Consider the following 144,179-nt stretch of genomic DNA (forward strand, 5'->3'; position numbering starts at 1 on the left):
ATAGCGTTAAGTAAAATAATCACAAAAAGTAAGCAAACACAAAACATTTTCAAATAAGAAAAAATACCACGAATTTTTCTTTCTCTGAAACATTCTGCCTAAGCAAGTCTCTTGATTAACTTGATTGTTTCCTTTATTATAACTAAATTGCAAAGAAAGACCCCGATTTATAAGTACAAGTGCTAGATTACGTCTGCCCTCAATTATTTATTTTTATTTATTTATTTAAAACTTATATGCACATAGAACGGTGTACATAAGGCGGACTTAATGCCTTCATTCTCTGTTAACATTACAGCAACTAAGTATTGCAACAAATCTGCTGTATATTAACAGCTGGAATCTGAAATATACTGGGAAACAACGTTTTCTATACAAGACAACAAAATAATAATAAAATACCATGCTTTAGAAAGCGACCACCTTTACTTTATGAAGTGGTGTCTTTGTTAAATTGCGGTATCGGTTCCATAGACAAAGTTTCTGGTATTTTTCGCTATCGAAAAATACCACTTCCAAGCTATGTAAAAACTAAAAATACCACTTCTTAAAGTGAATGTTTATTTATTACTGTTTATTGAAAATGTAATTTTTGATGTGTCAAACACTGTGATATCTGTTGGTTTGTTTATTGTATTGGAGGGTGCTGGGTTAATAAAGTTGGGTTCAGGATAACACTATCTTTGTTTTACTTATAATATTTCCACAGTATTGATTCCTACTAAAAAAGTTTTGAAAAAGTATTGCTTGGTTGGAATATAATAATAGAAAGGAATTAAAAAATACGAATAGAATTTCTCACATTTTATCGTATTGTACGATGATGAGAAATAAAATATTACTGCCAGAAACTAATCATAAGGCTGGAGGTCATTGTATGGAAGGAATGATGGTTCAATGATTTTAGTAGATAATGCTCTCTTTGTTACATTTTGCGAGAACATTAGATGAAATCAAATAATTACCGTATTGATTAGAAGTGAAAGAGAGAGCCTGCGATAATCATTAAAATTAATAATCGAAACAAATTAATATCGAAATGTTATCGAATTTATTAGATTTCATTAGAATAGCGTGACGTCATGACGTTTGAAATTCCCGCACAAACGTAAAAATTACATCGTGTGACGTAAATTGACACATGTACTCCGTTCCAAGCAACACTCATTCCAGTTGTGATAGACATTTACTATAATAATAATAATAATAATAATAATAATATTTTTATATTTTCTTTCATTAATCATCTAAATATTAAGTCTTAAATATATGTACCATAATATGAAGGAATTAAACAATCTTTTGATACCAAATTCATTAAAAAATAGAATTTAATTTTTTGAAAATAGTTGAAAGTGACGTGTAATGGAACGAAAAAAGCAGCGCTTCGCATCAGCTGTTGTAGTAAAAAAAGTTAACGGGATATCGCGAAGGCGACTGGTCACACTGACGGCCACATCAAAATCTGGGGGTCTGGCGTGTGACCCTGTTAATTCTATCTTGCAATAAAATAGCTGTGTAATCTAAGATAAGCCTTGCGCCATTAAAATAGTGATATAGTGAAAATTCTAGTGTAATTTATGTGGATAATATGGAACGTGCTACGGGAACAGAAGTATACGGGTGTGGCTCGCCTCAAACCTCGGACATAACGCTGAATATACAAACGACGACGGGTGGTAACTTCTCAATCAGTTTGAACGACAAAAATACAGTGGATCACCTCAAGAAACTGGTTTCGAAGAAACTCAGAGTCGCAAAAGATCGAATATGCCTCCTGCATCGCGAAAGGTGAGTAGATATCGAGACGCCAAGCCTCTATTGTCAAACATCACGGAAATAATGTTGCGTCGATACGATGACGCATCCGCGTCCTTTGACTCCAATATTGACGTGCGTTTGCCTTCGCAGGCAACTGACGGACGGGACCCTCGAGGAGAACGGGGTTCTGGACGGCTCGCGGATCATACTGCTGCCGAGCGTCGAGACGGGCCTCCTGGTAAGGCGTCATATTGTTTCGAAATCGTCGCACCTCATGATAATCACGTGTTTCATAACAAAGTGAAACTAATCAATACAAGTCATTTATCTCAAATACAATTCTCTATTGCCTAGATTGTTTAGTAAGGAGTTCTAACATTATACTGTTTTCATTGTTTCCAGAGTCAAAGACCTGAAAATTCTGTGATGCAGGCATTAGAATCCCTGAATGACACGCAAGTCAATGATTTCTTGAGTGGGAAATCACCATTAAATCTGACCATGCGGTTGGGAGACCACATGATGTTGATTCAGTTGCAGCTGTCCACACTTAACTCTAGTTCCTCAAATTCTGCCCGCCCTCTGCGGCCCAAATTTCCGGTCCCGATTGCCCGCCCCAAATGTGAACCCAGGGAAACACCCAGCCCTCAGAGTACTCCTCAGAAACCCAGCAGTAGCAACGAGTCCACAGAAGAAAGTGACAAGCCCAAACGCATAACCATTATACAAAAACAGGATCTAGAAATGTTACAGAATTTTTTGTACAGATCCATGGCTGATAATGTAGATAAAGCTGAATCTTCTGATGACAAAGATGAATCAATGGACACCACAAATGGCACCCTGTCAGATATTTCTAGCACATCTTTAGATAATGAACAGTCCCCAATAAAGTCTTTATCTAATTTGGTGTCTAGTCCTATCGATGCATCTACCTCTGAGAGCAAAGCTGATGCTGCTCTTGTGAACTCTGTAAAAAGTAATTTGATAGATTTGTTATCGCAAAGTAAGTTAAATAGTGAAGTGATTCCTTCTACAAGTGCCATCAGTGACCAGCCATGCCCTTCCACGTCTTCTTTGACCCAGGACAGTTCAGCCAGTGATGACAGCGACAATTTTGCTGACCAGAGTTCATTCCTTGCCGAGAGCACCATAGATGAGTACCCAATGGAGAATCTGTTCAACAGTGCGATTGACAAAGGATTATTTGAGGAACAAGATGAGTCTATGATGGACAGGGAGATATCAAACCTGGCTACAACAAGTCACGGGGCCCAAGAGACTACGGCTGGCACACTTCCCTCTTTCCAAAGCATAAATGAGCCTTTAAAAAATAAACGCTTCCAATATTTACTTCACAAAACATCCAAGTTCAAGCACCCTATTGGGCAGAATAAACAAAAAGCATTTATGCAGTCTGTGGTGAACAAACACAAAAAAAGGATGCAGATAAAGCAGGACAGCAATCTAGCACAGCCCTCCACGTCTCGGACAGATCCGTACATAACAAATTCAAGAAAGTTGATTCTTCAGCCGAGCAGTGGGCAGGCAGCGGACGATGCTACTCCATCTACCTCAAAACAGCAGGTTCCTTTCAAGGCACCCGATGCTCCAAAGAAGCCACAGAGAGCGTCACCAACACCGCTTGTCGATACAAAAGCCTTAATAGAGGCGTCAAAGAACTTGACACAGAAGTTGAAGAAATTGTCAAAGGAAGTGTTGACAAACAAAATTGATCTCAGAAGTGCTGAGGAGGTTGTTCGCCAGAAAATAGGCCCTGGGGCTGTGATAGAGTCCATGAAGCACCATGGCAAAGGAATATATTCAGGGACGTTTTCGGGCACATTAAATCCAGCACTGCAAGACAGGTAAATAATATTTTTATTCAATACTTAATCACTTGACTAAATTTTTTAAAAATGGTATTTTTAAAAATCTTTCTTTTGATTCTTTCTAACCTAAACAGATTAATCAAAATTTTATAAACAAGCATTTTTACAGTAACTAAAATGGTCTAAAAGTATTTCTACCCTCATATTCAAATCAAATCATTTATTTAACATACAGATTCATAAAAAAACAGATGGTTATTTTAAGTCAGTTTAGCTAGTTATTTAAGTGGTTTTTAAATGGTTTCTATATCATGAATTTAGACAGTATAATGTTATAATGGTGTTAAATGACTTGTTTGTTTTATGAATACCCTTCTACATACAACTATGATATAAGACAACTGTATCTAAGATATCTAATGTTTACTATGTATTATGCATTGTGAATTTACATTATCTTTTCCTCGTTTTATTTACTTTATTTTTTCTTAGAATGTTGGCAAAATTTACTTGATATTGATAACCAATGCTTGGCTTTATTATTAAATCCATGCTTTGCAGTTGTTTATTAAAATTTGTTCTTTCTTATAAGAATATTTAATCGGATTAGCCAAATTAACCAACTACTTGGTGCATAAAGTTTTACCAGTATGAATAGTAAAGTCCTTGTATGCTATTTCACAAATATCACCATGAACCTAGAATTCAAAACTGTTGTTTAAACAAAGGAGTTATTTCAACAGTTGAATATCATACATAACCATAAGATTGTGTAAAAGGTCTATGACTCTTTTAACTATTTATTGATATGACATATTACCTTTACCAATGCACTAACTTTGTAAAAAATAAAAGTATAAAAACGTATAATCCTCGATAACGAAAGAAAATGACGCCTCGCTTCTTAAAAAAATCGAAAACTAAGTTGATAAAAGACGTGTTTCTTATTACCAAATGATAGTAAGGTAAAACCCTAAATAAAATCATCTTTCCTGAACCTTTACTAACTAGATTGATAACGTGCAATCTTTTTCTGTGTACTGTAATTTATGGCCAATATTATTATGTCTGGTAGTTATTATCTTTTTGTGATTTCAATGTTTTCCTTGTGGACAGAGCAAAGGTTACTCCTGCGTGTCTTGGATATCAGCTTTGATATATTGATATTCCTAAACTACTTGAATATTTTCTGTAACTACAATTAATATTCATATTTCATTATTGCATCTTGTTTTTATACATGTCATGTTGTTATTTTAGGTAGGTATTGTTTATAAAATATTGTGTTTACTCATGTATATTAGAACCAAAGTTAGTTGAAAGGATCATCCAGAACATTGTTTTAATAATATAATATACTTAAAAATTCAACGCAGGCCGCTACCAACCGGGTAACATGGAAAGCATTGGGGGAGGCCTATGTTCAGCAGTGGACGTCCTATGGCTGAGATGATGATGATGATGATGAAAAATAAAAAACTTTAATGCTATAATTTAATTAATTTTCAGATATGGGCGACCAAAGAGGGACATCTCCACTATTATCCACATACTGAACGACTTACTATGTGCCACACCGCCTCTTGCTTTGGCGCAGGTAAATATATGACGTTTTATTGTTTTCCCTTCTTTTTGCCTTTTGTTCGACAATTCGTTTCGCTTAGGTATTTCCATAAAATAAGTGACATTATTTTACTGCTCACAGACAAAACTTACCGTAATATAAGAACTTAGCATGCCAATAAACTCTGGTAGTGTAGTGCTACTTATTTCGTGTTTATTATCTGGGACCAAAATTATGCGATCGAAATTGTATTCTTTTTTACGGTACAAAAGATATTATTAATTAGGTCAGCCCTGGTCTGAAGCTCTTCCTCACTAAATTCACTGACTTATATCCACGGAGCCTCAGGTCTCATAATAATATACTAGCTCTATGAGGCAAGGACTTACACGTTACTATGCAGGAAATTCACCGAGAAGTAGCGCGCGCACGCACACCGAAGTATGGGCGTGTTTACACTAATATGTCTCGACTAGCGGCCGCCCGCGACTGAGGAGAGTCGTAAAATCCTTTCTTAGAGAATGCATCATACCATCTACCTGCATGCCAAATTTCAGCCCGATCCGTCCAGTGGTTTGGGCTGTGCGTTGATAGATCACTTTGTCAGTCAGTCACCTTTGAGTTATATAAATATGTCAACATGAACATACGTGAAAATTGATATCTTCATTTTAATTATTTTAATTTTCATACAAATCGGATTTTATATAATTTATTTTGTATGAAAATTAAAAAAAATAAAATTATGATATCAAACTTCACCATACCATTTATATGCTAATGTTAACATGGGCTAGTGTCGGCTCATATACCCATTTACCTAACACCCTGTATATTTAGAGTTAGATTAATTTTCCGTATAGTGTAATTGCACCAATATAGTTGTAAAATAACATAACATTATCATCCACAGAAGGAACAGAAGCACTCGTGCGCGAGCACGTCGAGCGCGGCCGAGCAGCCGCGCGCGTGCGGCGCGTGCGCGTGCGCCGACTCCTGCCACAAGTGCGACAGCGCGAAGGCGCTCGCGCTCGACAACTCCAAGACCAAGGGCAAGCTGGAGCAGCTGCGCCTCGTCATGCAGCAGAAGAAGCAGCGCCGCGAGGCTCGCAAGCTGGGCCGGCCCTACGCGCCGCCGCCGCCGCCCAAGCCCGAGCGCGACGAGATCGACACGCTCGCCTAACGCGGCCCGTACGAGGCCCGGCCGTCGCGGGTGCACAGTGCGCGACCGACCGACGTCGACGAGATCGACACGCTCGCCTAACGCGGCCTGCCTGAGGCCCGGCCGCCGCGGATCAACATTGCTGGTCGACCGACGCCAAGATCGACATGCTCGCCTAACGCGGCCCGCCCGAGGCCCGGCCGCCGCGGATCAACATTGCGTGGTCGACCGACGCCGACGAGATCCACACGCTCGCATAACGCGGCCCGCCCGAGGCCCGGCCGCCGCGTCTGTGTTTTTTTAATCGCAAACCAGTCGAAAAGTGGTCGAAAAGCCCCTTTTTTGTATGGAGTTTTGACGGATTCGATTTTCGATTCGATCAAAAAGTGCGTTTTGTCTAGAGGGGCTGGACAGTGCGCGCTCGACCGACGCCTACGAGATCGACACGCTCGCCTAAAGGTTCGGCCGAACCAACGCGGTCATCCGGCGTGCAGCGACGGCGATCAATGCTTTAAGGGTTCGGCCAAACCAACGCGATCACACCGCGATCAGCCGGCGTGATGGCGACCAGACCTAAATGCGTTGATCGCCATCGCTGCACGCCGGCTGATTGCGCCGCGTTGGTTTGGCCGAACCTTAACGCGCTCGGCCACCGCGGATGTGTGTGAACAGTGCGCGCTCGACCGACGCCGACCCGCGATCGGCCTCCGAAGACCGCTCGAGTGACATTCGACCGCTTTTTGAGTCTGTGCGTGCGATCATCGATGCGTGAACGCTGAGCGACCGGGGACGCCCGGTGATATATTCTAAATTACCATTTTGACTAAGTTCGGATCGTAGACGTAATATTATAAGTGCTATTATCGCGTGTACAAATGATACAAGATTGAATTAGCGAATTCACTAGATATAGTTTAGTGACACGATGAGGGCCGGCCCGGTTGCCCGGTGCGGCTCCGAATTGATTTTTGTTGTTATATTTTAGAGTATATTTTATTATATTATCGGTTCAGTCAACTTTTAGACGTTTGTGTACCTAGTTTAATTTTTGGAAATGACTATTTGATCGATTAACTTTCGAAATTAAGTCGTATTTACGGATTAATAAAGTATCTTATATTAGGGGATTAAAGTTCACTTATTCGTAACGGGGCGCCGAGTAGCTGTGCGGTGTGGGACGACCGACGAATCCACATTTTAGTAGATTAATTGGCACTGTTATTCTTAAAGTTATTTTTTCTTTGTTTTCTTTTCTCCATTCACGGATGTTGTTAAATCTAATAAATGTTTTCTGCATTGAGTTGTTTCGTTTAGTTATTATTTGTTAAAGCTTCGGGTTTGGTTTATTTGACTGAAATATCTGGATCTTGTACACTGTTCAATATCGCATCGCAGCATTCGATCGTACGGCGACACTTGCACTAGATTAGAAAAAGCTTTGTACATACCTATTATGCAAAGTGATAGTTATAAAATGCTTTATGATTATACTTCGATTTATTATTACGCCGAACTATTATCGTTGGACCGCTAAGGAATAATTTAAGGGTATCATCGTTTGTAAAATAGTCTGTGAATAATAATTGGTGAAACTATATCGATCCACTACATAGCAGAGATGAATATTTATGATGTAAGTAGTACATAACGTGGGAAGTAACATAACGCTTTATTCGTTTGTATTTGCGAGCAGCGGTCGGATTGTGGGTAATATTAGAGGTGTACTGGCGCGCATGGGTCAGTAGGGAACGGAAGTGTGAACTGTGATTAGAATATTTTTACACGCATGCATTCATTCTTTATTTATTTATTCGTCTATAAAAAAACTTCACGTTGGAGGCGCGATATCAGGTTTTTTTAGTTAAAATGAACTTCTGGTTTAACACAAAAGTAATTACATTTATCAAACCATTATCTACACGTACCACGCCGGGTTAGATATAGAAAACCTCGATCACTTAGTAATTAACTTATCAAAACTCATTAACGTCCATTTTAGGTTATTAAGTATAACTGCACGTTTCTATTATCTACATGTTAATTTCTTATATTATTAGTCGATATTTCTTAATCTTAAAATTATATGGTTAATTCAGCAAAATATCTGTTTGCTCATTAGCTACAGCTTAATGGGTTTCATGACTCCTTGAGTGTTTCGTTTACTTCGATTTCTATTTCTCGAAATGAGTCGGAATATCGTAAATAAAGTAAAGGTGAGGGCAAAATAGCGACTTGATTTGTGACTCGCGTAATATGTATTATGAAAATATATATGCGATTTATTTGCGTTCCGAACTACACACACACAGTTTACATAAAATGAAAGCAGCTTTGACCTTGTGTAACCTCAGCCTTACCTTTATTTTCGATATTTCCTTCCAACTCATTTTGTATTGAAACTGTAGTTTTCTCTCATAACGGTTCTATAATATCTACCCGTTACAATACTGCTTTGAATGCTGTTTTGTTTAAAGCAATCTAATTAACCTAAATATAATTAAATAACAAAGACCCTCAGACCCACCAGAAAAGCAACTAACATTTAATTTTAGTAATAGTTATTTACGTACATGAGACTTAATAAAAATGAACTTCACTACATTTTTACAGAACTGTCGAATCCTCGTTATAATTCTTTTAACCCACTTTTTACTTTATTTAGAAGGTAACATATTTTTTAATGTCGGATTCATTCATTTTGTTTACAAAATCGTTTCAGTATTAGATATCACAATGATTCCACGACTTAGAAAAAGTTGAATGCATAACGGGGTTTTGATACGCTTTTTACTTGACACCATTTCTTGTAGAAGTTCTCAGCAACTGAGTTACGTACGTTATTTCATTTCAAGATTGAAATGCATGCCGACTTAGAAGTCTTCCATTAAGTTTGCTCTCGAAAAAGATTTGGTCCCGTTTAAGCAATAAGAACCAACCGAGAGTCCTGCTTAAAAGTGCCTAAACATTTAGGATTAGTTGTGGATGTATAGCCCTCGGTTTTATTACTACCTGAAATCCTAACAATATTGTTTCCTCACCAATCTGGCTCAGATCTCATTATTATAAACACATTCAGATTGATTTTAAAAGATTTTCTGCCTTGTATATAAATTTGTTACCAATCTTATTTAGTCGTGATTTTTTGTTATAAGGTTTGAAGGAATCGTGAATTGTTTTGTCCTGTATTTGCATGTCTAGTGAGGAGAATAAAGTTACATAACAAAACTATTTTTGGGATGCATTTTATTTAACTACCTTCTGTATGTGTTTCTGATATAGGAAATAGTTAAACTACAAGAAAATAAACATGCAGTCTGTTCTAATATATATTTAATTTACTGATTGTCATGTGTAGTAAATGTGTGAAGTAAAACTACCACATAGTTATTCTGGTCCTATCAAAACAGAACACAATATGTGCATCGATATCTGATATGCCGTCAACAATAATCACAACACAATATACAAATCATCTATTACAATGTCTTACAACGGTATCCAACGCACTTAAAAATAATTTTAAGTTTGTAAGATGATCTTAACAAAGTCGGATCGTTTCAGCTTACGAACTAGGAACAACAGCGATATAAAACTGAATACTCGGAAGGTCTCGACAAAAACAACATCTGTACTTCTCGTAATTATTTTATTATAAAGTTATCTCATATAAATTAGCACATAACCCACGCGCACACACACGCCGGCGAGGAGGCGGCCGAGGACATAATATTCCCTACTAAATAAAAAAATTAAACGCGACAGTCCAATGGCGAAAGCCAAATTACTCAGACCGAATAAAACTAATTACAATCGGCGAACCGTAGACGGAGCGATCACGAAACGTTTTACAATTAGGGTGTTCGCGATTGAAAAATCCGCCAGATGGAGGGACGTGGATGTAAGGTCTGACTGCTGCGTGATTGGTGGATTTTGACATATCTGTCAATGTCATGTCAAAAATAACCAATCATGCAGCATTTGGACCTCGCGTCTACGTATTGCCTTGGATTTTTCAATCGCGAAAACCCTCATTGACGAATTTCGAAACTGCGTCATTCCGCCACTCCGTTTACGGATCACCGTCACGTGACCCCTACCGCCTCCTCCCCGCTAAGAGTTTCAGAGTTAGAACAACAGCGTGCTCATGCCTCCCATCTCGGCCTGTTCCTTGACGAATATCTCGAAGTACTGGTAGATGATGGTGACGGCGAGCAGGATTCCGGTTCCGGAGCCGATGGCGCCGAGGAAATCGGCTAAGACTGATAGGGCTCCGATGCAGAGCCCTCCGAAGGCCGCAGCCGTCGGGATGTAGCGGTTCAACTCGTGGATCATGGAGTTGTCGCGGTGGCCGCGCATTACCATCTGTTGCTCTTTCAGCTGTTTCGCGACCTAGGGAAGATGGTTAGATGATGAAAATAAATAGAAAATAAGTCTTGCCTAGTCGAGTTTAGCACTGCGATTCGGGACTTAGGTTGTCGTAGTTTTAAGTCATCGTATGGTTTATTTCAAGTTGTTTATTTAAAAATCGTATGGTTTTGAATTTTGAAATTGTTAAAAAGTAATTGCTCGCTCTTTTACCACAACTTGTATCTTAGACCTATGGTCTAAGATTTAACTTGATACAATGCAATGACAACTCCCATACATTTTAATGTATTCTCGTTGTTCTCTTATGAATATTTTTACCATTGGCAACACCACGAAATATTGCCAGGTAACATGCGACATGTATTTTACACGAGGGGCTCCGAAAGATGTAAAAGTATCCTGCAAAGCCACTTTGAGGCGTTGTTTACGTAGTTTCGGGTTTATCTGTCACCCTAACTCAAGCAACTCGCTTTGTGTGAGAGATGTGGCAACATTCGAAACCCCGGAAAACCTTTTTCCGAATATTCCAGGCGGTATAACCAGGATCTGTAAACGCTAACAAAAAAATATACAGGGTGGAAACGATAAGTGATCTCACTCGATTATTTCTAAACTATACAAGATATCGAAAAACTTGTTACTGACCCTGAAAGTGCTTCACGAGCTCTTTCTAACGGTATCAGTAATAGGTTACAGAATTAACTGGATCTATCCGAAAATTCAATGTTTTTAGCCTCCATACTAAATGTATGCCAGCCACACAATATTAAAAGTGTTAATTTTTTTACTAAATAATAAACACTTAAAATAAACTCGTAAATTGCATTCTTATTTAAAATTATTCATGAAAAACATTGGTTCTAGGCTTTACTTGCTATAATATTATCAAGACATGAGTACCATGACTGTGGCAGTACTAAATGTATGGAAGTTGGAAACATTGAATTTTCGGATAGATCCAGTACATTTTGTAACTTATTATTAGTATTATTGGATAGAGCTCGTGAAGCACTTTCAGGATCAGTAATCAGTTTTTGGGTATCTTGTATAGTTTTTAATATTGAGAGGTTTTACTAAATGTATGGAAGCTAGAAACATTGAATTTTCGGATAGATCCAGTTTATTTTGAAACCTATTATTGATACCGTTGGATAGATCTTGTTAAGGACTTTCAGGATCAGTAACCAGTTTTTCAATATCTTGTATAGTTTAGAAATAATCGAGGGAGATCACTTATCGTTTCCACCCTGTATACTTACATCCTTAGCAGAAGACCCGGACACATCGATCCAGGTCTTGGAGAAGAAGGCGCAGGAGCCCAGCATGAAGAAGATGTACAGAACAGCGTGTAACGGGTCGTGGGCTATGTGGGCAAGCGACTCCGGCGGGCTGAAGTAGTAGCACAGGCCGCCTATTGGGTTAAACGCTACTAAAAAACCAAATCAACAAAAAAAAAATACTTACATCCTTAGCAGAAGACCCCGACACATCGATCCAGGTCTTGGAGAAGAAGGCGCAGGAGCCCAGCATGAAGAAGATGTACAGAACAGCATGTAACGGGTCATGGGCTATATGTGCAAGCGACTCCGGCGGGCTGAAGTAGTAGCAAAGGCCACCTACTGGGTTAAACACTACTAAAACAAAAAATATACTTACATCCTTGGCAGAAGACCCTGACACATCGATCCAGGTCTTGGAGAAGAAGGCGCAGGAGCCCAGCATGAAGAAGATGTACAGAACAGCATGTAACGGGTCATGGGCTATATGTGCAAGCGACTCCGGCGGGCTGAAGTAGTAGCAAAGGCCACCTACTGGGTTAAACACTACTAAAACAAAAAATATACTTACATCCTTGGCAGAAGACCCTGACACATCGATCCAGGTCTTGGAGAAGAAGGCGCAGGAGCCCAGCATGAAGAAGATGTACAGAACAGCATGTAACGGGTCGTGGGCAATGTGGGCAAGCGACTCCGGCGGGCTGAAGTAGTAGCACAGGCCGCCTACTGGGTAGGCACGTGCAGGGCCGCCGCCGCCGACGTCGGCCCACACGCCCAACATGTTCACTAGGAAGTTGCCGCTGAATTTGACGGCTAACATCTGGAAAGGTGGGTTACTTTATTATCCTGATCACTGCAGACAAACTGGGCATTGGGGGAAATCGGGACAAAGTTCGCTATACCGGCATTTCCCCTATGCCCATTCGTGGTTGTTTTAGTGGGTGGGTGTAACCGACCCAGCTGACATTGTCTATCAACTCTGGATTATAGGTCCGATTTTTGCCACGTTGGACAACCATTATAATAATGACATTTACACGAGGGCGCTACTATCAATGCTGGGTTAATAGTTCCAATTTTTGCCACTTGACGTTTCAGGATTACTTGACTATAAGGTGTTTCAAAATTATGAAGAGTAAAAGCTGCTTACTAATGATAAGAATTTTGTTGAAAATGGAACATTGCCATGTTCATCTATGATAAATTATTTTCTAAAGCCCTACACTATTTACAACTCAAAGTTTTAGGGTTGGGACAAGTAAAATTGCTCTTTGGACTAGCGCCTAGCTTACTTGCATAAATAAACAATTTGAATTCAAACGTTTCTATTATGGGCATAATTCTATCGAATAATAATAGTAGAGCGTCCGAATTATGAAAGAATTAACGTAAAAATAATTGCCGTTTTGGTTGATGGCGACGAACTTTTTTCGCCACTGAGAGCACACTGTTCCGCCAATGTCACATGCACAGCTTTTACAGAGTGGTTTTAAAAATAATATTTTTATCTTATATCTGCCAAAAATAGCGGCTTATATCTGTCAAGCAAGCTATGTATGTACGATCTGGTGAAGGTCGCGGAAGGTCTTTGTGGAAATCCTTGGGGGAGGCCTTTGTCCAGCAGTGGACGTCTTTCGGCTCGAAACGATATCTGTCAAAAAGCATCACACAAATAAAACGTCAAAAAACCTTTAATACTTACTTGCGAAATGACGTAGAGGTTAGAAACTAGCGCAGACTGAAGAATGATGGGGATGTTGGAGGTGTAGAACAGCTTGATGGGGTACGACGAATACTGGCCGCGGTAGCGCGCCGACTTGATGGGCAGGTCCACGCGGAAGCCCTGCGGGGAAATAACAGATTGACACATTGTACTGAACATTTATGTGGAAACAGTTTATTTTGATGTACTGTTGTTTGTACATTTTTTATTTCCTGTAATAAATAAAAATCTGCAATGGCGAAGGTGACTCAGTATTTCTCATTACTAGACTCTTCTTTCCGATTGAGCATTCGTACCTAGTGCCTTTCGATAGAAGCGTGTGTAGCTGTACCTACCTACTAAATGTATGGAAACTGGAGACATTAAATTTTCGATTAGATCTAGTTTTCCTGTATTATTGATATCGTTGGCTAGAGCTCATAAAGCATTTTAGGATCAGTAACCACTTTTTCGATATCTGTTTAGTAAATAATCAAGTGAGATCACTTCTTGTATAGTTTATTTAAATAATCGTGATTCCACCCTGTATAACAAACACTATTAGCCACAGTTGAAGGGTTAAATTTATTTTAGTTCTAAAAACCTTTAGTTCTACATTTTATGTAAAATGAGATTTTTCATTAATTGATCTTGGAAATCAATAAAAGTTACTCAATTAAATGACTTCATAATACTCTTTGCCACACAAAATCTACGAAGAGTGGCCTTTTGAAGTTCAATTGACCACCCTATTAATTTTTAGTCAAATACATATAGAAGAAAACGGCTAAAAATGAGTGAACTCCATACACACCTGGAAGTATATGACTATCGCGAAGACGAGTACAGTGGCGAGCAAGTTCATGAGGTTGGGCAGGTTCTGGCGGTAGAAGGCCTCGCGTAGCGCGCGCACCTTGTCGGGCCGCGTGGCTAGCAAGTGGAATAGTGCGATCACGGCGCCCTCGAACTCTGTGCCGCGGCCTGTGTGGAGATAGTTATAAGGACTTTTAGCTTTAGGCTTTTAAAAAGCGCTTTTACACGTAGAGACAATAAATGGCTAGTGCTGGTCTTTTTTTCTTGCAAAAAAGCTTCTAAAAGGATTATTCCACTTTGTCCAACTTGTTGATATCACCTGGGTGAAGAAAGTGGTATTTTTAGTGTCCACATTTCACCTCAGAACCATTTCACACAGGTGAATTGATTACAATTATATTCGTGAAAAAAGTTCGTTCTTTTCTTTCTTCATTGGCCTCTGGTAAAGAGGTAAAGAAATGGTTTGATGATTTTTTTATTTATTTAATCAATTTATTTAGATAGATAAACTCAATTGCTAGGGAAAATAGCCATAACAACTACCCTGTGTTGGCCTCAAAGCATGGTTTCTCTACAAGTCTAAATTGGCTAGAAAAAATCTTAAATAAATGGAATTAATAGATTTTTTTCTTACCAGTATTAACAGTAGCAGGAGAGAATGCTTTCCAGACAATAGTTTCACAAATGTTTGTCGCAATGAACAGTGAGATACCAGATCCGAGACCATATCCTGAAAGAGAATTGACAAATTAAACTAAAAATCTATGGAAAAGAAAACTTTGAAACAGTTTATAAAACATTTGTATCATTTCCATTAGGAGTTAAGTAAAAATAAAAACAAACTTAGCAGTGTAACTGTTACTGCTGCTGTGACATCCATGATCATAACGTACAGAATAAATTAATAAATTATACCAAATAATCAAAGATATTATCATCTCTGTACCAAATGTGATAAAAAAACACAGTTTCTTTAAGACATATATGTGAAAGTTACGTTTATTGATTGACTGGTTGTTTTACTTTTATGTGCAAGAAATTGCCTATTATTTTTTAAATTTAAAATTGCTTATACACAGAATACATTTCATAATTTATTCTAAAAGAACATTTGCAAAAATATGTGTGTAGAAACGTCAAAATGCCCACCTTTTTGCAACAGCTCGTCGAGCAGCAACACAATGAGACCAGCAACAAACAGTTGGATGATGATAAGCAGACAGACACCAGCTCCGATTTCGCTGGGCTCACCGTACATGCCAGTCATTACGTATACGATGGCTTGACCCACAGTGATTACCATACCAAATACTGAAATAAAATGTTCTTATTTATAACATATTGTATGTTGAATGTATTTTTAGAATGTTCCTATTCATATAACAGTACAAAATTTGCTTAGAATATTATTTATTTATTTATATGGCAATTCTTACATTTTTTTAATGCAAATTGATTAATGTTTGCCAAAATTTCATTCATATAAAGTATTTATTTGTTTTTTAACCATACACATTTTATCTTTTTTTATCATTACTTTATCATTGATATAAGACTAGAGTAGTAAAGTAGACTGTACATATTTGTTTAAGGACTATTTATTTTTGGGATAAATAAAAACTGGCATTCTGCCACCTCCAAACTATTGAAATGAATTGGCACTTTGCCTTCACAATAAATACATGTGGTTATTGTATTATGTTCATTCAGTTTAGCAATAGATGAACTTTCTTTTTTAAATTGTATGCAGTAAATAAAAACATTATAAAAGATGACAGATTATTACAATAATTAATAATTAAACTGCAATCAAAATTCTGAAATAACATGATCTACTTTCATGTTGTTTATGAAGATGTATTCAATTAATAAAGTTTTAAGCGTCAATTTTAATTTATCGTCTAAAAATAATATAAATGAAGAAACCACTTACATTTCTGAGCGCCGTTAAACAACGCTCTGTCTTTTGGAGTGTCACCAACTTCAATGATCTTCGCACCAGCTAAAAGCTGCATGATGAGACCAGATGTGACGATTGGCGAGATACCGAGTTCCATAAGTGTTCCTCTGTTCGAAGCTAAGATGACACGGATCCAGTAGAAAGGATCCGCACTGTCTGATGACATTATACCGAATAAGGGAATCTGGAAAAACATAATTCTTTATTGTCATTGTGATTTTTTAGTAATAAACTTAATGGAATTACTCAAATTAAAAACTTATTGGGTTTAGTAATATTAGAAAGTATAATTTATTCATATGTCTAAAACATAAATTAATGTATGGGAAATGCTGAAATAAGTAATTATTGTTCATAAAGTAATTTGATAATGTTGTAATAAGAATTCGAAAGTAACATTAAGCTAATTGGAGCATATGGGTGTATTCCCAAAAAATGGTTATGTGGCAAGACTCACCTGGCAGCATACTAAGAAAATAAATAATGTGATTGCTGTCCATAATACTTTCTCTCGGAATTGGATCTGAAAAGTCAAGGCATTCAGTTAAAAATAACGTTCAAATAGTAGGCAGAGGCTTTTGATGTACAGTTATCTATCCCAAATCAAAAGTACTTGAGGTTAGTATTCTACTTTCACTTTATTTTTTCTGATGAATTTAATGATTTATAGCTTGATCCATGAAGGAATAGCATCCTGAACACGATAAAACCAAGAGGAATCAAGTAAAACAGGATATATCGACATTAATCGGGGCACTTACCTTCCGTTCTGGTTTTGCGATTTCTGGCAATATACTGCAAAACGGCTTTATTACTTCCAGAAATTTGACTGTAAACACGAAAAATGAACCATTGTACAACACGTNAATATCTGATATGCCGTCAACAATAATCACAACACAATATACAAATCATCTATTACAATGTCTTTTACAACGGTATCCAACGCACTTAAAAGTAATTTTAAGTTTGTAAGATGATCTTAACAAAGTCGGATCGTTTCAGCTTACGAACTAGGAACAACAGCGATATAAAACTGAATACTCGGAAGGTCTCGACAAAAACAACATCTGTACTTCTCGTAATTATTTTATTATAAAGTTATCTCATATAAATTAGCACATAACCCACGCGCACACACACGCCGGCGAGGAGGCGGCCGAGGACATAATATTCCCTACTAAATAAAAAAAATTAACGCGACAGTCCAATGGCGAAAGCCAAATTACTCAGACCGAATAAAACTAATTACAATCGGCGAACCGTAGACGGAGCGATCACAAAACGTTTTACAATTAGGGTGTTCGCGATTGAAAAATCCGCCAGATGGAGGGACGTGGATGTAAGGTCTAACTGCTGCGTGATTGGTGGATTTTGACATCTGTCAATGTCATGTCAAAAATAACCAATCATGCAGCATTTGGACCTCGCGTCTACGTATTGCCATCTGGCGGATTTTTCAACAGCGAAAACCCTCATTGACGAATTTCGAAACTGCGTAATTTCGCCGCTCCGTCTACGGATCACCGTCACGTGACCCCTACCGCCTCCTCCCCGCTAAGAGTTTCAGAGTTAGAACAACAGCGTGCTCATGCCTCCCATCTCGGCCTGTTCCTTGACGAATATCTCGAAGTACTGGTAGATGATGGTGACGGCGAGCAGGATTCCGGTGCCGGAGCCGATGGCGCCGAGGAAATCGGCTAAGACTGATAGGGCTCCGATGCAGAGCCCTCCGAAGGCCGCAGCCGTCGGGATGTAGCGGTTTAACTCGTGGATCATGGAGTTGTCGCGGTGGCCGCGCATTACCATCTGTTGTTCCTTCAGCTGTTTCGCGACCTGAGGCAAAAAGATGGTTAGATGATGAAAATAAGTCTTGTCTTGTTGAGTTTAGCACTGCGATTCGGGACTTGGGTTGTCGTAATTTTAAGTCATCATATGGTTTTGAATCTTGAAATGATTGAAAAAAGTAATTGTTCATTCTTTAATGGGTATAGAAGTAATAACAACAGGTTGCTCTAAGATTTAAACTTAATGCAATGCAATTGCAGTTTTGAAATGTATCCTCGTTCTCTCATGAATATTTTTTACTATTGGCAACACCATATTAAGGCAATATTGCCAGGAAGTAAGTAATGTGCGCCATGTGTTTTACAAGAGCGTCTCCGAGAGACACAAAAGTATCCTACAAAGCCACTTCAAACGAAAAGTAGTTTCGGGTCTATGTGTCACCTCCGCTCAAGCATCTCACATTCGAAACATTCGGAAAACGTTTTTTCTAGTATTCCAGCTGTATAACTATGATCTGTAAACGCTAGTAAAAAACCAAACCAACAGAAATACACTTACATCCTTAGCAGAAGAGCCCGACACATCGATCCAGGTCTTGGAGAAGAAGGCGCAGGAGCCCAGCATGAAGAAGATGTACAGAACAGCATGTAGCGGGTCATGGGCTATGTGGGCAAGCGACTCCGGCGGGCTGAAGTAGTAGCACAGGCCGCCCACTGGGTTATACGCTACTAAAGAATCAAAATCAATAAATACACTTACATCCTTGGCAGAAGACCCGGACACATCGAACCAGGTCTTGGAGAAGAAGGCGCAGGAGCCCAGCATGAAGAAGATGTACAGAACAGCATGTAGCGGGTCGTGGGCAATGTGGGCAAGCGACTCCGGCGGGCTGAAGTAGTAGCACAGGCCGCCTACTGGGTAGGCACTACTAAAAAGTCAAAACCAATACTTACATCCTTGGCAGAAGACCCTGACACATCGATCCAAGTCTTGGAGAAGAAGGCGCAGGAGCCCAGCATGAAGAAGATGTACAGAACAGCGTGTAACGGGTCGTGGGCAATGTGGGCAAGCGACTCCGGCGGGCTGAAGTAGTAGCACAGGCCGCCTACTGGGTAGGCACGTGCAGGGCCGCCGCCGCCGACGTCGGCCCAAACGCCCAGCATGTTCACTAGGAAGTTGCCGCTGAATTTGACGGCTAACATCTGGAAAGGTTAGGTTACTTTATTATCCTGATCACTGCAGACAAACTGGGCATAGGGGGAAATCGGGACAAAGTTCGCTATACCGGCATTTCCCCTATGTCCAGAAAGAAAGAAGGACATTCGTGGTTGTTTTAGTGGGTAGGCCTTGCCCTTCTGGCAGGGAGAGTTCCACATAACCCGTCGCCTGACCACAGCGGCGGGTATGATAATGATAAATTATTAAATTTTTTATTCTAAGCCGTCTAAAAACAATAGAGAAATTGGAAAAATAGGTTTCTTTTTTAAATGTCAATACTCGTAGATAACCCATTTACATTGCAAATATGTATTTTAAGAAATCTCACGTGAGATTGTGGGGAGGGGGAGGGGGTCTGGGAAAATCTCACTAAAGGGGGCGGGGGGGTTGAAAAATGGCCAAAATTGTCTCACGTAATTAATGGACGCCCCCTTATATCTGCCAAAAATAGCGGCTTATATCTGTCAAACTATGTATGCACGATCTGGTGAAGGTCGCGGAAGGTGCCTGGATGCGAACGCAGGACCGGTTGTTGTGAAAATCCTTGGGGAGGCCTTTGTCCAGCAGTGGACGTCTTCGAAACGAACGATATCTGTCAAAAAAACAGCACACAAATACAAACTTATGTACTTACTTGCGAAATGACGTAGAGGTTAGAAACTAGCGCAGACTGCAGAATGATAGGGATGTTGGAGGTGTAGAACAGCTTGATGGGATACGACGAGTACTGGCCGCGGTAGCGCGCCGACTTGATGGGCAGGTCCACGCGGAAGCCCTATGGGAGAATAAGAACATAATTTATTGCCTTCGAAGTTTCGAAACTTAACCTATTATTATAGATAGCATATGAAATGGAAACTTACAATAAGCAATCGGATCCCTCGATAAAGGGGTCTTGCGTGCTTGCTCTCAAAATTAAATTTATTTTATTTTAGTTATTTAATTTAAGACTTGCATCTCAAACTAATTTGAAAATTATAAATAACTTGAAAAAATTTAACTGCCTAGAGCGGGAATTAAATTTGAATTTTCAAATTATTTTATTTTAGCCCTAAAAAGTTAGTCTAAAATTTTTCTAGTTAGTCTTAAATTTTTTGCAACGGGATTTTTATTAATAAATTTTAGAAATCACAGACAATTGGTATCATACTTATAGCTCATTCGTCATTCTTCATCATTCTTCGTCTCTTTCATCTAATCAAATTCTGGGGAGCCTTAGCCCCGCGCTACAATATGTAATACCCAACTTAAATTGACGGGGGGGAATCACCCATGCAACGCCGCCACTGAGCTTTTGTCCAGCAATGGACGTAACCGCGCCACTGTAGAGTAAGGTCCTGTCACTTGCTAAAGCCTGGTCCGTGAGCACGTAGAATTTTGTCCAATGACCCCAAGCTACCCATCCTTATCGCTCGCGTGTAATTATATTGCTGTCGCGACTGTGCGACGGGCGCCCGCAATGAGTGTGCGAGCGCGACAGCAACATAATTACGCGCGAGCGATAAGGATGGGTAGCTTGGGGTCATTGGACAAAATTCTACGTGGTCACGGACCAGGCTTTAGTAGCGAAGACAGTGGCACCAACTGGTGAGCGCTAAAGTGGTAGGAGGACTATCGCATTTGCACTCATCAAGATGGTGCCACTGTAGAGTAAGGTCCTGTCAATCGCCAAGGGTGCCCATTGTTAAGTATAAAAACGATAGCCCTCATTTGGCTGAAACGACGATTAAAAGTAAAAGTTATCCAACTCATACGCACCTGGAAGTATATGACTATCGCGAAGACGAGTACAGTGGCGAGCAAGTTCATGAGGTTGGGCAGGTTCTGGCGGTAGAAGGCCTCGCGGAGCGCGCGCACCTTGTCGGGTCGCGTGGCTAGCAAGTGGAATAGTGCGATCACGGCGCCCTCGAACTCTGTGCCGCGGCCTGTGGTGAATAGTTATAATAATAATAATGATAATAAATATTTTTGGACATTTTACACTGCGCTTCTAGTCCCAAACTAAGCAAAGCTTGTACTATGGGTACTAGACAACGGATATAAACATACTTAAATACTTTTTTTTTTGTAAATACATACATATTATTATACATAGATAACACCCAGTCCAACACAAATAAATATGTTCATGCACACAAATGTTTGTACTGTGCGGGAATCGAACCCGCAACCTCCGGAATAGTAGTCCGCTTCGAACCACTACACCAAACGGCCGACGATTATAAGGAGTTTTTTTTAAATAGGCTTTTAAAAGCACTATAACATGTTCTAGAATTACTTTTAACCCTGCAATAGAGACAATTTAATGGCTATTTCTGAAAAAACAGTTGAGAAAAACAGCCCAAAGCGAGTCGGACTTGGCAAATGTCTCTACGAGTAGGTACTTTAGTGAAAAAGTGGTAAGCAGTGGGGCAAATTTTTTACCAGTGTTTTTCTCTTTTTTTTTGCCTGCGGTAAATTAACACAGAAATAGCTTGACGATAATGTTATAGCATCAAATTAAAAAGAAATGTTTAAAATACTAAATTAGGCTTGTTAAGTTACAATATTGGGATCGCTGGCACCCTATGAGTCTGGAACTTTAAAAAACCAACCAATTTGAATATCATGTTATAACTGGAGTATTTTTATAACTTTCGCCATGACTAGTTTTTTTAAACTCAGTTGCAAGGGACAACAGTCAAAGGTAGAGAACATTACGACTACCCTGTATTGTCCTCAAAACATGATTTCTCTGCAATGGCTAAAACAAACTTAGCTACAGAATTAAAAGATTTAGTGCTTACCAGTATTGACAGTAGCAGGAGAGAATGCTTTCCAGACGATAGTTTCACAAATGTTTGTCGCAATGAACAGTGAGATACCAGATCCGAGACCATATCCTGGAAGAGAATTGACAAATTAAACTAAAAATCTATGGAAAAGAAAACATGTTTTAAAAACTGTGAAACAGTATCATTTCTATTAGAAGTAAAAATAAAAACAAACTTAGCAGTGTAACTGTTACTGCTGCTGTGACATCCATGATCATAACGTACAGAATAAATTAATAAATTATACCAAATAATCAAAGACATTATCATCTCTGTACCAAATGTGATAAAAAAAATACAGTTTCTTTAAGACATGTGAAAGTTACGTTTATTGATTGACTGGTTGTTATACTTTTATGTGCAAGAAATTGCCCATTATTTTTACAATTTAAAATTGTTTATACAGAATACAAACTTGTACGTGTTTAGGCTAAGTTTTTATACAGTAATAAATTTATTCTTATTCTTACATAATTTATTCTAAGAGAACATTTGCAACAATATGTGTGTAGAAACGTCAAAATGCCCACCTTTTTGCAACAGCTCGTCAAGCAGCAACACAATGAGACCAGCAACAAACAGTTGGATGATGATAAGCAGACAGACACCAGCTCCGATTTCGCTGGGCTCACCGTACATGCCAGTCATTACGTATACGATGGCTTGACCCACAGTGATTACCATACCAAATACTGAAATAAAATGTTCTTATTTATAACATATTGTATGTTGAATGTATTTTTAGAATGTTCCTATTCATTTATCAGTACAAAATTTGCTTAGAATATTATTTATTTATTTATATGGCAATCCTTACATTTTTTTAATGCAAATTGATTAATGTTTGCCAAAATTTCATTCATATAAAGTATTTATTTGTTTTTTAACCATACACATTTTATCTTTTTTTATCATTACTTTATCATTGATATGAGACTAGAGTAGTAAAGTAGACTGTACATATTTGTTTAAGGACTATTTATTTTTGGGATAAATAAAAACTGGCATTCTGCCACCTCCAAACTATTGAAATGAATTGGCACTTTGCCTTCACAATAAATACATGTGGTTACTGTATTGTATTCATTCAGTTTAGCAATAGATACCTTCTATTTTAAATTTTATGCAGTAAATAAAAACATTATAAAATATGACAGATTCTTACAATAATTAATCATGAAATCGCAATCAAAATTCTGAAATAACATGATCTACTTTCATGTTGTTTATGATGATGTATTCAATTAATAAAGTTTTAAGGGTCAATTTTAATTTATCGTCTAAAAATAATATAAATGAAGAAACCACTCACATTTCTGAGCGCCGTTAAACAACGCTCTGTCTTTTGGAGTGTCACCAACTTCAATGATCTTCGCACCAGCTAAAAGCTGCATGATGAGACCAGATGTGACGATTGGCGAGATACCGAGTTCCATAAGTGTTCCTCTGTTCGAAGCTAAGATGACACGGATCCAGTAGAAAGGATCCGCGCTGTCTGATGACATTATACCGAATAAGGGAATCTGGAAAAACATTATTCATTATTGCTATCATTCCTAAAAGATTCATTGTGATTTTTGAGTAATAAACTTAATGGAATTACTCAAATTAAAAACTTATTGGGTTTAGTAATATTAGAAAGTATAATTTATTCGTATGTCTAAAACATAAATTAACGTATGGGAAATGCTGAAATAAGTAATTATTGTTCATAAAGTAATTTGATAATGTTGTAATAAGAATTCGAAAGTAACATTAAGCTAATTGGAGCATATGGGTGTATTCCCAAAAAATGGTTATGTGGCAAGACTCACCTGGCAGCATACTAAGAAAATAAATAATGTGATTGCTGTCCATAATACTTTCTCTCGGAATTGGATCTGAAAAGTCAAGGCATTCAGTTAAAAATAACGTTCAAATAGTAGACAGAGGCTTCTGATGTACAGTTATCTATCCCAAATCAAAAGTACTTGAGGTTAGTATTCTACTTTCACTTTATTTTTTCTGATGAATTTAATTATTTATAGCTTGATCCATGAAGGAATAGCATCATGAACACGATAAAACCAAGAGGAATCAAGTAAAACAGGATATATCGACATTAATCGGGGCACTTACCTTCCGTTCTGGTTTTGCGATTTCTGGCAATATACTGCAAAACGGCTTTATTACTTCCAGAAATTTGACTGTAAACACGAAAAATGAACCATTGTACAACACGTTTAACACATAATACCCACTATCCAGGAATATTAACACGAAAAATTAAAAATACGTGTAAAATTGGTTAAAACTATTTTTAGAGATTTACAAAGATGATACTCACTTCCCATTTTGATTTATTTCGTTTTAACTATCCTAACTAAGTTATTCACTGATCAATTGAACTAAAACCATTCAACTTTTGTTCATTAGTAACACTCCAATACGACTTTTACGAGAAAGAGCCTGCGCAACGCCGCCAACGAGCTGTCCGCGAATGACACGTCCACAACGTCATGTCACGTGACCAGTGATGTTGGCGTGTAAAATGTTGCCATTTATATGACGNGCAGGACATTATCCGTTTTACGGAAGCATAAGGAAATATATTTAGATTTTCTCTGATATCTTATAAGTTTTAGAAAATTAAATTGAACTTTTGTTTGATTTGTACTTAATTTACTTCTATTTCTTTAAGTTCTTCAACAAGCATGAGGTAAGTAATTCTATTGGTAAATCGTTCACCTATCAGCTGCCCAACCAACCCATATCGAAACGGCACCGCGCTGTCTTCAGCCTGTCTACGACAACTCAAGCCCGACAAGTCAACCCACTGTGATTCAACCCCTACGACAAGTCAACCCCGACTTCGACTATTTGGCAAAGCTCGCCCGGACGGAGAAAATAAGACGATCAACATCTATGGTGCCCTGAAAAATTTGAAAATATCGCCCAAAAACCGTTTCAAAATACCTAAAAGAGTAAAAAAAGCAAATGGTACCTACAAGGGGCCTTCAATGTATTCTCGGTATCGAAGACATTTACTAATGAAGGGGGTAATTTAATTACTTTATGAAAAAAAACATAACTCTCCTTCTGGCGCAGTCAGGTAACCACACTATCTGAGAGTATAGTACATAGAAAAAATCACACTGTAAAAATCATTACTTCCCAAGTTATCCTGTGAAAGACTTATCAAAACGATTGACGCGATAATATTGAAGAAAATCGAACATCGCGCTGCTAAGTCACGCTGTGATAAAATTACCACTAAACAAGAAAAATGCTATGATTCATAAAGGGATGTCAACTGTTTACAAGGATTCTGCTTAGATTAATAAATTAAATTTTCAGGTTTTATTAATCAGGGATTCTGTCGCTTTAATAACTACAACTACAGTGGGCAGGGCACATAGTACGCAGAACTGACGGCCGATAAGGCAGCAAGGTTCTGGAATGGAGACCGCATACCGGAAAACGCAGCGTGGGAAGTCCACCCACAAGGTGGACCGACGACATCATAAAGGTAGCAAGGAAGCGCTGGACGCTGGACGCAGGCCGCTACCAATCGATCAACATGGAAAGCATTGGGGAAGGCCTATGTTCAGCAGTGGACGTCCTATGCTGAAATGATGATGACGATGATTAATTTCAGTTTAAAAAAGTGGTCAAGTGAATTTAAAATGGTCAGGGAAAGCCATAGGGAAAGCATTCATGTTGTGTGAACTTGTGTGTGATTGAGTTGTCGCAAGGGTTGAACTGTCGCAGGGGTTGACTTGTCACAGGGGTTGACTTGTCGCAGGGGTTGACTTGTCGTATTGTTGACCGGTGGTATACCAGTCAGGACTGGCAGGGCCTATCTAGAGATGGGTATCCACCCGGGTAAAAACCCACATGAGGGTAAAAACCCAATAAAAACCCGTTTTATTCCACCCGTGGGTGTTTACACCGGGTGAAAACAAATAATTTTATAATTATTTCAATTGGTATCTTTTCTTTATTTTTATTGAATTTTTCTCATTTAAGTTTATTGATTAATAAGTAATAAATCAAATTTAACACTATAATGCATTATATCGTGGCCAAATCGTAAAATTGATCACGTTATGATGATGTGACCAATTATTTTATAAAATGGTGTTATTTCAAGAATCGTTGAACCGATTTAGAAGAAATTTNATATGACGTTATCCATTTTACGCAAGCATACGGAAATATATTTAGATTTTTTTTGTATCTTCTTAAGAAATCTTAATAAATGATTTCATAATATTTACTTTCATGTTTATTTAATTTGTTGTTTAAGTACTTAAAGGTGTGCCAGAATCTCATGGCAAACGGGGAAAATAAACTTTGTTGTGTGCAATACTGGGGAAACTGGATTAAACGATCTTGATGCTATTTAATTTTTATATTATTACATAATGTAATTAACGTGAAGTATAAAAAAAAATTGTGAAATCATTAGAGGAGACAACGGGAATTACATTTTCAAAATTCTCGTTGTCTCCACTCCTCCGATCCGGTGGAACTGCGGGAATAAATTACCACACACAAGTGACACAAGTGGGGACAAGGAAACAAGTTTTTGCTTTTGTTTGTTTTTTGTTTTCGAGTGCCAAAATTTCACAGACCTAGGAAATCCTTTCCAAAATCGAATCCCTTCACGGAGTTGTTCAAGTTGTACCTACTTGCTTCGTGAAGGGATTCGATTTTCGCTATAAGATTCGCTTCACAAAAAAAACGCCGGAGGAGCGAGCATGTCGTAATCACAAACTGCTACGTTTTGCCACTTGTCTACTAAAGTAAGTTATCATCTGGGTTTTTGCATAAATGAGTAATGTAAAATACTATAATTTATCAAAAAATGCACCAGCACATTATGTGAATCGCGCAGCTAGAGTTGAGGCTCGAAAGAAAGCACGTCAAAAGTGCGAGTTTGTGTTCGTCTCGACTTTCATTGTGTGACTTAATCACATTGATATAAACGTGTTAAATGTTTGCAAACGAGACAGAAAGCATCTTGTGTCAGTCCAACTACGCAACGAGAAGTCAGCAGCGCAGACAGTGTATGCAGATATAAAATCTTTTCTGCTTGTGTTGATGGCCTCAATGAACCACGTCCACAACCATTGATGAATGGCCTCAAGTTGAGGCCCCTCATTGCGCGACCAAAAATAAACTCCATCTCCTTATATAGTTCCAAAATACTGTGGGTCTAGTCAAAATGCCATCGCAAACNTTTTAACTCTTAAGAGTACATCGCAGGATATGTATTAAAAACAATGCTACTTTATACTTCTTCTACTGCTACTTTATTCTAATTAATTATTTGCTACTTGTGCTGTTAATTACAATTCTCAATCCGTAAATAATATCCTCTTTCTACCGTGTTCTCGTAAAATCATCGTAACCGATTGTTGTAATCGGATTACATGAACATCACTCGACCATGTATGTCCATTTGGACATATCGGAATGGCACGCTTTGACGATCAACTTGCTGTATCTACTCTAATCCATATCTGTGGTCATGGTTCTAAGCCATTATCAACAAAGTAAAAAAAAACACAAACGTCACTGTCAATAATAAGTTGTCAGTGTCAAAACTGACAAACTTAAATGCGATTTTCTACCATGTGCGTTTCGTAAATAGAAAAAATAATTTGTGGTGAATTTTCAGCAAGTATTAAAATTTCCATGCTAAAATGCAGCAAGCTCATCGTCCTGGAACCCTAAAGCAGAGCAACAAGGCTCACAAATCCCGCCACCGTTCTAAAAGGGGCATTTCGGCAGCCGTAAAAGGTTAGGTCACGATATTAAATTGGGCTTTTTTAAAAAATATTTTTATTAAAATGACTTAAAATCTTTAAAAAACTGTGGAGTCAAGCAACGGTTGCATCTTCTAGTCAACTAATTTCGAAATGCCAGATTTTGATACTTATAAAATCATGTTATTTTTATGTTTCTAGGTAAAACTGAAATCAAGGAATTTGGTCGACGCAATCGTCACATATTGAAGAAAGAAGAACGTCGCCACCAAGCCTTGCAGCTTCGCAAAAATAAGCGCGAAGAGGTTTTATCCAAGAAGCGTGCTTTGGGTGGTACTCGAAACCCACCATTTTTAATCTGTGTCGTGCCATTGAACGCTCAGCTGGACGTGCAGTCAGCCCTAGCTATACTGAAGACATGTTCCGAAGGAGCTATTGTTACGGAGTCAGAAAATGGTGTGGTGCATATTGGGTAAATAATTATTAAAATCTTTATCTTTGTTAAAATGTTTTTAAAGTTTTAGAACTGAACATTAGATTACTTCTGAGTTAAATTACTGAGCCCAAAATCCCAAATATAAAAGTTTCTTACATTTACAATACAAATTTACAAATTTTTACATTTCCAAATATATTTTTCCAGCTTACCAAACTTCAAGCAACGTTTCTCATTTATATGCCCAGAAATAGATGATGATTTTGCACTTCTTGATGCCCTCAAAATAGCAGACACAGCTCTCTATGTTAGCTCTGCCTTGGATGAGCCTGTGGATGAATGGGGAGAGAAAGTTCTGGCCTTGTCCATGGCCCAAGGAATGCCCACACCTGTGGTGGCTGCTATGGATATTGAAGGAGTACACCCAAAGAAACGAACCACTGAAAAGCAAAACGTCCAAAAGTTAGTCTCTAAATGGCTTCCAGAAGAAAAAGTTCTGCAGTTAGACAAAAGTTCGGATGGACTGAATATAATACGTAGAATAGGCAATCAGAAACGTAACATCCTTCATCACAGGGAAAAGAGACCTTACATGCTGGCTGAAGAAGTAGATTACGTTCCTGATGCTGAAGGAGAGAGTGGTACGTTGAAAGTTAGCGGTTACCTACGTGGCATGCCGTTGAATGTCAATGGACTGGTGCATATTGCTGGACTTGGTGATTTCCAAATGTCAAGAATTGATGGATTAGATGATCCACACCCCCTCACTTTGGGCAGAGAGAACACTAAAGCAGATTCGATGGATGCAGAGGTTACGAAAGTGTCTGTTTTGCAAGTAGCTGACCCTGCTAAACAAGAGAGCTTAGTGACGGAGAATGTCCCTGATCCAATGGATGCAGAGCAGACTTGGCCTACTGAGGAAGAAATAGAACAGTCTAACCTTGAGGTGAGTACTTAAACCCTTCCCCATTTATAATTAGCTACAAAAATGTCGAATGGAACAAAGAAGAACGGTCATCTGTGACCCAGGCCCGACAGAAACGAGACATACCTCAGTTTTTTTGTCATGTCTTAATTAGTTAAATTATATATTTTTTATATTCGAAATCTATGTATAACACCAAAATATACCATTTGTTTTTGTTCAGGCGTTATACAAAAACTAATATTTATAGTTAATTCATATTTAATTACTATTTAATGTGTGAGCTTTTTTCGCCTGAAACACAGGTTTTTAACCTAGCTCAGGCTACAAAAAGACTGTGAACTATATGTAAACTCTAGCATAATAAGTTCGTATAATGCTCTTATTTTAATGAATAAATTATTTATTTAAATTATTTATTTATTTATTTAATACAAAATGCCTATTTATCACCAAAATTGGTAAATGTATGTACCTAAATGTCTATTACAGCTGCTATGGAATGTATCTAGGTGACCTGGAGATACAGCCGGATTATACAGGGTGGGAACAATAAGTGATCTCACTCGATTATTTCTAAACTATACAAGATATCGAAAAACTAGTTACTGATTCTGAAAGTGCTTCACAAGCTCTTTCAATCGGTACCAATAATAGGGTACAGATTATGGAAGCTGGTAACATTGAATTTTTGGATTTTGTAACTTATTATTGTTTCCACCCTGTATAATCCGGCTGTATCTCCAGGTCACCTAGATACATTCCATAGCAGCTGTAATAGACATTTAGGTACATACATTTACCAATTTTGGTGATTAATAGGCATTTTGTATTAGTTTTTGTATAACACCTAAACAAAAACAAATGGTCATATTTTGGTGTTATACCTACATAGATTTCGAATATAAAAAATATATAATTTAACTAATTAAGACATGCCAAAAAAACTGAGGTATGTCTCGTTTCTGTCGGGTCTGGGTTTTTTTTGTATGGGGCGTGACCGTTCTTCTTTCAAATTACAGCAATAGCTAACCCTTAATTTAACTATTATTTCAGACCAAAAAGAAGCTAGTGAAAAAAGTTCCTAAAGGCTGGTCTGATTACCAAGCAGCTTGGATTGTGGAATCAGACGTTGAAGGTGATGACGACGACGATGACAATGAGAGTGAAGAAGATGAAGATGAACATTCATTCATGTCCTGTGAGGAGGACAAGTCTGACCAAGAGGGCGATGAGGAGGACAATGACTTTGAGTCAGTTACGGAATCAGAAGTAGGAGTATCAGATGAGAAATATGATGCGACTATAGATGCATATGAAGAGCACGAAATGTTACAAAAGTTGGTCGCTGCTAAGGAAGATAGGCAGTTCCCTGACGAAGTTGACACTCCTCAAGACGTCCCAGCCAGAGAACGCTTTATGAGGTACAGGGGCCTGGAATCCTTTAGGACTTCTACATGGGATGTTAAAGAGAATCTTCCCTCTGATTACGCAAGAATATTTCAGTTTGAAAACTATGACCGGACTAGAAAGAGGATATTCAAAGAGGTGGAAGACAGCCTTGAAAATATGGTAAAAATATTATGTCTAAAATATACAAATGACAATACATTTGATACATAGTGAAAAACTTTGCAGATTGATATTGACACGTCATGTTTTTCAAGATTACTCCAAGTTTAATCTTTTTTTTTATCTTATTTTCAGTATGGATTCTATGTAACAATCCATATAAAAGGTGTGCGTCAAGATCTCTGGAAGGCTTTCCGATCTGCCAACAGCAAAGCCCCTCTTGCAGTTTTCGGATTATTACCTCACGAACACAAGATGTCTGTCATGAATGTGGTCCTGAAGCGTACTGGGGCCAGCGACGAACCGATTAAAAGCAAAGAGAGGCTGATATTTCAGGTTGGGTACAGGAGATTCATTGTGAACCCTGTATTCAGTCAGCACACAAATGGAAGCAAACATAAGGTAAACAATAAATCAGTCTGATTATCTATTTTCGATCATTTCAGCCTAATGACGTCCACTGCTAAACAATGACCTTCTGCAAGGATTTCCTGCGCTGCCCGCATTCTCGGTGCTTTCAGCAAATCGTCGGTCCACCAAGTGGGATCTATCTACTTATTTATATCTGTGCGCCTCTCTTCTAAAAAAAATCTGTGAGCTACCGAACAAGTACCTTCTGTAGTTGTTAAAAAACTAATTTATTCCACACCATTAGTTAGTAAATTATATTTTACATTTTTTCAGTACGAGAGATTCTTCCAACCTGCGTCGACGTGTGTAGCGACGTTCTACGCTCCTATCCAGTTCAGTCCGTCCACTGTGTTATGTTTCAAAGTAAGACTCCTTTATTTTATCAGACATCAAATCGTTATAATCAAAAAGAAGGTTGAGTTTGAAAATACATGTCGTTTTGAATAGAGATCTACCTCACTTTAGTAAAAAACAATTGAATAATTTTTTTGCTTATTATTCTGTGCTTCAACCAATCCACTTGATAAACACATTTTTTTACATTTCCAGGAGAAAAAGAATACGAAGTTGCAGCTTGTCGCATCTGGCGTCCTCCTCTCGTGCAATCCCGACAGATTAGTCATCAAACGAATTATTCTCTCTGGTCACCCATATAAGGTACATGATCTTTGTCATTGGAATAGGAATGTTTGCTGGGTAAAAAGCAAGTTTGAATTAGTCCGTTTAATTTATCCAAAAATACTATTTGTTTTTCAACAGGTGCACAAAAAATCGGCCGTCATCAGATTCATGTTCTTCAATCGAGATGACGTGGTGTACTTCAAGCCTTGCAAGCTTAGGACCAAGTATGGACGCACTGGACACATCAAGGAACCATTAGGTTAGCAATTTATGTTTTTAGTATCTAAAAACATAATATGTGTGTTTTTGTTGCACATGTTACCTAGACAGATGGTGTTTTGTTGATGTTCGTATTTGCGTATGTGATTACGTTTGCTAGCAAAGATAAAAATACCCTGATCTTGAACCTTATGGCGCAAATACACTATGCGTGAAATTGATCGAGACGTAGTGTAAACATGCACTTCGGTTACTTTCGCCGTGCGTCGCCCATACTTCGGTGTGCGGGCTCGCGCTTTGACTCGGTCAATTTCTCGCATAGTGTACTTGCACCATTATGCCTACTAGAGAAACCGCACGCATACTCGCCAAATACTATTTCCTATAAAAATATTATTATAAGATTAAAGATTGTTACTAAGATTTTTCATAATTTCAGGAACTCACGGGCACATGAAATGCGTCTTCGACGGCCAGCTCAAGTCTCAAGACACGGTGCTCCTCAACCTTTACAAGCGAATGTTCCCGAAGTGGACTTACGAAAACTGTATAGTTACTAGTAAGAGCAAAGAAAGTGATGCCTTGATGGAATCATAAATTGTAAATAAACTCATTAGTTTAAGACAGCATTTTGTTTTATTTTCTGATACTTATTTTATTGTTTCTCTGATTTTCGGTGAATGGAAATTATAGCTCGACCTTCGACTGAATCCAGTTTAAGATAAAGTAGCATTTTTTGGCCTGTATTTTAAATATTCAATAGAAGTTTTGGCCCTTTAAATTGAAATTAAATTACTAGGTACTTTTCACCCGTGCAATTAATGATAAACATGTATCTATGGTAGAGCAATGAATATTCCAGAATGTGTGACGTGTCTAGAGAATCTGTCTCTGGTTTGCTGTCTGCGGGGTTACTCCGAAAAACGTTATTCGAAGTTTCGAATGTTCCATCCTTCTCACACAAAGCGAGATGCCAGCATGATTGACGGTGATAGATAGACCCGAAACTACGTGTAAATAGCGTTCGGAGTAGCCCTGCAGTACTAATTTTAAGGAATTTGGTCGGGATGGCATAAGGAGATATAAAAAAATCATTATAATTTCCACATCTTTATTGACACATGAAGCGCAAGGCCTACTTAGTGAACTTCAGGACAGCATATCTGTCACTAGCCTAACATTAACCGATAATCTCTTGAAGGCAGTGAGACGCGACAGTGTACTAAGGGCTCCTGCATATCCCACCGAGCCAACGCAACGCATCGACTAAACAAATAAGTTTTTTTACTGCAATAAGGTCGAAAATAGATATTTGAACTGACAGCAGAATCTTGAATTTTAATTAAGATCAGTGCAATTTACGATGCGATGCGTTGCGACTCGGTGTAATGCCGTAAAGGAGTTACAATCCCGCGCAAGATTCCAATTCTCTATCAATCATGCCAAATTCGATTTTATGACAAATATAATAAAGTTTTCAATTTAAACGAATCAGCATGTTATTGCAAATGTTATAATCCTCGCGCGAGAATATTCTAATGAAAATATTTAAAACATTGATAAAGGTACAAAGGGACTTAATTAGCGTTCAAGATAATCATAATAATAACAAACAAAAATACCTATTGGTGATAGTGAAGTTAAGTGCATAATATAAGGGGGTATTATTCGAGATAAACATAGCATTTTGAGAAAATTTTGGAACAGAACTTGACTCCCCGCAGACTAGACTTTTAGTTGGCCGATAGTTGGGCCCGATTCTAAATTGTATGAAAAATCGGCCGATCCAATGTGCGACTCAACTATCGGCCGACTAAAAGTCGGTGGTCTACGCCTAGGCTAACGGTTAGCACAACTTTCTCTTACTGGATGTCATTCCACAATAAAATAAGAGTAAAATTTAAGTTTACAATATATGGTATTAATTAAGTTCCTGTGCTATTAGGCTGCGTTTTCTCCAGAGTTGTGCGAGGATGCGTAGTGTAAAGAACCAATAGAGTCGCTTCATTTACCGAGGCGAGGTAAATGAAGCAATTTTATTGGTGTTCGCACATCTCTGGTGGAAACGCAGCCTTATGTAGCTGTGTGGGTAAATGAACGTGATATTTTTAGGTCGTATAATGCTAAAGCTCGTCAAGGTTTTTTATTACAATTGGTTTTTCATAGTTTTCCACTTATAAAATGCACATAATGATGTCAATGTTACAAAAAATACTATACATTTAAAAGAAATACAGTGCAATACTTAAAAGCCATTTCGATCATATTTGAATATATAAAAATTAATAACAGGTATAGATCGTTTCATCCACGAAGACGCGCCTCACCAATTTTTGGTCGAGGGAAGCGCGGGGTGCGAGGAGTTTGATCCGAGCAATCCGAGCGTCATTATTGTAGTGTGCGTGTGCACTCATGGATGATTTACCGTGTACCGATAACAATGAAACATTAGCGGAAGAATGGTGGGGCGCGTCTTCATGGATGAAAGGATCTGTAGACTTTTAAAGAGGGTTTTTCTGAGCTTTTTATATTATTGGAACAGTCCATAACGATTATTTTAACATTGGATCGTAAAAATTGTACTATTAGGTGTAAATTAGAGAGTAACGTGACACAATATAAATTTCAGTTATCACAATATAATAATAACTGAAAAATCGCTAAGGAGTATTTTAATAATAATAAAACGCAGTTCTGGCTGTTATTATAAATGAATCGAAATTGTAAAGTTCTACTGTTTATTTTAGTTTTTGCTTTTAGGAAGTGTGAGGAACATTCAAAAAATTATGAGATAAACAACAAAAATTGCAATTGTATGTCTTGAAACACATTAGTAAACCGCAACAAGTCTTGGTCGTATAGCTTATTTATTTATACGAACAGTAAAGGTATACTCACATTGCGACTTTGGATTTTAATTTAATATGTACTTGAAGTTTTTAAACTATTGGTTTAACTTCAAAAATGTTATTGTAAAATATAGGATAAGTAACACCATTGTAATTAACATAAGATTTTTTATAACCTTTAATTCCATAAACAATAAAGAACTTACTTATGTGGCAGTGTGAATATACCTTAGTTCGTTTAAATTTTACTTGTATAAGACGTGTTTGAATGTGTATGTACCATAATAAACTATACATTGGGTCAAGATATAACTATCTACTGGAAGTACGGATGACAGTACATCAAAGTAAACAATTTTCCACCTTATTCAGTTGTATTAGGTGGTATTTTCCAACTAAAAATTTAGCTTGATGTGCTATACAAAGCATTTAGAAATACAGTCTTGGCCTATTACTGTCCAGCAGAGTTAAGGTTAATGTTTCACAGACAAGTTAAAGATAACAGCGGTTTAAATGCAAAGCAACTCATTTTCAAAACATAACTATAAAATTAAACTTCACTTTCTATCACAAACGTAAAAAATCAAACATATTTTTAATAGTGTTAACGAAATTAAGACAAAGTCTCCGTCAGTGTTGCGAAGAATCTAACCTAAAAGTATCTAACATTGAGATTAAAAATGTAAACAATTTTTGTTTTACTTTAAAAATATTAATCTCATCTTTTCATCAACATTGCAACACTTAAAGCTCTCACACACTCAACTGGGCACTCGAAGTAAACATTTTCGTTTTGTATTGTTATGCTACTAAAGCCTGGTCACGTAGAATTTTGTCCAATGACCTTAGGCTACCCATCCTTATCGCTCGCGCGTAATTATATTGCTGTCGCGACTGTGCGACATGCGCCCGCAGTGATTATGCGAGCGCGACAGCAACATAATTACGCGCGAGCGATAAGGATGGGTAGCTTGGGGTCATTGGACAAAATTCTACGTGCTCACGGACCAGGCTTTATTAGTATTATTGCGGTACATTGCGATTTGTCGAGCATGCGAGCGCATTAAGTTTTAAATTAATGAAGGTTTAGGCCCGTGTTATGAAATGAGACTCAAGTACGAATTTACTCTCAAGCGCTGATAAAAATGTGTATTTTTTCTAAATATTGAAATCTTTCCAATCACAGGCATGAGTTTGAGTCTTGTTTCATAACATCCGAGTCAATTTATGTAATAAAAATATTGTTTACATTCTCATATTTTCAATTGAAAGACGAATAGGTACGTCAGCATCAAATCCTATCATTAAGCCTTACATCGACAATTAAATCATTAACATCTCTTTTTATAACATTTTTACTTTGAAGTGTTAACTATGTGTCAGGTAATAATTCTCTTTAGCTAGTTCTATTGAAGGCAGATTAATCAGTTTTATCTGGTTTTTATTTAGTACAATATACAGGTTGTTTTCGAAAGTTTCGTGGTCGGTAGATTACACCAAGTGGCAGGTTTGTTCAAAGGTGCCTCTCGGGGACAGGGTAGGGACAGAAAGATACACGCTTGCAATAAAATTATTCGAGATAAACCGTGATTAAGAAGTTATAAGAATTTTCTTAGTACTTTCATAGTCTGACGGCAAACGGACAATATAGTGTGAGAGGGCCTTAGCTTGTAAACGGTCCCTTAACAATCAAGTTCTAAGAAGTGCAAGTCTGATCGACCATAAACGGCCAATATAGTGTAAAGATAACTTTCGGCCAAATCAACGCGTGCAAGTTGCGTGCGCAATAGCGTGCACGGAGACGAGTTGCCAGATCAGACGTTATGTATGAATTTGTAGCAACGAGTTCACATCAATTATTCTTCCTGTCATTGGCTATGGCAGGCAATCTATGTAGCGTCTGCACGCGGCGATGTCCGATTTTAAAATGGCGGAAATTTTTCGTACAGCAGTGATCGCCATCGTCGTCACACACGCAGGCTGCACGCGTTGGTTTGGCCGAACCTAAGGGTTAAGCCAGGGGTTCCCAAAGTGTTGCGCCGTAGAAAGTAAAGAGTGGCGCCGTTAGTCAATCCTTTAACTCGCGTTGGCGCTTGAAAACTGTTGATGCCCTACCCCTCCCACGTTAACTCGCCGGTCTTTCGACTGTATCTTTTTCAAAGGGTAGATCATAGTGACCAAATACTAAACTTGTAAGTGCGACGCGGGATGAGAAAGATTGGAAACCCCTGAGTTAAGCTTCAACCACACCAATGCGTGCAAAAGGAGGTCGCCGTGACAAAATACTTTTGTAAGTGCGCCGCGGGATGAGAAAGATTGGAAACCCCTGGGTAAAGCTTCAACCACACCAATGCGTGCAAAAGGAGGTCGTCGTGACAAAATACTTTTGTAAGTGCGCCGCGGGATGAAAAAGATTGGGAACTCCTGGGTAAAACTTCAACCACACCAACCCGTGCAAAAGGCCGATGACAGGTCGCGCGACCTATGACAGTTCACGCGACCTGTCATTGGCCTTTGATCGCGCCGGCGATGGCGATCTGCACGCGTTGGTGTTGAAGCATAAGGCCGGGTTCCCACTATGCCGGACCGGCATTTCTGCCGGAAACCGGACACCGGACAAGGGTGTTCACATTACACCGGATCACCGGATCCGAAATCCGAGCCGAATGAAGTGCGGGGAGCACGGGCGGCGCAGCAACTCGTTCACATTACTCCGGTCCGGTGATTTTGCCGGCATTTTGTAGCGACAAAACGCTCGGTAAAAATGCCGGGCTCGGCGAAAAAGCCGGATCCGGGATAATGTGAACAGCTTCATACAATTTGTACCGCCGCTAGGCCTTCCGGCGATTTTACCGGACCGGGAGATCTGCCGGTCCGGCATAGTGGGAACCCGGTGTAAGCGATATAGCAAGCGGTTTTCTGTCCCTACCCGGTATAGTAGCGGTCTTACTGCTTAGGTTTGCGCGCGCGGCGCCGCTTGTCAGGCTCTGGCGCGGGCGGCGCGCCGCGGTACAAAGTGTTCAGGAACTCCTCCAAGTTTGGTTCGTGCCTGCAGAAAACATAAATACTGTTAATTGTGAAAAATATAAAACGTTAAAATAACGGTATCGTTATAGCCAATGAGCTGCTGTCATAGTGACATTGACCTAATGTCAATGTCACACGAGCAAACGTTACAATAGTGGGACGCGCAGGGACGACTCCCCGCGCTTTTGATGCCGTGTGATGAATTGTATTTAAAATAAGGCAATATAGTTTGAAAGTTGAGTATTCAGTGTTTTATTTATGAGAATAGATCGACCGGCCTCTAATAATACGTTAAGAAAACAATAAAGGATTTGTCTCTTATTTGGGGAATGAATGTACAGTCGCGGAATGAAAAGGTTCGTCACCTTAGTGTCGGTTTTCGCTTGCACTAGGTACTGTAAGAGTCAAACCTGCCAACATAACCATGCAAGAAACAGTGCTGCTTACATTTAAAAATAAATATGACGTTTGCTAACGAATAAGGTTTTGCTTGTTTATTTTTCTATCCCATCAGTGCAATGTTACAAAATGTAGTTTTTATTTTTATTTAATAGATAATGGCAGGTTGAACCAACAAGAAGGTTTTAGTTTATCAATCATAATAATTTTCTTGACAAGTTAAATCGTCAAACAACTTTGATCTGAATAATTTTGAACTTTACTGACGAACAGTTAAAGATTATTTTCTTTAACTCGAGATTATTCTGCATATTTTCAAAAGGTAATATGTGCTCGTGATTCGTTGAAGGAATCAATTTGAAAACTGACGAACCTTTTCATTCCGTGACTGTACATAACACAGATCACAGAAACTAAACGGAGATGTGACAAGGGGGCGGGGCCGGTGTCGCAGCAATATGCCCAAAAACAGAACACACGAGCAATTCGTGAAAGCAATGATGACAGTAGCGACGTCATAAACAGCTTACATTACTTGCGTAATACTAAAGATTATTCAAACGTTGAGTACTGATACCGCAGTGGATAATGAGCACATATTTTGATTTCTTTGTGTGTGTGTGAATTTCTAATGCGACACTGAGTTTCGAACTCAGCGCATTAGTTGGCATCTCTCTATATCTCTATGACTATGTATCATGACTAGAGTCTTATTATAAAAGGATGCCGATGTTTTAAATTTCACCCTGCACAGAAAAAGATCGGTACTAGTTTTACAGTCTATGCCTCGGTGTCTGAATTGATAATTTAGCTTGCGCATGCGCATCCTCTAGTCGACGATAAATTAAAATGAAAAGTCCATACAAAGCATTTTTTGGACAGTGATTAAAATATCATCAGTATTTTGCAAGCAAGTTTCTGGAGTGGAGACCGCGTACCGAAAAACGCAGCGTGGGACGTCCACCCACAAGGTGGGCCGACAACATCATAAAGGTAGCAGGAAGGCGCTGGACGCAGGCCGCTACCAACCGGGCAACATGGAAAGCATTGGGGGACGCCTATGTTCAGCAGTGGACGTCCTATGGCTGAGATGATGATGATGAGTATTTACTCACTACCTATTTACGTTAATACGTGTTTGAACTCACCCTGCGTGTGGCGGCTGGCTGAGGTCGGCGGCGGCCGCCTTGTTGCCCAGCACTATGCGGTACTGCACCACGTGGCAGTCTGGCCGCAACTGTTTTAGGTTCTTTTTCTGTGTTGAACAAAAGTAAGTAAGTAAACATTTATTTGCTGCACACAGTTACATACATTTTTATCAAAATTACATTATTTAATATTTAACATGCACATTAAATATAAAATAATAATTAGAAAAATAAATAATGCGAGCACAGTAGCGGCAGCAAAAGGTCAACGATTCAGCATGTGCCATAAGCAAATGCTTGGACGCTGATTTAAAACGAATGCCTCCCTGCGCGATACGCGTCTAGAGTCTGACTATCGCCTCGGGAAGGACGCGGCGGGCGGCAGGGCGGGAGACGACAGAAGGCGCTGTACTCTATAATATAATATGGTTACATATTTCTTGCAACTCCGAAGGCGAATGAGCTTTACTTGTGTTTGTAATGACTATTAAAACTTTTAACAGTAGCGAGCCATCACACATTTAAAGCTCACTCGCCTTCGTGAATTGCAACAACTATAGTTAGTTCAAGCGTTCACACAACTGAAGCGGTCGCGGGAAATCTAGTTGTATTTTGACATGGTGCTAGGTTAGGATCGCTGTGAACGCTTTTGCAGTTACATCGACGATAGCGCTGTGTGACATGATTCTCCCGGCGACTGCTTTGCGCTGGGTCGCTTTCCCGCCCTTCCCGCCTCTGTGTGCGCTGATTTGAAAAATAGCTGGCCTGTATTGGTGCAGCAAGTACCTGGCAGCTGGCCCACTGCGTGATCTGGTAGACGGCGCCGTCCATGCACGCGTAGTACATCACCAGCAGCCCCAGCATGCTCGACTCCGCCCAGATGTCGCCCTGACGACACGTCACCGTGACAGTTAATAATACGGGTTAGAGCACAGAATAATAATAAGTACTACGTACAGAAGTTTTACTTCGCGAAGGTATTTAAAAAAATGTATGCTCAATGTCATTAACAATATGGTGTAATTTAGCCTGTCTCAAGAGTCAAGCACCATTGTTGACAAACGTCAGAGATCGGCTCTGCGCCGAAGCTATCGGGCTGACTTCGGTAAAATGATGTGACGTGAGGTGCCAAACTGCGGAAAATGGCGGAGGAAATACATGATTTAGCATGCATGATATTAACATATCATGAATAATATTAACCTCTCAGTGTCTTGAGGCAACTTAAAAAAGTACATTCTGTGTTTTTATTATTATTTAGGCAGTTAAATACTGCACAGTATTTAGTACACCATTTTCTTCCATCATACACAAGAATACGCGTGCGTGAGTCAATGTTCGCTCGTATGTGAGGCTTTGTCGAATAGTATCCTGTAGGTGGGCCATCGTGCGTGTTTTGTTTTCGATGTAAACTCGCGGAGATGAACATGCCTGGTTAGAGTAGGAGAACACCGTTGATTTTTCGTCGGCCGATAGTTTAGTCGGGCAGTTGATCAGTATGGCCATGTATGGGAGTGCGCACACTACGCCGATTCGATTTGGCCAATTCTTCATACAATTTAAAATCGGGCACAACTATCGGCCACCTAAAAATCAACGGTGTGCGCCTACTCTTAAAGCGCAGATTACTAATGAGTTACATTAGAATTTTTTTAGATGGACGCCCTACTGGAACAAAAATTGGCACTTTAAACTTTAATACTTTGCAAACGGATCCTTAAATCGAAAAATAGTCTTATGCTTGTTTTCACCATCAATCCCTAATTTTTAAGTGATCCCTCTAGTAACACAAAACAGGAATTTTGTTTTCATATAGGTCACTTAAAAATAGGGATTGATGGTGAAAACGGGCATTAGAAACCCCTAAGTCATTTTAAAAGACCTATCCAACGATTACCCACACGATGGGGTAGAAGATGAAAAAAAATATCATCCCCACTTTGAATGTAGAGGAGCTACCCTAAACAATTTTTTTTTCTAAATTTTATCCTACCACTGTCGCCAGGCAAAACCTCGGACGGACAGACAGACATGACGAAACTGTAAGGGTTCCTTGTCAGGACTACGGAACCCCAAAAAGTTAGTTATTGTTTGATTTTATCCGGAATATCCCTGGTTTTATAATTGAGCCAGTAAATCAGGTTTCTAGTGTACTACGTAACAGATCCATCACTTCACTATGCTTTATTTTCAAACTGTCAAGCAACGTGAGGAAAAATGAACTTAATGGCTTAGTGATTATTACTTTGTCTTAAGGTTCAAATTGAATGTTAATCTCGTTTAAGCATTAATAGTGTTTTAAATGTGTTGTTATGACACTTACCTCTTTAGCGGAGTGTCGGATTTTGCACTGAGAGCAGTAGCGAGCGGCGTAGCACGGCCGATCCGTCGCCACGCGCTTGTGCCGCCGCCCGCAATTAGTGCATCTGCAACGGGGGACAATAAGCCATGTGATGGTTGAGCCATGTTATGGTTGAGCCATGTTATGGTTGAGCCATGTCATGGCTGAGCCATTATTTGTCTGAGTCATACAATATCCGAGTCATATAATGTCTGAGTGACTAGGTCGAGTTAGTGGACGCCGATAGTCATGTAAGGCGACTGCTGAGACCGTAAAAACCTTAAGTGTTTACTTGTTAACGAGCATAAAGTGTTTACAACGCGAACGCCATTTAATCTCAAACCTCATACTCCAGTCCCCAATAGAATAGACAGGTGGAACCTAGTTTGTTGGTCAGTTGACTAGTAACTACACAAAGTCAGTAAAACAATCATAGACGTAATCTTTGCTTGAATAAAGGTTTTTTATTATTAATGTGGCAGCTGAACCATTGGATATCTATCACATAAATATACTGAAAAAAAAAAAAACCAAAGAAAGCCACTCTGGTGATGCTCAAATGATATAAACGAGAAAAGTTTAATTTTAAGTTGTGACAACTTTTTACTTTTATAAGCATTGCAAAATATACCTTATGGTGTTGGCAGCAAACTCCATTTTGTCATGAAGCTGGGCCAACAGCTGACTGAGCTCGCTCCACGCCGCTTCCACGTGTCGCGATTCTAACGCGCGTCTCTCGTACGCTTCTCTTCGTTCCTGAGGGTAGAAAATACTTTATTTACTAATAATATGTATAAAAATCCGTTCGATGGACTTTTGGAGCCTACCCAAAACTTATTATCGACCTTATACCTATATTAGATAAAGATCAAAGTCCCTCACCGGCTCCCCGATGAGGTCGAAGGCGTGATGCAGGATCTTGAAGGCCTCCTCGGCGCCCGGCTGCTGGTTCTTGTCTTATTTAGTTATTGTCAACCTTATGACTAGCTGGCGTAAGGCTTAGTATTGATTCACCAGCTCTTCGATGACCGATCGTTCCCAACTTTTGGACCCTACGCAAAACTTATTATCGACTTTATACCTATATTAGATAAGGTTCAAAGTCTCACCGGCTCCCCGATGAGGTCGAAGGCGTGCTGCAGGATCTTGAAGGCCTCCTCGGCGCCCGGCTGCTGGTTCTTGTCTAATTTAGTTATTGTCAACCTTATGACTAGCGGGCGTAAGGCTTAAAATTGATTCACCAGCTCCTCGTTAACCGATCGTTGCCAACTTTTGGACCCTACGCAAAACTTATTATCGATCTTATTTCAAGGGGGTAAAGTTCAAAGTCACTCACAGGCTCCCCGATGAGGTCGAAGGCGTGCTGCAGGATCTTGAAGGCCTCCTCGGCGCCCGGCTGCTGGTTCTTGTCGGGGTGCACCAGGAAGGCCTGCCGCCGGTAGTACCGCTTGATCTCCTCGTCTGTGCAGTGGACGCTTACGACTGGAATACCTTATGGCAAGGGGGTAAGGTTCAAAGTCGTCTAACCGGCACCCAATGACCCAAAAACCCAATCAAAGGTGTGCTGGTCCTGAAGTATCTTGAACACCTCTTCAGTGAATCCCGGCTACTGTCTATCCATATAAAGCCGACCTTATGGCAAGGGGGTAAGGTTCAAAGTAGTCTCACCGGCTCTCCGATGAGGTTGAAGGCGTGCTGCAGGATCTTGAAGGCCTCCTCGGCGCCAGTAATGTCGACTTTTTAGCTAGGAAGTAAGGTTTAAAGGCTCGGCTGCTGTATATGCATATTTATGTCGACTTTATGACAAGGGGATAAAGTTCAAAGTCCCTCACCGGCTGCCCGATGATATCAAAGGCTGCAGTATCGTGGTGACCCTCGGCGCCAGTTAATGTCAACTTTATAGCAAGGGAGTAAAGTTCAAAGTCTCACTGGCTCCCCGATGAGGTCGAAGGCGTGCTGCAGGATCTTGAAGGCCTCCTGGGCGCCAAGTTAACGACAATCATATAGCTAGTGGTTTGGTTTCCCGGCTGTTATCTAAATGTTGACCTTATGGCAAGGGAATAAGGTTCAAAGTCTCACCGGCTCCCCGATGAGGTCGAAGGCGTGCAGGAGTATCTTGAAGGCCTCCTGGGTGCCAAGTTAACGACAATCATTTAGCTAGTGGTTTGGTTTCCCGGTTGCTATCTAAATGTTGACCTTATGGCAAGGGAATAAGGTTCAAAGTCTCACCGGCTCGCCGATGAGGTCGAAGGCGTGCTGCAGGATCTTGAAGGCCTCCTCGGCGCCCGGCTGCTGGTTCTTGTCGGGGTGCACCAGGAAGGCCTGCCGCCGGTAGTACCGCTTGATCTCCTCGTCTGTGCAGTGGACGCTCACGCCTAGAATACTGGAAGAAAGCAGCTTTTTTGGTACTTTGAATAGGTATAGATTCTACTATATAAAAATAAGTCGGGTTTTCCTCCCTGACGCTATAACTCCAGAACGCACGAACCGATTTCCACGGTTTTGCATTCGTTGGAAAGGTCTCGGGCTCCGTGAGGTTTATAGCAAAGAAAATTCGGGAAAAGGGGGTAAAACGGGATCCACGCGTACGAAGTCGCGGGCGGCCGCTAGTAGATAGATAAATGATAATAATAATAATGAGATCAAATGGTTACAAAACAATATTGGCCCATATTTTATATTTTTTCCTAAGAAAAAAGACAATATTGCGTCCAATATAGTGGCAATAAGGAAGAGAAAAAAACGGTTTTGGTACTTTGAGTAGGATATAATGGTTACAAAACAATATTGGGGAGGAAAAAAGACAATATTGTGATCAATATAGTGGCAATATGGAAAAAAAACATTTTTGGCACTTTGAATAGGAACAGAAATGGATACAAAACAATGTTGGGGAGGAAAAAAGAGAATATTACGTCCAATATAGTGACAATGAATAATGAAAAACATTTTTTGGTCTTTGAATTGGAATAGATAGATAATGGTTACAAAATAATATTGGGGGTTGTGGAGGAAAAAAGGATGATATTGCGTCAAATATAGTGGAAAAATAGTAGGCATAAAAAAAAGTCAATATTGCGTCCAATATCCACTATATTGGACGCAATATTGACTTTTTATTCAATATGGCAGACATCTTGATGTAAAGTAGCGAAAAATATTGCAGTATGCTCGTTTACAATGTCTTTTAGAATGAGTATCTTTTTAAGGCCTACATGAAGGGTAATGTTACCTACCAGTACCGCCTAAAGGGCATGTAGGTGTTTCATTTTTTATTCAAAATCTTTATGAGTAGATAAGGATCTACTTGTAAAGATTTTGAATAAAAATGGAAAGGTCCAGGGCACTTGTAAATTTTTAGTTTATTTATTTGTTTAAAGTTTAAAGGCACATCCACAGAAAACAATTCAAATTTCACATGTACCGGATATGTTGTATATCTGATCGAGCTAACTACGCACCACGTTGGAATGCGACTCTCTCACCGGCACACCTCCCTGCATTCGCCCCGCCCAAGCGTCGATGTGACGTCATGTCTGCCGGGTCCGCAGTTAACTCAATCGGGTTGTAGTTTGCCTTTAATATGGACTCTATGAGCTTTACCTGTAAGGGTCCTTTCCTTTGCACGCAAGCAGCCTCTTCATCGCCTCCTCCCCGGTAGCTGGCAGCGGTATATTGGCGTTCAGTTTCGTTGAATCATTCCCAGTGTCAGGCTCAACTTCTGCTGAAGATAAAAATCATTCTTTTTAAGATTTGCAAAAAATAAAGGTTTCTATCGTAAAAAAAAGGGTCAAGAAAGTTAGGCTACTGATTTGAAGATGATAATTGATAGTACTAACTCATGAGCTATAAAATATATGATACTAATAGCACCCTCCCCCCACCTGAAATGGCATATCAGGGGCCTGAAAAAGAACCCTAGATATGAAAATGGCTGCTACTCTCTAACGCCGTATTCATATTTTTGGATGTATGTACTATGAGCCACACTACCTGCTACCCATTTCTGGTCATGTCATCTTGTTCTATCGTAAAGGATCGCCATTTGATGAGAGCGAGAGAAAAACGAAAAATGGGTAGCTAAATTACTTCAGACTACATTTTTGTACAAATTTTGTACAAAATTTTGACTGTACAAATTAGTAGTAATAAAAATGTAATTAGTCTATGGGTAGCTAATTTACTTCGGACTGTACATTTTTGTACAAAATTTTGACTGTACAATTTAGTAGTAATAAAAAAGTAGTCTACACTGTGTTAATATACAATTTTAGATCAGTGGTACAATGGCCCATTGATAAGCCTATCAACAAAGTACATAGCAGCAAAGTAAATTCAATATTATTATCAGTTACTTGAAAACAGTTTACTGTATTTAATATACTTTGTAGGGAGGGAAATATGTATTATAAATAAGTATTTTGGTGTTTTGTGGTTTGCTTGATAGAGATAAATGTCAGTTTGTACTTCATATTATGTCCTTAACTTTAACAATATTAAGAAGTTAAAACTAACATAGTAATAATGCAATCAATCATATTTTCTATGTTAAGGATGGATGCAAGCCACTGAGGCCACCGCCAACCATTTATTTTTTTCTTTCTTTCTTTCAAATCATTCGGGTAGGCCTATGTTCAGCAGTGGACATCCTATGGCTGAAATAATGACGATGATGTACCATCATCTTCCTCACCTTTTTTAAACCACTTTAATTTCCTCCAAAACCCGAAGCGCGTGTGTCCAAATTTTCTATCTATGTACAGCAGGTACTTGTTGTCTCTCATCTTGTATACATAATCCTTGGTGGACCTCCATACTGCTTGCGAGCTCACATACGTCTGCGTGAAGGCTGATGTGCAACTAAAAATATTAACAGGTTTAATAAGGTAAATAAGTAATGGAGAAAACAACAACAATGCCTAGATTAATGTAACTAATCTGTATTTTATTATATTACAAAAAAAAGTTAGATTAATATTTTTGAACTTTTATCTATTTTTGATACAAAAGATTATTCTAGTTTAGAGTAGGTATTATAATGTATGAAATATGTAATTCAAGATGTAATACCTAACAGAACTATGATTCATGTACATTTTCCTTATTTTCACATTTTAAAAGGTAAGTAGGTATGACCTAATCCAGGAAATAATAATATAACAAAACATATAGCATAATATGTTACTATACTATAAACTGATAAATTAATAATAACTTACAGATCAAACAGCAAGTGTAGACTCATTCCACAAATGTCCGATATTAGATAAGCAAACCACACCAAAGCCTTCCAGGTTGCTCCGCCCCAGTGTTCTAAATAGTTCTGAGCTAGACCCAAGTAGCCCGGCTTATTCCGTCTAACCTTCGACTGAGTAGCTTTCTTTTTGTCCTGCACTGGCTTACTAGCCTTATGGTAGTTCCGAGCATCCTTTTTCTTCTTGATTTTAGCAGGGTCAGTCGGACTCTCCTGGAAAACAAATTGCGATTGCTCATCCTCTTCAATTTTAAAGTCACTGTCCATGACATTCTTGTCAGCTTTAGTTTTTTTATCATTTTTCTTTTCCTTCTTCGATGGCTTTTCCTGATTTTCAATGAACACAAATTGGCTTTCATTCCCATGTTCATAGTTTCCGTCTTCTTCGTTGGTGATGTCATCCAATGAAGACCACTTGCGGGAGATGTTGCTACGTTTGTTTTTGGACTTTTTCGATGGTTTTTGCGGTTTCTCTGCATCATCTGTGTTAACATCACCAGACTCACTACCAGAAGAGATGGTAGATTGATGCTTTTTCTCACTTTTGAGTTTGTTTTCATCGCCATGCTTGGTGTTATTCGGTGGCTTGTCAAGTTTGGAGTTGGCTTTGACAGAGGGCTTAGTTTCAACATTTTGAGGTTTCGTTTTACGCACAGCTTCAGCCTGAGTAGTGTTTTTCGTGTTTTTCACCAGAACATCTGAGTAAGAGGGTCTCATTGGCTTTACTTCAGCAACAATGCGCTTCTTGTTGCTTGTGTCAGCTAAAGGACCGTTTTCATTTCTTTTTGGAGAGTTCTCAGGTTTTATAGGCTGAGGTTTGTTGTCCAGCAATAAGTTGCTCGGTAGGTTCAATGAAGGAGAGTCAGGGTGGTTCAAGGGATGGTTCTGGCCGAACGGTGAGTATGTACCTGTCGAGTTCGGCTCCCAGTTGTCTCTCAGGACTTTCAAGAAGTCAGTTGTCAATGTGTTGGTTTGGTTGACGTTCTCTTGACCATAGTTCGGTGGAGGAGTGTTGGATGGTATGTGAACATTATTATTGGAAGGATAATCTTGGTTTAAAGTGAACAAGTGTGATGTTTGGGACGATTGCAGGGGCATATCGAGAGGCCCCTGATTGTGACTAAATAGTTCATACTGACTAGACATCGGGAATATGAGTTGTTGATTGTTTTCATCATAGAACACTCTCACTGCTTGTCCATTGCTCAAACGGAGGACTGCGTTCCCGTAATTCTGGCGATTGACCGGAGGAATCGGCTGCATGTTGTTGTAAGGCAGTTTCTCGTCGGCATTCGGCATAGTTTCTCGTGGTTGCACATTGAAAGGAATTTTGTTCACAAAAATATCGTTGCTAAAGTTTGTGTTGGAATACATGTTGTTGTCGTTCATGGGAGCGGTGTTCGTGGGTATTTGAGGTGGTTTTCTCTCATTTAAACCGCCAGGTGTGCATTGCTTTGCGGCTTCCGCTGCATAGTTCCAAGTGTTGTCATTGTATCTTGGGTCATCCTTTGGCGACCTTGCCATTTTTGGTTAGTTTTAGTTGGACACAACCGACATTAACTATTATTTTGCAAAATTAGATTTGCTCCGTTTTACTTAGGAATTTAGCATTGTAATATTTTATCAGCTGAATTAGTGAACAAGCAAATAAAAACGTGGAATATTTATTAAAATGACGATTTGACGCTTTTAAAACAGACCACAGATTAAAAATTTTGGTTTATTGCCGAAAATGACAGTTTGGTTTGGGTTGGTATTCTGCGTAGGACAGAAAATGAAAGATGGTATTCTCGACATGTTATAACGGTATTTCAGTAGCGACGACGACGGTAAAATAACCAGCTTCTGAGCTTGTTACTTGGTATTTCTTCCTTTAGAATAATGCAGTGTACTTATGTACCAACAATACTGGCTTATTGGTTTTGCACTTACTTATACATAGTACGTACAATAAACTATCGGTCACAGTTCCAGCTACTCATTTCCGGTCAAATCGACGCATTCTATCGCAAGAGCGAGTGAAAAATCGGAAAAGGGTAGCTGGAACTGTGTCCAATAGTAGATACCTATAGGTACGTAATACGTAGGTAGGTAAATCTTAGTCAACAGATTCTGAGTTCGATTCCCAGTTGAGCCACTCACAATGATCAAAGCAATTATTCTGTTCGGCGTGCTGCTGGGGTAGAAAAGTTTTCGAGTGGCGACCACGAGCCTGAAGACGTGTGGGCCTCCCATTAGGTGGATCAATGATCTAGTGAAGGTCAAGTACCTGGACTGGTCATCATGGAAATCCTTGGGAAGGCCTTCGTTCATCAGTGAACGTCATTTGCCTGAAAACCGAACGAACCGAACGAACTCTGTTCGGAGTGCGGAACAGTTCAATAATCTCACTGACTGGATTTTGATATTGTGTCCTGCCTGCCTATTTCACCCACTTAACATTTCGTTTCCAAGTCAAGTAGAACATTAACAATAAGTACTTGTATAACTGTTAGTTTTTGGTTATTTTTGTGAGCCACTAGACTGTGACGGCGCTAGAAAAGGCTGCGATGGACTACATTATAGATTGCCTCTCTGATACGGACATCCGTTATCGTGGGGCGTTTGATAAAAATAATAACTAATTTTAATAGTGTACTAAGGAAGTCGGTTATTAATATTACTACCTGATACTCGTATGTAAGTACGCAATTACTAATTAGTTTTGCTTAGTTGTTAATAAAGTTTTGTTCAAAATATTATTTAAATAAGTAAATACTTAGTTACTTATACTGGAATAAAGAAATACGTGCGCGCCGAAATATTTTTAATTACATAAGTTAACGATTGTAAATAACAAAAACATTATCATTACTTTCAACTGTACCTACATATTCCTTTTATCAAAACGTTGGAATGGCACAAGGGTGCTCATATCGCTAGAAAGGGATTTCTTCCAGGCAGAATTTAAATTAGTTTTTGATATAGGTACTTAAAACGAAAATATTTTTTTATTTTATACATAACCATTGATTTGGTTACTTAAATCAAACAGCGTTTTACAATTACCTGTTTTTTTTCCAAAAGTTTTACAGTAATAATTTGTCATACGAGTAGGTATATCAAATAATTTATTTCGCTTGAAAGTGGTATGTAAATAGATGGTAAAATATGAGTACCTACTTAGATTATAATAGTGGGATCACACATTTCACCAGAGTATGACATAAAAACGGGTGCGCCAAAGTTCACCTAAATTTTCAACTCCGANCCCCATAAAAACATAGCCCTCCTTCTGGCGCAGTCGGGTAAAAATGTAAAGTAAATATAAATTTCATCACCACATATACCTATCTAGTACGAGTATTCTATTACATATTATCAGGACAACAAAATGTCTTTTTATTGCATTGCCAAAAAAAAGTCCGATTTCAGCTTTCACCAAACCCGAGGCGTTCAGTCAATGCGTATAAATAAGTTGATCAACATTTTCCAGCCGAGAAACTGTTGCAAAGTGAACCAAATAAGTTAAGAGGCAAGGTCACAATTCACTATTCGGGGCTTAAAAAGCCGCTGCAGCGCTCCTGAGTGGTTGTTGATGGCCAGTACCCTGACAGTAAGTGAAACATTTTTAATTATTAAAGTTTAGCAAGTAATTAATTAAAAATACATAATTATTTGGTGATCATCGAGGAATATTTCTAGTAGCAAATAGCTTACCAATGCTTGTGATATGAATGGGTTCACCATACAATAATAGTACAATAGCGGCGGGGTTCGAACCCGCGTTCCTTGGATCTCCATTCGGCCTGCCCATCCCATGACCATGATCCCAGAACCTTTAGAAAGACGATGCAGCTATTCCCTCTCTTGTTTTTTACAATCGATAGGTGTATCACCAAAACTACAGGGTGAAATTGCAAACAGTTGCCATTTTTTTTTGATAAGCTGTATAGAACAATATAAAAATATAACTTTATCGTAATTATTTTGAATCCTTTTCGGGAAAAAAATATATAAAGTATAATTTGCGGGTGCCTATCGGCTATCGTAAGCTTTAAAGGCTAAGGCTTATTTTCGCGCACCATTAAATTTCTATCAAGTTTTGCAGTTAACTGTCTATGCGTATTTTTCTATGAACTAAGTAAATTATCCACGTAAGTCAATTTTGAAACCGCACGCAGCGGATTATAAAATATGAAAATAAAAATTGTTTTCTTTACGTAAATCTAAATCCATTATCTTACTGATACTGAGTCGCTCTCGCTCCTAAAAAATTGGCAACTGTTTGCAAAGTCACCCTGTATAAAGTAGGCAGTTATTTACAGAGTAATCTGTTATTTATTTATCTACTTCGCGTAGATAATGTTCGTCTCTTGTTTGTCGTTTTGTTTTGCCTACCTAACTTCTGAAGAGTCACGAGCACTGAAATATTCCAGGGAAGCTGAGACATCCTGGATGGTGTGAAGAAAAACATGATGTGGTTTTCGGCGCTGATCCTGCCCCTTGTGGCAGCCAGTGTGCAGAATGACCCTGCTGCACAGCAGATCATTATGTTCAAGCAGAGAACGAAGGTAAGCATTACTTATTGTTTTTTTTAAATGATTATACATAACGTAGTACTGGAAAACGCAGAGTAGGACGTCCACCCAAGGTGGACAGACGTCTTCATAAAGGTAGCAGGAAGGCGCTGGGCGCAGGCCGCTACCAACCGGGCAACATGGAAAGCATTGGGGGAGGCCTATGTTCAGTAGTGGATGTCTTCCTATGGCTGAAATGATGGTCATGATGATTATGCTTAATTCTCCCAGAAAACTTCTTCAAGATAAATTAATGTTGATGATAGCTTACTAGGCTGAAACCTAGGCTACAACTAATTGTCTAATGTCCTTATAGGCCTTATTCTCACAGCCATCGTCGTTAGAACTTAGAAGCTTTTCCCTGCGTCTACACCAGCGTAATTTCAATCTGTCACAGAACGTCTTAATAACGTCATAAGTATTCTATGCCTATCTATGTTTATCAGGAATAATGTAGAATTCTAATGGTGAAATAAATATTTCAAATCGGTCCAATAGTTTCGGAGCCTATTACTAATAATACAAACTATTAAATATTTCCTTTTACTCGTGTAATTATTGTAGATAGGTAGTTTGCCCGTTTATAACAGCAGGCGTATGTTTTATTTCTACCTAAGGTACTTCCTGAACTAGGTAGGATCTGTAAGGTAGTTATATTTTAATTATTTATATTAATGTCTACAAGGCGACAAAGAACTGCTTATTAATTGCAATTACTTATAACGACATCGTAAAGTGCTTACCTACTTGTGATTAATGGAATTTTAATTTGTAAATCAAATTAAAATTAAATATTTTTTTCTTTCTTTCTTTCAAATTATTCCAATAGGTAATCTTGTAAACTTTGAGTGTCGTTTCAAAATACAGGCTTTCAGATTGCGTGTATTTTGAATGAACGGTACTTACATGCAATAGCCCTAAGTATCTGTAAGTTGGTATCGGTATGGTTCGAGCACATTCGATCTTCTTTTCGAAAATAAAAGTGACTCATCCCATAAAATGTATTTAAAACATGCCTCCAACTTGTTTCGATACCACAATCGGGCAATTAACTTAATTAGGCGATAATTCGAAAACAAAGCCTAACAAACAATAAGTAACCAATATCGAAGTGTTTGTATGATCATGACACGGATAATCGAGGTTAGAAAGCGACCTTAGTGACTCCCTTTCAATAATCTAATTTACCTAATCATGGTTTTTTTTGTTTGGATAATGAGTTCGTGCGGTTTGCGCATTTTAGCCAGTGTCAAGTAAATTATGTTTTAAGTAAACAGAAACATTCACTTAATGATAATATGAGTGATGCATTGATATTCCCCTATCCCTTGGGTTTCATAGCGGATTTTTTTCATTTGTCTACACTCATGAGAATACTTACCTAATAATCACTACGACACTTAATAATCCATCATTAATATACATTATTTTAGAAAATAAAACAAAACTGCAAAACATGACGTTTCACTCACACACTGTTTTATATGCAGTTTAGGTTGGTGTTCGTGACTTCCACTCGGCATGGGGCACACTGAAAACCAGCGTCGTGGCCTTCCCCACCGTGGGCCACGGCATATGCTGAGTGGAGTCCCATTGCGATGGGCATCGCTGTTGCAACAGGGTGGCACTGCTCAGTTCACTTTTTATTTCCTTGTAATATTTAAAATGTGCTATTTCTGTCTTTTTCCGTATACTTTCTTTGTTCTGTAAGTGATGTTCATCGTAATAAATATTTATTTCTTTCTTTCTTTCACTCTTTCACCAAGAAGTCTTTAAATAAATCTGAAGAGATTGTTTGTTTGGTTAATCTCAGGAACTACAGGCTGTAACTCATTAAGTAATCTGTGCCAGTGGTCTGATTGGAGTTTTTTTGTATTGTATTATTACACTGGGTGTGCCAAAAATTTCTGAAAATTAAAAAAAAAGAGAGTATCTCGTCAATTTCCGAACCTGACAACCCTATCCATGTCTATGCAAAGTCGCGTAACTGCAATTTAAAATAACTAACAAATGCATTTAGATACAAACCAGACACATTTTATTATGCAATTTGCAAGTGCACAATATGACCATGATACAATATGTCTGAATTACTTTATACTATTTTTAGCGAAAGTTGAAGTTTTGCAACAACTTACTAATTCCAGTTAGACCGGCGATAGCTAAAAATAGATCTGTCTTAGCCAATTTAATTAATGCGGTTGAATGAATTAGGCACGCTTCTATCGCGTGGATTGATTGTTTAAACCTTTTATTATTGTAGGCCTTATAAATAGGTTTTTGAGCAAAATAAAACTGTAATAAAGTTCTTGGATTAATCTGACCCTGATTCAACGTATTGATGTTTCTGAAACAAAAGAAGATGAAATGAAGTACCTACGATAGAAGATTACAATTTATGTTATGTGCAAAAATTATGTATCCATCTATTTGTTATTCCAGGGGCCTATTGGAGTAATGACGACCAGCGCAGGCGCCCCGATAGAGTACACGGACGCAAGAGTGACCTTGAACAGACGGCTGATTTTCAACGAATACTTCATGGATTCGCTCACTCATTTGGTCAGAGAACGGATTCCCGAACGGTTGGTCCACGCAAAAGCTGGAGGCGCCTTCGGGTACTTCGAGGTCACTCACGACATCACCCACATCTGCAACGCTAAGATGTTCAGTGGGATTGGAAAGAAGACGCCAGTAGCGGCCAGGTTCTCCCCTGTAGTTGTCGAAAGAGGAGGCATAGACACATCCAGAGACGCAAGAGGTTTCGCAGTCAAGTTTTACACAGAAGACGGCAACTTTGACATGGTAGGGTTCAGCACGCCGATGTATGTTTACAAAGATCCCCTTCTGTTTACCGCCTTCGTTAGAGCCCAGAAGAGAAATCCAGCTACAAACCTGATCGACGGAAACATGCTTTGGGACTTCCTCACCCTAAATCCTGAAGGTTTACACATGTTTATGTTGGTCTTCTCAGATAGAGGCGTCCCTGATGGATACCGGCACATGCCGGGCTTTGGCATCCACACTTTTGAAGTAGTAAACGATGTTAAAGAGAAATACTTTATCAGGTTCCACTTCACCCCCGATGCCGGTGTCAAGAACCTGTTTACTGAAGAAGCCAGGAAGATATCTGCCGTTGACCCCGATTATGCGACGAGAGATCTCTATAGAGCTATCGGTAGCGGGAATTATCCGAGCTGGTCGGTTGCAATTCAGGTGTTGACATTAGACGATGTGAAAAACGCAGGATTTGACGTCTTCGACGTGACCAAAGTTTTGCCTTTGGATAGATATCCATTGACGCCGGTTGGTCGCATGGTGTTGAACAAGAATCCTGTAAACTACCATGCCGAGATAGAGCAGCTAGCGTTTAATCCGGCGAACCTTGTGCCCGGCATATTAGGAGGTCCGGATAAAGTGTTCGAAGCCCGTCGTTTGGCGTACAGAGACGCTCAGTACTACCGTTTGGGAGCTAACTTCAACAAAATACCTGTGAATTGTCCAATACAATCCGCTGTCCTGGCATACAACCGCGATGGTAGACCACCAGTAAAGGACAACGACCGAGACATTCCAAATTACTATCCCAATTCTTTCAATGGGCCGGTGGAGTACAAGGACAAACACAGGGTAGAGTTGTTGGAGATTTACCAAGACCCTCCGAATAATTTTGAGCAAGTGACGGAGTTGTACATTAATGAGTTTAGCAAGGAAGAGAGGAGTCGTTTGGTGGAGAATATACTGTATAGTTTGGGTCCCGTAGCTAAGTTCCTTCAGGAGCGAGCTGTGAAGCTGTTTACCCTGGTGCACCCAGATCTTGGATATAGGATAGAGCAAGGATTAGCGTCTAACAGGACCAAGTATTATTATGAACTTTATTAATGGACACAAAAAATATAGCAAATATTATTATTTTTTGTAAGTACTTAAGTATGTCATAGTTTTATCTATGCAGTTGCTGCATTGAATGCATAAAATGGTTAAATTGATATTTACCACAAAAAAATTAATTTTGTAAATGTAACAATTATTATTTTTATTTTCTGACGTTTTCATAAAACTCTTTCAGCAGAGATCGTCATCCTTCGTTAGATATCCCTTAATTCTACTTAATTGTAAATGTCTTTGTCTAGATGATAAAAAAAGTTATCGACATGATTCTTTTCAAATATTATAGCCGCCGACATAAAGCTGGCACCGGGCTGTCGGCGGGCTGGGTGTGTAGAGTCCTTAAGGAATAGATTTAAGTAGATTTAAGTTACATGTAATTTAACGCATAATATGTTATGACTTCAAAAAAGAAGATTCTTCTCAATTTGTCTATATTGTATTTTGTACATGTTTGTTATCGAAGAACTCGTCAATCACATAAACCGATTTTAAAAACTCTTATCTACTATGTTAATTACCTATGCTCCTGAATTAGCCATATAAAAATTAATTTATTACTAACGATATAAGTATAACTAGAAAGACATGATTTTTACTCACGATTAAGCAGTAAGTCTAGGTACTAAAGTACTTAATGTTTTCGCGTGACTTTACGACCTGAGTAGCGGAGACTTCAAATCCTTATTGATTGTATCAAATCATCAATCTTTCAGTTCAAACAAGGCCAGGATAAAGTATAAAGGTTCTCGTAACATTTCCAAAGAAACTGTTCGCTGTTAACCACAGGATTTGCGAGAGCGGAACGAGTGCGATTGTGACAAAGGGAATAAGTGAACTTGTAAAATTGTTCAGTGACACGGCTAACGTGCTACCGTTACGGTGCAGTGTTTTGCATACGGTGCATTTACGACAAAATTGTGGTTATGCACTTTTAGATCCTATTGTGATTATTTTGTATGTGGATGAAATAGTGACCATGTTGAGGACATCAGTGTTGGTGGTCGTTGCTGTGATAGCGAATGCGCAGTATGACCCGGCACAGCAGATTATTATGTTTAAGCAAAATACAAAGGTGAGTATCATAGAGATGATAATATAATTACAAATTTACTAAAAAAGAAAATGCCGTTAATTGATGGTCAGCATCTGTTTATTCCAAAAAAATATGTACGAGTAATCAATTTTTACAGCATCTAGATATCTTAAGTCTAACGGCCGTTTGATACCATACGTTGCGGGTTCGATTCCCGCACAATACAAACATTTATGTGCATGGCCATTTTTTATGTATAAAAGTAGGGTGTTGTATGTTTATATCCGTTGTCTGGTACCCATAGAAGTTGCTTAGTTTGGGACTGAATGGTGCAGAATAAAATGTCCAAGAATATTAATTCAATTAATATTTATTTTATCTCTTACCGATCTAAAACCTGATGATGGTGTGAACCTAAAAAGAGACCAGTGTTTGAACTTTTTTGAGTAAGAGGTCAAAATTATTTAACTCTCTAACAAATTAAGTAACTACCTTTGTGTGATTTTAAAATTATCTCAAATCAAATCACCATCCTATCATATTGATACTTTGAGCTCACGATTGATGAGACATACTTTGGCTACAGCGTGTATCTCTAGACTAAAAGAATTACTAAAAGTTCAATTTAATTCTATTTATCCTCTTTGGGCCTAAGCGATTGTTTATTTTCCTTCAGGTTAAATTGATAACAATTATCGAAGTAACTAATTATGTAAATTAAACGTCACGATCGTGAACCTACCTACAAGCCATCACTTTATTCAACTTCAATACAATAATTATCCCTACTTTAGTCATTCTGTATTGGCAAGTTGGACCGACGACCTCTTAAAGGTAGCTGGACGGTGCTGGATGTAGGCCGCTACCAACCCTTCGTTATAAAATTATTTGGGGAGGCCTATGTTCAGCAGTGGACGTCCTATGGCTAAAATTATGATAAGGATTGGCAATTTTTGGTTAACATTAATTTGTATTATATTACAGGGTCCCATAGGAATTATGACCACCAGCTTCGGAGCACCAGTCGAGTACACTGATGCCAGAATAACCCTAAACAGAAATCTGATCCATAACAAGTACTTCATGGACACTTTGACTCACCTCGTCCGTGAGAGGATCCCTGAAAGAGTGGTTCATGCTAAAGGGGCTGGGGCTTTCGGCTACTTTGAGGTCACCAACGACATAACAGACGTCTGCAACGCCAAGCTCTTCAGCACCGTCGGCAAGAAAACACCAGTAGCAACAAGGTTCTCCCTTGTTGTCGCCGAGAGAGGAGGCGTAGACACTTCCAGAGACGTAAGAGGATTCGCGATAAAATTCTACACCGAAGATGGGAACTTCGACATAGTAGGGCTAGACACTCCAGTATTCGCTAACAAAGATCCAGTGCTGTTCACATCGTTCGCGAGGGCACAAAAGAGAAACCCAGCCACAAACCTGCAAGATGGTAACATGCTCTGGGACTACATTACATTAAACCCTGAAACTTTGCATATTTTTATGTCAGTTTTTTCCGATCGAGGCATCCCTGATGGATTCCGTCGTATGCCTGGCTTCGGCATTCATACCTATGAGGTCTTGAACAAGCATAACGTTAAACATTTCATCAGATTCCATTTTACTCCCGATGCAGGTATTAAGAATTTATTTACCGAAGACGCTAGGAAAATAGCAGCAGAGGATCCCGATTACGCTACTAGAGACCTTTACAGGGCAATAGGTAATGGGGAGTATCCCAGTTGGACCATGGGTATCCAGGTGCTGACGTTGAATGACGTCAAAAAGGCCGGCTTTGATGTCTTTGACGTCACCAAAGTTCTACCTCTGGACAAGTATCCTTTAAGGCCTGTCGGGAAACTGGTGTTGAATAAAAATCCGATTAATTATTTCGCAGAGATAGAGCAGTTAGCCTTCTGCCCGGGGAATCTGGTCCCAGGAATATTGGGAGCTCCAGATAAAGTGTTTGAGGCCCGCAGTTTTTCTTACAGGGACGCGCAATACTACCGACTCGGTGCTAACTTTAACAAAATACACGTCAATTGCCCAATTCAATCTGCAGTGTACGCTTACAATAGGGACGGTGATCCTCCAACCAAAGAGAATGGAAGAGACAGTCCAAATTACTACCCAAATTCGTTTAATGGAGCTGTACCGTATGCAAGTAAATGGAGAGTGGATCTGGTAGATATTTATCAAGATGCTCCGAATAACTTTGCTCAGATAACGGAAATGTATGTCAACGAATTAAGTAAGGAGGAACGTAGTCGGCTAGTCCAGAACATTCTGTATAGTTTAGGTCCAGTGGCTGGATTCCTACAGGAACGGGCAGTGAAGTTGTTTACAATTATCCACCCTGATTTAGGCATGAGAATTGAACAAGGATTGGCATTCAATAAGACAGTTGGTTGAAGTAGTTTTCAACCGACTTCAAAAAAGGAGGAGGTTCTCAATTCGACCCGTATGTTTTTTTTTTCTATGTTTGTTACGCGATAACTCCGCCAATTATGAACCGATTTGAACAAATCTTTTTTCGGCGTATAGCTAATACTTCAAGGGTGGTCCCATTTAAATTTAATAATAGAAAAAAAAAAACCCCAAAGGGTGGAAAATTGGGGATGAACTTTTTTATACGCAATATCTCCGCCGATTATAAATCAATTTGAACGATTATTTTTTTGTTGAATAGGCATTATCAAAAGGGTGGTTTCATGCGAATTTGAAGAAAATATTTCACCCCCAAGGGTGGAAAATTGGGGATGAACTTTTTTATACGCAATATTTTTAATTTTTAGTTTTTTTTGTGTTCACGCATTTGAAGTCGGTTTTATTTTTTAAAAAGTTAATTATAGATTATAATATTAATGACAAAGTGAGAATTTGATACAGATATTAATAAAAATAATTACAAACATTAATATTTTTTTGGTAATATGATCTATTGAAAAATCCTACATGATAATTTTATCACAAATAAATAATGGATATACTTATACAAATCCCCGCACAGCATTTTGAGCAAGTATTCTCAATTCAGTGCTTTTGCTATTAAATAAAAGCGTACTTTGGAATTTGCTTGTTAGGATTTCTATCAGTGGTTTACTAATTACCTATTGGTTATTCTAACTACGAATAAAAAATAATAATGTTTTTGTTGTAATAATCAGTCGCCTTTCTCTAGATGTAATGCACATATGTAGCTAATCAACCGAATTACCACAAGTTCGCTTAGTGAAATTACTATTACAAAACCCTAAGGCTGGGTTGCAACATCTTTACCTTTAACAAACTTCAAAAATCTGTCAAATTCCATACAAAAAGCACCAGTTATCGTTATAGTTACGGTCAAAATTAGATGGTGCAATTCCGCCTAATTGTGAAACATTTTACTGGCAATAAAGCAATTTTCTTTTACTACCAGACAGGCGATAGAACGATGAAAAAGCAGTGATTGCGGGTTGACCGCATTTTATTATTCATATCTACTTGTTTTTCTTAATATAATTTAACTAGCTTTTCCCCGCGGCTTTATATTTGGTTTAAATTTATTTTGTCACATATCGTCATAAATTAAAGCCTATGTGTTATTTTGGGTTATAAACAATAATACTGTAAAGTTTCATCAAAATCCGTTCAGTAGTTTTTGCGTGAAAGAGTAAACATCCAGACATCCAGACATCCAAACTTTCGCATTTTATAATAAATTAGTAGGATATTAGTAGGATTACGCGGGTTACACGCACGCGGAACGCGAATTAGCGGGCACACAATACGGAATCTTTGTCCTGCGTGCTACCTAGGGTATCGCGGACCAGATCCGCACGCGTGCAGAAATCCGCATCACAGGAAAAATTCACTCAGTTCATGTTGTCCATCGTTCTTACTTTTTTTAATTACAACTAGGCGACGTAAGAAAGCTAGCACACACTTTGAGCTAGCTGAAGATAGTTCCACGAGTCTTACAGCGACTTGGCCCACTTTTAGCTTGGTCCATGTGCCAAGTCGCTGGATTGAATGTTTTAAATATTTTTTCTTCCGGCAACTTAAACATCAAAATTAGAGTGGGCCCAGTTTCGGGAAGAAAAAATATTTAAAAATTAAATCCAGCGTCTTGGCCCGTGGACCAAGCTAAAAGTGGACCAAGACCCTGGAAGACTCAACGAGTCAACTACCATGAGGGCGGGATGTTTCCACGTAAATCGTGTGTCAACACAATGGCCAGATCCCCCACGAGATCGTACGACCACGTGGGAAACTAATTAAGATTGCATCACGTTAATTAGGTGAAGACGATAAAATGGAGTTACCTACGCTATTCATTTCTGTTCGCGTGTAACAACCCTAATGTCCCACGTCCCTAGATAATGTGTAACAGTTATATTACTCACGTAATCTTTAGAGGGAAAACTTTCTTAATTCTGAAACAGGACTCGTTTAGTTCGAAATACATAGGCTGATTTGCACCATCTTACTTTAACTTTGACAAACGTCAAAAATCTGTCAAACTTCATATAAAAAGCACTGGTTATCGTTATTGTTACGGTTAAAATAAGGTGGTGCAACTGAGCCTTAATCTTTTCAGCGCCACGGTCTTCTTTGGAAAACAAACATTTTCGAGCCGTTCAGATCACATCTTCTATAGAAAACAATATTTAATCACAACATTTCTTTAATAAAAATGCTTAGAAAAATGCTTTCTTGATTTTTTCGTATTTTTACGATTGCCTATAAACCTAAACTTACATACGGGACTGTTCCAGGTGAAATAGACTGGCGCCTGGGATACGCCGCTTTTGATATGGGTTGACGGCTAATAGGTTTAACTAGTTTCAATGTTAGAGTTTACCCTTTTGACTCAAATATATAAATAAACCCTGGTCTCTAATGATAGAGTCCAGGGTTTATTTATACTCTAGCGGCCGCCCGCGACTTCGTACGCGTTGATCCCGTTTTACCTCCTTAGGCCTAATTCACACGAGAGCTTTTTTAACGTCCGTTAAAAAAGCGTTCAAATAGAACATAATATGCATACCCAAGCCTATTCCCAACGCTCTGCGTTGAAAATGCAACACTGCTCGATAATAAAGCGTCGCGTTTTAAAAGCGCTGACGTGTGAACACGTACTTGGGTATGCATATGTTCTATTTGAANTCTATCAGTGGTTTACTAATTACCTATTGGTTATTCTAACTACGAATAAAAAATAATGTTTTTTTTTGTAATAATCAGTCGCCTTTCTCTAGATGTAATGCACATATGTAGGTAATCAGCCGAATTACCACAAGTTCGCTTAGTGAAATCACTATTACAAAACCCTAAGGCTGGGTTGCAATATCTGACTTTACCTTTAACAAACGTCAAAAATATGTCAAACTCTACAAAAAGCACCGGTTATCGTTATAGTTACGGTCAAAATTAGATGGTGCAACTCCGCCTAATTGTGAAAAATTTTACTGGCAATAAAGCAATTTTCTTTTACTACCAGATAGGCGATAGAAAAACCTTTGGTGCCTTTTTCCTGTGATTGCGGACTGACCGCATTCTATTATTCATACTTGTTTTTCCTAATATAATTTATATTACGCGGACTACCGCACATTTGGATTGAATTGGCTGAATATACACAATACAAAACACAATACGAAATCTTTGTTCTGCGTGCAACTAGTCTAGGTTGATCAGGATTCGCACGTGTGTCCAAATCCGAATCACAGGAAAAAGGCGCTTACTTTTTTTAACAACCACCTAGGCGACGGAGGAAAGCTTAGCACATTACTTTGAGCTTGCTGATGTAAGTTCTACGATATTTCCATCGACTTAGCCCACTTTTAGCTTGGTCCAAGGGCCAAGTCGCTGGATTGAATGTTTTAAATATTTTTTCTTCCGGCAACAGGGCCCACCTTCAATGTTTTTATTAATAAATTTAACTTCAAATCTAGAAAAATCTACTCTAGAATCTTAGAGTAGGCCCAGTTCTTGGAAGGAAAAATATTTAAAAATTCAATCCAGCTGGATTACTTGGCCTATGGACGAAGCTAAATGGTCCAAGTCCCTGGAAGACTCATCGAGTCAACTACCATGAGGGCGGGATGTTTCCACGTAAATCGTGTGTCAACACAATGGCCAGATCCCCCACGAGATCGTACGACCACGTGGGAAACTAATTAAGATTGCATCACGTTAATTAGGTGAAGACGATAAAATGGAGTTACCTACGCTATTCATTTCTGTTCGTGTGTAACAACCCTAATGTCCCACGTCCCTAGATAATGAAACAGTTATAAAATATTACTCACGTAATCTTTAGAGGGAAAACTTTCTTAATTCTGAAACAGGACTCGTTTAGTTCGAAATACATAGGCTGATTTGCACCATCTTACTTTAACTTTGACAAACGTCAAAAATCTGTCAAACTTCATCTATAAAGCACTGGTTATCGTTATTGTTACGGTTAAAATAAGGTGGTGCAACTGAGCCTTAATCTTTTCAGCGCCACGGTCTTCTTTGGAAAACAAACATTTTCGAGCCGTTCAGATCACATCTTCTATAGAAAACAATATTTAATCACAACATTTCTTTAATAAAAATGCTTAGAAAAATGCTTTCTTGATTTTTTCGTATTTTTACGATTGCCTATAACCCTAAACATGCCCAATGGCCCAATTATGAGGCTAAGTGCGGTATTTTGCCCTGCAAAACTAACTAACCCTAAACTTACATTTATATTTTAATACGGGACTGTTCCAGGTGAAATAGATAATTTGAATAGATTTGGATATGGGTTGACGGCTAATAGGTTCAACTAGTTTCGATGTTAGAGTTCACCCTTTTGGTCTCTAATGATAGTTTAGACTCTAGTGTTTATTTATACATATAGTATGATACGGTATAGTAATGGGATTATAGCCATCTTCTTCACATTCCACTGCAAACCGTATCAGCTTCCGATTGCACAACACCACAACTGATTTCTCTAGAAAGCTGGATCCGATATGTGTAACACTAAACCGGGAGGAAATAATTGCGGCGGACACACAACTGCCTTTATCTATTCTTACTGTAGTCAGGTAATGAGATAATACAGGGTGAAATGTAAATCATTGGCATCCTCTTATATTAAAATAAGACACTACTCATGATGCATAGACCTACATTCCCCAAATATGAGACTCCACTCTAAACATTAAATTGGTACAGAGATCGAACAAAGTCAATCCATTTATGTATTTATTCTATTTAAATAACACACAATAGCAAAGAAATAAACACATTACCACTCCTTTGCGTAGCGCAGTCGGGTAAATATAGTAAATAATTATAGCAGTGCACCAATGCAATGATGCAATCGCGGTGTCTATCACCATTGCACCTCAGTATTATGTCGTGACCCGCGGTAAGTGGCCAAGACAATATAAGATCCGATTAGTTAATGCTACTTTAGGGATGAAGATGTTATGTATTTCAATTATTTAACGGCCATTTAAATGGTACCGGTAGAGTAAATTAGTACTTACTCCCATTCATCAGGTGAAGAAGTTCCGATTGATATCGTAAAAGGCGACTGAGCGACAAATATGTACAAACATTTGGCCTCCCCAATCCCTCTAGCCAACATGGGGAATGTAGTCGATTTTTCCATTTCATCATTATCATTTCAGCTACAGGACGTCCATTGCTGAACATAGGCCTCCCCAATGATTTCCACATCACCCGGTTGGTCGTTGGGCGTCCCATGCTGCGTTTTCCGGTACCTAGCCTCCACTCCAGAGCCTTGTTGCCCCATCGACCGTCAGTTCTGCGTACTATGTGCCCTACGTATTGCTACTTCAGCTTGCTAATTTTTCGGGTCAGAGACTTTAGTTCGTTTACGGATTTTCTCATTTCTGATTTCATTTGTTCAGCAGCGATTAGACGTCATTTGGCTGAATCGAACGAACGAACGTACGAACGTAAGTATTGTGACAATATTATTGTTCGTAGAATAAGTAAGCAATTCGTAGAAGATATTTAACTATGCGTAGTGTAGGTACCTACTTAATTTATAGTTACTACTAGCTACTACCTATTAAATATTCTGTGCTACTAGTAGGCCATACCTGTCCAAAGTTGAACTTTTTATCAATACATACCATATTAGTTAATCCGTAAATTGTTACGTGTGTTATGTCGAATGAACGATGCAAACGGAAGCGGTATAATTGCTTCACTAATAATGTTTTGGCAGCTGCCAGTGAACGGCTCAGAAAGATAAGTGAAACTATTACTTACTTTTATTTATTATAATCCGACTTGCTGAGATTGATTCGACTTGTGAGTCTTGTGACCTATATGAGATCGTCCGTCAGGTTTAAATAAATCAATAAATAAATAAAATAAGAAATGTATTTATTGCCTTCGAACTAAACTACAGGTCTAGATATATTGCCAAAGATAACTATAACTAAAGCTGCGTTAACACTACTGTTACACCTATAACTGCTGGTTTAGGAGACTGAAATAATTAATTATTGGATTTATTATAATAACCATAGAGTCGTTGTCTTGTATTGATTCTAGAGTAAAGAATCAAAGTAAAGTTTTATAAAAGTGATAAGATTGATTTGATATTTTTTTCTGTTTTCTTCATCTATCCAGCTCTATGACTCTATAATATTGAATGGTAGATCTCGACTTACAAATTCCTACTGGATTTGGAAACTGGCGGTTCGGTTAAGCCATGTTAAATTACCTTTAGTAATAATAGCTAGTTAGTATACATAATAACAAATTCACAGGATAAATGAGGATTCATTAAACGGCAAATTTTGGCGCTCTATTATACTAGTTTTAAGACCTTATTTTTACCCAAAATTGTGCAAATAAATATTTGAATTTTAACTGACTTTTAATACAGATACCTATGTATTATAAACTCTAGGAAATGGGTTTATTAACCCACAGAGACAAGTAAAGTTAAATAAATGCTTGTAAGTAAAACGCGCGCGATGGCCCATCATCTGTTTGTTATGGCCATTTATGAAGAAAATTCATTGACTGCCATTATCTTACGTAAGCAGTGGGAATGTTAGAGCCGTTTATTGATCTACCTGCAATTGTATTTAAAACATCAATTTGTATAAATTAACTTTGTAGTTTTATGAAGAAGTTTTTTGCTGGTTTTCCATCGTTTGCATTTAGAAAATAATTCCAAGAACCTTTCAAAGTATCATACAATTTACTTAAGAGGCAACCACGGGCCGGAAGGCGTAGCGTGGGCAGGCCCCCCACTAGGTGGTCCGACGATCTGGTGATGGTCGCTGGAAGAACATGAATGCGGGCAGCGCAGGACCGGTAGTTATGGAAATCCTTGAGGGAGGCCTTTGTCCAGCAGTGGGAACTGAAACGAAAAGGCGTAAATTAAGGGGGACTCGTAGTACCTTTTTTTTTTTTTTTTTTTTTTTTTTNCTACACTGGACCTAATTGAAGTTATGCCTTTCGCACGACAAGGAAGACTATAATTTTCTTAGCCGCACGGTAAGCGAGACGTACACAAGGTCTATAGACCTGGTTTCGCACTCAACGTGTTAACCTACTTATCGTAGTTAATTCGTGCGATGTTTATTAATATTATTTATGTAGCCTATCGCTAACTGTAGTACTGTGCCATAAATTCATGTGCTACTTATAATCTAGTTACAGTTAACTGTCAAGACTTACAATTTCAGGTAGAGGCCCACCGTAGGATAGAAGAATAAAAGTTTATGAGAGGCTAATGCCCGTTTACACCATCAATCCCTAATTTTTAATTGACCCCTATGGTAACACAACAGGAATTTTGGTTTCATAGGGGTTTCCTATGGTAACACATAACAAGAATTATGTTTTCAAATTAAGGATTGGTGGTGAAAATTTACATAAGAACTTTGTGCTCGTTCTAGTTAATAAGATATGTGCATCTCATCATGACGTGATGCAATACGTTTGAAAATGGTCTGGTATATTAAGTAACCATTATTTTATTCAGGATCTACAAGTAATAGTATTGAGGCCTGCCGTAAATGGATCGAGCATAATGAATTGAAAAGCTTCTCTCTTCTAATAACTTTGCTAAAAGAGGCATCTCCGTGTTGAGTTTTATTATTCTACTAGATTGGCTACATAAGTAGAGCAAAACCCCAAATTCCCCAAAAGCATTATTGGATAGTCAACCTTTGGGCAATTCATATCGACAGCTGTAATTGAATAGGTATACCTATATTATACCGAAGGTAGGTATTAGTGTATTCTAAAGTACGTACCATTTTTGAGTTGTTTGAGAGCTCCAATCTACATCAAATTTTGCATGAGGGTGTTCCTTTTAGAACGTAGGTGCTCACTAAGACTGGAATTTGCAAAATTCAACCCCTAAGGGGGTAAAACGGGCTCCTCGCGTACGACCGCTATTCATCAATAATTGCGAGTCCCTAAGCAGCTTGAGTCAAATATTTCCAACTTCCTTCACGCACAATCATGTTTCATAAGCAGTTGAATAACTAACGGATGTGACTGCTCGACTCGTACTTAAACTAACATTACTGATTAAATCTGAACCTCTAACATGGCTCAGTCAATCAATCTAATAGGTTACAGTTATCAGGCAGAACGTATTATTATCGAGGAATAAACTGCCTCATTTATGAAATGACTTACAGATTACTACCATTTAGGTACAGCTATGAAACGTAAGATACGCGGGTAGTTGAACATGACGTGACATCTTCTTGGGTGTCCTGTCATGGCCTAGTCAATTCCTATGAATCCCTCTTTTATACAGGGTGTTTAATTCATTGGCATCCTTTTAATATAAGACTCTACTCATGATTCACACTGTATAATTACAGTCATGTTTGTGTGTAGAAGGCAAACTGTATCAAATTAGTGGTAATTTGTGGTGTCGTTGTTGGACTGGCAGAACCGAAATCTGAGGAACGCAGTTTGAACCCCGTCGGCGGCGCTTGAAGCATAATAATTCAGCTCACCATGAGGGGTTAACGGGACTAAGTATAAGTCTTTTAAAAAATATTATGATAATTAAGGACAGGCTGTGTTATAAAAAATATGATATTTTAATGCGTAATAAATGATTTAAAGTTCATAGAGTCTAAATCGAAAAACTTACTTGGTAGGATATTTTCCTCTCTTTTTTAAGGATGCTGTTTCAGAACTACCATAAAGTAACAAACTATCAATTTGAAACCTTATGCTGAGACAGAAAAGATTCGTCATTATATGGCATATCTCAGGCCATGTTATGCGAAAATACTTATTGAAATTGATTTGCACAGTAAGTAGAGCCACGGTTATGCAAAAATAACATAACTTATCTTTAATATTTACCCGATATGGAACATGACACCTCGAATCAAACAAGCTGCTAATTTCGTCACCAGAAATTACCACTCATACCCAGGTTTATTTGATTCAAGTGTATAATAAGGCTGTGATTCCACTACAGTAGAGTTAAGCAGATAGGTTTGCTAATCTTTTGGAAAAAGTCTAGAGGTGTATTGTGTTTGTGCAAAAAATTTATGCTAGGAACGCTATTGAGGATGAGCGCAAGACCACAATGCATTTGAGTAAGCCTGCTGAATAAGAAAAGTGTACCTACAAGGTGGGCTGCAGAATAGAGAAAGAACTCTTTAGCTAGCACGAGCTACCACTAAATACAAAGTTACTTCTTAATATTATTTTTCATTTTTATTTGAAACTTAACAATTTGAAGAAAAATATGGTGCAATGGTGTAGTATAGTTGTGGAACAGTGTAGTTATTTCCACCAAAGCTTAGCGAGAAACCGGGGCAGCTCAAGGATGCGTAGCAGGCTTTTCTCGCTGTTTTGAGTGTACTACCAGGTCGAGTTAACTGCGCACCGCGCTGGAATGCCACTCTCCCTCGCACTCACCGGCATATCTCCCCGCGTCCGTTCCGTTCGTACCAGTTGATGTGACGTCACGGCCGCCAGGTGCACACCTCGCATTGCTAGTAATTTTCTTCTAGTTGTGTTGAGCGACCCAAGGAAAAATATAGTAACGCCACAGCTTTAGTGGAATCGCAGCCTTACTCCGACGTTAATCTTACGGCTGTCATCTAATACTCAGCTGTCGTTTGGCATTTGTTCCACTCTGTTTCTGTTGTCGCCCCGTATACTATTGTCAGCTCTGCAAATCTGTGCAATGGTGTGAACTTCCCATTCTTTAGTGACATAACAAAACGTGTGTATCCTAATTGGGCAGCGAAAAATATTGCTTCGAATTGCGTAAGCAAATACGCGCAGGATTGAAGCCTAGCCTTGTATTTTTAGGCTCTCTGTAAATATGTACATGGAACTTGTGATGGTGGTCACAAGAGGTGTGTTTTTTTAAATAATATCAATCCCGTTAACCCCTCGCACTTAGCTAAAATGCTTTATCACGAGTGGGTTCACCGCAATAATGGAGCGGCGGCGGGGTTCGAACCATCCTCGGATCTCAAGTCGGCCATTCGGCTATCGTGGATTAAAATAGTTCCTTAAGGTTAGGTTTCTCCAGCCAGACAGCTCGTGAAACAAACCTAAAGAGGATTTAGGACGCTATTTGGATCAAATATGTAATTGTTCAATAATGAATAATAAATAAAAAATAAAAAAAACTTGTCGTGTCGTGTACAAAAAAAAACATTTCTTTTAGAAACAAGAGAGCACTGGATAGAGGGCTCAACCGTATATATCTTGACACAGAACTTGTAACAGCAGCTAGGTGGGATTAGCTATTAACTATTAATAGTTCCATATGGAAGAACATCCAGAACCTAGTTGACCAATGGAGCACGCTAGATGGTTCCTGCAGCCAGCCAGCTCGTGAAAGTGGCATCGGACACCCTCGCCCGGTGTCGTGTAGTATAAATAACATTTCTCCTGGGAACAACCGAATTCTGGATTGAGGGTTCAACCGTAGATCTTGCCACAAATCTTATAGTTATGGACAGCAAATCAAATCAAAAACATTTATTTAATTTTGACCAGTACTTTGGCACTTTTGAACGTCAAGAATAAAAAAAGTATTCCTTTACACGTCCCCTTATCTTTTGGGCCCTAGCAGGTAGGGATAGTTCCGTATGGGAGAACATCCAGGCCCTAGTTGACCAATGGACCACGCTAGATGGTTCCTCCAGCCAGCCAGCTCGTGAAAGTGGCATCGGACACCCAAGCCCGGTGTCGTGTGTCTGCAACGCTCTGATAGACAACTTGTCAACGATAGCTTTTGCTTGGAGCGATTTGCTTGGACCTATTTTAAGTGAATAGAAACTAAGTAAGTATAGAAAAGTTATTGTCGAAGATACTGTTGGACTAGAAACTTCTATAAGATTTTAAGATCCAAGGAGAAACCTCAGATTTTTTCAAAATTTAATTTCAATTCAAGAGTTGTTACACTATCCAGGACAAAATACCTACCTCTTTTCATGTTGCAGTTATTTCTAAAAGTGAACAGAAAAACGAAATCGTCTTTATCGAGTCCATTCCTCTCGTTCTTCGCTGCCGTACCTATGTACATTTTAACATATTTTTTACTTACCTACATAAATCGATTCGACCATTAAAATTTGTGATGCGGTTATTATTTCTTTCGAGAGCTAGGGTAAAAGCCTAAACATAGACATACATACTATTAAAAAAGTTAGGGTAATAACCTAAATAGTTACACTACGTAAACGGAACGTAACTCATCTCACGGTCTGGATTTGTAGCAAACTGTTTGCTATTACCGTTGTTTACATAGGAAATGTGCCGGCAAATTGATGCAATCGCATGAGCACAACTCACTGCTGCCGAAGCGCAGGCGCTTAGGAAATTCGCCAGGGGCGGCTTCGGAGCGCAGAAATAATACTAGTAATTCGGGACGCAAGAGGGCGTCAGCTGAGAAGGAAATCTAGAAAAAATGCTCTTAGGAAACTCGCCAGGTGTGGTCTCGGGGCGTGAGAGGGCGTCAGGTGTGAAATCTGGAAATGATAAGTCCGAATGAATAAAGTCAATATTTAGTAATTAAACGCTATAACGCAGAGGTGTCGTATGCGGACGTCCCTAAAATTGTTGGAAGCATAATTTTACTTATTCTCTTTGTGGACTGTCTTCTTTCATATTGTTTTGTGAAATTGTGTAATTAACTCAAGACTTTATTGTAATTTTACTGCAAACATTGAGTAAGTGAGAGAGAGAAATAACGAAAAGCAAAGTAGCAAGTAAGACAAAAAACTATGAAAGAATGAAATAATTATATTTTTAGTGGTGTTGGCGTGAGTAATTTTCCTATTTGATTTCCAGGCAATATCAGGAGGTCGTAAGTACACTACGAAGGACCACTGAAGTAACCTTAGTTCGGCCCTGACTAACTCCTGATTACTGTCGGTCCATACAATTGTCGGGACATTTAGCCCCCATACGTTACTCTGATGGGTTGGTCAATGTAATCCCATGTTTACGACATGTTATTGGGATAAGCTTATCAAGCCTTACACTTTCTATGCAATAAGTTATCACGTAATTTGCTAGTGTGATATCTTGGTTTGTAGAGGATTGTCTATGTAATATTTTCAGTACTCAATAAAATACTTTACAAACATTTTAACGCTTAGACGATTAGCTAGTACCTACACATTAAGCTTCTTGCATACTCTGGATTATGGGGTGAGTTAGAGTGACGAACCTGATTAATAATAATTCGGAATGATTCAGCCGCATCCCTTTAAGAAAACCCCAGATTAGTCACAAAGACGAATCAAGCCTGCTAGGGTGATACGAGACTGCTGACAATATTGGAGGCTAAAATGGGTGGGGTTAATTTTATTACTCATAGATGATTGTTCAGTGGCAGTGGCGGATTTACCAATAGGCCAAGTAGGCCAGTGCCTAGGGCGGCAGATTTAGAGGGGCGGCAAATTTAGCTATTTTTTTTTACAGGAAAAAAAATAATTATACGTATACCTACATAATCCATATATAAATAAACGATTTCAATAAAAATAAAATAAAAAACTCTTAAGTACCACAGGATCTTCGGAGCCTAGCACGAGCACCATCTCTCCACAACTTCGTGTATTGTTTTACAGGGTAGCCCAGAAGAAAATTCACTTTTGAAAATTCAAGGAAACGAAAACTGTACATTTTTGTAGAACTTAAGCTATTGCAATTTAAAGGAAATTTAGTGCAATTTATTTTAAAATTTACTATCTTTTATAAATTTTATCGTACATGACGTGATTCCCTTGACGTTTACAACATTCGGTCAATATACATCAACATTTTGGAAAACTTTCGTAAGCGCTCCTGCACACGACGCCGCTACCGCGCCGCCGCCGCGCCGTCGCCGCGACTTTGCACTGTTTATACGCGTCGCGTGAAGACCGCTGCCGCACAGCCGCCGCGCCGCCGCCGCGCCACGCGCGAAATTATGCTTTGTTGGCGCGGTGGCGGCGCGGCGGCGGTTTTACTCGGTGCGTATGAACAGTGTAGCGGCGCGGCGACGGCGCGGCGGCGGCGCGGTGGCAGCGTCGTGTGCAGGAGCCNTAAAAGAGGCATCTCCGTGTTTAGTTTTATTATTCTACTAGATTGGCTACATAAGTACTAGAGCAAAACCCCAAATTCCCCAAAAGCATTATTGGATAGTCAACCTTTGGGCAATTCATATCGACAGCTGTAATTGAATGGGTATACCTATATTATACCGAAGGTAGGTACTTATTGGTATATTCTAAAGTACGTACCATTTTTGAGTTGTTTGTGAGCTCCAATCTACATCAAATTTTGCATGGGGGTGTTCCTTTTAGAACTTAGGTGCTCACTAAGACGGGAATTTGCTAAATTCAACCCCTAAGGGGGTAAAACGGGCTCCTCGCATACGAAGTCGCGGACGACCGCTATTCATCAATAATTGCGAGTCCCTAAGCAGCTTGGGTCAAATATTTCCAACTTCCTTCACGCACAATCATGTTTCATAAGCAGTTGAATAACTAACGGATGTGACTGCTCGACTCGTACTTAAACTAACATTACTGATTAAATCTGAACCTCTAATATGGCTCAGTCAATCAATCTAATAGGTTACAGTTATCAGGCAGAACGTATTATTATCGAGGAATAAGCTGCCTCGTTTATGAAATGACTTACAGATTACTACCATTTAGGTACAGCTATGAAACGTAAGATACGCGGGTAGTTGAACATGACGTGACATCTTCTTGGGTGTCCTGTCATGGTCTAGTCAATTCCTATGAATCCCTAATACAGGGTGTAATTCGTTGGCATCCTTTTAATATAAGACTTAACTCATTATTTACACTGTAAGTGTATGATTACAGTCATGTTTGTGTTAGAGAATTATGAGAATTATGAAGTTTGGACAATTCACCAACATTAGGTATATCCTATATTGGGAGCATACGCTGACAAACTTTCAGCTTTTATAAAATGACGTAGGTCTGGCGTTCACTAGCTCTTAGTCTATGTGTAGAAGGCAGAATGTATCCAATTAGCAATAATAACCCAATGGTGTCGGTGTCGGCCTGGCCGAACCGAAATCCGAGGAACGCAGTTCGAAACCCCGTCGGCGCTGGACTATTGTGGTGAACCCACCCGTAACATAAGCCTCACCATGAGGGGTTAACGGGACTAAGTAGGTATAAGTCTTTAAAAATTTGTGATAATATACCTTAAGGACAGGCTGTGTTAAAAAAATATGATAATTTAATGCGTAATAAATGATTATAAAGTTCATAGAGTATAAACGAAAAACTTACTGGGTAGGATATTTTCATCTCTTTTTTAAGGATGCTGTTTCAGAACTACCACAAAGTTAACAAACTATCAATTTGGAACCTTATGCTGAGACAGAAAAGATTCGCCATTATATGGCACATCTCAGGCCATGTTATGCGAAAATACTTATTAAAATTGATTTGCACAGTAAGTAGAGCCGCTGTTATGCAAAAATAACATAACTTATCTTTAATATTTACCCGATATGGAACATGACACCTCGAATCAAACAAGCTGCTAATTTCGTCACCAGAAATTACCACTCATACCCAAGTTTATTTAATTCAAGCGTATAAGGCTGTTTTTCCACCACAGTAGAGCTATATCGGTTTACTAATCTTTTGGAAAAAGTCTAGAGGTGTATTGTGTTTGTACTAAAAAAGTATACCTACGCCCGGTACGTCATCATTGAGGATAATTGTTTGAGACTTGAGTAAGAAATGTGTATAAAGCGGGCTAGCAAGTGGAGATCGAGCTCTATTAGCTAGCACGCGCTACCATTAAATACATGGTTACTTGTAAACATGCTTTTCCATTTTTGACGCCAAACTAACGATATTAAATCTAATGCTATGCAAGAAAAAGTGTAGGTATTATAGTTTTACAGGCCCGTTCGTTATGGAAATCTTTAAGGGATGCCTTTGTCCAGAAGTGAATTTCATTTGGCTGAAACGGACGATGAACGAACTGCAGATTCAAAACAGTGTAGTTTTTTCCACCAAAGCTTAGCGAGAAACCTGGGCCGTGCTAGGATCCGTAGCAGGCTCTAAAATTCTCGCTGATTTTAAATGTACAACCAGGTCGAGTTAACTGCGCATCGCGCTGGAATGTCACTCTCCCTCGCACTCACCCGCATATCTCCCCGCATTCGCCAAATTCGTACCAGTCGATGTGACGTCACGGCCGCCATGTGCGCACCTCGCATTGCTAGTAATTTTCTCCTAATTGTGTTGAGCGACTCAAGGAAAAATATAGTAACGCCACAGCTTTTAGTGGAATCGCAGTCTTACTCCTCCGTTAATCTCACGGCTGTCATCTAATACTCAGCTGTCGTTTGGCATTTGTTCCACTCTGTTTCTGTTGTCGCCCCGTATACTATTGTCAGCTCTGCAAATCTGTGCAATGGTGTGAACTTCCCATTCTTTAGTGACATAACAGAACGTGTGTATCCTAATTGGGCAGCGAAAAATATTGCTTCGAATTGCGTAAGCAAAACGCGCAGTATTGAAGCCTAGCCTTGTATTTTTTAGGCTCTCTGTAAATACACAGAACTTGATGGTGGACACAAGTGGTTCTTTTTTTAAATAATATCAGTCCCGTTAACCTCTAGCACTTAGCCAAAATGCTTGTTTCACCACCACAATAGACGAGCGGCGCCGGCGGCGGGGTTCGAACCAGCGTTCCTCGGATCTCGAGTCGGCCTTTCGGCTATCGCGATCTAGAATATGTAGTTCCGTATGGGAAAACATCCAGGCTCTAGCTGCTCCAGCGTGCTCCACGCTAGATATTCCTCCAGCCAGGCACCTGGTGAAATTTGTCGTGACGTGTAGAAAAATAACATTTCTCAGAGAGTAGGTTGGATTGAGGGCTCAACCGTATATCTTGACACAGAACTTGTAGTGGCGGACAGCAGCCAGGTGAGGTTAGCTATTAGCTGTTAATAGTTCTGTATGGAAGAACACCTGGGCCCTTGTTGACCAATGGAGCACTCTAGATGTTCCTCCAGCCAGAATTTGTCACAGAACTTGTAGTGGAAGAAAGCAAATTAAATCAAAAACGTTTATTTAATTTTGACTAAAGCCCGGTCCGTGAGCACGTAGAATTTTGTCTAATGACCCCTAGCTACCCATCCTTATCGCTCGCGCGTAATTATATTGCTGTCGCGACTGTGCGACTGGCACCCGCAGTGAGTGTGCGAGCGCGATAGCAACACACTTTGGCACTTTTGAACGTCAAGAATAAAAAAAGTATTCCTTTACACGTCCCCTTATCTTATGGGCCCTAGCAGGTGGGAATAGTTCCGTATGGGAGAACATCCAGGCCTTAGTTGACCAATGGACCACGCTAGATGGTTCCTCCAGCCAGCCAGCTCGTGAAAGTGGCATCGGACACCCGAGCCCGGTGTCGTGTGTCTGCAACGCTCTGATAGACAACTTGTCAACGATAGCTTTTGCTTGGAGCGATTTGCTTGGACCTATTTTAAACGAATAGAAACTAAGTATAAGAAAAGTTAATAGCGAAGACACTGCTGGACAAGACACTTTGATTAAGATCCAAGGAGAACCCTCAGTTATTTCCAAGATTTGATTTTAAATCTTACACTTTATATCCAGAACAAATAATTATGTGTTTTGACTTTGCTATTCTTTCTAAATGATTGCAGCCCTATCGTTAACAGAAAAACAAATTCGTCATAAATGCCAAAGAGAGTCAATTTCTCTTACTTTTCGTTGCCCAAAACATACATAATATTCAACTTAATAAGCCGATTCGATAATGTGTTGCTGTTCTTATTTTTTCGAGAGTTAGGGTAAAACCATAATTAAAGAGTTATAGGGTAATAACATAAATAGTTACACTACGTAAACGAAACGTAACTCATCTCACGGTCTGGATTTGTAGCAAACTGTTTGCTATTACCGTTGTTTACATAGGAAATGTGCCGGCAAATTGATGCAATCGTATAAGCGCAACTCACTGCTGCCGAAGTGCAGGCGCTTAGGAAACTCGCCAGGGGCGGATTCGGGGTGCAAAAATAATAGTAGTATTTCGGGATCGGGACGCAAGAAGGCGTCAGCTGAGAAGGAAAGCTAGAAAAAATGCTCTTAGGAAACTCGCCAGGTGCGGCTTCGGGGCGCGAGAGGGCGTCAGGTGTGAAACATATCTGGAAATAATAAGTCCGAATGAATAAAGTCAATATTTAGTAAACGCTATAATGCAGAGGTGTCGTATGCGGACGTCCCTAAAATTGTTGGAAGTATAATTTTACTTATTCACTTTGTGGACTGTCTGCTTTCATATTGTTTTGTGAAACTTTATTGTAATTTTACTGCAAACATTGAGTAAGTGAGAGAGAGAAAATATAACGAAAAGCAAAATAGCAAGTACATAATACAAAAAAATATGAACGAATAAAATAATTATATTTTTAGTGGTGTTGGCGTGAGTAATTTTCCTATGTCCCAGGGAGTCGTAAGTACACTAAGGACCTACTCTAAAGAAGCCTCAGTGTTTTCTTAATGCAGGTACTGAGGAAACCTGAGTTCGGTCCTGACTCTAACTCCTGATTATTGTCGGTCCACACAATTGTCGGGACATTTAGCCCCCATACGTTACTCTGATGGGTTGGTCAACGTAATCCCATGGTTACGACATGTTATTGGGATAAGCTTATCAAGTTTTACACTTTCTATGCAATAAGTTATCACGTAATTTGCTAGTATGATATCTTGGTTTGTAGAAGTTATTTATTTTTGCCTTACAAAATGCTCTTGAATCATAATATGAGATTTAAGATACATGTATTGTATTTTAGATACCTTTTTTATGCAAAATAAAGCAGTTATTTGACTGAAATCACACCGGATTTTAAATAAGATGCAGTCTAGGATGATACATAGGTCCTACACACACCTGCCCTGTGAGTGCCCATTCGCTCTCACCTTGAAGAGGCCCGGATTATAGTTACGTGTTGGGGAAAGACAGCAGCAGGCAGCGAATTCCAGTCTTAGCTTTTGGCATTAAAGAGTTTCCTAGCTACATTCATTTCTGAATGTAATGTGGGGTGAGTTAGAGTGACGAATCTGATGAATAATTCGAAATGATTCAGCTGCATCCCTTTGAGAAAAACCCAGATTAGTCACAAAGATGAATAAAGCCGGCTAGGGTGATATGAGACCGCTGAAAATATTGGAAGAAAAAATGCGTGGCGTTAATATGTATACCTACCCATACCTACATAGACGTTTGTCCAGTAGAGTCAAAAATCCCCAGACGCTTTAAAGTATGATTTCAGTCGATCCTTTAAATTTAGAACTCTTATGTTTTACTTCGTTGCGGGTCCAATAACATTAACGTTTTTTTTTTAATTTAACTTTTGGCCGGGATAACTTGACCTTCACTGATTGTGCTTTTATTAGCGGTTAATCTAGATCCTGGCTCCAAAGGAGTTGTAGCGGTGGGAACTAGAGGAGGGGAATGTGGGAATAGTCCCGTAAAATCGGAATTTATTCGCATATCGAAAACAAACAAACATAAAGTTGATTGAACATGCTCGAGCCGGGTTCCCACGAAAGTGCCATTGTGAAAGGGCATTTTATAGCACTCGAGTTACTAGAAACTGCTCTGGACCTTTCATTGCTACTATTTCCACAAACATACGCACACAGATTAGCGAAATGAGAAATGGTATACTTACAATAATCCCCATGAGAGATTGGGCCAAGTTTTTTTTTATGTGACAGGAGGCAAACGAGCAGACGGATCACCTGATGGTAAGTGATTACCGTAATACTGATAGTAAGTCACTTTCTATCGGCAGAAAATTCAATAGGTTACTAATGAATGAGCTTATTGCACAGTTTAGCCTTATTTATTTATTTATGCCAAAATAAATTTGTACATAAGGCGAACTTAATGCACTAAAGCATTCTCGACCAGTTTACCTTTGGGTTGAGCAGAAAAGAAAGGAGTTGTCCCAATTTCGGCCCAGATGTTGTACGCCATATCAAAAATCANTGGCTCCTGCCGCTCCCGCGCCGCTACCGCCGCCGCCCCGCTGCCCGCTAAATTCGAGGCTGAGGCCTTAGAGTTACCACAAAATGGATTCAGGATGGATGAATGCTGCAGATTTTTTGGATTATTAGAGTATACTCTGCTCATAAGGCAACCTCACAAAAAGAAGTCTGCTGGAATGAGATTAGCGCTTCTTAGAGGCAGTAAGATTTCACCACTGCTTAATTGGTTTATTGCATTGAAAGGATGATTAATTTTTGAGAGCGCTATACTGGTAGGCTGAAAAGCTTTTTGATTTCAAAGCTGCAAGATTTGCAAGGTTATGACCGGAGCACTTGGTATCATCAAGATGGGGCTACGTGTCACACTTCAACTGAGAGCATTTAGATGGTAAGAGACATGTTCCCACAAAAAAATAATTTCAGGCAGGGGTTACATCTCCTGGTCACCAGGAAGCCCTCATCTCACTCCAGAAAAGTGATTGTGGTGTTACATTAAGAATAGAGTATACTTTTTTAATCCAACAACCATGCAGCAACTGAAGCTGAGCATTCGGCAAAAAATTGAAAATAGGTTTCAAAGTAATTCTGACGAACGCATTCCGAAATGACGAAATTTTCTTCTGGGCCACTCTGTATTACCAAGCCTTGATCTTTCTGTTTACCTTTAAGTAGTTCTTAGCTAATTATACTGGATATAGCACTTCGCATGGCTCTGTGCTGTGCACACCGGTGACAAATTGTTCAGGTGAGAAGCTTTTCTTGCTTAAAACGGGTTAAAAACTATCTACGATCTACTTTAAGTCAAGAAAAGCTTATAGGCCAGTAGAATTAAACACAAAAATGAATTAAATCGGAAATAATTCCTACTAAAGATTTTAGTTCTTTAATGGCTTCATTAGTTGCCCATAAAGACTCTCCTAGGTTTTCGACTTCGACGGAGTTGTGCTTAAGTATTAAATATGTGTATAATTAATGACCCTCTCCACGTCCAATGGCTCGTTACCCGCAGGCTTCCAAGTCTTGAAAAGGAGCGCCTCAACCAGTGTAACCCTATTAAGGCTTACAAGCTGGATGCGCCTATCCTTGTTCGTCCCAGCCGTTCCTTAACTGCGGTTGCTGTAACTCTTCCTGGCACCGATTAGTTACCTGAACTACTCTGTGTTACCTACTGTGGCTGCCCCTCTTCCTTGTATCCTCCTGCAGGACTACGTTGCCTAGCCGTATGCCTGGTCTAAGGTTCGACGCAAAAAAACAACAACAACAAGTTCATATTAAAACGCCGAAGAGTTTTTTGTTTGTTTGTTTGAACGCGCTAATCTCAAGAATTACTTGTTTGATTGAAATAATTATTTTTGTGTTGAATAGCTCATAAATTGAGGAAGGCTATAGGATATATACAATTACTCTACGACTAATAGAGGCGAAGCAGTAAAGAAAAATGTTGCAAGCACGGAAAATAGTATTTAAACTATTTTCACGCGTACGAAGTTGATTTTGTGGCGTCGAACCTTGGACCAGGCATATGGCTAAGCAATGCAATCGTACAGGAGGGTACAAGGAAGAGGGGCAGCCACATTAGGTAACACGGAGTCGTTCAGGAGAGTGCCAGGAAGAGGTGCAGCAACCGCAGTTAAGGAACGGCTGGGACGAACAAGGATAAGCGAATCCAACTCGTGAGCCTTGACAGGGATACGCTGGTTAAGGCGATCCTTTACAAGGCTTGGGAGCCTACGGGTGACGAGCCATTGGACGTGGAGAGGGTCATTAATTATACACATATTTTCTACTTTGCCGAACATTTGCACGAGAACGGTTTGTCCAAAACATATGAATTTGGTCTTATTTAATGCAAGATTAACTGCCTTTCAACCGTCAGAAGGATCACTTTTCGATAGGGTAAGTCCTTTACGCGGTATAACCAGAAAACCTAAAAAGCTTTCGGGGGCCCCCACCACTTAAGCACAACTCCGTCGAAGTCGAAAACCTTATGAAGCCATTTTAAAGTAATAAAATCTTTTGTAGGAATTATTTCCGATTTAAAATCTAATTCTTCTGGCCTATTAATGCTTTATCTCTTTTGTGCATACAGTCAGAACCTATGAAAAAGATTTTATACGTCGATATAATTAATGATTTTGCAAATTTAAAATCTCGCAAGAAAATAATGTAAAACTTATTTGATCTCATTGTCTGTCACCATTAACTGAATTGTTAACATGTTTTTTTTTTAATAGAAATTGTTTGTAGTGTTTTTAAACTGTTAAGTCCAATAAAAAATATTTACCAAAAACAATGTTTACTAACCACACATTATTTTCTCTGTGTTCATAGTGTAGGTATTTTTAAGTCATGCCTTTGCCCACCTTAGGATTAGTTCATACTGCTGTTTTTAGGTCAACATTAAACTCTTCATTACATAGCGGGTTGCAATCTAGTAACTGACAGAAATATCATTAAGTTCACAATCATATTAATAACAGGATTAAACTAAAGTATTGAATTTCAAAAGTCAGGGGGTAGGGGCGGCAAAAATTGAATGGCCTACTAGCGGCAAATTTGTAAATCATCAGTGGAGTCAAAAATCCTCAGACGTCCGATCCGACGGTCCTTAATTTGGAACTCTTATGTTCTTCTTCGTTGCGGGTCCAATAACATTAACCTTATTAAAAAAAAAAACTTTCTGGCCGAGATAAACTTGACCTTCAATGATTGGGTTTTTATTGGCGATCAAGCTGTAGATCCTGGCAACAAAGGAGTTGTAGCGGTGGGAACGAGAGGTGGGAAATGTGGGAATAGTCCCGTAAAATCGAAATTTATTCGCATATTGAAAACAAACAAACATAAAGTTGATTGAACAAGTGCGAGCCGGGTTCCCACGAAAGTGCCATTGTGAAAGGGCATTTTATAGCACTCGAGTTACTAGAAACTGCTCTGGACCTTTCATTGCTACCATTTCCACACACATACGCACACAGATTAGCGAAATGACAAAATGGTATACTTACAATAATCCCCATGAGAGATTGGGCCAAGTTTTTTTTATGTGACAGGAGGAGGCAAACGAGCAGACGGATCACCTGATGGTAGTGATTACCGTAATACTGAATGATGGTAAGTCACTTTCTTTCGGCAGAAAATTCAATAGGTTACTAATGAATGAGCTTATTGCGCAGTTTAGCCTTATCAGTTTTTTTTATTTATATTATTTTGTCTGTCATTAGCCAAATATATTGCTCACTAGCTTTTGTATGCGGCTTCATCCGCATGGATTTTGTTCAGTCACAAAACAATTTTCCTACCAGAATAAAGAAAAATATGTATGTGTTATTGTGGAAGAAAACTGTTTTATCATACACGAATGTACATATGTAAAGGTCTTCGTACGGAGAACTCCGTACCTATCATCATCATCATCATCATTATCATTTCAGCCATACAACGCCCACTGCTGAACATAGGCCTCCCCAAATTATTTCCATATTGACCGGTTGGTAGCGGCCTGCATCTAGCGCCTTCCTGCTACCTTTATGATGTCGTCGTTCTACCATGTGGATGGACATCACCGTTTACTGGTTCTCATGTTTAGTCTGTGGCACACCCTGAAATTAAACTTAGTTCAAAGTTAACTGCGACTGTTCAACGTATAATGTTACCGTCACAACACGCCGCGATACAATGAGCAATTTCAAACGCCTAGGAATGTTGAATTTAACACGAAAATATTATTTCCAGTCGGACTCTTTAGTACAATTTGTTTTTGCGCGCGGAATTTATGATGGAAAATAAAAAGGCTATTAACTTCACAAAAGGTTACATTTGGGGACTTACTGCATTTAATGTGTCTGTTGTTTTTTCATTTTATAACATTAAATTGGAAGATAGAATAACATTTTTCATACCGAAGAAACCATTTTTCAACTAAGGACTAGGTAGGTATGTACATGTTGCAGTAAGATAGATAAACCCGTAATATAGTTATATCCCTTGGGATATAATTATATACTTACCGTAACATAGTTATACGAAAGCGATTCATTATTACTATCTCACTAGGAATATAGTTATAAAACGGTCCAAGTTTAGTGATATACTTATATTACTAGATTAAGTTTAGTGAAATAGCTAATGAAGTCATAAAATTGTAATATCAGTTGGTATTCTGAAAGATTGATTACCCAGAAATGCAATACAGCTTTCAAACATTACTTTGAATGATCCTATACCAAATGAAAACTACTATGTAGGTCTGTAGTTCTGTACACTGTACAGCGTCAAATAGTTTGTGACACCCAAATTGATCAAAAGTTGATAAGGCAAAGACGTTTTGCGAACTTTTTGGCTACCTACTTTGGGAGTCACGAACTATTTGACGCCGACTGTACTATATCAATGCTTTTTGCGATGCATAGGAAACTGACCGGCCTTACCGATATTTATTTGTTTTCAATGATCTTTTGTGGAGTTCATTCACACCTGACCAAATAGATTGTTCATTTCATCATCATCATCATTTCAGCCACAAGACGTCTACTGCTGAATCCGGCTTTTACCCGTGGTCCCCCCAACATGCCCCCCTGGTGGGTCCACGGGTAATTTGTTTTTACCCGTTGTCCCACCGTTCTGAACAGTGTTTGCCAGTGGGTCTACGGGTAATTTATTTTAACCATGGTCCCACCGCACTTAATTCCTAAGTTCATATTTATTTGAGAATAAAGGATACATCGAAATTAATAATTGCAAGAACATTTTTTATAATATCTTCACATCACACATGTGGGTTGTAAGTGTGTAAGTCTTATAAATCTATGGTGCCGTACCTACCTATAGACTAAGAGCTACTGAACGCCAGACCTACGTTATTTTATAAAGGCTGAAAGTTTGTCAGCGCATGCTCCCAACATAGCTAAGAACCATGGCCAAACATGAAGTTTGGGTCATGGTGGCTTTGCCAGACAGACGGTACTAAAGGTGTGTAAAATACCAACTTAATTACGTACTTGAATAACTGAAGACTCAAATACTTGAATAACTTAAGAAAAAGTACAAAAAACAATATTTATAGTGCCTCGCGTTCGCACTTTCAGCCACCCTAAAAGCTGTCTGGCAAGGCGAAGGAACCATCAGAAGTGTCTGGCTGATGAGGAAACTTCATCAAATGATAGTTCAAATATTTTATGTAAATATCAGCTTTTATAGTATGACGTAAGTAGGACTACATTTTCATGAACTTTAAGGTGTCTGGCTAAGGACTGCCACCATGGTAGGTGTCTGTCAATTAATGACGTCATTTCTAATAACATTTTGAAGGAAATATCAAAAAATCAGCCTTTATACTTTGACGTAATTAAGTTGGTATTTTACACACCTTTAGTACCGTCTGTCTGCCAAAGCCACCATGACCCAAACTTCATGTTTGGCCATGGTTCTTAGCTATGTTGGGAGCATGCGCTGCCAAACTTTCAGCCTTTATAAAATAACGTAGGTCTGGCGTTCACTAGCTCTTAGTCTACTATAATTATTTTCTATAATTAATTATAGATTTTTTTATAATATTATAGATACCTAGGTGACATGCAATGTTTGCCACTTAGTGCGGTGGGACCATGGTTAAAATAAATTACCCGTAGACCCACTGGCAAACACTGTTCAGAACGGTGGGACAACGGGTAAAAAAAATTACCCGTGGACCCACCAGGGGGACATGTTGGGGGGACCACGGGTAAAAGCCGGCTGAATCGCCCAGTTGGTAGCGGCCTTCATCCAGCGTCTTCCAGCTACCTTTATGAGGTCGGCGATCTACCTTGTGGTTATTAACTATGCTTTGTTATTCCAGTTTCATAGTGTGAAATAACCATCTAAAAGATTAAACAATTCTCGTATATAACTTAGTAGAGTCTATTGCACTAACAAAAACAATAACTTTCCAATTAATGATTCAAAGTTGACCTCGTGTGAATTGAACCTTGTTTAATAGTGATTATCTTAACTTACTCCCAAGATTGGTATTCGAATTTAGATCTTATCGTATGAGAATAAGATCCATGGTAGAGGCCACTGATAAGCATTTGAAAGTTTCTAATATTAGTCGATAAACACTCTATCAATATAATAATAACATATACTTTTCAACAAACACACACTTGCTCGAAAAGTGGCGCTTAAATCTTCGTATCTCTTTGAAAATTAACCTGACAGTTGTGACTGTATTTCTTGTGCTATTTCTTTCCACTACTGGGTAAAAATTGTCCAGAATCTCTACCAAAAATCAAAAATATATTTTCACAAAGTGGGGGCTAGGGCGAGTTATATTCGGGACTAGTGTAAGTGCCTTTAAATGGGCCAACGTAGCAAAAAAATTGAACTATGTAGGTACGAAGGTTGCTGGATGCAGGCCGCTACAAACCGGGCGATGTGGAAATTATTGGGGGAGGCCTAGAACAGCAGTGGACGTCCTATGGCTGAAAAGGATGATGGTGATGAGGTACGAAGGTTTGAAATCGGCAATCAAGTCTCAGTTTAGCGTTGCAATATTTATCAAAAGTAAAGTAAAAATGTGTCGATATACTCGTACTATACAGTGGTAGCGGCACCAAACGGTTACATTGCAAGCATTTAAAACATCTATTTACTGCCAATTGAATGACTCTACACATCTGGCGTCGGTTCCCACGTTTTAGGTTGAATGTAACTTTGATCAGAGCACGGCCGTTGGGCTTAGACAAAGACTGAGTCACCGGGCGACCTCACGTCGGGTGTCGCGTGTCACGATGTAATTTACACGAGTGACCTTATACAAATTAATCTGTTTATCGATACGGGTAATAAACTGTGTGATCTATAAAGTTTTAAGGCAGAGTGACTCTTTCCAGCACAGGTTTCGTCGTACTACAATAAAGAGAAATTCGTTCGTTTCAGCCAAATGACGTTCACTGCGGGACAAAAGCCTCCATAACGATCGGTCCTGTGCTGCCCGCATCCAGCTCTAGGTACTTCCCTATTTACAAGTGGCGCCACTGGCGAGCGACAGGACCTTACTTAGCACTAACTGATGAGGGTAAATATTAGCCCTCGTTCAAAAGAATTTTGGGGTGATTGGTGGCGTGCCCCAAATATTTTGGCGCGTGCCATTGGTTCGCCATCCCTGTAATATCCTAACAAGCTTTTATCATACATATTATTATTCTATGCTTTTATGAAGTTTATGTCGCGATGTAGGTATATAGGTGGGACTTAAATCATAATTGTATGTTAAAATCGAATTTGGATGGAACGTGACGGCTGCATTTAAACTTGCATTGGGTGCAGGTTGCAGCTAAGGCAAAAGGTGAACCCGTGGAAAGGTTAACCATTGACCTTACGCGCTCAGAGTTGTTTACCTACTATTACCCTTTTACTATGTTTTAACTGTCCAAACGGCCAGGAGTTAGGATTGACTAGGGGATTAGTCAATGTTCGCTGTTGTCAATACTGAAAGCCAAAGATTTAAATTGAATTAATGAAAAAGGTAGCAGTCATTGGTGTCAAGCCTGAAAGATTTGGTAAATTGAGCTTTTATTTATATTCATGGTTTAAAAATCACGTTTTGTATCTGGACATAATATAAGACTGGCTGATACTACCCCATTATAACACTAGCCTGGCGCACTTCGTACAGCATGTATTCATCAGTAATAAATAATAATGTAGGGTGTTGTTGGTGATTTTTTTTTAAATCGGTCCTGTAAGTTAACGCGGGTCGTGCTTTAAGTGCAAATACTTGTATGAAAAGGACTCACAAAAGGGGGATCTCGCGTCCGTGATGAAATCAGCGACATTAAAAACACCCATAGGAAAGTTCATATGGGAACACATTAAAAGAAGAAAGGAAAAGTATATTAATCTGATATACTTGAATTAGAAAGTGATGTTCACGAGGCCTTCCTTATTTGGCTTGCGATTGCGCATGACGAAATGTTTCCACTGACCATGTGGTCATTATTGGATCATTGCTGGTACTTGGTGATGAGAGGTACGAACATGGCTGTGTTCATTATGGTTATGGTTATGGTGCGTGTGAATTATACCTTTGACTCTACTAAACGTATTTTTGTTGACGAAAACAGATAATGTAAATGTACACAAAGTCAAACATTTCTTTATTTGTATTTAGAAAGAACTTTGACTTTGATTTTGAAACAATCTATTCTTTTCTCCTTATAATAAGAATCTACACTTATTATAAGGAGAAAAGAATAGATTGTTTCAAAATCAAAGTCAAAGTTCTTTTATTTGTATGGACTATTCAAAATAGTACTTACTCGTACAAATCGTTAAAAGAAAAGGTCTTTTAGGCTCTGAAATAGCTGGATGTTATGGATAATATAATTATGTAGTTTCGGTTATCGATACGGTTACGGATATAGGAATAATATCATACCGGTTTCGGTTACGGTTACGGATATCAAAACATCCCTGCTCTGAAACTACTCAACCGATTTGAAAAATTTTGTTACCATTGGAATTTTACATTATTTCTGATGAACATAGTCGATGAAGTTCGTCGGGTCAGGTCGGGACAAATAAAAACGATGATAACAATGTTTCAAGTTTCTTCCCACGCAGTCGTCAAGATCCCCACACGAGTGACAGGACCCACGACTACCCACAACATTGTTAAAGACTGCACTTATGAAATGTACACAATCTTGATTGGAGATTCACAAACAGGCCGGTTAAACCTCGTATCACATTTTCTAGGGATGTGGTATTGAAAAAACAAAACAACTACCAAAGAACATTATTATTCTGTGTAAAAGTGTCCAAAAGTACTAAGTAACTGAAAATTCATAATAAATAACTCCTCAAACATAACACTCCTGTTTTATTACGAGTGTGTTGCATGAATCATGCAAAGTGTCATAAAAACTGGAAAAAACACTAGCAAAATATAAAATGATTTTTGATTGGTGTGTCTCACTTGGTGATAAGACTTCTGGATTTCGAATCGGGAGACTAATTTAGAGGCGTTATTTTATTTGTTTATTTATTTATTTATTAAGGTACTGCAACAGCTTGCAAATCATGGCTTAAAAATAAAGTACATTGAACAAAGATTAACAATTAATTTGCACTCCGATTGTAGCTGAACACAACATTCGTTTTAGTCTAGCTTTTATTTAAGTGATACAGTAGATAATTGTAATAAATACATGCATGTTAATTTACAATTTGCACCTACAAGATGCACGAGATAGTGAGAAAACATCTAGATCCTTGCTTATTTCATTGTAAGCTCTACACATTCGGAACACTGGATTGTTGTACGTTACATTATTCTGACATTTTGCCAAAGAAAATAGTTTTTGCGTTCTTTTACTACCACCTACTAAATACATACTTATTTTTGTTTTTACAAATACCTACCACGTTAGGATATTAAACGAATACAATAAACGAGTTATTATCAGCATTCGTCGCAACACTACTCTATCCCATCAAAAACAATACTTGTCAAAAAAACCAAGTCTCGCAACTCAGTTGTTCTACGGTAAAAAGTTGTGAGATCCATGTAATACCAAGTCCAGGCCAGGAAATCTTTAACGTTTTACATAAATTATTGACTTGGCCATCGCACTAAATAATTTAATTTACGTGTTTTCATGCGATGGCCAAGTCAATATATTTANTTTTTGATGTCATTTCTGCTGATTTCTAAAAAATTAGACTGTATATGTAAACAGGGTCTGATGATGGAGCTGGAATGTGGCCATAAGAATTCTTCGAATTATTACGAGCTACATTAGAGAAAAACGATGCTACTACGCCGTAGTAAATTCCGCATCATAAATACTAAAATGCTTAAATTTAAATTAAAAGAAAAACATTCTTTAAAAAACAAGGTTTTGTATGCTCTAAAAAGAATGGAATAAAAAATAAAGATTCTATCATAAGATATTACTCAATTTATATGACTAAAAGCTCGTCGCGAGATTTACTTGTGTAAACAAAAATACATTTATAACGTAACTTAATTTTAAAGTAAATCTAAAAAAAACACGAATAGGTAAATAATAGGTACATCTACAAGAACTTACCTAAATCTCGTAACAAGCTTTTAGTCAGATAAATTGCGTAAGGACAGAATCTATGTATGTATACCTTTAATAGAAAAAGACAGACCTGTAAAAATAACCAATGGCAGATAGAATAAATAGATAGTACTGAGATGACGATAAGTAAGGCAAGTTAAGTAATTAAAATTCATTAAAGTTTAATTCTCTTTGTTGCTGGCAGGTTGGTCAGTAATCCTTTTTTGATAATATTTATAGTTTTTTACTTTTTTTAAATATTGTTTTTGGTTTTTGAAGTTGCTTTTTTACAGTCTCTTGTGCTGACTATTTTCATGTCTTGAGCAAATACACTGTATTGGCCCTTTTGGAGTTTTTCTTTAAAAGCTTCTTGCATATTAATCATTTAACCCTTATAGGATTACTCTGTTATTCGTCCGTCTGTCTGTCAAGACCCTTTTTTTCATATGTATAGATAACAGCACTTAACATAAAAAATATGGTCTCAATGTCGACTTTCAGTAGCAACAACAGGGTCAACATTAGTCAACAACAACAAAAGCATGAAATAAATTAATTTTCACTAAAAATTAAAACCAACTCCAAAACAAATTACCAAACCGTAGGCTGCCAGTGTTGCCACCGACTCCGAAAATATCAATCATGGTATAAATTTGACCTAGTAAATAAATAACGGAATATATTTTCTACTTTTACTTATCTAGTGCAGTTTGTTTTGGAGTCGATTTTTTTACACTAATAGATTCTATTTGGGTAGATANTTTTTTAGACCAGTTCACCTCAACCGATTGAGCTGCAATTTGGTATACTTTCAAATTCAATTCAAATCTTTATTGCGTACTAAGTGACAATTATTGTAATGGTGGAAATTACATACACATGGGCTTAAGACTTAGTGACCTAGGTCTTAGTGCAACAGAGTAGGTGGCTATACAGGGTGTTAGGTAAATGGGTATATGAGCCGACACTAGCCCATGTTAACATGGGCATATAAATGGTATGGTGAAGTCAGAAATTTGATATCGTCATTTTATTTTTTTTAATTTTCATACAAAATAAATTTTATGAAATACGATTTGTATGAAAAATAAAATAATTAAAATGAAGATATCAATTTTCTGACTTCACCATACCATTTATATGAACATGTTAACATGGGCTAGTGTCGGCTCATATACCCATTTACCTAACACCCTGTATACATTATACATAATATGAGATGTAACATATGCATACTTTGATGCTAAAGAATAACAAAACAGGCAGATTACAAATTAAAGTATCAATGTTGTGGTACCATTGAGCTGGTCTAATGATGGAGTCAGGAGGCGGCCATAGGAACTCCTAAGAAATGAAACGGCGGAATCGCATCGAATTTGGGTTAGTTGGATTTGTCTTTTCGAGCACATTGGTGCTAAATTGTATTGTAGGTAATTGAACCAAGGCTCTGAGATTGAGATACTATAGACTAAGAGCTGGTGAACGCCATATCAACGTCATTTTATAAAAGTTGAAAGTTTGTCAGAGTATGCTCCCAATAAATATAGGTTAGAATGTTGGTGGATTATGAAGTTTGGGTCATCGTGGCTTTGGCAGCTATCCTAAAAAAACTGTCTGGCAAGGAGTTGGAACTGTCAAAACTGTCTGGCTAAAAAGAGGAATAAATTCCATGCGCGATACAAGCTTTCGAAATTATTTGAACCTTGCTTACAATTATTTTTTTCGTTTTATTATAATGTGTTAACGGATTAACGATTAACGTTAACTTGCGTTAAATCTTGCTAAATGTAACAGTCAGTGAGTGACAAAATTAAGTAACTTTGACCCGTTATAATTCTTAAACTACTGGTTCAAATTGAATGAAATTTTAAATATACCGTGTCTTTACAATGCCTGCATAGCTAATGAAAATTCAGCCTTCTAGTTTTATCCACAACGAAGTTACAGGCGGTCGAAAATGGCCTGAATTGCTTCGAGAAAAGGATGGTACGGCCGTGCCGCTTTTTTGCTCGACTTGGTGGGGGCACTGCCGTGCCCCCAGATCACATTTTCTTATGACACTCATTGCACTTTCGTAGCTATCCGATTGAACAGAACATTTCAATTTGAACCTTGTCCCCTTCAGATAAGGTTTCCTTACACACGTGTTCAGATCTACATCAAATTTTCAACACCGCAGGCGATGGGCGTTTTTGGCGTAAGTTATGAGAGTAAAAGTTGTTAGTCTTTGTGCGAACTACAAAAAAGCTCTTTGTTCGAGAAGTTATTGTACAATAGTCAATAATATTATCAAAGAAATGAGCAATCAAAACTTGACCACCACGAAAATTATGTCATAGAGACTCTGTCTACTTTATATGTATTAAGTTGAATGATGTATGATGAAACGATGCTCAAGATAAATATAAGCTCAAATACAAAATTCTGCATTTACTGTTTGGGCTTTAATTCGATATTAAACTTTCTTTTGATCAATTTTCTTGCGGGTGCAATAATGTAGGTAATTTTTAGTTTTAACGTCATCTTTCCCCACTAACATTCCCTTCAGCGGTTGGGTTTTTAGCGTGGCAATCGTGGAGTTGTATTGCTGTGAACGGGAGGTAAGATTATTTTGGATATGTTTGTAAGGTGTCATTGGCGGTCAAGTGGTAAATCTTTGTCATACCGGAGTTGCAGTAGTGGGAATAAATATGTAATGCCTCTACCTACACTGTTGTAGTGGTAAACGAGTTCTTGAATAGAGACCGCAACTCAGCAAGACAAACTTTTTGAATTTCGCTGTGTGTCCTGAAACTTTTGAAGGCGGCTTCAATGATGATCTCACTTCAGCTGTTTTAGTCGTTTGTAACTCGCACCACAAACTGGTTTGCGATGACAGACAATGAGCCGTAAGGTCAAGTCAAGGGCTGCACAATAGCTTACTACAATGTAGACCACCTACTATTATTACTTGTGCTTGTAGGGTTAGCACAGAAAACAACAAAATAGTTTAAAGGGCTTAATGTTCTATTGAGCCCTTTCAACTATTTTGCTGTTGTACCTACTTTTTTCACAGAAATGAGGAGATCTTTGTGGAAATCCTTGGTGGAGGCCTTTGTCCAGCCGTGGACGTTTTTCGGCTGAAACGAACGAACGAACGAACGAGGAGATCTATGCGTCGTTTACGTGTAAACGAACTAAAGTCGCTGACATAGCCCGACGGACTAGCAAGCTGAAGTGGCAATGGGTAGAGCACATAGTACGCAGAACTGACGGCCGATGGGGCAGCAAAGTTCTGGAGTGGAGTCTACGTACCGGAAAACGCAATGTGAGACGTTCACCCACAAGGTGGACTGAAGATTTCATGTCATGGAGGTAGCAGAAAGGAGCTGGATGTAAGCCGCTACCAGCTGGGCGATGTGGAAATATGTTCAGCGGTGCCGTCCTGTGGTTATGTTTAATCCTTTGATATGAATCAAAACCATGAGTGTAACAAAAATATTATTGTATAACCACTTCTCCTGCTAACTGTACTTTAATAATAAGGCGTGTAAAGACCCAATTTGGTAATTAGTTCTGCCTGTTGTACTATCTATTTGGCACTGATACTGTCATTGAATTTGCTGTTTATCATACCTGTTTAATATATGTCTTTTGTTTTTGATAGTAGGTACAGTTCGACATCATTATTTGAGGTGTCCCACATAAAGACATTATAGAAGGGCGTAATGCCTGATACACCATTGTACCACTTAACGTTTTAGAATCGTTGCACTCTACAAGCTCTTTAAAACTTCAGTTTTCTGAAGAGACCTATTTCCATTTAAAGGTCTTCCGACTCCGAGTAATACAGTGTAATGGCGCTAAAGGTAGGTAGAATTTATACCTACATAGAAAATGCTTTGCTCTGAATGACTGACTAATGGATCAACACACAGCCTAAACCGCAGATTGTAGAGACTTGAAACTTGGAAGGTGTATTCTTTGTATGACATAGGCATCCAATAAGAAAGTATTTTCCGAAATCACTTTTTATTCAGGCTATTAAGGACTTGTCACTGTACTGTATGAGACCGTTGACCTACTAAGATTTACATTAATATTAATATCACAGTTTCTTAACAATTTATGTAACATTAGCACCTCATCATTCTCATAGCTTTATTTCGTCATACACCCATGAAAGTCCCATTAATTTTCCTAAGAAACAAAAGATAGTTACAATGAGACTTCCTGTTTAAGAACTCCGTGAACGTATGTATGTAAAATACAACTTAGGGCGACCGTACATGAGCTAAAAAAGAGACTGCTGGTTCAACCAGACTTGGAACAAGTTACTGCTTACATGCTATTCTAGTAATGCTCCAGATTGAAGTAAAATATTTTTAGTACCTACGAGGATATTGATAAGGAATTGACTTTAGATAAATTAAGATAAGGAGGATATTTAATTGAAGTATGATGTTATGGTTAATGTGATAAATGTGAAAATTATGAATAATCGCCGGTTATTATGAATAATTACCTCATGATTTGGTAAATGTAATTAATATGAGGTCATTTTATGTGTGTATAAAACTAAATAGGCGGCTTAGGCAGGGCCGNCTAATCGCCTTAACCATTGACCTTACGCTCTCAAAGAGTTGTTTACCTACTATTACCCTTTTACTATGTTTTAACTGTCCAAACGGCCAGGAGTTAGGATTGACTAGGGGATTAGTCAATGTTCGCTGTTGTCAATACTGAAAGCCAAAGATTTAAATTGAATTAATGAAAAAGGTAGCAGTCATTGGTGTCAAGCCTGAAAGATTTGGTAAATTGAGCTTTTATTTATATTCATGGTTTAAAAATCACGTTTTGTATCTGGACATAATATAAGACTGGCTGATACTACCCCATTATACTCGTAAAACTAGCCTGGCGCACTTCGTACAGCATGTATTTATCAGTAATAATGTAGGGTGGTTATTGGTGTTTTTTTTTAAATCGGTCCAGTAAGTTAACGCGGGTCGTGATTTAAGTGCAAATACTTGTATGAAAAGGACTCACAAAAGGGGGATCTCGCGTCCGTGATGAAATCAGCGACATTAAAAACACCCATAGGAAAGTTCATATGGAAACACATTAAAAGAAGAAAGGAAAAGTATATTAATCTGATATACTTGAATTAGAAAGTGATGTTCACGATGCCTTCCTTATTTGGCTTGCGATTGCGCATGACGAAATGTTTCCACTGACCATGTGGTCATTATTGGATCATTGCTGGTACTTGGTGATGAGAGGTACGAACATGGCTGTGTTCATTATGGTTATGGTTATGGTGCGTGTGAATTATACCTTTGACTCTACTTAACGTATTTTTGTTGACGAAAACAGATAATGTAAATGTACACAAAGTCAAACATTTCTTTATTTGTATTTAGAAAGAACTTTGACTTTGATTTTGAAACAATCTATTCTTTTCTCCTTATAATAAGAATCTACACTAATAATAAGGAGAAAAGAATAGATTGTTTCAAAATCAAAGTCAAAGTTCTGTTATTTGTATGGACTATTCAAAATAGTACTTACAAATCGTCAAAAGATAGGCTCTGAAATAGCTGGATGTTATGGATAATATAATTATGTAGTTTCGGTTATCGATACGGTTACGGATATAGGAATAATATTATACCGGTTTCGGTTACGGTTTCGGATATTTTTTTATTTCGGATGTCCGAAAGTTTCGGTTACGGTTACGGATATCCATAACATCCCTGCTCTGAAACTACTCAACCGATTTGAAAAATTTTGTTACCATTGGAATTTTACATTATTTCTGATGAACATAGTCGATGAAGTTCGTCGGGTCGGGTCGGGACAAAGAAAAACGATGATAACAATGTTTCAAGTTTCTTCCCACGCAGTCGTCAAGATCCCCACACGAGTGACAGGACAGGACCCACGACTACCCACAACATTGTTAAAGACTGCACTTTTGAAATGTACACAATCTTGATTGGCGATTCACAAACAGGCCGGTTAAACCTCGTATCACATTTTCTAGGGATGTGGTATTGAAAAAACAAAACAACTACCAAAGAACATTATTATTCTAAGCAAAAGTGTCCAAAAGTACTAAGTAACTGCAAATTCATAATAAATAACACCTCAAACACAACACTCCTGTTTTATTACGAGTGTTGCATGAATCATGCAAAGTGTCATAAAAACTGGAAAAAACACTAGCAAAACATAAAATGATTTTTCGATTGGTGTCTCACTTGGTGATAAGACTTCTGGATTTCGAATCGATTTCGAATCGGGAGGCCAATTTAGAGGCTTTATCTAAATAAATATTTATTTTTGTTTTTACAAATAATCACGTTAGGATATTAAACGAATACAATAAACGAGTTATTATCAGCATTCGTCACAACACTACTCTATCACATTTTCTTATGACACTCATTGCACTTTCGTAGCTATCCGATTGAACAGAACATTTCAATTTGAACCTTGTCCCCTTCAGATAAGGTTTCCTTACACACGTGTTCAGATTTACATCAAATTTTCAACACCGCAGGCGATGGGCGTCTTTTGGCGTAAGTTATGAGAGTAAAAGTTGTTAGTCTTTGTGCGAACTACAAAAAAGCTCTTTGTTCGAACACTATTGTACAATAGTCAATAATATTCTCATAGAAATGACCAATCAAAACTTGACCACCACGAAAATTATGTCATAGAGACTGGTCTACTTTGTATTAAGTTGAATGAGGTGTGATGAAACGATGCTCAATATTAATATAAGCTCAAATACAAAATTCAGCATGCACTGTTTGGGCTTTAATTCGACATTAAACTTTCTTTTGATCAATTTTCTTGCGGTCGATAAATTTTTAGTTTTTACGTCAGCTTTTCCCACTAACCTTCCCCTCAGCGGTTGGGTTTTTAGCGTGGCAATATTGGAGTTGTATTGCTGTGAACGGGAGGTAAGATTATTTTGGATAGGTTTGCAAGGTGTCATTGGCGGTCAAGTGGTAAATCTTTGTCATACCGGAGTTGCAGTAGTGGGAATAAATATGTAATGCCTCTACCTACACTGCTGTAGTGGTAAACGAGTTCTTGAATAGAGACCGCAACTCAGCAAGACAGACTTCTTGCAAATAGGGTAAAATGGCACGTTTTGAAGGAGGCTTCAATATCCAGCAGTGGGCATGGTTGATGATGATGATCACACGTTTGCTTAGTCGTTTGTAACTCGCACCACAAACTGGTTTGCGTCGATGACAGACAATGAGCCGTAAGGTCAAGTCAAGGGCTGCACAATAGCTTACTACAATGTAGACCACCTACTATTATTACTTGTGCTTGTAGGGTTAGCACAGAAAACAGCAAAATAGTTTAAAGGGCTTAATGTTCTATTGAGCCCTTTCAACTATTTTGCTGTTGTACCTACTTTTTTCACAGAAATGAGGAGATTCGTAAACGAACTAAAGTCGCTGACATAGCCCGAAGGATTGACAATGGGTGTAGAGCACATAGTCGGCCGTTTGGTGTAGTGGTTCGAAACGGACTACTATTCCGGAGGTAACGGGTTCGATTCCCGCACAGTACAAACATTTGTGTGCATGAACATATTTGTTTGTACTGGACTGGGTGTTTTCTATGTATAATAAGTATGTATTTACAAAAAAAAAGTGTTTTTAGTATGTTTATATCCGTTGTCTAGTACCCATAGTACAAGCTTTGCTTAGTTTGGGACTAGAAGCGCAGTGTAAAATGTCTAAGGATATTTATTATTATTTATTTAATATTTATAGTACGCAGAACTGACGGCCGATGGGGCAGCAAGGTTCTGGAGTGGAGGCTACGTACCGGAAAACGCAGCGTGAGACGTTCACTCAAAAGATGGACCGAAGATTTCATGGAGGTGTAGCAGAAAGGCGCTGGATGCAATCCGCTACCAACTAGTCGATGTGGGAATCATTGTAGGAGGCCTATGTTTAGCAGTGGTCATCCTGTGGTTATGTTAATCCTTTGATATGAACCAAAACCATGACTGTAACAAAAAATATTATTGTATGACCACTTCACCTGCTAACTGTACTTTAATAATAAGGCGTGTAAAGACCCAATTTGGTAATTAGTTCTGCCTGTTATACTATCTATTTGGTACTGATACTGTCATTGAATTCACCGTTTATCATACCTGTTATACTCGTACGTCTTTTGAATTTGATTATGATTAGGTAAGTACAAACAAACATAGTCGGCCGTTTGGTGTAGTAGTTCGAAACGGACTCCTATTCTCCTTTTTCTTTTGACCGAGGGGTAAAAAAAGTATTAAAAAAAACTTTCGCTGCTGAAGCGCTTCTACAAGTTTCACAGGTTCTTGATAAAGTTTTAGCTTTGCTTTATGGCTATCGAGGACTTAATGTCACTAATTCTGAATTTTAGGCCTTTAGCGTGTTAATGAGGAACGGGACTATAATTATTCCAACCTTTCGTTCCCATCGCCGCAACTCCTGTGTAGCCAGGATCTACAGCTCGAACGCCAATAAAAGCCAACTAGTGAAGGTCATGTTTGTCCCAGTGGAAAGTTAATTTGTCATTATTGAAGAAGTGTAAAGAAAACATGAGACCGTTGACCTACTAATATTAACATTAATATTAACATTAAAGTTTCTTAACCATTTATATAACATTAGCACCTCATAATTCTCATAGCTTTATTTCGTCATACACCCATGAAAGTCCCATTAATTTTCCTAAGAAACAAAAGATAGTTACAATGAGACTTCCTGTTTGAGAACTCCGTGAACGTATGTAAAATACAACTTAGGGCGACCACACATGAGCTACAAAGAGACAGCTGGTTCAACCAGACTTGGAATAAGTTACTAGCTTACTAGTAACTGCTGACTAGTAACATGCTATTCTAGTAATGCTCCAGATTTAAGTAAAATATTTTTAGTACCTATATTGATAAGGAATTGACTCTATTTAACATTATATTGTTTATAGAGATAGATTATTTTCTATTATTACTGGAGGACTTTGCTCAGAAGTCATGAGGAGGCTTACAATGATCTTGGAGAAATTGAATTTCATGCGGGCGAAGCGTGGGCAAAAGTATGCTAAGGCATGTAATATCCTATTTAAAAGAATATTACTGTTATCTTCGTAGGTAAACTTTCACGTATGAATTTTCGTCGTTAAGCTCAGCCGTAGCGGTCGGCACACACGGGCTTCACGCCACAACCACAAAACGCCGTCACCGGCATATTTACATACATTTTCGTGTGGTGGCGTTTTGTAGCGTTCACGCCATTGGCCGACTTTAAGTAGTCCGTCTGCAGAGGCCCTAACCGCGAGAAAACCTAGTCCATTGAAGATTTAATCGCGTTTGTACTACCGTAACCCACTTCGGTGGAATTTCGCATGTCCGTCACGTGACAATGGGCCATTGCGCGCGCGCATTTTACGAGCGCAGCGCTGGAATAGGAAGATGCCAAGTTATTTCGTGTTAGGCGTTTAGCAGAACTAAACTTTAGCTGGTATAAAATGACAATGGAATTTCCTGACTTGTAGGTAGAGGTGGGCGCCGATATACAATGACCTTGTTTGACCTTTGTTCATTAGGTATTTTTTTTAATCTGCTTTTTTAGTATCTGTCGTCAAGACTAATCAGGTGATTTGCAGTTGGTTGGGGTTTGAGCCACTAGAGCAGTGGTTTACCCTAGTAAATACTTTGATATTTGGATAGCGGGTTTGGCTGAGATCAGGTTCTCGTGTATTTCCTAAAGGCGAGCGTACAAATATGCCGATAAAAGTACCCTTAACATGTATTTTTGAGCTCTTTGAAGGCACATAGTTAATGTTGGATTAGCTGACTGTTGGTGGAATATTATATTCAGTTCTTATCATGTCTTACCATGTTATCCTACGGTCCAGGATTTTAATGCAGGTTGATTGCAGGGTATCCTTCCGTTTGGCCAAATTACTTTTCGCCAAATTTCACTTCGCAAACAACTTATCGCCTAAGTTTCGTTTCCCAAATGAACTTTTAGCAACTGTACTTTTCGCAACTAATTAATTTGGTCAAATTATCATTTGGCCAAATTTTACTTGGCAAATGTTTATAAAGCAAATGTTTTATTTTGCCAAATATTATATCCCAAATAATTTGTTTGGTCAAATTGACACTTCACATACTTACCCACCGTTACCCACAAATCAAAGCATAAGGCAGATGATCATGGTTTTCACAAGAATTTTATGTAAAACAAAGAGATTGCAGAAAATAGTATGGTTGCAGAAAGTAGGTATTGCACAGAAAATAGTAGGTTAGGTTAGGTTAGAACAGTGACCCTTAACGCGCGAAGACGAGCGAAGCGTGCCGCGGCAGCGGCCGCCGAGCGCTAGAATCACCTCTATTGTTAATCATTTGGAAATTTCGATAAAAAGAATGAAATATGATAATTAATTTTAAACAAATTTTATATTAACTACCCACTAAACAAAATAATAACCACAAGCTAATTTGTATTCCATTCTATGCACCAATCAAATTATTTTGTAAATAGTTTATCTTGAAATATTTTTGCCAAATGAAACATTTGGCAAAACATACTTTGCCAAACAATAATTTGCGAAACAATAATATGCCAAAAACGACATTTGCGAATTAAAAGTTTGCAATAAGTTGTTTTGCCAAATGAGAATTTGCCAAATGAAAATTTGCGAAACGTTACAGAGGCACTTGGGAGATTTTTAATATTTCTTTAGTGTAGCCTTAGCGTTCTTTCGTTTCAGCCGGAAGACGTCCTGCGCCGCTCGCATCCAGGCACTTCCTGCGACCTTCCCCAAATCGTCGGTCCACCTAGTGGGAGGTCTGCCCACGGCTCGTGGCCGCCACTAATAACTTTACTGCCCCAGCGGCCATCAGCTCTACGAGATATGTGCCCCGCCCACTGCCACTTGATTTTAGCGATTCTTTGGGCTATATCAGTCACTTTGTCCTGCTGCGTCTTTCGTCCTCAATTAGCGTAGTAGGAATCAATCTTCTACTTTGAACTTGAGGAGGGTAAGCGGAAACATGGCGGTCAACTCCTCAGATAGTCAAGTACAAAGATGTCCAGAAGCAGCATACGAAAAGATGCAAAATGGGCCCTCTCAAACACAAAAGCGGGGGATTGTGTTGTGTAGAGGTGAGTCCGCGAATTCAAGGAGCAGCGCACAACTGAACTCGACGCAAAACACGATGATGTAAATCCCGTCCATCTATCGCCATTCACTATAATTATGTTGGCGGCGGGTAATTACTCTCAATGTGCGAGGAATTTGCCGCGAAGATCGGCTAGGTAAGCCATCTTCGGCGCACCAGCGCCGCTAAGACAGCTAAGTCGAAGTGGTCACCATGACCGAAATCGGTCGGATGAATCATCATCATCAGTAGGAATCAAAGGCAGGCATAGCTGCAAGTGTCGGATCAAGTCCAATGCTTGATCTTATTTTTTTGATTGAATTGTGGATTTTTTGGATTATCCGTGTCAATCGTATATCGTATTGTATCGTATCCGCTCAACTCAATTAAAAAATAGTTCTTCTGCGTTCGAAACACAAATTAGTACAGTATAGGAGAGGAATAAAATGCAAATAGTTGGTACAGTATCAGTATCGGCGCGCCGATAGCTGGTCGTCGGCGGCGGCGGCGTGATAAAATTCGCGGCGGCGGCGGCGCGCCGGCGCGTGGCGCCCACCTCTACTTGTAGGTAACAAGGACTTAACGGGAATGTAACTATTTATTGCTAGCCAGAGCTTACATTGGATTTGGAGCTTACATAAAGTTATATAAAGTTGAGTTTAAAAATAATCAGTTGTAAATGATCACATTCTATTTTGATTATTACAATCCTATTTTCTATATTTATTATTAATTGCTATATTTATTATATTTCAGTAAAATATTCTTAAAGTATAAGTTAGTACTAGACCTACATCACGCTGCTGTAGTTGCTGTGGTTACCATACGTCTAGCCCATTCTCGTAGATGGCTACAATATAAAAGTCACATAACATGTGTTGGCACATAATAAGTTTCTTAAGCGACTTAAGTGTAGATAAATTAAATAAATAACGCAGTTAAATAAAGTATAACTACGACAGTTCTTATTCGCCACGTAATTAGGCGAGATAATTTGCTAACGAGGTTATTGTTTTATTTTAGCTGCATTGTCTTATCACACCCACGGCACCTTTGATGTAAAACACATAGAAATTGAGACCTTATACAACTGGAATAGGAGCGATTATACAAAAATGTCAGGTGTAGTCTGCTGTGCCGTCGACTGTACGGTTTAGTTTCTATCGGTGATTAGTTTATGTAATTATGCTAATTGAGTAAAACTTACCAACCGGCCATTGTGGAAATCATTGGGGGAGGCCTATGTTCAGCAGCGGACGTCCTATGGCTGAAAATGATGATGATGAGTAAAACTTCGAGGGATGTCTGGAGAACGGATGGTTAATTTTCTTGCTTTTCTTTCCCTTTTTTCTTCGATAACCTTTAGTGATAATGCATATTATTATGTAGAATATAGAATAGACCGCAAAGATAATGAAAACTATTGAATTTTACTCAAACGTGGCTGGTAGCGAGTTTCAGGATCGCAACTCCTGTTAAAGCCAAGATCTAGGTACAGCTTGGCCTTTAATGAGACCCAACTAGTAAAAGTCGAGTAGTCCCGGGGATAACTGACCTGGAGACTAAATGGCCTGATGATGAGTCCCGGGGATAGCACTCTCTTAGAACCCGCAATAAATTTAAACAAGAAATATAGGAGGAGTTCGACATAATAATATCGACTTCCCTCGGTTGCAACACAGTACCTCTAGCATGAACAACTAACGTGACAATTTTGAATCTCAAAATAAGTTTCGTGCAACCATTTCTCATACTAAGATCACTTTACGATACGTTCACAAGGGCGCTGTTGTAGTTTTCGTATTAAATCTTTTGATGGCGATTCGCATACGCAAACGATTCGAACTCGAAAGTTTTTCGTGCTAGCCGTACAGGAGACAATAACCGAAAAGGCATGAAACCTTTTATGAACGCTACCTACAGATAAACCACGGACAAATGGGAGTTTCCGTTAGTCCGTGTACTAGATACCATAAATGACATTTAACTTAACGAGATGAGCTCGAGACTGGGTTGTGACCATATTTTTATTACGTGACTTGGTACCCTGACGACTTGGAAAGGTCAGGCAAATGATGATGATGATCGATGCTCTTCTGTAACGATTGCGAGAGCTGACGGATGCACTAAAAGACAATCGGACTAACTTAAATACTAGGTGATGAAATAGCTGTATATCAAGTCACCTTATTAAACATATTTCTTGATGTGTTCTCAAGTACAGTTAGCGTCAAAGCGTTCGTGACACCCAAAGTAGCCAAAAAGTTCGCAACACGTCTTTGTTAAAATTGGAATTAGGTTGTGTTGTCAACTTTTTGACCACTTTGGGTGTCACGAATTATTTGATGCTGACTGTACGTAGATATCTATAGTAGGTGGAGTAATTTGGACTTGAATCATCCATGGACTCAACACCCTTAACTCACTGTACGTCATGATATTTAGTACTGTTTTCACCCGACTGCGTCAGAAGGAGGGTTATTTACAATAATTTGGCCTACCTTTTACCTATACTCAATACTCAATATTTTATTGCATCCATTATGTACTTAAAATTAGAACAATATGGGCCCTGTAGGGCACGGCAATTATTTAAGGAGAGAGGAGGACCACCCTAGATCAACCGAAAAATGAAGTTAGAGCCTAATAATTTATCATTGAGATATTCACTTAAAGCATAATAGTGTTTGGAAATTAAAAGTTCTTTAAGTTTTTTACTACCTACTCTTCTATCTTCAACTTTGTCTTCCAGGATTGTTTTCAATAAGTAATCTGTCATGATGACGAACAAAGTGTTCCATCGTTCCCTCAGCTTTCAATCATCTGTATTATGTATATCTCTTTTTCTTGACTATTTCCAACAAGTCTTCGATTTTCTTCGTCCTCCCAGCATCTCTTCAAGATATTTTCGTTTGTTTTCTTCCAGTTTACAACTGGCAACTTACCCATTATTAGATCTATTGACAGTTTATTTTCATTGTTAATCTCACCAGATTCGAAGGCTTTCGACACAGCGACGTGCGCGTACGCAGTCTCGCAAAGATTTCTGGAGCGATTAATTACGAGATAGCACGAATTGTCTCTGACACAACGCCATACAATGCGTTATGTAACAAAAACGACATGTGATTAGGGCGGATGTATACTGAGGTAGAGACACGCCTCGTTTAAGGCAAAAAATAGAACGGGGTTCTTTTAATAAGCGATTAATTAATGCACGTCTGTAGATTTAATACATAGACAATTACATACATTACAAATTACAGTCAATTCCTGGGTAACCTTGCCCATCTTTGCGCTGGATTAGTCGTTGCGGAAGTTTTGTGAACAACTAGTCAAAGTTAAAAAGCTTATTTGAAATAAACTCAAAATGAAAAAAAAAAGCGTTACACATGGGAAAAGTTAGCCAGATTGACTGTAACTGTTACTATTTTAATGATTATTTTCTGTCTGAAACTTCAGCACAATTTAATTTTGTCTATTATGCCGGATCTTTTGTGGAACTGTTCTAAGTAATGACCAAAGAAATGTTGAAGTAATTTTACATCAAGCTTTATTTTATTGATAACTAGCTGACCCGGCGAACTTTGTTCCGCCTTAATGGCAATAAATAAGCAGACTTTTTTTTAATTTCGAACGGGATAAAAAGTATCCTATGTCCTTCTCCTGGCTCTAAACTACCTCCCTGACAATTTTCAGCTAAATCGGTTCAGCCGTTCTTGAGTTATAACTGGAGTAACTAACACGACTTTCTTTTATATATATAGATTATAATGTCTTTATTTCAGTTGCTACGAGTATTCGTATTGACGAGTATACGTATTAATTTTATTACTGACGGGATTGCTACATGTAAACTTAATTTTGAGTTTCCGAAATATATGTTATGTTAGTGACCAGGAAAGTTAACAATATACGAATTAAGAACCATAATAGGCTTGTAGTAAATAATAATAACATCTCTCGTAAATAAGGTCAATACAATAAAACAGTCAATAAATCAACAAATCAATTTATGGATTGTAAATTAGACACAGCCATTTGAAAGTTCATACACAATGATTTTATAGGCTCAAATTGATTTTCAATAGATATTATTCCGATAAAATTGGTCACTGTGATTAATTTTAATAAACGTACCATGTTATTTTAACAATGTCTGGGTACCTACCTTATGACTTCCTATAGGTATTTAAAGACTTGGTTTCTTTCTTTGAATTTTTACTCGCAATGCAAGAATCGGCCATGGAAAAAATACCTTTTTGATACTTTTGATACTGTACAAAACAATTTATTAGAGTAAACATAATACCTACCTAAATTAGAAAGGTACAATGCAGGTCATATCCCTAGGAAGTGTCGATCTCTTGCAGGAAACCCAAACTTGAGCACCGCGTTCTTAAGACTTTTTTGATAATGACTAATAGATAGAATGAAAATCATATTAATTAGTACTCTGTACCTACCAGGGTGATTCAGGTACCCATTGGGAGTAGATGACGCTAAATATAAAATTTTCACGTCGGTACGTCCACCCACAAAGTGGACCGACGACCTCATAAAGGTAGCACGAAGGCTCTGGATGCAGGACTGTTAGCAACCGGGCAATGTGGAAATCATTGCGGGAGGCCTACGTTCAGCAGTGGACGTCGTGTGGCTGAAATGATGATGATGATGATTCAATCTTTCAAATCGTCTTCTACCTTGATAATTCTTTTACACATTTTTGTTCTGCTCTCAGTGCAACCACGCCCTAACATCCGTTATGCCCGTCGTTCACGGCACATCCGATCGTTTTAGCGCGCCCCATCAATACACTTCAGAGTACAGCTGGCGGCATATCAAGCTTCACATTATACCGTCTTATGTACTTGCAATAAGTTTCATTTTGCAACAAAAATATATAGTCCAATTTGTCGTGGACCTGTACATCGGTCACGAAGGCATCCAGGTTAATTGCAATAACTATTGTTTGCATTTCTCTAACTATGATTTATCTGTGAGAACTAAATGAATTGTTAGAAATGTCAGTTATGTTTGAAGAAATGTGATTACTCCGTCGTGAGTGGACGTTTAGTTCATATGGAAATAGACACATTTTCTTGTAATGAGTTTGGTGATGTTTCATAAGACACATAAATAAAACGTGACAGTGAAATGAATGAGAATAATGTTATGTAATTGTATTTTTATTTTTGTTTTAGTTCGTTCGTGATTGAAAAATATTTTATTTAACTAAAACTTAAAGTGACTTATTATAAAAAGTTACATCTGATGGACACTGGTTTAAAATGTCCTTTCTATATTAAAATAGTGATCAACGTGAGTTAAACTCTTTGTAATAAGACCCAAAGTCTTCTTTTCTTAAAGAAAGTTTTCTCAGAGACTTTCTGCACACCCCAATAATAATTATTACCTCGTTGATTCTCTATGTTTTTAATTCAAATACATACGCATTAGCAGGTGGACCTACTGTAGGTACTTATTTGTCCAACACCCGTATAAAGTCAAACAACTGTCATAACGCGTGTCGGCCGGGCAGATCGTATCTATCGCCACCAGATTTGATTTCATCCAGCGCCTTCCCACCTTTATGAGGTCGTCGGTCCACCTTGTGGGTGGACATCCTATGCTGGGCTTTCGGGTACGTGACCTCCATTCCAGAACCTTGCTGCCCCATCGGCCGTCAGTTCTGCGTCTATGTGCTTGCCCATTGCCACTTCAGCTTGCTAATCCGTCGGGCTATGTCAGCGAGTTTAGTTCGTTTACGGATCTCCTCATTTCTGATTCGATCTCGTAAAGAGACACCGAGCATAGCCCTCTCTATAGCACGCTGTGCAACTTTGAGCTTATTTATAAGGCCATGGACCTAGGGTTGCCAGGCGTCCGGCTTTAGCCGGACATGTTTGGCTTTTTAGGGGCTTGTCCGGACAAATATTGTCTTGTCCGGCCTGTCCGGCTTTTGTTAGGCTTTTTATGTGGCTGCCGCGCCAGTCGAAACTCGAGCCACAGAATAATGTTCATTCAAAGATGATAATACCCACTCATGAGCTATGACGCTTATTGCACCCCCCCCCCGTGACATGGTACGTTAGCTATTGAAAAGGCATGTCCGGCTTTTAGGGTAAAATGTCCGGCCAAATGAAGCACAGAGTCCGGCTTTTGTGTTTTTGGACCTGGCAACCTATAAGGCCTATTATAGACATATACTTATTTGTGAATACAGGTGTAAAAGTCAAACACCGCCACATCTGACATAACGCGGTGTCGGCCGGCAGATCGTATCTAACGCCACCAGATTGGATTTCATTCACACTTCCTCTCGTGTCGTAATTACATGAGGTTACCAATCTAAAGCTTCTATTTGTTCATTACATAGGTTAAATGTTGAGTAACGGTTTTCCTTTTAACACAGATTACAAAAAATAGAACGTAAAGTGAAGGTTCAAGACAAAACTTGATTTTGCCCGCGGATTTGCTCGCATTAGACTTTTAACCCGTTTCATGCTTTTTTAGGGGTGAATGTTTTATTTTATTTTATTTATTTTATTTTATTTGTATAATGTTGGAAAAATAATGATTTTTAGCAGATGACTACATCAATCTCGAATCTACTTCTTCGTATTCCTAGAGCTCTTGGTAGAGCGGTCTTGGTCACGTTAAGCCTGCAGTCTTTCCCAAAGTGGGCGATAACGCCCCCTTGTGGGCGCTGCAGGCTTAAAGGCTTTAAGAGACCCAGAATAAAAAAATCGGGACGTTGTGTAGAGGCTTGGGAGGCGTCATCTACTAGGAGGACTCTTAGACATCGACTGAGCTCGACTCTTGACTACAAAAAGATAAGAAAAACGAAAGACTCGCTAAGATATATCTCCTTTATCTATCCTTACTGAATTTTTAGATCCATTATCTACTATACAGGGTGTTTCTTGTAAGGTGTCAAGCCGAAGGCAGGTGATAGGTGAGGACTAGACCTATCGATTTCACCCCCATGTATGTTTTACGATTTTTCATAGTTTAGAAGTTATCGTTATTTTTGTGATTTTTTCAAATTTCATGACCTAGTGGCTTAATTTTTTTTAAATCTTTTTTTTGGGTTGACTTTTCTCAGATTTCTTTTTTTTGACAGATTCCCTATTAGTTGCAGATATTTGAAAAAAATAATCACCTTCCTATCTTTGATGCAAGATACAAAATTTTTGCTAGAAACATAAAAAATATGCTTTTAGCAGAACATTCTAAAATTTTCAACTGAAATGTATGAGAAAAAAAAAGAATTTCCATAGGTCCAAAATAATTTTAAAAACTGCGCAGTTTTCTGAACTTTCATAATAACACAAAAAAACATGTACTTAACAGGGCATTATTTTCTGTAATCGCGATTACAGAAAATAATGGCCTATTAAGTACATGTTTTTTTGTGTTATTATGAAAGTTTAGAAAACTGCGCAGTTTTTAAAATTATTTTGGACCTATGGAAATTCTTTTTTTTTCTCATACATTTCAATTGAAAATTTTAGAATGTTCTGCTAAAAGCATATTTTTTATGTTTCAAGCAAAAATTTTGTATCTTGCATCAAAGATAGGAAGATGATTATTTTTTTCAAATATCTGCAACTAATAGGGAATCTGTCAAAAAAAATAAATCTGAGAAAAATCAACCCAATAAAAAGATAAAAAAAAATTAAGCCACTAGGTCATGAAATTTGAAAAAATCACAAAATTAACGATAACTTCTAAACTAAGAAAAATCGTAGAGCATACATGGGGGTGAAATCGATAGGTCTAGTCCTCACCTATCACCTGCCTTCGGCTTGACACCTTACAAGAAACACCCTGTATAAAAATAAGTCGGGTTTTCCTTCCTGACGCTATAACTCCAGAACGCACGAACCGATTTTCCACAGTTTTGCATTCGTTGGAAAGGTCTCGGGCTCCGTGAGGTTTATAGCAAAGAAAATTCAGGAAAATTTAACAAACGAAATTCCACGCGGGCGAAGCCATGGGCGTAAAGCTAGTTGTTACATGTAAATGATATTTTTAGATTAGTGGCAGCCCTATATCCACAGCAGCTAGATAATACCTGGATTATCGTAACTCGGCGAGGTTCCGCGCTTCTTGTAGGATATTTAAAACTGTGTGAAATGTACACATTTTTGCTATATTGCATATGAATGGAAGGTGTTATCGGATGTCGCGTAAGTCGCGTAACGTGTTATGTGTATATTGGATAGTATTTTTTGATACAAGAACTAGCTGTGCCCGCGGCTTCACCCGCATAAAATTTAGTGTCACTAGATCGGCATAAATTATAGTCTATATGTTAATCTGGGCTGCAAACAATAATACTGTAAAGTTTCAACTAAATCCGTTCAGTAGTTTTTGCGTGAAAGAGTAACAAACATCCAGACCCAGACATCTAGACATCCAAACTTCCTCATTTATAATATTAGTAGGTGTAGGATCTAGCTGTGCCGCGACTTCCTACGCGTGGAAATCAAATCGTAATTTTCCCATGTTTTCTCACCGTTGAAACTTTCCCTAAACTACAACAATCATTTCAAAACCAAAATCAACCAAATCAGTCCAGCTATTCTTGAGTTTTAGCGAGACTAACGAACAGCAATTAATTTTTATTATACATAATATATAATATAGCAGATGTGTTATAGGCGGATGTATGAAAGCAGGAGATTGAGCTTTATGGCGTTCGTTCCTTGGGGAAGCCAGCCAGAACAAACGCCAGCGCACAAAGCTCAGCCAATACTCAATCAATTGTTTCATGTTACCACGTCATTACATTAACATAATCATATTACCACATCATACTGTATTTACAATTCTAGTAATAGCGAAACGTGTGAACAATCTTCTAAATATATAAAACTCAAAGGTGACTGACTGACTGACATAGTGATCTATCAACGCACAGCCCAAACCACTGGACGGATCGGGTTGAAATTTGGCATGCAGGTAGATGTTATGATGTAGGCATCCGCTATAAAGGATTTTACGAAAATCTACCCCTAAGGGGGTGAAACGGGATCCACGCGTACGAAGTCGCGGGCGGCCGCTATTCAAAATATAAAGCCGTTTTACCACAACCATTAACTTTCCCACACTTCCAATTTGCAGTTACCCACACGCTGGTTTCTACAAACAATGCCCACTACCTATTAAGATATTGTTTTAAGAGCTTACTAAAGTATAATAGGAAGATAAATACAGCTTTTGTCTACGAGTTAGAGCTTTCTTGTTTAAGGAAATGATGTGGGTGTAGTTGCTAAAAATCATGTGTGCGATTTCTCACGTCTTCACTGTTTTATCAGTGATAATGGAAAAATCTCTTAAAAATCATTTAATCTGCTGGTGCCCAAGTTACTTATTATCTAAATAGTATACGCAAATAAAGACTGCGATTTGCGTAATGTTTTTAACCAAATCTCGATGTTAATAAATGTTAAAGCATAGCAATAGGTTTTCTTTTTATGCAAGACAAGGCAGGTATTTGACCGCAATCTAGGATGATACATATCTGCCCTGTAAGTGCCTTCACTCTCGCCTTGAAAAGGCCCGGATTATAGTGAGCAATGTTTTTCAATCTTTTATCTTTGAGCTATCGCCTTAGAGTGAAAACCTCGGCAATGCATTTTTTCTCATATTTATTCATTTTATGCATTTCGGTGTGATTTTAGTCAATCTTACAGGTTTTATCTTCCTCCTAAAAAATTACTTCTTTTATACATATGGAGCATTCCACGCGAAGCGGACAGGTAAAAAAAGTCGATGTTTCCGATTTCAGTAATATTTGAGTATGTTCTACCTATACATATTATTGATACGTGTACCAAATATTTTTGTAATATAATGACTAGTTTAAGAGTTATGGGTCTTCGAAGTTTTCGACAACCGGTTGGCATGCAGTACTTCAAAGCCGATTATGGAGTCATAAAATTATATATTAAAATAATTAAACCACGGGATTTATTACTTCATTTACCGTGCTTTTTAACTGTATTTTTGGAAATAAAAAAAAAATATTTTTTCCTAAAAAAAAATGCAAATTAATTTTTTTTCCTTGATTTTCACAAAGTTCGACCCTTTCGATTTTTTTAATTTTTTTTATTTAAATAGCTAATATTGTGTAGAACATTCATGCCAACTTTCAAAGTGGGCGTGGAAGTGGATTCGGAGCTAGACTGAAAATACTGCCGAAGGGTGGCGTCCAGCGCCGCGCCGTCGCGCTGCCGCGCCTGAAGCCCGCCGCCTGTGCGCGTTTAGTGAAACTGACAAGCAAATAAAATCACTTTTGACGGAATGTTTTNTAGAATAGAATAGAATAGAATAGAATAGAATAGAATAGAATAGAATAGAATAGAATAGAATAGAATAGAATAGAATAGAATAGAATAGAATAGAATAGAATAGAATAGAATAGAATAGAATAGAATAGAATAGAATAGAATAGAATAGAATAGAATAGAATAGAATAGAATAGAATAGAATAGAATAGAATAGAATAGAATAGAATAGAATAGAATAGAATAGAATAGAATAGAATAGAATAGAATAGAATAGAATAGAATAGAATAGAATAGAATAGAATAGAATAATCTTTATTGCCAAAACTGTGTACAATAGTACATAGCCCTCTCCATAGCACGCTGTGCAACTTTGAGCTTATTTATAAGGCCTATTAAAGACATATACTTATTTATGAATACAGGTGTAAAAGTCAAACACCGCCACAACTGACATAACGCGGTGTCGGCCGGCAGATCATATCTAACGCCACCAGATTGGGTTTCATTCACACTTCCTCTCGTGTCGTAATTACATGAGGTTACCAATCTAAAGCTTCTATTTGTTCATTAAGTTAAACGTTGAGTAACGGTTTTCCTTTTAACACAGATTACAAAAAATAGAACGTAAAGTTAAGGTTCAAGACAAAACTTGATTTTTCCCGCGGATTTGCTTGCATTAGACTTTTAACCCGTTTCATCCTTTTTAGGGGTGAATGTTGGAAAATGATTATTAGCAGATGACTACATCATACTTGAATCTACTTCTTATTCGTTTCTCTCTTGGTAGAGCGGTCGTGGTCACGTTAAGGCGTTGTTCACATCGGTTGTAGAGGCGGATACTCTACTAAGTATTGCCAAGTTTCTGCGGGATCCTTTCAGTGGTTTAAGCAGCTGCGTATTGATATAGATATCAACCAGTAACGGTTGCTTTTTATATGTAACTAGCTTTTCGCCAGCGGCTTCGCACGCGTGGACTCCGAAAAACCCAAATATTTTACGGAACCCTATTTTATTCCAAAATAAAATATAGCCTATGTTACTCGTGGATAATGTAGCTTTCGAATGGTGAAATAATTTTTTAAAAAGGTTCCAGCAGTTTTTGATCCTATTCATTACAACCAAACAAACAAACAAAGTTTTCCTCTTTATAATATTAGTGTAGATGTTACAGAAGAAGATTTCGTATTGCATTAATTGTGTCCCTAGAAACCTTTACTACCGTAACCTGACTTATTGACTGACCTGTAAGATATATCTCCTTTATCTATCCTTACTGAATTTTTACATCCATTATTGTTACATGTAAATGATATTTTTAGATTAGTGGCAGCCCTATATCCAGAGCAGCTAGATAATACCTGGATTAGCGTAACTCGGCGAGGTTCCGCACTTCTTGTAGGATATTTAAAACTGTGTGAACTGTACACATTTTTGCTATATTGTATATGAATGGAAGGTGTTATCGGATGTCGCGTAAGTCGCGTAACGTGTTATGTGTAATATTGAATAGTCAGTCATTTTTATGCATCCGCCATCTACTTGTACGTCATAAATTACATTTCTTGGGGAAGCTTTGATCCAGACTTATGAATCGCCACAAACGCCAGCGCACAAAGCTCAGCCAATACTCAATCAATTGTTTCATGTTTACCACGTCATTAAATTATTATAATTATATTACCACATCATTACATTAACATCATACTGTATCTACAATTCTCCATTCTAAGCTACACAGGAGTTCTAGTAATAGCAAAACGTGTGAACAATCTTCTAAATATATGTTTAAAACTCAAAGGTGACTGACTGACTAACATAGTGATCTATCAACGCACAGCCCAAACCACTGGACGGATCGGGTTGAAATTTGGCATGCAGGTAGATGTTATGACGTAGGCATCCGCTAAGAAAGGATTTTACGAAACTTTACCCCTAAGGGGGTAAAACGGGATCCACGCGTACAAAGTCGCGGGCGGCCGCTAGTCAAAATACAGTGTGAGTCACGTTAAAGTGTACATATGCAAATAGATGAAACTAGACGTATTTTTATCGACAAAAAAGAGGTCAAAAAATTTTTGAGATTTTTTTTTTATTTTTTATAGAATTTTTTTTCTTCCAATTACTTATTGTAAAGAAAACGTAATAACTTTTAAACTAAGCGGTATATCCTGATAAAATAAAAACAGTAATAATGCTAAATAACAGGTAATACTAAAAAAATACATAAAATACACAAAAAAAGGCCAACAAATAATAAAAAATTATACTTTTTGAAAAAAATATGCTTTTAAATTCGTGTTTTTTTGGTTATTTGATAAATTTCTCCAAAAAATGCCCCTATAACCGGTAGTTTTTATTACTTTGTATTATTCTCTATTGTATTATATTATATCTCGGGTGCGCCATTCAAAGCTTCGTTAACAACGAAACTGAAAATGGCTCTAGATTTGTAATTTTGATAAAGACAAGTTAGATTTCAAATAAAAACAAAAGATTTCGAAGTAAAATAAGCATTTTAGTTAAAATTAAAATTGTCTCTACCTGTAGCGGAGAATAATGTTGTGGCAGGCCTTTGTTCAAACGATCATAGCAAATGTTGTGATAGGGATAGAGATATGCGATTTTAGGTTTTACAAAGATAATACGATAGAGAATAATACAAAGTAATAAAAACCACCTGTTATAGGGGCATTTTTTGGAGAAATTTATCAAATAACCAAAAAAACACGAATTTAAAAGCAGATTTTTTTCAAAAACTGTCATTTATTATTATTTGTTGGCATTTTTTGTGTATTTTATGTATTATTTTAGTATCGCCTGTTATTTAGCATTATTACTGTTTTTATTTTATCAGGATATACCGCTTAATTTAAAAGTTATTACGTTTTCTTTACAATAAGTAATTGGAAGGAAATTTTTTCTATAAACATTTTTAAAAAAATCTCAAAAAATTTTTGACCTCTTTTTTGTCGATAAAAATAGGTCTAGTTTCTTCTATTTTCATATGTACACTTTAACGTGACTCACACTGTATAAAGCCGATTTACCACATCCATTACTTTCCCACACTTCCAATTTGCAGTTCCAGACCCACACGCTGGTTTCTACAAACAATGCCCACTATCTATTAAGATATTGTTTTAAGAGCTTACTAAAGTATAATAGGAAGATAAATACAGCTTTTGTCTACGAATTAGAGCTTTCTTGTTTAAGGAAATGATGTGGGTGTAGTTGCTAAAAATTATGTGTGCGATTTCTTACGTCTTCAGTTCTTCACTGTTTTATCAGTGATCATGGAAAAATCTCTTTAAAATCATTTAATCTACTGGTGCCTAAGTTACTTATTATCTAAATAGTATACGCAAATAAGGACTGCTGTTTTGCGTAATGTTTTTAACCAAATCTCGATGTTAGCAAATGTTAAAGCAAATAGGTTTTTTTATGCTTTTCACTCTAAGGTGTCTATCTAACTCATAGTTAGGTACATAATGTTTGGAAAACCATGCTTATTAACTACAGTCGAAGTCTGATTTAGGTAGCTCTAGAGGTAATTTGTGTGATGGATAGAACAGTTTTACTTACGTAATTTTTTATTATTGATTGCACGATTTAATGGTCTTGACAAATTGTTAGCGTCCTTGGACCTACCCTGTTTCTTTTATATATAAATGACCTAACCTCATTAAAACTTGATAATGCATCCATCGTTTCTTACGCCGACGATACGGCCCTCCTTTTCCATGGACAAAACTGGGCTGAAGTATACAATAAAGCGGAAGTAGGTTTACAAGTTGTAATAAAGTGGCTTAAATATAACTTATTAACACTGAACACCGGAAAAACAAATTACATGACTTTCTCTATTTTAAATCGTTTTCAACCACCGACTGACCTTCAATTAACAGCTCACGGATGCAATAACTACCCGGCTACTCCCTGCAACTGCACCGCCTTAACAAAAGTCTCATCTGTTAAATATCTCGGCATATATATTGATCAACAGCTTAACTGGCATAAACAGATTGAAAACTGTACATCACGTGTGAGGAAACTGATATGGCTTTTTAAATATCTTAGGCATGTCTCCGATAGACAACTTTTGATACAAATCTATAAAACCTTGGTGCAGTCTGTCATCTCCTATTGTCTACCCATCTGGGGTGGAACTCATAAAACCAAACTGATCCAACTTGAACGCGCCCAAAGATGCATTTTGAAAGTTTTATTACTAGTAAAACCTACTTACAGTACCGTAAAAATCTATGAAGACTGTAACGTGCTAACCGTAAGGCAGCTATACATATTTCTATGTGTCTTAAAAACTCACAAAAACACAACTCCTGATCCTATTATTAATGCAAAACGTAATCCATACAATGTTATTCCAAATTTAAACATCCACACAAATTTGTTTTTTTCGTTTCCAAAAATACAGTTAAAAAGCACGGTAAATGAAGTAATAAATCCCGTGGTTTAATTATTTTAATATATAATTTTATGACTCCATAATCGGCTTTGAAGTACTGCATGCCAACCGGTTGTCGAAAACTTCGAAGACCCATAACTCTTAAACTAGTCATTATATTAGAAAAATATTTGGTACACGTATCAATAATATGTATAGGTAGAACATACTCAAATATTACTGAAATCGGAAACATCGACTTTTTTTACCTGCCCGCTTCGCGTGGAATGCCCCATATGAGGTTTTCACTCTAAAGTGTCTTACTCATAGTTACATAATGTTTGGAAAACCACGTTTATTAGCTACAGTCGAAGTCTGATTTAGGTAGCTCTAGAGGTAATTTGTGTGATGGATAGAACAGTTTTACTTACGTAAGTTTTTATTATTGATTGCACCATTTAATGCTCTTGACAAATTGTTTGCATGTTTATAATAAAACCAGTACAGTTCTTATAAAATAATTTCACTTATTTAGCAACTTGTTGGTACATGACTATCTCCATAATTTGTCCAATAAAAACAACTTTTACTCTATCACTGCGCTGTTAGAAACAGATGATACAAAATGGCGACTGACAAAAAATAAATTAAAAAAGTAAAAGTGAAACAATTATGGAAGAATCAATGGTTTGGTTCTGATCGACTGTGTAGAGTTGGGTCAAGCTTACCTAGTATCGATATTGCTGTTCGTTAATTTCGCTAAAACTCGAGAATTTACTAATTTATTAATATCGATATTTAAGAGCAGGTACCTTATATCTTGCGAGTTCATTTCACTTATGTTCTAAATCTAAAAAAATATTATCGATTGATTATTTACAGAGCAAAAGCTTTAGAGGGCGAGATTGTGTGCGGTGAATTGTATTTTGTACTCGTAGTATCGATAGAATTTCAGTAATCGATTCCAACGAACATCTCTATCGACCAAATTGATCAATCATCATAGTAATAAATTATAATGATGGATTGGGCTCGATTAAATAAGGCAAGGTAATTGACCGTAGGCCCAAAATAATTAATTAAAGATAAACAGATCTTTATATGTGTTTCTTACGTCTAAATAATAAACTATGACCTTTTAATCATTTGATATTGTTGGGTCATTCGATGACTTAATTTTGATTGTATTATCCATTTAGGTAATGAGGTTTTAGATTGATTTTAGCATAAATGTTGCATCAAATATAAGTGCCAGACTTTTAAAAGCGATGAGATGAAATTTAAGATTGCAAAATCATCTTAGGTCAGACATTTTTTGTACAGAAGCAATGGTACAGTTGAAGCTAAGTATATTGGGAAGTAGTTTGTTATACAAATTTTATTAAATTGCTACATCCAGTTTTATTTTCAAATAATAGAATACATATTAAGTAGGTACTTTATTTTGTTTTAAAGTACCAAGATTTGCACTTCCGAAAGTCATGTTTCTTTAATCTTTATCTAAAAAGATAACATACATGATACATGTATACCACCGATTAAGAACCTCTTTTTTTAAGTCGGCTAAAAATCACACGTTTTGGCTACACACACGTCGAATGTCGTGAAACTTCGTGCAGAAACATATCGGGGTCAATATGCTAAGGTGAAACTGAAGCTAATCGGAAATATGACGGACAGTGCCGAATGCAGTCCACGCAGTGCTAGATGGATTTTGTTTTTCAAGGTTTGTTTTCTACGAAGTCCATCTGTAGTTTTTTTTAATGATTATTAGTAATTTGTTATTGCACAAATTAATAATACTGCCGTTCACCCCTCGTAATAAGCTAAATATCTCGATGCGCCCCCCACTTCGGGAACCAATGATTTACAGTGTTATGGTTTATACATAAAAAGTAACATATTAATTATACTTAAACTTAATTTAAATTTACATACGTTATATCGTCAAAATAAATGAATGCAAAAGCTATGTTCTTGTCTAGAAAAGCTTGAGGTGTTGAGTAAAGCTTTTTCAAGCTTTGATAATACCTACTCGTAGTAAGGTGATAAATCTACCTTTGCTTTGCCATCTAACAAGAGTTTATTATTGATGATAATGTTTTTAATAAGGAAATAAATAATTATTAATCTATAGATACAGAAAACGTAACATACTTATCCGTCTAATTACATATTTTACATGTATTATGACATAATATTTATAGGAAAGGAATGTTACAAAGACCCCAATTGTTCAGACAACTAAACGCTACATATGATTCTTATGTCTAAAGAAATGAGGTCTAAAATACTATACACCTGTTCGCATATCTGCACACGATTGCACTGATAACGAAATTATTACCGGTACACGACAAACGCGTTGTTTTATATAGAACGAAGCTTTAGTACAGTCAGCCTAATAAACGTAGTGTTACTTCTAGTTTTTTATCAATGTTAACGTGGCTCCTTAAATTGGCGTTCAAAGGTTCTGAAAATTAACGATCAGTCTTTTTCACTCAACTGGTTTTGACAATTAGGTAGATTAAATTACAAATAGTCTTGCAGATAAAATTTGAGAGAACAGCAACGCTCTTTCAATTGTCTTTTTCACACGTATGAATTAAAAGTTAAATTAAAATTTATTTAAATTGTTCTTAATGATCGGATGATAAGGCTTTAAACAAACTTTGGTCTAGAAATTACACATTGTATAGTTTTTTGCCAGTCTGGGTCAAAGTTGAACTTTTTATTAGTTTAATGATACTTTTGTAATGTTAAGTAAAATTACATAGTTTTCTTTAGGAATATTATTATTTATCGCATCATTTTATGGTTGACTATACCATTAGAAGGCATTGTTCTACAATGGCATCGCAAAACATGGACAAGTATGCGAAACTTTGCGAGTTATTAATTATTATATAACTGTTTATACAATTACTTAGCGTATCTTTAGTTTAATTAGAACATGTGTGTTTGCTAATTATTTGCGATACTTAATACTGACTTAGATAAGTGACCTGTATTATTTAATTGTAACAATTGAGAAATGGTGTAATAAGTAGGTTGTGTGTTTACCTTTTTAAATACGACAGGATGCATGTAAGGGCAGACGCACACTATAAGACAGCTTAGCGACTAGACACACGCAACCAAAAGAAGGGTTACATTTTTATTAAGTTTTGTTTTTGAAGCGGTTTAGTTTTCTACCACTTTTTGATCGTGTCCATTACTTTGCGTTTCCAAATAAGGGCAACTCTGTGTAGAGCTTTCAATAAAACTTTTATACACATAGCAAAATGGTCGTCAACACCTTGTCGTTTTCGAACTCTTCCTTTATTCGTCTGATTAATTTCGAGGCGGGTTCCAAGAGGGTTAGCTATCCCGTGAGACTACTCAACCTTTAATGGTTGGGTTTCATCGTAGGCCAAGCTGTAGATACTGTTAAACAGGAGTTGCAACATGGGAAAGATAGATGGGATTATTCGGGACTAAAAATGATAACGAGTTAAAATCATCTTGTTTAATTAGTTAATTAATCTCATATTGCAATAGCCACTGAAAGCCTAGCAGGGTTCATCCACAAGATGGACCGACGACATTGTAAAGGTAGCAGGATGCAGGCCGCTACCGACCGGGAAACATGGAATGCATTGAGGGAGGTCTATGGTTTAGCAGTGAACATCCTGTGGCTGAGATGATGATCATGTTTAGTCGCTGAGCTGTCTAGTTGTGTCGCATAGTGTGCGTCTGGCCTAACTGTTATGTGTTACTCTTTTTGTGATCAGTAATCGGTTGTTTGTACAGTTAATTGAATATCGCTTGGTCATGTGATTCGTTGCGGTCGAGAAAATGAATGTCTTTAATTGGTTTAGACTTTTTTCCGATTCCGGAGTGATTAATATGTAATGTTATGTAGTCAATGACAGTTCTGTTCCGTTCGAAAGTACGAGTCCGTGTCAACTGGCTTAGGCAATTTTGAATACTTTTAAAATATGACAACAAGACAGCAAGCGTTTTTTGAGATATAAAATATAGCTTTGTACTCAATGTTTATATTTTATGGAATATATTAGCTTTCCCCGCGAAACTGAAAAATTGTCTGTCACAGAAAAACTTTATCACGCACGTCCTTATTTAAATAAACCGGGATTAAAACTATCCTATGTTTTTTCCCGGGATTCAAATTATCTCTATATCATTTAGGCAGGAAAGCGTAACAGACAGGCAAACAGAGTTACTCTCGCATTTTATAATATTAAGCAGGGAAGTGGGGACTTTTTTATGCAAAAGTTTGGCTTCTATGTATGACCTTATTAAAGGTTTCGCAATTAACTGGCAGTGTAGAAAAGGTTGAATTCCATTTCTTGATAAGACATTGTCCAATTAAAGCGAAATGTGTAGGGAAGTAATATTTCCATCATACACTGCCATACTGCCAGCTTAGATAACACCAAAGATTCAAAATAACTTAACTCTGAATAAAGTTGAGAGCAGTGATCTCACAGAGTAAGAACATGGATTGACTATTTAACTCAAGTATCATGAAAATGAACAAAATTAAACCTACGTACTGGAATAAATAAAAGTAAAAGTCAAAATTAACATTCTAATGATGAATTCTATCAAATTCTAATCCTTAGTGCGAATCGGAACCTACTGGAGGTATACAACAGATTCGGTTTAAGATTATTGAACTTTATTTATGCTTAATTCAGGGCTAGGTAGTCGATGTGCTTGGTTAATTAGGTTACATTTATAAACTACAACCCGATCCAGCTAACTGCGCACCTCGCTGAAATGCAACTCTCCCTCGCACTCACCCGGGAGGTGTGCCTCCCCGCGCTCGCCCCGTCGTCGATGTGACGTCACGGCTCACAGTCTTTTATTTTGCCTTAGAAGCGGACATCCCTGTTTTATTAATTCAATCGTTAGATATTACTATTATGTATAAAATTGATGAAGGAACTAGTAGTTGTATTTGTTTAGTTTCGAAGAAATATTCGATTTTGTGATTTTATAAAAAAACAGTTTTAGAAGCATATTTTCTAAAAAAATTACATTAAGTCAGAATTTTGTAAATAAATTTACCTATCACTATAACGTCTACCTTTATGCAAAAATAAATGGTTATTGCTGCAGTAATTTAGGAATTTTTCAGAAAACATTTTTTTCTCCGTTGTCCTAGAAAATTGGCAGCTATATTTACTTTATATTGATTCATGATATAATTATCTATAATACCTGAAAATATTACTTGCCTATCCCGTGGGAGTTCGAAGATATTTTAATTTCTATGAGTTTAGAAAATTTATATGTAAATAGGGTTGTCATCTGAATATTTTTTAGTCTTCTAAGCCAAAATAAAACACTGTGCGACTGCCAGGTGCGCAGTAAACTCGAACGGGTTTTTTAACAATAAGGAAATGTAGAGCGGGCTTACGGCGTCTACCTCCATTATTATTAAACTGAGGTGTGTAATAAAATGTTATTATTATTGCCATAGTTAAGTAAGTGAGAACGCGAACTAGGTCCAGTACGTAACTCGTTTGTTTCCGACTACCGACTACGAGTATTCGTCTTCTGCTAATTGCTGATTTAACGACGTTCCTTTCCCAAGACGTTTCTCATAATCGCTGTCGTTTGTCAAAGTCTAATTTTCATACGACTACATTTGGTTTTCTGTGCTGTCGACTGTAATTAATTCATAATTTTTAGCCATAATCTTTTATCAAAATTAGGTACCTGATTTAATATCACCCTTTTTATACGTGATATTAAGTAATTGACTGTTCTGTTTTCTCAACTGAAGACTACGTCTCGGAAAACCTAGCGTAAGATGGTCTTACGCTAGCAGCAGCTGGCTGCTCGATTGACCGATGACTTCAAGGAGGTGGCAGAGACTGCGTAGGAAAACTAAGACGATAGGTACTGAAATAACGATGACAATTAAATAAAATTCCTGTAATGTAAGAGCTTAGGCTGACAAAAGTGACTGAGTTTCTTGCGCCACTTCTTAGCACCAGCCCATATGTTGTCCCGAAGTGGTAGGGCAAGTGGTGGGACGAGAGCCCTGAAAAGGGCCAAATAACTGGCTAAAAGATATGATTTGATTTGTAATAATATCCTACAATGCCATGCTGAAAAATGCTACCCACTACTGAAAACTTGACCTTCACTGGTTGGGTTTTTATTGGCGGTCAAGCTGTAGATCCTGGCTACACAGGAGTTGCAGCGGTGGGAACGAGAGATGAGAATAGTCCTGTTCCCACTACTGCCACGACAATGGAAACCCCATGATGTGTCATTATTATGAGTTGTTCTGTCCCACGGGCCATAAAAGTCCGATTAAATCCATGGCAATTATTAAATCAAACAGTGGGAAAGTGACAACCATCACTTTCATAGGGAACTGATGAGCAGAAGCTGTTTATCTAGAAAGTGTGTAATATTCAATATGATAACTGGTGCAATTAGTTTAGATATCGTTTTATTGGACTACTTGTTGTGTAAACCTTATCAAGTTTTATGGTGATGAGAAGAATAAGTGACAATACAAGAAGATAAAAATCACTTTGATAGCAACGTAATTTACCAGTTGGTAACTCTAATTTATTACAGAGAGATATAATTTTATGGACCTAGCTAAGTACTTTGAAGCTAAACACACTCACTAAAAATTCAGCCAATTGCTACTAAAGTCTTGTTTTGTATCAAACATTTTAATATTCTTTGGGCTCAAAACATTTAACATAAGTACGAGTATACGTCTATTTGAAGCCTATCACTTTATAAATAACAACCAAACATATGCGATCATCGCATGATAGATTTCACCGCAGCCTCGTAATAACAACATCAAAGAAAGCTTGTCAGAGATGGCGCATCTAAACAATCAATATTAATATCACCATCGCTGCGCCCGCGCATTCAATATTATATTATGCCACAGCACCTCCCCCCTAATCCGTTGTAGCATCAATCACATGTGTTCGGATGTCGATTTATAATAAGGTATTAGATGTATTCTGTGGTATTAGGTATACGGGTGTCATTAAGTATGTACTGACTGAGCGAGAAGATGCGCCCGGATATTCTTAAAAACACTTCAAAATTACTTTTTGAGAGCAACAAGGTATCATCTTAAAGAATAGTATAAGTACACCTTTTGTCATATTCAAGAAATATATGCCTTGAAAATTTTCTTCTAATAGGAAGGTATTTTATTGCATTTAGAAAAGCTCGCCACTGTTGTGTGGACGGATTAATATTAAAATATTTATAGGTACGTACACCTACTTGTGTGCACTTCTGTAAACCAAGTGAAAATTTTATGAAAGAAGCAGATGATCACAAATTGAACCTGTCTGCAGTGTTATTTTTATTTTAGATCTACAACAATCTTTCAAAGCCATTCAGGTTTGCGCAGTCAGTACTCTATAAGTATACTTAATTGGTATTACGATAATAAGCAATACTTTCTTCTACAATGTCGCCATACCATTATAGGTATGGATTCTGATAATCAAATTATGTAGTTGTGCAATTTCAAACTAGTAAAAAGCCTTTGCGTGTAAGACTGGATTAGAATAAAAACAATCAAGTGCTAGTTAATTACATTTTATGATTTAATTAAAACATAGTATGTAACTTTAAAAGTATGCATTACATAAGGTATTCCTTGTCAGAGTTTTTGTTGTTCATGTAAATGTAATTAGATGAATAAAAAGAACTATAATGACTATTAAGTGATAGCCAATTAAAATAAGATCGATTAATTTAAAATTTTACTAAATCTTAGCGCCTTATTAAAAAAAATATAGTCGATCATAAATGACCATACAACCATAGCACTATTTTTAACTACTTAAGTAACATCCGTATTCACAAACGATGCTCGCTTAAGTGACGAGCTCTTTGATTGGTTTGTGTGTCATCCTATGCGTCCACGCGCACTGTGAGACTTCATAGTAATGTTTGTGAATACGGGCATAAAATGCCACAGTGTTTAGCTGGATACGCTATCGTCTATTTCAGAGAAAAATTAGTGGAGTCAAAGATGAAAGCTAATGGACATCATAATTTATAATCTATACTAATATTATAAATGCGAAAGTAACTCTGTCTGTCTGTCTGTCTGTCTCTCTTTCACGCCTAAACAACTGTGTGCCTACCATGAGTTTACGTTAGGTAAGCTCGCTAGCGAATACGTCAAAAAATTCTATGAAGATTTTATTTCTTGAAAGTAGCCACTAGGGGCGCTGCACAATATGTCATACATTTAAATGTCATTTTTTTACGCAGTCGCTAGCGAGCACACCTAACGTAAACTCATGGTAGGCACACTGAACCGATTATAGTTTTTATCCCGGTTTTTGAAACAATGTTAAGTTATAATTTGTAATATTCACAGTTACAAATTATAACTTAACATGGTTTTGATTAGTGTCAGAAAAGTTTAATGAAAAGGTATTATAGTCTATCCAATATAGCTTGATTAGAATGACGGCTGTCAAACGAATGTGACTAGTGATGGGTATGTTTCGTACGGTTCACATAGATGTATCGATAAGTTTTCGAAAAAATGATATGAAAAAATGCACTCAATTTTTCTTCATATATCTTTATTCATAAAAATGACAATTATGATTTAAATTTAAAGACAGTAAAATTTAAAATTCATGTCAAGGGTGTACAACCTAAGTCGTAGTCATTATCATCAGTGTTCTTCAGTGGTTTTTTCCTCTCGCTAGGGCGGTGGGCATCTCTTCTAGAGCAACGGTGCTATGAATACCCAAAAAATTACCGGTGATTGATTTCCGATGTTTGATTATTTAAGAATGAAATGTTTTTTGGTATTTAATAGTGAACATTTAGAAAAACGTATAACTTGACTTAAATATGTTAAAAAATTAGTTAGAAAAAAAATTTGTTAAATATGTTTAAAAAATAGTTTTAATTTAATATGACATTTGTCGATATGTCCCAACACTAACATTTTTGTAACTCGAGATAACCTTGTAGAGACGTCGTTAATACTCTAGCTTGATTTTTATAATTTCGAATTACTACTTATTGGTGTAATTTAACGCTGCATTTACACGAAATTATCATTTTTATCGGAAGCACTGTCGTCGAAAATATTGTTTGTAGGTCAGACGTGAATTATTTCTTGTCCGCCAATATTTAGCTCTCATTGATCGCTACTACAAAGTTATGTCGTTACTTTTGATGACAGCTGTCATTCTAATCAAGCTATGTTGGATAGACTATAATTACGTAACAGACCTTAAAATTAATCAAACGTCAAGTGTTTTCACCGCTTCACCTGGCAAATGGTATGACTATCTGTCAATCGCAGTTTACATAACATTACACGAATTAGCGGCCATCAATCTTAATTTGACACCCGCCATTGTGTCTGAGACGCGTGCGCAGCTCAAGTAAAACAGCTAGAACTAAGCATAGACCGTAAAGCTGTGTGAGACTAGGTTATATTTTAATTGTAGGTTTATCTTATTTATTTAATAATAATAATAATAATAAATATCCTTGGACATTTTACACTGCGCCTCTAGTCCCAAACTAAGCAAAGCTTGTACTATGGGTACTAGACGACGGGATAAACATACTTATATACTTTTTTTTTGTAAATACATACATATTATACATAGAAAACACCCAGACCCGTTTATTATTTGGTCTGTCATGGGCATTTGAAACTCTTCTCATCGTTCGAAATAAATCACTTGACCAAATTAAAATTAAAATATTTTTTCCGAGGGAGGCCACAGCAAAAGGCCCGTCAGACACCATGTGCGGAATCGTGTTCAGTTTTTACGCAGTCGTCAATAGTCGTCATGTTTCTGACGTCACCAATTTTTGGAAAATTTGTGAGTATTCAGTACATAAGCCCTTTCCAAGGCACTAGTACACGTCCTGAATATATCTTGCTCTACCACCACTTCGGGAGAACATGTGGCCTGGTGCTGAGAAGAAGTAGCGGAAGAAACTCAGTCACCTTTCACGCCAAATACTTCTGTAGACTGGCCTCAAATACCTTTTAGCATGTGGAATAACTATCTTGATGAAACATTTTAACATGAACAAATATTTTTTGAGTCTTGTCTTATTGAATATCTAGCGCGCTCGACTAGTCGTTACAAATTGTACACACGATTTGAGCAGTCTGTAGTTATTTCGCTGTCCACAATTAATCAGCTATAATAATGTTTATCTTACTTCCGTCTCGTTAGCCCCTCGACCTGACCCGCCAAAGGAGGCGAAAGGCAAACAATTTGTCGATACGCATACACCACGCTAATACCGTTCGGTAGGTATGTGACGAAAGTGTGCGTTACATGTTGGCCAAACATGCGTGGCCAATATGGGAACCAACTTGTCAAGATAACGAGACGTTCACACGTCGGCAGATTGTTCAGTACAATACACGCCTTTTAATTGGAAAATTATTGTATTTCATCATCTTCAGCCATTGCATGGATGGATGTCCACGGGCACAAACTCAAAGATAAAATAACGTTTTATCGGTGTTCAGGGTTATTTTGGCGACTACAACCATCCCGATTCTCTACATCTGCTTTTCTAGGTTCTCTACCCTACTCGCATTCAATCGACTGAACGAGTTAGTCCAAGCAACGAAGCTTTTGTAACTGGAATAGGCACATGATGAAAATAGGCAATAGTACAAATTATAAATATCTATCCAACAACATTAAATACAAGAAGTTTGATATTTTTACCTAAACATGATACATTCTTATTACTACCCCGTAAAGGTATCTTATTACCTATGTTCATCGTGTACCAAGTTATATAGGCAGAGGAATTATTCGGAAGTCTCCATACCTATACCGAATCTTCTCGTTGATCGAAATAAGTTGTAAACAATTAAAAGCACTTGCTTTCTAAGTTTCGAAGAAGTCTTCAGCACCGTACAGTCTGCTTCACAAAAACACGGATGTTTTTTCTACCGAAATATTGGTCTCAAAACCAGACAGGCTAAGGAATACTTTACGGCTTTTGCTATCTCGCTGAGTCACACTCACACGTCGCAAAATGTCTGAGTCAGACGTTCTTCGCTCGAGTGGCCATTACCATAACAACGCTCCAGCCCTCAGCCTATACCATAGAGCGCAGATACCATCTTAATCTGTGTATCTATTTGTATTATCCAGCCCCCCTAGACAAAACGCACTTTTTGATCGAATCGAAAATCGAATCCGTCAAAACTCCATACAAAAAAGGGGCTTTTCGACCACTTTTCGACCGGTTTGCGATTATAATTTGCACTTTGTCTAGACCCACTGAAAGTTTTCCTGTAATGTAAATATCACGCATATTTTGTTTGTTTGGGTCTCTTACCAGCTAGTTTTATATGACCCGACCGATGGCAATAATATTTCTTGGGTACATTAAATAAGATAGATAATATCTATTATAGATCCAATATGAACACTGTAAAATGTTTATAATACCAAATATCTATCTAATATCTACTATAAAAATATTATAAATCTTTGTTGGGTTAAACGCGCTAATCTCAAGAACTTACTGGTTCGAATATTATTTTCAGTTAGTCTATTTATTGAAAATGGCTATTATTATTCTAAAAACTATTTTTATGCGAACAAACACGAGGGTACAGCTAGTTAAATAAGTACATACATATACGAGTACCATGTTTTAAATGTAGAGTCTAGTGCGTCAATAATCGAGACAGGCGGCAGACTTATGAATTAATCGATGAATCCCATCATAGGAACACGATGAGTTTTATATGACGTATGTACTCGTATGTATTATATTTTCCGAATGCAGTGCATGCAGACGACACTCCATCAATTTTCCGATATCGGGAACTGCAGTTAGGGCGTATTATTATAGTCTACTCGTACGCTTGATTGATCGTCTACACATTTCAGATATCTTCAGTTTGGAATGAAACTCGTTGGAATCCCCGTTTATTTGATAAAACTCTGTTTGCTCAGCTTTTTGGTTCATAACCATCGTGATTGAGATATACAAGCTTCTTTCAGCGGTCTATTCCACTTTATTACCTGAATTAGATCACCCAGGTGATCAAAGCTTAGTAGACTCCAGGCGACACTTTTGTGTCCTTTGTTCACCCATGGATTAAATCACCTATGTGATCAAAGTGGGCTTCTTATCCATCTCTTCTTCTTCTTTGATTTCAAAGGACACCAAAGTGTCACCTGGAGTCCACTTTGATCACCTGGGTGATCTGATCCAGGTGATCAAAGTGGAATGGACTATTTCAGCGGTTTCACCCTCCTGAATTTCGATCAGTCACGGATTTAGTTCTTTCTTTTTCTGATTATGTTATAAAATGTTTTAATTACGTGATAATTCTTTATAGTCATTCTGTAAGAGACAAAAGCTAATTAAATTCGTAAAAGTTATCTTTAACCGAGTAATTTTAGATAAACAAAACTCGATTTCTCCAGTTTAACTGCGAAAGTTTCCTTGTGACATTATTGTCAAATAAATCATTAAGTGACGATGTGAATATGGCCTCTTAAAGTCAGTAAAAGGGCTCATTTGTAAATAATATTATCTGCAATAAATAATCTGGGTTAAAGGTTTTATATGAGTGAATGTTGTAGCTGTTAAATTAATGCTCTTATATCATTTGAGAGCTTTAAGTAGAGTATTGAACGTCATTTAAATACTTTTTTGCTGTCTTTTCAACATTATAAATAAATAAATAAATATCCTTGGAAATTTTACACTACGCCGCTAGTCCCAAACTAAGCAAAGCTTGTACTATGGGTACTAGACAACGGACATAAACATACTTAAAAACTTTTTTTTTTATAAATACATACATATTATACATAGAAAACACCCAGACCCGTCACAGAAATTAAAATTCATCATTTAAATTTTTTCCCGACCGGGAATCGAACCCGGGACCTCTCTCGGCATAGTAGTCCGTTCTGAACCACTACACCAAACGGCCGACATACACAGACGACAGGCATTACACTCGTGCTTACGAAGTTTTGAGACCAATTAGCTAAAAACTAAGTTACAATCCGTGCCGTGTCGCAAAAATGAATGTCTAAGGTATACCTTAGACAAATAATAACAAAGGTTGATATTTCATTTTACTCTTTAAAAACTTACTTGCAAAACTCTGTAATATTCTTATGAGAGTCTAATCACGCATTCTTTTAGTTTGTGTAATAGAAGTAACTAATACCTTATGGTTTCATGACAAATGCAACTATCTCACGCTATGTAACTTATATTGGCATTTTTATTATGAAATTTAGGGCAATTTAGAGTAACGGAGCTATTCCCACCTCGCGTTCCCATCGCTGCAACTCTTGTGTAGCTAGGATCGACAGCTTGACCGCCAATAAAAACCCAATCAGTGAAGGTCAAGTTTGTCCCGGGGGAAAGTTAAACTGTCATTGGACCCGCAAAAAAATTTATCAAAATCCCTCCAGTGCAAAACGGATGACAGGTGACAAAACAAGGGTTTAATTAACTTTTAAGATTTTTTTTACATTCACTTACACCATATAAATTATTTTTCTATTTCTTCCTTTTTTCAAGAGCCTACTAGTATAAAGTGACCTTAATACGTTAAATAAATTAAATAATTAAACTAAACATGATGTAAACATCTCATGTAGGTATGTTTTCAATGTCTGTGTGAGTAAATAAAGCCTTTTTGGTTTGATTTTTAATTGATTTGTTGGACGGCCAATGCGTAACGCATAAAGAATGTTCATGTTCAAGTTTAAAATTAAATAATACTTATTGGTTACGTTACTGTGTGATAGTGGGCCTTGTTATTAATGGATTAATGATGAATAGCTTTAGTTCGTTATTTTGCTGGCCAGCGTGGCGGAAGAAGCGTCTTTATGATGCATGCAAATTAGTGCCCATTTGCCATAAGTTCTCAAAATGTAGTTGGACTACTCATTAATAAAAATAAGCAATTCGATGAAAATTTTGTGACGTGGATTTATGGTGGATAAAATATCTATTAAAATAGTAAGAACACGCGACGTTTATTAATGAGTTACATTATGTACTGGAACGCGAAAGTTCAAAATCTTATAAAAAATCTATATTTTAATTATGATGAAAACTTCTAAAGGTAGAGCAAGATGTGGACCTCCCTGCTCAAATATCCCGGAAGAATAAAATTTATAGAGTTAGATTCTCTCAATTCGTCTGTTGATTCGATTTTTTTCAATTACGATACAAAAATAATCACATTTTGTGATTTTTAGTAGTCTGACACACTTGTTATAATAATTTTAATTGTAAAGAGAACCTCTATACATACTCGAATCTGCTAGTGTATCTATTTATTTACGACAGTGTTTTGTTTATTACATCTTTTTAATCTAAAATTTGAGAACCACTGTCCAATTATCTACTTTTATTCGCGTTACCACATATTTACCACAGTCGATGATGATTGATTGGTTTTAAACCGTTTAGCAAGGATCGTAATGGGCATACTTTGCAACCGTTAATTAACATAAGCTCAATAAGTGTAAAATTACGTATTCTTACGTCATTTTATAGTTAACATTTTATTAGAGACACCTTGTTTACACAACTGTCAAATTATGACAGTGAATTGCGGGTTTGTGGTTAGGGTACTTAACTAATACAATATGTAGGCTAAGATCGTATGTCATACGTGTCTGTCTGTAATTATTTACTTCCTCATACTATGTAAGTCTTGGTTTGCGCGCGTCAATATTAATTAGTGACTTAACTTTTATTAGATTATTATCGGCTGTTTCAAAACTTATATTAGTAAAGTTTTAGTGGTTAGATTAGAGATACGGATTTTCCGGGTTCGATTCTCGGTGAAAATCTTTTATGTATTTGTTGCACGCTTCAATTGGCACGATTGTTGATAAAGAAATATGTTGCAATAAGGTTGGTGGACCGACGACCTCATAAAGGTAGCAGGGAGGCGCGGAATGCGGGCTGCTACCAACCGGACATTATGGAAATCGTATGTTCAGCAGTGGACGTCCTACAGCTGAAATGATGATGATGATGATGATGAATAAGGTTAGTTACATGTGTTTCATCCCCCGCTCCAATAGTCTTTGCTGGGCTCGGTTGGTGGAGTTATGCCCTGTTCCATCCTATATTTTAGGTTTTGAATCCTGTTGTGGTACTTACATAGGCTTTCTTTAAACTGCTCATCACTGCCACAGGACGTCCACTGCTGGACACAAGCCTATCCTAATGATTTCCAGATTGGCCGGGTAGCAGCGGCCTGCATTTAACGCCTGCTACCTTTGTGAGTTCATCTGTCCACTTTGTAGGTGGACGCCCTCTCCGCGCTTGCCGGTACGTGGCCTCCACTCCAGAACTTTGCTGCCCCAGCCGTCAGTTGTGCGTGCCATGTCCATTGCCACTCCATCGGACTATCTCAGCGATTTTAGTTCGTTTATGGATCTCCTCATTTCTGATTTGAGCACGTAAAGAAACGACGAGCATAGCCCTTTCCATTTATCAATTTTAAAACTGCTTAGTAACATTTTTAAAACTGCTTAGTAACTCTATATCTAGTATTAAGGCCCAGATGGTCTTGTTTCTGAAACTAGACAACTGACATAATCGTCACATAACAAAATCACACACGCAACTGCTAATTTAATTATAATTTTGCTTGCGCCTGCGCAGCTGCGCTGTGAATTAACAGCAAGCTTTTCGCACATTAAATTGATAAGATTAGTGCGTATGTAATATGTAATTCTAGATTAGTACTGGCTGTCTTGAGTATAATTATGTAAACAAAAATAATTTTCACATAGTTTCAGAAATCATACCTAGTTCCAAATTGGCAGTGTTCATATTGTGGGGGATTTATAATCCACACAAATAGAAAAAAGAGCGTCATTATTTCTTTCTTATCACACCAACAATACCAACATTTGACTCCTGTGAGATTCTCAGTAGCTTTAAAGTTAATTCTATTTCTTCATAGATAAAGAAGGTCGTATTTAACTTTTACTACCTATTAAAAATAAAATTATTAATCGAAACTCATTCGCAAGACGTAAAAAAACACAATCAAAACCCCTTTCCAAAAAATCTCGCGAATAATCCTAAATTCGTGAAGTCGAACGCCTTATAGAAATATGTTAGCAATATCTCAAAGGACGACGGCTACATTCGGCCTGCAATCGTAATAATTCATTACATAAAGACGCAATTGAGCGAAATAAAATGACATAACTGCTAACCCTTCAATTTAGAGCATTAAAGCTGTTAAAACACTTTATAGGTGCTTAAAGAAATAAAATGAAGCAGTTAGCACGCTTTAGGCGATATAATAGACATGTAATTTGTCTCACCTAGTGATAATGAGGGAGAATCGATCGGTGTGATGATTACTTATGTATAATTTATAACGTATTCTAGGCACATATACCTGATAAATATGAACAGTTACGTCAGTTATGTGTTTAATATGCATTGAAATATGTCTGAATTCGAATAAAATAAGATTTAGCAGGGAAATTGGTTAATCAATCACAACAGTGCATATTTTCCATAAATAGGTTTGTATATAGCTTATTTACTGGTTGTCTTTCTTCTACCGGGTGATTCTATTACCTAAAATTATTTAAGAGAAATCTTAGATACTTGTTCACATCAAAGCAATTTGAAAATTATTATCTTATACATATACATTTGCAGCTGTTATATTGGAGGAAGGTCGTATCTTTTAACGGTTTTGTGTACAGAGTCGACTCATCAATAATGTAAATTCGTCACACTTGTGACGTATAAGTAGTTGCAGATAATAAACCCTTTTAACTGCGATGTTTATGCAATAATATTAATCAGCCCTGAAAGGAATAAGGATGCAAACTAGAAACAAGGTAGGTATATTATTATCGTTGGTCTACTATACCAAAATAAAACTACTTATTTAATTCACAATTATTTTCCTTTATTCGTGTCAAGTTAATTCGATCATCTTTATGTTCAGACATTTTTTATAGTCTTACATAATAAAAAAAATCAGAGCACACGCACTATAATAATGTCTGATCTTCCACATAAATGACCCCGTCATATAAAGCAATTTGTATCATACAAAATATTTGGCAAACCGTCACACCTACAATGACATAACTAAATGACTAAAATGATAAATGATGGTAGATGACTACCTCTGGCAGTCGGAGAAAGCATAGAAGTATAATTTATTTAACCAGTAAGTTCAAAGTTAGAGCTACATGTTTCTTTTCTTTGACAACGGAACGGAACGAACGGAACCGAACGGAAAACGCAGCGTGGGACATCCACCCACAAGGTGGACCGATAACATCATAAAGGTAGCAGGAAGGCGCTGGACGCAGGCCGCTACCAACCGGGCAACATGGAAAGCATTGGGGAAGGCCTATGTTCAGCAGTGGACGTCCTATGGCTGAGATGATGATGATGATGACGATGCGATGTAGACAACAATAGTTTTTCATACATGATCTATGACTTTAGGTAGGTATTTGACTGCAATCACACTATACGTTAAATGAGATGCAATCTAAGATGATGCATACTTGAAGAGTTGAGTAAGTCTTAATACTAAAATTATTTTGTCTCTTTCTTTCTCTACTTTAGTTTGACAATCTTATTTGGAAAATACTGACACTATTTTTGGGCCCTATCTATGCTTTTTCAGCAACTAGCACTGGACTGACATTAGGCATTAGATTTTTATTGTATGTCAAATGACCACCTCAGATTTAATAACTCTAGTTTGAAATTGGACTCTATTTCAACGCCATTAATTTTATCTGTAACAGTTCTTTCATTTGATGTTTGTAAACTCTACATTGGCATGTCATATTATGTATTGCATATCGCCTGAGGACTGAAGGAGTTTAGGTCTAAGATTTATCTTTATTAAAGAGATTAGGATGAATTACTGCTATGCTATTTTGTGATGCGGTAATAGAGGTATAGTATTGATAAAATTTATCGTTACGCTATGTGTTATAAAACGACCGTGTAGCACTAAGGTGTAGTAGTAAGTCAAGACTGAATTTATTTTCAAAGTCAAACACAATTTAACTCGTCGATTTTCTGCTTATTTGTAAGTAAAAAATATGTAAGTGCATTGTTAACGAACGAGTTAAGATAAAGTGCCAGTCTTTGGACGTTTAAATAAGCTTAAGCCATATTTTCGAGTCCATAAAGCGCATTTTCTTCATCATTTCAGCCATAGGACGTCCATTTCCGTATACATATAGGCCTCCTCCAATTATTTTAATTTATAAAAAAGCTTTTCTATCTTAACAATCAACTTATTGAGATACTGAGCAATAATAAGTAGGTATAAGTTGCAACTTGTCTTGGACGTAATATTCGGACAATTCTCAACGGTTTTAGTCTCATTCACTGGTACACTACCCTATTTGAAAGTACACCCAAGTTTGGGAATAATGTTCATTCATTCATGAGCTTATTTTTATCAATGATAGGTACATACATCATCTATCCCATTCACACCACCTGCGAAAGACAAAGAGGGTACCAGAAGTAGGTCTTGTTTACACTTCTCTTAGCATCACAGGTGGCATGAATGGGCCAGTATGCCAAGCATTATGCAGTGATGACCATCGATATCGATGTTTATACTCGATATTGGCGGCTAGCTGTAGCTAGATTCGGATAGGGGTTTATAAGAATGTGATAAAAAAGCCCTATGAAAACTTATAGTGGATAGTGATTGTCTCAACCTTTTTTCTGCGTTTTATAAACGTAATAAAGATTTTTTATTAAGCAGAGTCAAGCTACAAGATCTAATTCATCTAAAATAACCATTAACCACATTTGGTATAACAAAGCAAATCAGTCCCATCGTAGAAAATTAATGATGGTCTTCTCTCACATTAATGTTTATAATATTGAAAGTACTAGTAACATTAACAATATTTTCGTAAAAATTTTCGATAGGCAACAAAACTAACAACATTTGATGTCTATAATGTTAAAAGTAGGTAACAATTAACAACATTTTCGTCATAATTTTCGATAGGTAACAAAACTAAGATTGTCGATAAAATGCTATCGACTTTCGTACTCACTACAATCGATGGGCAACCAGTTGCAGTGCTAACAAATAGAATGACCCTTAGCATTCCACTTGGTTGCCCACTATTGGGTCGGTGTACAAGCAGTTTCTTACTTTATAGCTGTATACTATGCATCTATCATAAAACTGGACTTTTTGAAACCTAATCTTCTATAATATAAAAATGAATCGCAAAATGTGTTGGTAAGCGCATAACTCAACAACGCCTGGACCAATTTTACCAATTCTTTTTTTTAAATGTTTGTTGAAGTCCAAGGATGGTTTTTACAGCGAGAAAAGATTGAATAATTTCCGGGTAAACCCTAAAAAACTCGAAACTTCACTCCTAAGGGTAAAACGGGGTCCACGCGTACGAAGTCGCGGGCGGCCGCTAGTAATAAATAAAATTACGCAAATAATAAACCAAAGCCACACCGTGTGTTTTAAGAGCTTCCTGTAACATTTACGCTGAGTTACTTCACTTTATTTTAACCATGACCATAACAATGTTTTTAGTATGGAGTTTGACAGAATTTTAACGTTTGTTAAAGTTAAAGTTAATGATGCAACCCAGCCTTTTTCATTCATATTACTACGCCGGGGAATGTTATAATGACGTCCGATTTGAGAACGATGAATGGATCCCAAATTGATACTCAGGTAGACATTTCTTAGAACCTAATAACTTGTGAAACATCCGAAAACCTGTAATTTTTGCAACATTCTAACTCTAGAACCTTTTATAAGGCTGTAAATATTGTAAGTTATGGATTAACTTAAACCTACTGCACTGAGAAGTACCGTAAGGATTCTGATTAATCATTTAAATTAAATGCGATAATGTTAATTCAATTTTACTTTACTCTGCTCATAAACATAAGTTTAAAAGATTAATGCCCGTTTTCACCATCAATCCCTAATTTTTAAGTGACCCCTATGGTAACACATAAAAGGACTTTTGTTTGCATAGGGGTAACTTAAAAATTAGGGATTGATGGTGAAAACGGCCATTAGAATGAGAGGTATTAACTTATAAAAGGTTTGTTATCTACTTAAACTCTATATGGTCAAGATTGCTAAAAATAGCCAGCAATTTTTCTTATCATTTTCTAAGACTGTCAATTACGCGGACGTTTATCGGTCAACTGGCAACACTGGCTGTTTGACTGCATCGAAAGTGTTGCCATTAAAAGTTGCGCCGCTTTAATGAGCGCACACTGACGCATGACTGACGTGGCGTTTACACTTTAAGCTTAGAATCTTAAAATAGTTTGAAATAAATTAGATTAAAATATACTGATCGTTTAGCCAAATGACGTCCACTGCTGGACAAAGGCCTGCCCCAAGGATTTCCACAACGATGGGTCCTGCGCTGACTGCATCCAGGTGTTCCTGTGATCTTCACCAAAACATCGGTCCACCTAGTGGGAGCCCTACCCACTCTACATCCAGTCCTAAATTTTTTCTGCCTCAACCTAACCTGTATCTAATACTTCATTAATGAAAGGGGAAAAATCATTACCTGTTATTCCTACGGACTCACTACCGTATTGCAGAACCATTATGTTTCCAAACCTATCTCAATGCATTTCATTCAAATGTGGCAGTGTTAACTTTGTGGAGCGGAGTCTTATCGTTAGCCGTTTTCACCATCAATCCCTAATTTTCAAGTGACCCCTATGGTAACACATAACAGGAACTTTGTTTTCAAAGGGATCACTTAAAATTAGGGATTCATGGTGAAAACGGGTATTAGAACGTCGCTTCTAAACTACATAGCTTCCACAATTTAGCCACGATAGCCGAACGGTGAAGTGGTCGGAGTGGCCGACTCGAGATCCGAGGAACGCGGGTTCGAATCCCACCGCCACTCGACTATTTAGCTGGACACGAGGGGCTAACGGGACTATTAGTAATTTGTGTAATAGAAATTGCTACTAATCTTTTTTTTTTAAATAAAGAATTTCCGTCCAAGACAAACCCGACTTCGTTGACAAGAAATGACATCCTGATGCTCAATTATTCTATCTAGGTAGTCTATTGCCTATCGATGCAATCGAAAGGTGTAAATGAGGCGATGGCTAGCACACATAAGGGCAGGTTGGGCTAGCGATCCGCGACCCACTAAACCTGTCGCGCCGCCTCTGACTCATGCGGTGACCAGGTAGCGGACAATCATTAGGATTATTTTAGGTGCTTTTTTGTTTTTATTAATATCGTCCAAAAAGTGCAGATGCGATCAATGATGGAGCGCGCTTGCCCAGGAAATGCCTATATTTAGTTGGACCATTGAAGAAATGGGATGGTAAGAATTCAAAACCATTTTTTATCGTCAGGAAAATGCATGAATTTGCATACTCAACAGCCGTGGGGGCTGCTAGTTGGTTATGTGAGTGGGGCTGTCCCTACCAGAAAACCAAAGCGAAGCAGAGGCTACTTTTAAATTTAAAAAAATCTAAATATTGAAATACCTACTCTGCAGCTTTTTCAGAATATTTAATAAGTCTGTGTGTATTTTTTATGTAAATATTTTTTTTTTTTTTACAAAGATGCTGACAATAAAGTTTTTTCTACTGTTTATCTTCAGCAACCAAAATGTGCCGAAAAGGACGCGCAACAAGCACCTAAAAACAATAGTAATTACTCTTACCGGATCAGCAATGAATGGTAGTTTGACGTTAGCAGCAGAAAAGTTGATAATTTCATTATTTACAAAGAACATGGTCATCCTACACCACCAAGAGCATGCGGTTCGCCTTGCCCAGGCGTTTCACTGGGCGACTCGGCGCATGTCACTGCTATTGCTATATTGTATCGGTTGTTACACCCGTTTTTAATTTGTTATTACGATACAGATTCAGCGACCTCCACTGATTGGGTTTTTATTGGCAGTCAAGCTGTAGATCCTGGCTGCACAGGAGTTGCAGCGGTGGGAACGAGAGGTGGGAATAGTCCCGTTTATTGCGATTCAGTGTTTTGGCTAATACATTAAGTTATAGAATTCTAATTCTTTTCTTTCTAGCCTCAACTATTTATGCTAGTGCTTTATAATGATAGAAAAGAAGAGATTTTGGAGAATTTGATTGTGATAGTGATTTTTAAGTAAAACGTATACATTCAGGAATGCTAATAAATAGAGAGAGGTCATGATGGGTCAAGCAAACGAGACTCTTGGTTTGTTCATTTCGGTGCAATGTTCCCGAACATGTTGCGATGCGATCAGATTGTTTGTTGCACACCAGCTTATAGCTTCAGCTTTCTTATGATTAAATAAATAGCAACAGAACCAATAGCAAGTAAATAACAATAGCAACAAAATAACCAAATAATAATAACCTAACACCGTAACCTCCTAAGGTTATCCGGACACCGATGACCGAAAGATAGTGAACATAGTGAGGTATCTACGAGTACTCGAAGCTCTACATCGAACTTTGTATATTGCATGCGATACAAAATTAAATGCAAATGATGCGCAATTGTATTTACGTACATACTGTTCGCGTCAATAAAGGCTATTTCAGTTGTATTCAACACTTATAGCTGTTCTCGCTCATAGTTTGAATCATATTTTTCGTCTAGCATCATTTCTTTACTGCTCCGCCCCTATTGGCTGCAGAGTGATGTTAAATATCCTTAAGCCTTCCTCGATAAAATGGGCTATCCAAAAAAACGTTTTTCCAATCTGACTAGTAGTTCCAGATATTAGCGCCTTCAAACAGCTTTATGATATTAATATAGATTAGTGTAGATATTCAAACAATTTTCCCCTCCCTGCGTTGTCTGGAAGAGATCGTTGTATGCTTTATCATCAGATGTTTTTGTCTAAGAATCTTTCAAGGTGATATTTTCAATTTAGTCAGTATCATTGTATGTAAATAACTAAATAATGAGTGCTTATGTGGATCTAGTTATTAATTTTCTAGAGTCAATTACCAGAGCGATATAATGTGGGAACACACGATAATCTAACAATGAAAGTATTGGTTTCAAGCTTTGTATGCGAAGTCTGAGATAAAAACAAGTGAAGTTCCTTGAAAACGTAATCACGAGCTATCAATTTAATAACAAGCTGTCATCGTCAGAACTATTATAGAAATTGACTCATCTATACAATTTTAAGCTGGAGAGTTTGTTTGTTTCAAGAAAACGCGCTAATCTGAGGAACTACTGTAAGCCAATAGGGGTCTATTGGCTTACACTCTACAGCCAATAGTGGCGGAACAGTAAAGAAAAAGGTTGCAAAAACGGGAATTATTATTCAAACTATTTTCACGCGTACGAAGTCGCAGGCACAGCTAGTTTCGAAATAAAAATCAGCCAAGTGCGAGTGAGACGTATACAAGTGGTTCCAAAATTGAAACGATCGAAAGATTAAAAAACATTTTTAGCACAGTTTCACCAAAAAGGCGGATCTAATTCCAGGCACATTTTCCTTTGCGCACGCGCTTATGCGCCGCGGTTGACAGGGGTCGCGCGCGTCACGACTTGAACTGTGGCCGGCTCATGGGAACAGGACCTTACAGTACTATGGGTTTTCGTAAGTTCCTGCATTCTGGTTGCTGATGGGTAGGTATTTGTTGGACTAATGAGGTACAATTCGATTACAGGAATTGATGAAGATTTGAATATTATGATTACAATGACAGATAACAATATGAGAATGCTTGTTGCTATTAAAACTGTGATTAGATTCTTCTTACAAGAAATAAATTGGAGATACTGAGCCCATGAAATTATATGAATATCAAAATCGATCGTGGTTCTACCAAAAATTTTATTTGAAAGGACATAATATTGTTCAATAAGATACTTACTTATTATTTTTTTGCTTAACCTTTAGAAACCCAGCTGCCAGATAGTAAAACAGGACCAACTACAAAATCTATCATTTTGAAGAATCAAAATCCTGCTATGTTCAAAACATGTCTCTAGGGAATTCCTTAGACATTTCTTTCTCTCCGACCAATAGACTACGGAAGCAACGATTCCTATACCTATGATAGGTACTGCCAGTAAAGTGGTATACTCGTACAGTTAGCAGATATAACAAGCAAATAGTAATACCTCTTGTTCGGTGCTCCAGCATGCAGAAAGGCGCGGCTCCCATGATAACCACCTCGCTAATGCACAGATTGTCTTGAATTATGACGTCCACTGGACTGCGGGAACGGGGAAAGTATTAATTTACATTGTTATTGGACATGCAAGAAGGATATAGAGATATGGATAGGATAAGTGTTCTCATAAAGTAAGTGAGATTTACTGGACAGAGCAGAGAAAATCCAGAGCTAATTCCAGGTTAGTTCAGGAGTTTAGCACAGGATTTTATCTGCTCTTTTTCTTCTGTACCTACTTGACACTCATAAAACTTACTTAGGCCCGATTTGACCAAACTTTAATCCGAGTATACTTAACTGGCACATTGACAGTTTCAGTATGGGAAATATGTCAAAATGTCGAATAACTGACGATTTATTCTGACATAAACATTTACTCTTGTTTGGTCAAATACACCCTTAGTTTACTTACCTATTTACCTAATACACTAAGAGCTAGTGAACGCCAGACCTACGTCATTTTATAAAAGCTGAAAGTTTGTCAGCGTATGCTCGCAATAGGATAGAATGTTAGTGAATTTTATTATGAAGTTTGGGTCATCGTGACTGTCTGGCAAGGAGAACTGTCAAAACTGTCTGGCTGGTGTGGAAACAACTTCTAATAGCATAAAAGCTGATTTTTACCATAAATGCTGATTTACTACACAAGAGTTACAGCGTTGGGAACGAAAGGTGGGAATAGTTAATACCTTTAATGCGGTCTAGAATGAACTAAAGGGTTGTCTCTCTGCCAGTCCCTTAAGTATTATGTATTAAACTTACTTGTAATACCTACCTCTGTGTATTAACGTTTGCATTGAACCAAGCCGTAGCTTCCCAGCCGAATAAATAAATTTCTCCAGCTTATTTAATGCTTCAAAACAGATAAGGCAGACTTTGTATGCTATTTGAGATTTAGCACTACTGTTAGCGGACTTTATTCCCGCCGTATATCTGCTGCGAGTTGCTGGCAACATAGTTTTGACGGGGATGATGCTGCGCGAATCGTAACGATTGTGATGAAAGTAAAACAAAAGTATACATGAGTCTAATATTGGATAATATTTCTTAATAAGTATTTTAGTAGTTAAGTAGTGAGACCCCTATAGTAACAAATAACAGGAATTTTGTTTACATATGGTTCACTTAAAAATTAGAGATTGATGGTGAAAACGGGCTTTAGACACAAGAACATATTTTTCATGCTTAACACTGAACATTTTCAGGAATTTTTGAATTCAGCAACCACTGAAACCTTGACTTTGAAATTAAAGGTTTAAGCAAGTCAAACACTGAGCATTCACTGGTTTCCTCGTCGATCGAGCTGCAAATCCTGGTCCCCTGCGTGACCTGCGTTCAGTTACTATGAAAACAATAGGTGAGATAACAAGTCCTCTAGGTATTTATTAAATATTCTCAAAATTTCTTTCTGAATGATTAATGGTATACTACTGAAAGTATCATATTAAATAGAATAAATTTCATGAATTCGCATTTTTCACTCTGTTTTCATGCCCTGAAATCCACAGAAAGGGAAAATCTTACTAGCAAAGTCCAAAACGAACGAAAGCGAAACAGACTCAATAAATAACAAAGATAATGCGCAACATAGCCACTGTACAAGTTATTGTCAACAGCTTAGCAAGAATGTCGCGTACGAAAACGCATATTTCACCAAGAAAATCGCTAGACAGCCTCCATAGTGTTGTTGGAATTAGGCTACAGCTATCGATGAATCTTATCGACAGATTATTAGTGCTAGAAATATTTCAGTTTGTGTTTAGTTGCAAGTTTATTCTCAGAAAGACCAGCAACTTTACTTGTCAGGACAATCCGGAAGACATACCAAGAAGTGTGAAAAGTCCTATTCTTTAAAAAATGGATTAGGTAATTAACTATGTTTATCATTTCCAGTTATAGCTTGAACGTTTTTCCTTTCCTAAGGAATGTAGAACCATCCATATTCCCTAAATAGAGCACGACCTAAGTCATATACTTACTCGTAATTGTGTAATAAAAGCAAATAAGTAATGCCTGCAGCCGGTGTTATAATCATGAAACACAAGTCTATAAAGCCTGGTACCTACAAATGAAGTTCTTCGAGATCGAAAAACTTTATTCATCGAATACTGCCAAAGTATCGATGTCATATGCCTACATCACTATCAATATTTCGCCCAGAAAATCGGCAGACAATAAACACGTCGCGAGATCGACAACAGACAAGCAATGTGGGGCCACTTTCCCGTGCGTCTGCGCGTGGACGTCATTATTCAAAACTGTATCTGAGTGCATTAGTAAGGATAACCATATTGCTTGTTTACATCTCTCTGTTACTGGTGAGTGCTGCATTAACTCAATCACGGCAATTTAATATTTGGTGTTATGCAGTCCGTATCAAAGCAAAGGTGATATTTTTTTTTGTGTTTCCTATGTAATTAAGGCTGGGTTGCACAATCTTATTTTAACTTTAACAAACGTCAAACGTCTGTCAAACTCCATTCAAAAAACACCGGTTATGGTTATAGTCACATTTAAAATAAGGTGGTGCAACTAAAATATGGTAAATATTATTTTTGTTAATAATTATACAAAACTAATAAATGTGACCGACGTAGACGACAATAAAAGTATTCAGAATAAGGCCCTTAGTGTTTTATAATAATAAAACAAATGCCAAGACAAGTTCACAGGAGATATCAATATCAGTTAGGATAATAATATTATTAATTAAGAAGATAAATAGCCGTTTTCTCCGATGCTTATGGGACATGGTCAAAATACCAAGTAATCAAAATACACTCGCGAGCAAAACTATGGAATCACTTACATGAAGTTGTTTCCACGCGATCTTGTGTACTAACGAATTTGTTAGTAACAAAAAAAGTGGCACCATTTTAAAGAATAAACTTTTACCTTTTAATTGATACCAAATTCATTTAAATCACACCGGTACTTAAAAAGATATCCCGGCTGATGTGAAGAAGTAAGGAAAAAGACATGTATCAACTGTTTGATACGTCGCGAGTTGCGGCCTACTTACCCCCTATAAAAACACGTGTTTTCGGATTTTTGCTTTCACACGTTGATCCATACACATCTCCGCTTTTTTTGACACTTTACCTGGGATTCTACACCTACAGAAGCAGCACAAATCGTTGCACTATTGCAAGAAGGGCTCAGCCAGCGGGCTGTCGCACGTCAGCTCCACATAAGCCAGTCCTGGGTTTCGAAAGTTTTAAGACGCTTTCGGGAGACTGGTGGCTTTATCCCGAGACCAAGTTCTGAACAGCGCCGGTGCATATCGTAGAGGGATGACCGTTTTTTCATGTCAACCTCTCTATGAAATCATCATTTGAGTGGTATCGACGTCCAGCAAGAGCTCAGAAATGTTAGTAGGATAGCTGTTAGCGTGTGGACAGATGATTCCATAGTTTTGCTCGCGAGTGTAGTTTGACCTAGTTTATAGAGAATCAAAATTATAAGTTAACACTTTAACAGCTGTTTCTCCTGGATCGATCTTACTCAACAAGGAACCAGTGTCTAATTGAAGCGGATAACCTTACTGCAATTAGATTGTTTCTTACACCTTTGTACACACAGGCAGGTACTATGGCAAACAGTTATAGATTTAGGACACATGACCCACTGACAGCGAGCACCTTAATTAGTATTTTATCGAGTAGAATCAAAGCAATAAAGTTACATTTGCAATTTCTCACCTTTACGATGTTTGTTTGGCTTAGACATCAATTAAAACACAACCAATGAAGGCTGAGTTTGTTCCTGGAGAAAGTTAAGTGGACATTGGAAAAGGAAATACTAGTAAGTTCAAAGTTAAGTTGCCTTTTCTTCCTTAGCAGAGAAAAAAACATTTTAAGTAGAATAAAAGTATTTTTTGACTTGACTTTGAACTTTAGTGAGTAAATGAAGTAAGAATTAGTTTTCCCATATACTTATTTTTATAAGTGACCTGCTCACTGAACTACTGGGCAATGTGTATCATCGTTTGCCGTGCAATTATCACGCTCGCGATGCTCTGGGAACGGACGGACGATTGTTCCGCAACCGATTCTGAACGTCGCGTGTTCTTGCGAATGTTTCACAAACCCTTAGTTAAGATTTGAAGATGTTCGAAATCTTTGTTAAGTTTTTCCAGTAATTTTGTGTTTATGTATTTTTTCGTTTCGTCCACTGACGGACAAAGGCTCTTATGGATTACCACAAGGAACGGTTCGGTTTGGTGCGGTGCTGCTCGTATCCAGGTGTTCCTATCCCGCAACTCTGACTCTTCTTGATCCCTTTTCTGGTATTAGTCTCATTTAAGGATATAAGGATAAGATAACATGCAAGGGTAAGTAAGTTTTAGGTATAGGATCGCAATAGTTATTAAAATTTCTTAGCATTTAGAGTCGCTTCTCAAACTAAAAAACTTTACGTAACGCTTTTGATTTGCTATTTTTATAGATTACCTTGGTTTTAACTGGTTGATTTTCGAAAACAACGCACTGGGCAATGAGCTCACTATAATCAATAGCTTGTCATCCTGTCCATCCGTGTGTGTCACCGGATAATTACCGTAACCAAAATGATGTTTACAGAAATTGCGTGGTAAGTCCATGTCGGTTGAGTGAAACAGTTTAGGCGTGGGCCGGTGCCTACCAGCTGGGCTTGACGTGACCTAACATGCCTATAGTTGGGGTACATCGAATAATATCGAATTTCATGTTGTTTCGTTCACAGCGAATTGTTAGAACGTAATTTGAGATACTTGGCTTGTTTTCATTTTGAAAGGTCGTCCAGTTATTAGCTGCTTATTCAATTATTATGGGTAGATGACTCGATAGGATGGTTAGTTAGATGCCAAACTTTGTAAGAAGGTAAGGTATTAAGAATCTTTAGCACGATATTGAATCGGAAAGTCTTAGGCTGGGTTGCACCATCTTACTTTAACATTGACAAACATCAAAAATCTGTCAAAAATCACAGAAAACACATCGGTTAACGTTATAGTTACGATCAAAGTTAGGTGGTGCAACTCAGCTTAAGCTTTTCGGAAAAGTCGTAATTGAATATACAAGAATTTTCCTGACATAGCTACGAATAGCTTAATATGCTCTACTACTTTTACTATATCCAATTTCTACTTTAAATATGTAGATCGAACATTTTCATTATTGCAGTGTATCTTAATTATCAATAGTCCCTGCCATGTTCTTCGCACTTTTCATCATTCTGTTTTTCTAGTCCATTTCTTCAACCGTTAGAATTATTTTCTTGTACCTTGAAGACTTAGAATGATGAATACGAAGCAACATTCATCTGTTCAGGATACTATGTTTGTACCTGTAGTAGATAAATATTAGGCTTAACAAAGATATTTCAACTAACTGACCATAGCAAGCTTTCGTCCATTTGCTTAACAATATAAATTAACTCACTTGACACGGACTTTGTTGGTGTTATAATAAACCATTTTGTATTAAACACAAAGGGCTCATATTTCTGTAAAGGACCAAATAATTTATGACTTTATTACGGGCAAATACCACGGGTTATCTCGCGCAAATGGTAATCGTGCGCAGCACGGGACGGGCCGTGTGAATACTGGAACATTTCCTCACAACTAGTTTAGGTTGCGGACACACGGCATGCTGTATTGGAGACTAGGTAAAAGCATCCAAAGTGAGTCTCCATCGCCATCGTCACTGATACTGGAATATTTTCTCGCAACTAGACTTAAATAAAGACTTGAATAAAGGTAGCAGGGAAGCGCTGGACGCAGGCCGCTAATCGATCAACA

At 37.8% G+C, this 144,179-nt stretch overlaps 7 protein-coding genes across 12 annotated transcripts; 4 read left to right on the plus strand and 3 right to left on the minus strand.

The window, feature by feature from the left end:
• The first annotated feature begins 1,424 nt into the window (after nt 1–1,424).
• Nucleotides 1,425–10,099, plus strand: stx (ubiquitin-like domain-containing protein stuxnet). 2 transcript variants are annotated; one of them, XR_003656296.1, is made up of 6 exons: nt 1,425–1,791; nt 1,912–1,999; nt 2,164–3,629; nt 5,103–5,190; nt 6,071–6,405; nt 6,501–10,099. XR_003656296.1 is itself a non-coding variant. In XM_028310928.1 (5 exons), exons 1-5 carry the CDS (start codon nt 1,592–1,594, stop codon nt 6,338–6,340), a joined length of 2,112 nt encoding a protein of 703 aa, XP_028166729.1. In that variant the 5' UTR covers nt 1,425–1,591; the 3' UTR covers nt 6,341–10,099. The 2 variants fall into 2 exon arrangements, 1 of the variants encoding a protein (XP_028166729.1); XM_028310928.1 differs by having other exon boundaries at nt 6,071–10,099.
• Nucleotides 10,100–10,444: 345 nt separating this feature from the next.
• Nucleotides 10,445–17,280, minus strand: LOC114357354 (protein transport protein Sec61 subunit alpha-like). Its single transcript, XM_028310932.1, has 9 exons — nt 17,201–17,280; nt 16,897–16,962; nt 16,413–16,623; nt 15,629–15,790; nt 15,114–15,209; nt 14,481–14,647; nt 13,667–13,807; nt 12,536–12,784; nt 10,445–10,708 (listed from the first exon to the last, which is right to left on the minus strand). Exons 3-9 carry the CDS (start codon nt 16,603–16,605, stop codon nt 10,445–10,447), a joined length of 1,272 nt encoding a protein of 423 aa, XP_028166733.1. The 5' UTR covers nt 16,606–16,623; nt 16,897–16,962; nt 17,201–17,280.
• A 230-nt stretch (nt 17,281–17,510) lies between these two features.
• On the minus strand, nt 17,511–24,758 carry LOC114357353 (protein transport protein Sec61 subunit alpha). 2 transcript variants are annotated; one of them, XM_028310931.1, is made up of 11 exons: nt 24,585–24,758; nt 24,377–24,444; nt 24,073–24,138; nt 23,571–23,781; nt 22,789–22,950; nt 22,232–22,327; nt 21,204–21,370; nt 20,080–20,220; nt 19,333–19,429; nt 18,987–19,138; nt 17,511–18,275 (listed from the first exon to the last, which is right to left on the minus strand). In XM_028310931.1, exons 1-11 carry the CDS (start codon nt 24,589–24,591, stop codon nt 18,012–18,014), a joined length of 1,431 nt encoding a protein of 476 aa, XP_028166732.1. In that variant the 5' UTR covers nt 24,592–24,758; the 3' UTR covers nt 17,511–18,011. The 2 variants fall into 2 exon arrangements, with proteins under 2 accessions (XP_028166732.1, XP_028166730.1); XM_028310929.1 differs by lacking the exon at nt 18,987–19,138 and having other exon boundaries at nt 19,181–19,429; nt 24,585–24,757.
• A 3,084-nt stretch (nt 24,759–27,842) lies between these two features.
• Nucleotides 27,843–32,822, plus strand: Tsr1 (Tsr1 ribosome assembly factor). Its single transcript, XM_028310982.1, has 9 exons — nt 27,843–28,045; nt 28,213–28,483; nt 28,655–29,393; nt 30,429–30,944; nt 31,080–31,346; nt 31,629–31,718; nt 31,905–32,012; nt 32,115–32,235; nt 32,635–32,822. The coding sequence occupies exons 1-9, from the start codon at nt 27,949–27,951 to the stop codon at nt 32,790–32,792; spliced, it is 2,367 nt and encodes a 788-aa protein (XP_028166783.1). The 5' UTR covers nt 27,843–27,948; the 3' UTR covers nt 32,793–32,822.
• A 4,738-nt stretch (nt 32,823–37,560) lies between these two features.
• LOC114357377 (dnaJ homolog dnj-5) lies at nt 37,561–48,924 on the minus strand. 2 transcript variants are annotated; one of them, XM_028310975.1, is made up of 9 exons: nt 47,179–48,924; nt 46,653–46,819; nt 45,563–45,680; nt 44,189–44,342; nt 42,591–42,715; nt 41,942–42,044; nt 40,405–40,506; nt 39,619–39,725; nt 37,561–38,093 (listed from the first exon to the last, which is right to left on the minus strand). In XM_028310975.1, the coding sequence occupies exons 1-9, from the start codon at nt 48,735–48,737 to the stop codon at nt 37,991–37,993; spliced, it is 2,538 nt and encodes an 845-aa protein (XP_028166776.1). In that variant the 5' UTR covers nt 48,738–48,924; the 3' UTR covers nt 37,561–37,990. The 2 variants fall into 2 exon arrangements, with proteins under 2 accessions (XP_028166776.1, XP_028166775.1); XM_028310974.1 differs by having other exon boundaries at nt 45,563–45,683.
• Nucleotides 48,925–49,664: 740 nt separating this feature from the next.
• LOC114357393 (catalase) lies at nt 49,665–55,692 on the plus strand. Of its 3 annotated transcripts, none has more exons than XM_028310993.1 (4): nt 49,665–49,892; nt 50,628–50,808; nt 51,632–51,766; nt 54,215–55,692. In XM_028310993.1, the coding sequence occupies exons 3-4, from the start codon at nt 51,668–51,670 to the stop codon at nt 55,652–55,654; spliced, it is 1,539 nt and encodes a 512-aa protein (XP_028166794.1). In that variant the 5' UTR covers nt 49,665–49,892; nt 50,628–50,808; nt 51,632–51,667; the 3' UTR covers nt 55,655–55,692. The 3 variants fall into 3 exon arrangements, with proteins under 3 accessions (XP_028166794.1, XP_028166792.1, XP_028166793.1); XM_028310991.1 differs by having other exon boundaries at nt 50,689–50,808; XM_028310992.1 differs by lacking the exon at nt 49,665–49,892 and having other exon boundaries at nt 50,540–50,808.
• Nucleotides 55,693–56,594: 902 nt separating this feature from the next.
• On the plus strand, nt 56,595–59,105 carry LOC114357391 (catalase-like). Its single transcript, XM_028310989.1, has 2 exons — nt 56,595–56,735; nt 57,681–59,105. The coding sequence occupies exons 1-2, from the start codon at nt 56,640–56,642 to the stop codon at nt 59,103–59,105; spliced, it is 1,521 nt and encodes a 506-aa protein (XP_028166790.1). The 5' UTR covers nt 56,595–56,639.
• The last annotated feature ends 85,074 nt before the right edge of the window (nt 59,106–144,179 follow it).

Source organism: Ostrinia furnacalis, unplaced genomic scaffold (genome assembly GCF_004193835.3).
Source record: "Ostrinia furnacalis isolate ACB-3 unplaced genomic scaffold, ASM419383v2 OfSCF3139, whole genome shotgun sequence".
Taxonomy (NCBI): Eukaryota; Metazoa; Arthropoda; class Insecta; order Lepidoptera; family Crambidae; genus Ostrinia; species Ostrinia furnacalis.

Excerpts from the sequence above, each read along its gene's own strand:
- LOC114357354 (XM_028310932.1), bottom strand. The coding sequence starts at position 16,605 with ATGTCATCAGACAGTGCGGATCCTTTCTACTGGATCCGTGTCATCTTA. Across the intron at positions 15,210-15,628 it reads CGACGAGCTGTTGCAAAAAG|GATATGGTCTCGGATCTGGT; the intron begins GTGGGCATTTTG and ends ATTCTCTTTCAG. Across the intron at positions 12,785-13,666 it reads ACCTCTACGTCATTTCGCAA|ATGTTAGCCGTCAAATTCAG; the intron begins GTAAGTATTAAA and ends CCACCTTTCCAG.
- LOC114357353 (XM_028310931.1), bottom strand. Across the intron at positions 22,328-22,788 it reads TGACGAGCTGTTGCAAAAAG|GATATGGTCTCGGATCTGGT; the intron begins GTGGGCATTTTG and ends ATTCTCTTCCAG. Across the intron at positions 19,139-19,332 it reads TGCACGTGCCTACCCAGTAG|GCGGCCTGTGCTACTACTTC; the intron begins GCGGCCTGTGCT and ends CCTACCCAGTAG.
- LOC114357391 (XM_028310989.1), top strand. The coding sequence starts at position 56,640 with ATGTTGAGGACATCAGTGTTGGTGGTCGTTGCTGTGATAGCGAATGCG. Across the intron at positions 56,736-57,680 it reads TGTTTAAGCAAAATACAAAG|GGTCCCATAGGAATTATGAC; the intron begins GTGAGTATCATA and ends ATTATATTACAG.
- LOC114357377 (XM_028310974.1), bottom strand. The coding sequence starts at position 48,737 with ATGGCAAGGTCGCCAAAGGATGACCCAAGATACAATGACAACACTTGG. Across the intron at positions 40,507-41,941 it reads TCCGACACTCCGCTAAAGAG|GGCGACATCTGGGCGGAGTC; the intron begins GTAAGTGTCATA and ends ACGTGTCGTCAG. Across the intron at positions 38,094-39,618 it reads AGCCAGCCGCCACACGCAGG|GCACGAACCAAACTTGGAGG; the intron begins GTGAGTTCAAAC and ends TGTTTTCTGCAG.
- Tsr1 (XM_028310982.1), top strand. The coding sequence starts at position 27,949 with ATGCAGCAAGCTCATCGTCCTGGAACCCTAAAGCAGAGCAACAAGGCT. Across the intron at positions 28,046-28,212 it reads CATTTCGGCAGCCGTAAAAG|GTAAAACTGAAATCAAGGAA; the intron begins GTTAGGTCACGA and ends TTATGTTTCTAG. Across the intron at positions 31,719-31,904 it reads CCACTGTGTTATGTTTCAAA|GAGAAAAAGAATACGAAGTT; the intron begins GTAAGACTCCTT and ends TTACATTTCCAG.
- LOC114357393 (XM_028310993.1), top strand. The coding sequence starts at position 51,668 with ATGATGTGGTTTTCGGCGCTGATCCTGCCCCTTGTGGCAGCCAGTGTG. Across the intron at positions 51,767-54,214 it reads TGTTCAAGCAGAGAACGAAG|GGGCCTATTGGAGTAATGAC; the intron begins GTAAGCATTACT and ends TTGTTATTCCAG.
- stx (XM_028310928.1), top strand. The coding sequence starts at position 1,592 with ATGGAACGTGCTACGGGAACAGAAGTATACGGGTGTGGCTCGCCTCAA. Across the intron at positions 1,792-1,911 it reads TGCCTCCTGCATCGCGAAAG|GCAACTGACGGACGGGACCC; the intron begins GTGAGTAGATAT and ends TTGCCTTCGCAG. Across the intron at positions 3,630-5,102 it reads AATCCAGCACTGCAAGACAG|ATATGGGCGACCAAAGAGGG; the intron begins GTAAATAATATT and ends ATTAATTTTCAG.